Source organism: Chelonoidis abingdonii, chromosome 5 (assembly GCF_003597395.2).
Source record: "Chelonoidis abingdonii isolate Lonesome George chromosome 5, CheloAbing_2.0, whole genome shotgun sequence".
Classification (NCBI taxonomy): Eukaryota; Metazoa; Chordata; order Testudines; family Testudinidae; genus Chelonoidis; species Chelonoidis abingdonii.
The window spans coordinates 115,979,163-116,103,395 of record NC_133773.1 but is presented as its reverse complement, the minus strand read 5'-3'; the positions used below and the strand labels follow the sequence as shown (position 1 = coordinate 116,103,395).

The 124,233-nt window shown below is 43.4% G+C and overlaps 1 protein-coding gene and 1 pseudogene across 3 annotated transcripts; one reads left to right on the top strand and one right to left on the bottom strand.

Annotated features, from left to right (window-relative positions):
- The first annotated feature begins 8,490 nt into the window (after positions 1–8,490).
- Positions 8,491–100,182, top strand: C1QTNF7 (C1q and TNF related 7). Of its 3 annotated transcripts, XM_075066579.1 has the most exons (4): positions 8,491–8,585; positions 9,323–9,435; positions 93,749–93,994; positions 98,764–100,182. In XM_075066579.1, the coding sequence occupies exons 3-4, from the start codon at positions 93,757–93,759 to the stop codon at positions 99,393–99,395; spliced, it is 870 nt and encodes a 289-aa protein (XP_074922680.1). In that variant the 5' UTR covers positions 8,491–8,585; positions 9,323–9,435; positions 93,749–93,756; the 3' UTR covers positions 99,396–100,182. The 3 variants fall into 3 exon arrangements, with proteins under 3 accessions (XP_074922680.1, XP_032629839.1, XP_032629838.1); XM_032773948.2 differs by lacking the exon at positions 8,491–8,585 and having other exon boundaries at positions 9,283–9,435; XM_032773947.2 differs by lacking the exons at positions 8,491–8,585; positions 9,323–9,435 and adding an exon at positions 48,140–48,460.
- On the bottom strand, positions 43,254–43,388 carry LOC116821068 (U2 spliceosomal RNA; annotated as a pseudogene).
- Positions 100,183–124,233: the final 24,051 nt, after the last annotated feature.

Here is a 124,233-nt window from a genome sequence, read left to right as displayed (position 1 = left end):
TCCCTCCCTCGAGATTTGAAAGTATCCTGTCCCCTGATTGGTTCTCTGGTCAGGTGACAGCCAGGCTTACTGAACTTGTTAACCCTTTACAGTCCAAAGAGATATAAAGTACTTCTGTTCTATTAACTCCTACTATCTGTTTATGACAGCTTTATATCCGTGGACCATTTCTGCAGATACAGCTTGGATGTGGATACTAATTTTGTATCTGCACAGGGCTCTGACTGTAAGAGCCGGGCAGGCAGCTGTGAGGAACTGTGGCATGGATCCTCCACCTGCCCTGGGCGGGAGGCCTTGGGGACAGGGCAGGCTGAAGGTCCGCCACGGCTCCCCACAGTTGCTAGCATGGCTCTCCTCGACCCATCTCCGGCCGGGGATGGGGGCAGCTTGGTGCCACAGCCTGGACACAGTAAAAGCTGGGCGGGGAGCTGAGGGGAGCCAAGGCACACCCTCCACCTGCCCTGGGCGGGGGGCCAGAGCAGCCCCTGGGCAGCTCCACAGGTATCCCCCTTCTCCCGGGCCAAGCCAGCGTGGAGCCCAGCTGAGGAGCTGTGGTGAGCCGTAGCAGACCCTCCACCTGCCTGCTGTGTGTTTGTGGGGGGGAGCTGAGAACAGCCCCTGGCCATGTCCCAGCCCCCACCCCAGCTCTCTGCGCAGCTTAGCGCAGGTGGCGGGTCTGTGACTCCATATGGGCTCCCCACAGCTGCCCATGTGGCTTTCCCTGACGGGGCTCCAGGGCAGGGGTTGTGTGGCTCGGAGCCTCAGCCCAGTCCCCAGTGTAGAGCCCTGCAAATCTGCGGATATCTGCAGATAATTTTTGCAGCTCACGGATTGGATGCAGATACACCTTTGCATATCCACGCAGGGCTCTAGAAAAGTAGTGCTCAGTATGAGCCAGGGTATCACAATCTGGGCCAGTATTTTAAAATGTTAATCTCCTCAATGAGTAGCCAGGCCCCTACTGCCAGTTACAACAAACGTTTATATCTCATAACTGGATGGCCTTTAACTTTTAACAAAACAAAACTTTTTCACATCTTCACTACAAAAGGGAGCAGCACAGAGTTCTGAGCAAGGCCTGTGGGATTTGTCCATTATACTTGTAATGAATATTTAGGGTTGTGCTCAAGATGAGCAGACTTGAAATGACAGATTCCTGAGGCAAATATTTGTTCTCAAGTATTTGGAAAGTAGACCTGCTTGCTGATCTCCTATTTATGGAAGAAAAAGCCTTGGTGTTGGGAGGGCAGAGAAAACTGAGAAGGCAGTTTGTATTGGAAGCCCAGCAGTTTGATTATATAACGTGTTGGTTTGTGGAGACACAAAGTAGTTATGTTTATGAAAGGTTTATTCTAAAGTGGCATTAAACCTTCTCAGACACAAAATGCCAGTGATATTTTCCCTCATGCTCTGTTAGGGTTGCCAGGTGTCCAGTTTTCAACCAGAATGCCTGGTCAGCACTGCTGACAGGGCCTTTAAAAGTCTGGTTGGCGGCAGAGTGGGGCTAAGGCAGGCTCCCTGCCTGCTATGGCTGCTTGTGGCTCCCGGAAGCAGTGGCATGTTCCCCCTCCAATTCCTACGCATAGGAGCAGCCAAAGGGCTTTGCACACTGCCCCTGCCCCAACCCTGTATGTGGCTGGCTCTACAGCTCCCATTGGCTGGGAACCGCGGCCAATGGGAGCTTCAGGGGTGGCGCCTGAAGATGTCACAGCGTGCCAAGCTTCCTGGCTGTGCCTCTGCATAGGAGCTGGAGAGAGGACAGGTTGCTGTTTCCAGGAGCTGCCTGAGATAAGTGCTGCCCAAAGCCTGCACCCCTCATCCCCTCCCAGGCCCCAACCTTCTGCACCAGCCGAGCCCCCTCCCGCCCTCCAAACCCCTCAGTCCCAACCTGGAGCCACCTCCTGCACCCCAAATCTTTCATTCCCAGCCCCACACCAGAGAATCCCACACCCCCAGCTGGAGCCCTCACCCCCTCCTGTACCGCAGCCCCCTATTTCAGCCCGGTGAAAATGAGCGTGTGAGTGAGGGTGGGGAGAGTGAGTGATGGGGGGCAGATGGAGTGAGTTGGGTGCGGGGCCTCAGATAAAGGGTGGGGCAGGGGTGGAGCCTTAAAGGAGGGGCGGGGGGGCAGGGTAAGGGTTTTGGTTTTTGTGTGAGTAGAAAGTTGGCAACTCTATGCTCTGGCTTTAAGTTTGCAGTCCCCTTTCTCCACCTAGAATTGTTACACCCTTGAATCTATTGTACATTCTTTTAAAATAACCTTTACAGTTTATGAACTTTATTTTTCCAAATCAGATTTTCCAAACAGAAGCTAGTACCAGGTAAAGCAGGGTCTAGAACTCCAAATGTGACCGAAAAGCTCTGTTCAGAAATGAGGTTGAAAACGAATAAAATGTAAAGCATCGGTGGAGACAAAGCATTGGGACCCTGCAGATCTAGGTCTCATTTACAAAACTATTTCAGCACCTTCAGTTGCAGATAGGTGCCAAACTGCTTAGGTGATTTTGAAAATCTCACCAGGCACCTATCTCTCATTGAAAGTACAATAGGAGTTAGGCCCCTACCTCACTAAGGCAAATACTGGGGTTTACAAAAGCACCTCTTTGCATCTAGAATCACTGACATACCTTTGAGATTTGGCCCCTTGTGTAGAAAAATCCTATTGACATAAGTGAACATTTGGAGGGCCCAGGAAATCCAGCAGGATCAGGCCTTTGATGTGGGGAGGAGTGGGCCAGATCAAGTGAAACTTTAACTTTAGTTTTATTTCCTTTCTTAAAACTTAACAGTGAGGTCTAGATCAGGGTTCAGCAATCTTTCAGAAGTGATGTTCCGAATCTTCATTTATTCACTCTAATTTAAGGTTTCACGTGCCAGTAATACATTTTAACATTTTTAGAAGGTCTCTTTCTATAAGTCTATAATATATAACTAAACTATTGCTGTATGTAAGGTAAATAAAGTTTTTAAAATGTTTAAGAAGCTTCATTTAAAATTAAATTAAAATGCAGAGCCCCCTGGACCGGTGGCCAGGACCCGGGCAGTGTTGAGTGCCACTGAAAATCAGCTCACGTGTCACCTTTGGCATGCGTGCCATAGGTTGCCTACCCCCGGTCTAGATCTTTAGGTTAGGTAAATCTGCATAGTTCTAGTGAAGTCCGTAGAACTGCACAGCCTTACACCAGCCAGGGTTCCTGATCCTTCTTCTTGTATTGAGTGATCAGACATGCTAGGAGGTGAAGAAATATTACTTAGTGTTTTAGGGCTTTTTAAAGTTATTTAATTGTTACATATTTGTTTTTAAAAGGGGAAGTATGATAGAGTTGTCCTGAAATAGTTGCAGTCATGAAGACCCACACTCTGTCTGTTTCTGTTCCTATACTATTAAGTAATACTTTAAAGCAGGAGTGGGGGAAAGGTGACTTTGGTTAGATAATGTAACTGAACAAGTGAGCTTTAGATAATTGATGCATTTTTTTGCTTTCAAGCATATTTAGACTTGGAATACATTTTTGGAAGGTCAGATGTTCTGTTGAAACCAAACTTTACATCTGTTGTAGATATGAAGCTACATGTGGAGTTAATCTTTGGTACTCTGATGCCTGCCCAAAATCTGAGGCTGTTGCAGCTGCTCAATCATTGGTACATAACCATTATTGAGACACTTCCTTTCTCACCCCTTAGCTTTTTGGGCATCTCCAGATGTGTGCACCAGCTGTGGGTGATGAGAGCACCATCTCTTAAATAGAACAGCCACCCACTGTCCATCCTTCCCCATGACCAGAGGTATACACCTGCTATAGTTCTCACACCTCTCTCTGGGCTGGTCTACACTGGGGGGGGGGGATTGATCTAAGATACGCAACTTCAGCTACGTGAATAACGTAGCTGAAGTCGAAGTATCTTAGATCGATTTACCTCTTGTCCTCATGGCGCGGGATCGACATCCGCAGCTTCCCCTGTCTACTCCGCTACCGCCGTTAGTGCTGGTGGAGTTCCGGAGTCGACAGAAGCGTGTTCGGGGATCAATATATCGCGTCTAGATGAGACGCGATATATCAATCCCCAAGAAATCAATCACTACCTGCCGATACGGCGGGTAGTCTAGACGTACTCTGAGCCTCAGCTGTTGCTAATACCTCTTGCAACCCTGTCTAATACAATCCTGAGCCTCTTTCAGACTGAACAGTAACCATCTTGGGTATTCTAGACAAACACTTCCCCTGAAAGGACTGCCAACTCCCAGCACTCTGGTGTGACAGCTCTAATATCTGAGCTTGCGTTTTTTCAGGCCGAGGGAGTAGTCATGAGGAGTTCTGTTCCCCCAGATTTTGATATCAGGTTGGGATCTGGAGCCTGATTTTCTTTTTACTTACACCAGTGTAACTCCACTGACCTCAGTGAAATTATCCCTGATTTACACCACTATAAATGAGTGGAGAATCAGGCCCCTGGGCTCTAGTACAGTAATTATGGTAGTCTGCAGGTGCCCACAGTTTTCTCCTGTGTCCTAGCCTCCTTCAGCATGAAGTTAAGGCCTGACCAGAGTAGTTGTATTAATCTCTTGAGAGCTGAGTTGATATTTTCTGGACGCAAATGCATTCAGCCCTAGTACTGGAAAATTGCAGATCCTGACATCAAAGGGTTACTGTATTTTATGAGACACAAGCTCATTCTTTCCTGCCAGCAAAATAATTGCTTAGAGATTCTCTGCACATGAAAGATAATAGCTTGATTTCCAGTACAGCCATGTGTGCTGGAAGTAACATCCATGGTAATTATCAAAACCTGCTGAATCTCAAACTCTTTGGACAGAGAGATGGGTTAAGTACATCTCAAAAACTCCCCAGCTGCTTGCCATATGAGTGGATTAAAGACTGCTCTTTGTCAAGAGTGTGGTGATGGCTTGGAATCCATAATACATAAGCTCCAGAGTGCTCTTGTGTATGTGTTATATGGATTTATTTTGTTAGCATACTAGGTATATTTAAACAATTAATATCCACACTGAAAAAACTATAAAAGGAGAAACACTGGAAGCTTCAGAAGTGGGAAAATAAGACATGTTCATTTTATGTCTTTATGATTTTTCAGTGGAGTGAATTATCCCATTGTTCATAATTAGTGTGTTGTGACTGCATGGAGAAGGGATACCTATCAACTACCAATTATTGTTTAGTAAGAGCTTCAGGTAGCAGGTGTTTTAAGACACACCACATCTGAGTCTTGACAAAGTCAAAAGAGGGGAAACCCATAGTTTTTTAATGACGTGCTAAAGAAGGAAATATATGCCTGTAACTTTAGAAGGTTAAAAACAAACATATTGGAATTGAAGTTGGGCAAACCTGCGTGGTTAAAAATAGAATTGGCCCAAATCTTCAATCAATCCTTCAAACCAAATCAAACCTGTAAGGTTTGCAAAGTTTTTTGTTAAATCCCTCCTCCAGTTTATCCCCTCAATGCCCATGAAAAGCTCAGTGGTTACAGGAAATGGCTCCAACTTGCACTATCATTGACATCCTCTACTAAGCCCTGGCTAGCTTCACCCCCTCCCTGATGAACTTTTTCTGTGACTATCTTTAAGTGCCTTTCTCCATAGCATTGCTGCCTTACTTTTCCTTTATTGGGATGAAGGACCAAGAACCTTAGGCAACCTCTCTGCTGAGCTGCAGTTGCTGCTGCTTAACCTAAATCTTGTGGTATAGATCATGAAAGGCAGTCAGGATAGCCATGCAGAGTGTTAGATTTAAATTCGGCAATAGTGGAGCAGATGAAGTGCTGGACTCACATCACTGCTGTTGTAATAACAAGGCATAGTAAAGAATACTTAGCACTTCACAAATAACTAATTAATCCTCGGTGTCACTGCTGTGTGGTAGATAGGTAAATATCAATACACATTTTACTGATGGAAAAATGGAGGCTGAGACATTAAGTGGTCTGCCCAAAGCCATTGAAAAAGTTAGTTGCAGAGCCAAGACTAGAATTAGGAACTTGCTGGAATCCAGTCTAGTGTGTAGATCATTAGAACACACGCTCTTTTGCATGTCAGTAAAAAGACCTTAAGTTTCCTCCTCTCCTCCTAAGGAGGATCAGTTGGGAAGGGGGAAAGGCATCTCAAGTTTCCCTAAACCCACTGTGACAGGGCAAGGTCAGATGGCTATAGAAAAGTAGTGGAGATAGATGTATTAGCCCCAGGTTAAACAAACATCTGGTACCAGGATAAGTAAATGGCAGCTGCTCCAGGTCAGTTAAGACACCTAGAGCGAATTAAGAGCTTTCCAGAAGGCAGGGAGGATGCTCGGTTGATTGGGACACCTGAAGCCAATCAGGGGCTGGCTGAAACTAGTTAAAAGCCTCCCAGTTAGTCAGGTGGGTGTGCATGTCAGGAGCTGTGTGAAGTTGTGCTGTTGGAGAGCTGTACACACCATATCATGCACAAAGAAGGAGGCCCTGAGGTAAGGGTGAAGTGAAGCTTGAGGAAATGGTGGCTGCTGTGGGGAAGTAGCCTGGGGAATTGTTCCTAAAAGGTCAGCTACCATAGTTGATACTATAAGGGTCCCTGGGCTGTAGCCTGGAGTAGAGGGTGGGCCTGGGCTTCCCCCTTTGCTCCCCTGATTAATCACTGAGACTGGGAGACAACTGAGACTGTGCAAGGGAGGATAGCTTCTCCTCACCTCCCTTGCTGGCTTATGAGGAAAATGGCTTAGTAGACTGTGACCCTTGTCTCTAGAGAGAAAAGGGTTAAGTGGAAGGTCACAGTGAGCCTCTGAGGCTAGCGAAATCTATCAGGAAATGCAGGAGACAAGGACAGAGCTTTGTCACACCACTGAAAATAATAGGAGAAACTGGAGATGAGAATTGGGGAGAGAAACAGGGTTGCTTAGGTTGTGGATCAATAGAAGAGATGCCACTTTAAGGTGGGCCTTTCAGCTAATTCAGATAAGCATCGCAGTTAGATACCTGACACAATGGTAGATTCTGGCATCTCACTCCAAAGTGAGGCTTAAGCTACACAAATTCCATTTATTTATTGATTTATTTATTGATACACTGAAGCAGACAGTATGGATTAGCATTTGTATCTTCCACTGGTTTCAAAGAGTTGTTGAATTGTGGTGACACTACTCAACTAACTAAAGTGTGCCAGCGGGCCCACAAAACAAAACAAAAATATTCTAACCATACTTTAGGAAAAATGAGACTCATTTGTAACAAACACCAGAGCTTTCACATAATAATCTAATTTATTTAACACTGTGTGCTATAGCCTGACTAATATAATTTAGTATTGACAAAGGACTCCATTAGCAAATTCTAAAGTTTAGTTTTCCTTAAACCTTTTCTCTCCTCACTGGCAGCATCTTATATCCTAGTCTTCATCCAAAACAGAGCACATTTCTCAAACTGTAAATTAAAATATCAAACATGTAGTATTTCAGTTCATGAAAATTGCAACTAAATCTGGGCACATTCTAAAAAAAGTAACAATGCTCTATCTACGTCTTATGATTTATATCTTGGTTTTGGCTGGTTAGGTATCCGAGACCCAGGGGTAGCTCCAGGCACCAGCACGCCAGGCACATGCCTGGGGTGGCAAGCCACGGGGGGCTCTCTGCTGGTCGCTGCGAGGGTGGCAGGCAGGTTGCCTTCGGCGGCATGCCTGCGGAGGGTCCACTGGTCCCGCAGCTTCGGTGGATGTCCCACAGGCATGCCACCAAATCCGCGGGACTGGGGACCTCCCGCAGGCAAGCCGCCGAAGGCAGCCTGCCTGCCGTGCTTGGGGCGGCAAAATAGCTGGAGCAGCCCCTGCCGAGACCTTTGCATTACGTCTTTCAGCAACAGTTGTGAATTTCAGTAATACAGTCTTTCTCTAGACAAGCACTTGTTAATGTTATAGTTTTGCAAGAAAAAATTACCATTGACATATACTAATTCAGTTTATAATAAACTGCATGTCTCTTCAACAGCACTCAAGGGGGTCTAATTTTTTTTTTCAAAAGTGACTTTGGGTGACCAACTTGAGGCATATCTTAAATGGACTCAATTTTCAGAAATTTTTTGAGCATTTCCCCTCCTTGAAAATCAGACTCCTTTAAGGTGTTGGAAGTGCAGTTTCCCCAAATTGAAGCTCCCAAAAATCTTCAATCACATTTGAAAATATAGGCCTGAGCATCCATTTTTAAAAAATCATTCCACAAAGTTAACTCGTATTTGTAAGCATGTTCTGTGCTATGGAGACAAATACACACTAATTCCCCCAAAACTGCTCAAATGAAGTTCCCAAGAATGCGTTAGATCCTCTGGAAATTGCTTTCCCTTCCATCTGAGTCTGTGGCCCTCTCTGCATGAACACTGTGGCCTAACTTTCACAAATTCTGGGTGCCTCTATTTTTAGGATGTCTTAATTTGAGCAACTCAGAATGGAGATACCCCAAGTTAGTGGACACTTTTGAAAATCTTGGCTTTTGTGCCTAGAGCTCTGCAGGATCTCAGAAGGCAAAGTCACCTGTAATGAGTGCAGCAGGCTCCCTGATGAAACCCATCAATATTCCTGCAGAGAAACTTTCAGACAAGTGAGCAAGGTAAAATCCAGTTCGGGACTTGTATGTTTCCCCTTCCTGGGGTGGGAGTACGTAACACTGGATCAACAATACAATCAATGAGCTAGCCATGCTGCTGGGAGAAGTGTGGAAAGCCCAGGAAAAAAGCATAGAGGATTAGGAAATCCACAGAAAGTAGCTATTCTGAGATCGGGACAGGCAAGGATTCAGGGCCCACTCCAAAGCCAATTGAAGTTAATGCAAGTCTTTTGATTGACTTCAGTGGTCTTTGGGTTAGGCCACTACTGTGGATCTTTGCATTCAGTGTGTATTCAATGCCATGCATTCTCCCTTCACTTTGAGGCCAATATGCCACCTAAATCTCATATTAAGGGGAACAGCTTGATTCTTGTCCCTTCCCCATGTCTTTGTGTAAAAGGGGACAACTTGGTCCTAAATGTTTTTCCAAATATTATATCACATTACCTGGGGAGTCTATACTCGCTGATAGAACTATAGGTCATGCTGCTTCAGCCTGGAGTTCGCACTTGCTCATTCCTCTATACTGAGCTCTTTCCAATGGCAGTTTTATAGCAAGCCTGACAGTCGCTTTAAATTAGAGGAGTTGGCAAGTGTCCGAGAAAAGGGGTGGGAATTTGTTTAGCTGAGAGAGACAGTTGAAAGACTTAATACAAGAGGCTCAAGCTTTAAATAACTTTTCATGTTCAGAGAAGTGCATTATTTGTCATTAAAGCATTTTATCTTTTTTTCTCTGAAAGACTTTGAATCACCAACCTGCATCTATTTGTCTGAAGTTGCAAAATTTATGAGACAAACCCAAGGAAGCATATCGTTGTTGTGGAAAATTTGATTTGATCTGCTCCAAAGTAAGGTAAGATGTAACTGGTTCTGTTTTACTGTTCTGACTTATTTTAAAGTATTTAATCAAAGGAACAAAAATGTGGTGCCTTTGGAGAATGTAGATTTTTTTTATTAGACCACATATGATTACATTAAAAATCTGCTGCTGCTAAATCTGTTTATATGTTCTGCCTTGTAACACAAGAATAAGGCACCGTGACATTTATGAACTTAACGTTGCTCTTATAAAGTTTACTGACAGGTTTTTTTTAAATCCAAGATACATACATCTGACCAAAATTATTTCTAAAAAGTTTATTTGTCAGGTTTGGGCACTAATTTAATTGCCTTTTGTTTGTAGACATAGTTCTATATATTTAGCTTCAATCTTTCATTCCATCAGCCCAACGCAGAAATTGGGAGGTTTTTTCTCATGAAAGATTCCAAAATCATTTCATAAATTCACTTAAGCTTTGCTGCTGTGGTTTCCTGAAAAATGTGTGCTGCAAAATATTTTGTAAATATTAAATCATTTTGCTTCAGGGTCCTTGCAAAGTTAAGGAAATTCCTAATATTTTCCAGCAAAAAGTCATTTGATATTAGCTGACATGATAGCCTTTTAAAAAAAAAAATCAAAGTTACTAACCTACTGTGTAGTCTTGGTCTGTGGGCAGTGTGCTGTATGCAATCTGGGAAGAAACTGCACCTTGTAGAATGAGAATAAGTGTTAGCTGTTGCACACAAACCTGTTCTGCGTAGGTGAGAGTCTCCAGTTAATATTATTTGGATGTTTATGAAACATCATTTGTCTGCCTGCCAAGTGCACAAAACAAGCTATTTATAGCAGTGTATAAATTCTACAGTCCTCCCACTTGTGGTGATGTGATTGATTCTTTCTTTTCACGCTGAAATTCTATGAAATATGGGTGTGAATTCGGAACAATCGGTAGCCCTTTGAGCTGTGCATGTTGTGGATATTAACTCTGCAACAGGTTGGGGAAAGAGCAACCTGCTCCACAAGCCACAACCACACCTCTTCTAATGCTGGCTGTCATGCAGTCTTGAAGAGTTGCCCAGAGAGAGGGGCTCATGCAAGCGAGGATCTCCTCCTCCTGTACTACACTACTCCCAACACCCCTCAGGCCTGAGAATGCCACCTGTCTTGCAGGAAGGGGCTGTCTTTTTAACAGGAGCTCAGTGCAGTTCAGTGGAATGAACCCTTCAGGGCAAGTAGAATTTTAAGGCTCAGTGACTGTCTGTTCAGTTCCTCTGATTCTCTTCATCCTCCAACCATACCACTGGGGCTGTGCTGCCTGTAGGACTTACTCCAGCCAGTAAATGGCCCCCACCAGGGGTACACAGGGTTTTGAGGCACCTCCTCCACCATCTCACAGACTTTAAGGTCAGAAAGGACCATCATGATCATGTAGTCTGACCTCCTGCCTGTTGCAGGCTATAAAACCTTACCCACTTGCTTCTTTAATAGGCCCCAACCTCTAGCTGAGATACTGAAGTCCTCAAACCATGGTTTAAAGACTTCAGGTTATAGAGAATTTACACTAGTTTAAACCATTTATACTAGTTTAAACCTGTCAGTGACCCATGCCCCAGGCTGCATAGGAAGGATAAAAACCAGGGTTTCTGCCAATCTGACCCAGGGGAAAATTCTTTCCCAACCCCAAATATGGTGATCAGTTAGACCCTGAGCATGTGGGCAAGTCCCACCAACCAGACACCTGGGAAAGAATCTCTGTAGTAGCTCAGAGCCCTCCATATCTAGTATCCCATCACCTGCCCTTAGCGTGACAAACTCTTGTATGTACCTGCTGTGGATTGACTCCCTGAAACCACCAACCTCTGGCAACACATGTACTACCTTCCAGGCCTCTGTGGGCCTCATTCTATCTCTGCAGGTTAGCAATAGGCACACATCAACATTGGGGTCTTCCAAGCAGCCCTCTGGAGTACTCAGCCCCTGTTTGACTGAACACTCACAGAACTATTAGATCTGCTACTTCCACAGGAACAGTACATACCAACTTGTAAAATGTAACTCAATATCTCCACTTAACATACAGCACGTAACTTATTCTTGTTGTCACTATAGGCATATAGCTTATTAACAGAGATTCAAGTAATAGAGTATTGGAAACAAATGTTACACATAAAATCATATCATTCTTTCTGGAGACAAAACTTAACCAACAAGGCATTCATCTATCTCTTACAAGATAGTTTTCCTTCCCCAGTGTTTTCAAAAAAGCCTGGCTGAGATCCCTTTGTCATGAAACAAATTCACTGTTGTTTTACTTCCATAGTGAAGGATGCTAGGGTGTCTCTCTCCACACCAACATATACGAGAATGGACTGACACCATCCCCCACCCCGCCACACACACACACACACACACACACACTGTTTACTTCTTCCTGTTAATTTCCTTCTGAATTTCCACCATCTCTTCATTAGCAACTGTTATAATGCTAATAGACAGAGCAGGTCTTAAGGGGCGGTGGGCTGGGCCACTGCTCAGGGCACCATGCAGAGCTGTGAATTTGGTACCTCCCAAGTCCCATGCCCACCTGACCTGCCAAGAGCCAGCTAGACTTACAGAGGCAGCCAGGCAGGTGAGCAGCCTTCAGACATGCAGTGCTGGAGAGGATGGATGGACCCAAACTGCAGGGGGCAGCTGGACACCCAGGTAACTCCTCCAGACCAGGGGTGCTCCCATCTGAACAGGAGCAGGAATGGGGGGCCACAGTAGGTAGAGAGCAGCATGCTGATTCACTGTACTATGCCCTGTTCCGGGGAGGATTTTCCCAGCACTATGGCTCTGGAGTTTTAATGGAAGATTAACCATTAAGTAGGTGGTACCTGCCTGCTGTGATCTCCCTTTCTTTCAATCCCCGATTGCCTATCCCCACCCTCAGGCTTTATTTGTTTTTTAAACTGTTTCTGTTTCCACCAGTATACTGAAATTCCTTGGGACAGGGGGGCCTTGTCTGAACTATTGAGCGAAGCATTGTGCACACTTCTATACTGCATCAAGAATAAAGAAACTCCTTTCTTTATTGCCATCGCTGACTTAATCTCATATCCTGCAAGCCTCGCTCATCCTCTGGAAATCGATGGGGTTCCTGCTGTTAGTGTGAAGACAATGCGTGATTGTGATTTAAAGTATCAGGCTCTTAAACTGAGATCGCTCTCTAGTGGGAATAGATTCCGCCCTCCCACGCATCCTTCAACCCTGCTGCTCTGGTGGCTTATAAATAGGCTTGGTAGAATTCAACTTTTATTTTTTATAACTTTGGGTAATATTGATTTTTGTTACACTTTTCTGTATTTTTAATTTTAAATTTTCACAGTTGTGGGAAATTTGGGGGGGAATTGAAGATTAGATAACTATTTGTCAGAAGTTGATATTCAAAGAGTTCAAGCTTTAAAGCTGTTAAAACACAAACTGAGGGAGACAAGGTGGGTCAGGTAATATCCTTTTTTGGCCCAACCATAGTTGGTAAAAGAGACAAGCTTTTGAGTTCCACAGAGCTCACGGGCTCACAGACCCAGAGAAGAGCTCTGTGGCGCTTCAAAGCTTCTCTTTTTCACCAACAGAAGTTGGTCCAATAAAAGGTATTACCTCACCCACCTTGTGGCTCCCATATCCTGGTATCAACATGGCTACAACAACACTGCAAAAGCCACAAAGTGTCAATATCCTATGTCAAAAAGATATACAAAATAAATATCCTAAAACCCAGAAATGATTTGTTGATCTAACTATTCGTTCACTTGTCACTAACCAGACTAATTCAGAAGTCTAAATTACTGGATTTTGACTTTAGCAAGTTCTCAAGCAGCATTTTTCTTGCTTTCCCAATCTGTAAATTTCAATTACTATTGATGGAAATACCTTTGTGGGTAAAGTGAAATCAACAGATAATTTCTAAGTTATTATCTGCAAAAAAAACCCTAGAGTTTTCAGGTGCCTAGGTGGCCCCTGGAATCACAGTTAAAAATGCCCCCCCTCCACATCTGAAATCGTGCCCCCAGTGAGCCAGAAGTGGCTAGAGGGCTGCAGGATGTCCATGGGCTCTGGCAAGATGCAGCCCCCTTGCAACAGTGTGGAGCCTGCCTTAAGCTGCAGGCTGAACGCCAGGCACCATGGGCGCTTCTCTGGGGAGGAAGAACCTTGCCACCTGGAGGGCAGGTGAATGACCTGCTGACTTTTCTTACCCACGGAGTTTCATTTCACAGTTGATGCCATTCAAAAATAGCAGTCTTCATTCTGTGCATCATGTTGCACTAATGCCTTAGGGTAAAGGCTTAATCTAAAATCATCCATTTCTGCATGTAGTTCTTAAAATGGGGTGCTCTGCCAAGGACTGATGCATAACAGTTCCCTTTGCAAAGAACAGAGACAGTAGCAGGCTCTGCACTCAGGAAAGCATAGAAATGAGCTGTTTCCTTCCTGTGCCCTAGGGATGTGCAGTGTCCCAAAGGGTTTGGGAGATATGGGAGCAGGCTGGACAATCCTAAATGATGTTGAAGAGCTCAGGAAGGGACTGCACTTCTCCTGGGGCACACACCCTATTCAGATAGATGCCTTTCTGGGACAATCTAGCCCTTCAATAATGTTTTTTAAAGCATATGGTAGATTCCTGTTGGCTATACATAGCACCTGTTTGTGAGAGAGAAAGCATGTTTTCTTGCTGATTCTGAGACAGACATTGCAGATGTGTAATGTTGTTAAAGCTAGAATGTGTGGGTTTGCACAGGAGAACTTTCCTATAAATTAATTCCTAATAAAGATAATTTCTTCAGCTAAGCACTGGAATCAACTGTTGCAACATTGACTAGCCTAATCAGATGATTAGTTTAACAGCAGACAATGTGTCCAAGTTCAAAATCTATACCCCTTATGCCGTGGTTTTTTCACTTGTTTGTACATTTTTATTATTGCTTTTAATGTTTTAGCAAATGAAGTTCTAAATTATACAATTATAACAATAGAGCCCTGGTGATGCAAGTGCTGTGTGTTCTGTATTCTGTTTGACTGGTTATCATGAATGTTTATTAAGCCTTAATGTCCTTGAGACTCCAATTCCACAGCCGTGGGCAGTGGAAATTCCTGCAGTAGATGCAGTGTCCATTCTATTTTAGTTCAATGTGTGAAAGAGTGCTTCTGTTCTGCTATAGTCCTCTTACTATGCAATTGAATTTGAGCCTCTATTATGGTGTTTTTAAAAAAATTCCATGCAGCTTGCAGGCATTTCACTTCTGGTGAAATAATACATCGAATTTTTGGTGATGTGCACTTGGAGAACAATGCTCCAAAGTAGCAGTTTTGAGTTAGTACCTTTTGTCCTGTGTAGCCATATCAATGGCGAGTGGACTTTCAGGACAATGAATTCCCTGCTTAACACAATTGCATAACATTCTTCTTCTATGAAAAAATAGTTCTGTTTTCTGCGTGTCAGTTTTTTCTTAAAAAAAGCAGCGGGATACTTACTTTCACCTATTTGCAAGAACATCAGTACTCCTCTTAGACCTGTGTCTGATGCACCAGTGCACAGTTCAAACATCTTGTCAAAATCTAGATTGAGCAGAATAGACTTTCCTGATGGAATTTTCTTTACCGCATCAAGGTCTTTCTGACAAGCTGCCATCCACACTACTTTATTGGGTTTTATCTTTTTGCATAAATCTGATGATAGAAAAAATGTTACTGAAACCACTTACAAACTGGCAGAAATAGGTAGGCAAGCCTATAAAAGACTAGACTTGTTTTTTGGTTTGGAGTACAGGCCAGTTAACAGTGGATTCCACCTTTAAGAGGTCTGGGGAAATCCGGCCTCTTCTTACCCAGTGAGCTAGATAAGGGACTCTTATTGCCTGTTTTATTCTTGGACACTCTTACTGTGAGCCCTGTATCTTTGAGTCTGATCAGCACAATTCCCAAGTGATTTTTGTGGTCTGACTAGGAATTGCTGAAAATTGCAATATAATTAATGTAGGCCAGAGACAAGTCCTGCAATCCAGTTAACACCCGATTAACAAGCCTCTAAAATGTGGCTCCTGCATTAATTAATCCAAAAGGGAACACTTTGAACTCAGAATGTCCCGAATCAGTAATGAAGGCAGATTTATTTCTGCTCTTCACAGTCTAAGGAGATCTGCCAATACCCTTTTGTTAGGTCTAGGGTGTTCGGGTATTTTGTCCAACCTAGAGTGTCCAACATCATCAGTTCTGGATCTAGGGTATGCATCATGAAATGTGACAGTGTTAAGCTTCTGTAATCAATACCAAAACCTTATGGTCCCATTCCTTTTGGAGCGCTATAACTGAAGAAGCCCAGGGCTCTTTAGTCCTTTAATTATCCCCATGTCCAGCACGCTTTTATCTCCTTTCAAATATGCTCCAGCGTCTTTCCAGTGGTCCGATATGCTCTGCTGGGAGCAGATTGTGGCCTCACAGTGTTTATCTTGTGGACCATTTTATAGGTCAGACCTAGTCTGTTGGAAAATACTCGCCGGGGGACAGCAACATACTCGTAACCCTGCTGAAAAGGCAGAGGTTAACTCTTCACATACCGCAATGCTTTCTAGTGACGTGTCACTGTGGCATTCAGCTGTCCAATCAATGGGAACCGCAGTCTGAGAATCCTCCTCTGCACAGCATATCACGTTTACGATGGCTTCTCGATTGTGATATGCTTTTAACCTGTTTACATGCACAGTCTGTGGTGCAGTCTTGTTGTTGGGCCTTTGTACATTGTAGATAACATTGTTAACCCTTTCCAGAACCTCAAAAGGCCCCTCCCATGAGGTGTGCATTTTGTCCATTTTTTTTTTTTTTTTTTTTTCAAACACTGGCACCAAATCGCCTTCATCAAATCATTGCTTACAGGTACTGTGTTCATACCATACTTTCTGAGCAGTGTGGCTTTTTGTGAGGTTGTGCTGAGCCATTACCATTTTTTAAATCTTCTCTAAACCTCTACATATATTAAGCCACTGGCTCCCCCTCTATCTCACAGCCATCCTCCCAGGATTCTGTGGTGAGATTTGGGGGCAGATCACAGTTGTTTCACCCCACACGTCCTCCATTGCCCACTAAATAGCTGGGATGTGAAATCTGACCAACCAATGTGATCAAAATCTCCTTTTGGAAAACTTACTTGGCTGCATACAGTGAACAGGGCCTTAGCAATTGTTTCGGCCTCTATATTCTTAAGCTGAGCAACTGCCTCCAGATACCTAGTGGTGAAATCCACTGCCACCAATATAACTTTTCCTCTGTGTAGGCTTAGCTAGTGGGCTTATCATGTGCATGATAGCCCTATAAAACACTTCCTTGATTATTGACAAGGGAGCCTTGCAGCACCTTACAGCCTTTTTCCACTTCCTGAGTGGCCTGCAAAAGCATAGTTTTGGGCTAGTAACATTAACTGCACAATGTTTTGAGAGATCAGTCAATGGCTTATAGGTTCCCCAGGTTTTTTTTTTTTTTTTTTTTGTCCCACTGGGGCCTCCCTATATATCCTTCCCTTTTTGTAAAGAACTTTCCCGTGTTCTCTTTATATGGGGCATTACTGAGACTGGCTGTCTTTATGCTTTCTAGATCTGTCCTCTGTTCTGCAGCAAACTCCGTTTGGCTTCTGCTTGCCTGGAGACCTGGTGCAGGCAGGGGGTAAGAATCCCCACACTCTTCCCTTGAGACACATTGCCTCTCTCTGCTGACAAGGGTGCAGAGGTTTCTCCTCCATTCCTCAGCTACTTTTCCCATTTTGGAGGTTGCCTCTGTGAATCAGGGATATATTTCACTTTACTAAAGGTCACCATATTAACAACCTTGGGCAGTGGTATTGTCATTCCCAACCAGAACATCAGCTGGTAAATTCTTAAGAACTCCCACTTTCAAAGTACCCCTTAAACCTTCCCATTCCAATTGATGCAGGCCAAAGGCACCATGGTTTTAAACTGTCTTAAAGTTAGTAGTTTCAACTCCTCCCCAAGGATGGTAGAGCTCTCCTGAATCCTATCCCGCTGGACAAGGGAAATCTACACACTACTATTTATTTTGGTCATTTTTTTGTAAACTTTGTCTATTTCCAGGAGGTCAGACCTGACAAAGTTAACCCTCTACGACCACTGAAGTCTGGCTCCAGTGTAGCTGCATTAACCTGAACAGACTGGGGAGTGAATGTGGATCCCCCACACTTGGGGCATTGCCTTTCATGTGATCAAGAGACCCACATGAGTAACCCTTTTGGGGGCCTCTTTTTGGGCTGTGGCCCAATAGTTAGGGCTCTGAGCAGGAGACCATTACTGGGGTGGTATGGACTTCACTCCCTTTTTCCCAGGGACAAACTGGGAACCCACTTTTATCCCAGGTTTTTGCCTTTTCCTTTAGAGGCAAAGGAATAGTCTTACCTGTATGTACGAGTCACCCACTTCAACAACTGCTTCCACGGATGTTGGAGTTTTCTCCCATACAGTGACTCGCACTTCCTCAGCGCAGACCTCAAAGAACTGCTCCTGAGCAATCAGGTCTCCCAACTTGTTATGGGCTTCTGTCCCTCTAGTCTTTATCCATTTTCTCTAATAATCCACCATCTTATGCACATATTCGCTGTGACTTAACTTATCAACTTTTTTGAGGTTTCTGAATTTGAGGCAATACACTTCTGGAATAATCTGAAACCTTTTAACAAAGACTCTTTGAATTTAACATATGTCATAGCCTCACCAGCATCCATATTAAATACTTGTAAACATTTACTAGTCAATTTAGGAGTTCATCAGGGATTTTATGTATAGTGCATATGTAACCCACAAGCCTTCTGGGTGTGGTGGTGTGTCCCATCTAGTGGCACTGAGACCACTTAGAGATAGAAAATGAGTCTGCTCTACAGCCTTAGCTAACAGCCGGTTGGCTTTTAGCTCATGCTGTGGAGACTCATACACTAAGCTCCAGAGACCCCAGGTTCAATCCCACCTGACAACAACCAAGGTCTGTCAGTGTTGCACTATATTTTCAAAGCTGGTTAGATATTCTTCAATGCAGTTGGTCCCTCTGTAACCTGGGCACCAGCTTGTGCCAGCTGTGTGATCTCTGGTGAGTGTTACATGTGTGCTGAAGAATCAGTTTTTGTAGGTCTGATATGTTCAGGGTGTGCTGCCTCTCTCCTTTCCTAAGGCTTTTACTTCTCAGGCTTCGCCCTTTTTGTCTAACACCAGTGCTTTCTGGTGGGTTACTTCTAGGGCAGCTCTCTCTACTTCTTGCTCTTTGTCTCTCACTGCAGCTCCCTAACTCTGGTGCTCTCATTCCTTTTCCACTTGTCCATCTCCAGTCCAGCCAGCTCTTTCTGCAGGGCTGTCTTCCTGTTGGCTGTACCCTGCTGATTTTCTGAGGCCTTGTCTACACTGCCACTTTACAGCCTGAAACTTTCTCTCTCATGGGTGTGATTAAAAAAAAAAAACCACACCCCGAGCAATGCCACTTTCACCGCTGTAAAGTGGCAGTGTAGACAGTGCACGAGCGCTGGGAGCTACTCCCTTCGTGGGGGTGTGTGTTTTACAGCGTGGGGAGAGCTCTCTCCACGCTTGTGCCACAACTACACAGCCATGTTAAAGTGCTGTTGCGACAGCACTTTAATGTTGGTAGTGAAGACATGCCTTAAATTTTTAGGCATTTTCGGGGAATCCAGTTGTCCTTTTTGTCACTTGTCATAATCCACTAGTAGGGCTTTAAGTCTTCCACTTTTTTTTCTTCTGCTAGTAGGTAAGCAGCACTCTGTACACAACTCTTCCAGCTGCTTTTTGACATACTTAACAGATGTTTCTTTGCTCATCCTGCCTTTTCTGCCGCTCAATTCCCCATTAGAAACACAAGACAATAGACTGTAACCTTTCCTTTACCTGTTCCCAAACTTCTCACTTGTGAATTGCTGAGTAACTATATTATCTGGTATTTCAGTGCATGGAGCATGATCCTTAGCTAACCAGAAAACTGAGTGTAAATCCTGCTGACCATTCCACTGTGACAATTCCCAGGGCACCTCACCACCACCTGCCGGTACTGTGAGAGAGTCTTGTCTGTACCTGCTGTGGATCAATACCCTGAAACCATCAGCCTCTGGCAACACAAGCACTGCCTTCCAGGCATCTGCAGGCCTCATTGTCTCTGTACAGGTTAGCAATAGGCACATACCAACTCCTGCTCCTCTGGAGTGCTCAGCCCGTTTCACTGAACACTTCTAGATCCACTATTCACAAAGGAATAGCACATGATACTGGGTGAGTGGAGACACACAAATGGAATGGATGTTTTACCTACTAGGTCTGTATTAGTACTGGTGAATAGAGTAGAGAGATGGACTGGAGTCTGTGCCTTTAGTCTAGCCACTAGATCTTTCTCATCTGTAAGTACTATGCTTCTCAGACTCTAAAGGTGGGCTATATAATAAAACTGATTGAACTCAAGCAAATATCTTTGTTAAATCTTGTTAGAGAGTTGAAAACTCCATCAAGACCACAATGCTATTTTCATCTCATGCCCCCATTTAGAAAGACTCCAAACTCAAAATCAGACCATTCCATAAACTAAAGCATCTGAGAGTCTGGAATTAAAGCCAGGGAGTATTGTTCCGCATTGGGACACTTAACAAACCTTGCCTCTCTGCAGGAAACATTCCCTCTGCTAGACTAAACTGTAATTTCTGTATTCTGTTTTATGTCTCACCTTCTTCATGCCATTCCTTCACTAAACATACTTTTCTTTTAGGAAAAAGAACTAGTGCAAGGGAGGGACCTGGAATTTAGTTACTCCTTCACTTTCCTTTGCATGTGGCTCCCCTCTGCCTCCGCACTCCACATTTTGTGTTGATTATTGTTATTTTGATTTTGTTTAGCTGTTTCCATTATTTAAATATATTTATCGTATATATACAATACACAATAACACACTTTAGTATATGTCTAAATGGCTCAAAACAATACTTTTGATATAAAACTTTCTGACTTTTTCTGTCAATTTTTTTTGTCAAAATCAGCGTGTTCCTACAAAACATTTTGATTTAGAAAGAACTACATTTATTGACGGAAAACCGGCTCCTCAATAATGTTTTGATCAGCTGTAGTTTAGGACTGAATCCTGCAAGGAGCTCTGCATAGGCAAACCTCTGCATCAAGACAGAGCCCACTGACTTCACCGGGGTTTTGGGCTAAGGTGACCAGATGTCCTGGTTTTATAGGGACAGTCCCGATTTTTGGGTCTTTTTCTTATATAGGCTCCTATTACTCCCAGCCTGTCCTGATTTTTTCACATTTGCTGTCTAGTCACCCTACTTTGGGCAGGCGGAGGGAGTCTGCACTCACAAAGCTTGCTGCAGTATCTGGGGATTAGGCCATAAACTGTTCAGAGCAGGGACCGTCCATTCCTGTCATGCTGTGGGGGAAATGTGGAATTGGTGTGACTTTGCTCAATGATGGAGTTTGCTGGAGAGAAATGTAAAAAAGACGGTTACTCACCTTTTGTAACTGTTGTTCATTGAGATGTGTTGCTCATATCCATTCCAATTAGGTGTGCGCGCGCTGCGTGCACATCCATCGGAAGATTTTTACCCTAGCAACACTCGGTGGGTCGGCTGGGCGCCCCCTGGCGTGGCGCTGCTATGGCACCGAATATATACCCCTGCCGACCTGTCCACTCCTCAGTTCCTTCTTGCCAGCTACTCCGACAGTGGGGAAGGAGGGCTGGTTTTGGAATGGATATGAGCAACACATCTCGAAGAACAACAGTTACAAAGGTGAGTAACCATCTTTTCTTCTTCGAGTACTTGCTCATATCCATTCCAGTTAGATGAATCCCAAGCCTTACCTAGGCGGAGGGGTCGGAGTGAGATACTGCAGCGTGTAGAACTGCAGAGCCGAAGGCTGCGTCCTCTCTGGATTGTTGCACCAGGGCATAATGGGAAGTGAAGGTATGTACTGAAGACCATGTAGCTGCTCGACATATCTCCTGGATGGGTACTCGAGCTAGGAAGGCAGCCGATGAGGCCTGAGCCCTGGTAGAATGAGTGGGTAATATGTCCCGGAGAGACATGAGCTAGATCATAGCAAGTACGGATGCACGCCGTTACTCATGACAAAATTCTCTGAGAAGAAATGGGTAGGCCTTTCATCCGATCTGCCAGTGCCACAAAAAGTTGGGGCATTTTGCGCAAGGGTCTCGTTCGGTCAATGTAGAAGGTGAGCGCCCTACGGACATCGAGCGAATGCAACTGCTGTTCTCTGAGATGTATGCGGTTTGGGAAAGAAGACCGGGAGGAATATGTCCTGGTTGAGATGGAAGGCTGAGACTACTTTAGGGAGGAACTCCGGATGTGGACGTAACTGCACCTTGTCTTTGTGGAACACCGTGTACAGTGGGTCCACCATCAGAGCCCGAAGCTCAGAGACTCTCCTAGCCGATGTGATGGCCACAAGGAAGGCTGTTTTCCATGACAAATACAGGAGCGAGCAGGTCGCCAATGGCTCGAATGGAGGAGTCGTAAGTCTCGTCACGACTAAGTTGAGGTCCCAGGAAGGGGGGGCTGGCATCGTACTTAGGGCTTATAGACCGCTCCAAACTCTTTGAGGAACCTCGAACCATAGGGGTGAAGAAGACGGAGTAAGTACCTCTCTCTGGGGTGGAAAGTAGAAATAGTGCACTCGTCCGCTGCCCCAATGTGACAACCGCTAGAGATGAACTGCGAAGCCTTGCTGTTTAACATACAGAGGTAGTCCAAGATGTGGAATGTTCCTTGATTCGTTAATCCTCAAAACAACACGGAGGCGGAAAAAAAAAATGAGGAAAGAGAGGATTCATGATCCCCGCACTATCGAGTTATCTTACGGAAGAGGATACTAACCATCTATCGTCGACCACTTCGTTCGTCTGCTTCTTGGTATGGCGGGTTACAAAGCAAGACAAAGAAGCTTAGCCTCACATACTGCCATGGTCCTGCGTTATAAGATCCTGATGCGGGGGCAGAGGGATCGGGTTGGCTATCGAGTGGTCCAGCAACGTGGTGTACCAGTGCTGTTGGGCCACGCGCATGGGCGATCAGGATCAGGTTGTGAGCCCTGTCCCTGGCGGAGCTTTAAGAGAGACCCTGTGCACCAGTGGGAAGGGTGGAAAGGCGTACAGCAGCTGCGTTCTTCCATGAGATTAGGAAGGCGTCCGATATCGAGCCCGGGGCGAGACCTTGGAAGGAGCAAACTTTCTGGCACTTCCTGTTGTCAGGGAAGCGAAGAGGTCTATGTGGGAAAGCCCCACTTCTGGAAGATGGAATGGTAGAACGTCCGGCGAAGCGAGCCACTCGTGAGACCGAAAGGATCTGCTGAGATGGTCTGCCAGGGTGTTCCGGACTCCTGGGAGGAACGATGCTACAAGGTCTATCGAGTGGGCTATGCAAAATTCCCACAATTGGATCACCTCCTGACAAAAGGGGGGAGGATCGAGTCCCTCCTGCTTGTTTATGTAGTGCATGGCCTGTTGTGTTGTCGGTAAGCACTGAAACACAATGACCTTGCAGATGTTGTAGAACGTCTGGCACGCCAGGCGGACTGCTCTCAGCTCCCGGATGTTTATATGCAACGCTAGCTCTTGAGATGACCGAGGCCTTGCGTGCGACGATGGTCTAGATGAGCCCCCCAAGCCGAGAGACGACGTAAGTCTCGTCACGACTAAGTTGAGGTCCCAGGAAGGGGCGGTGGCATCGTACTAGGGCTTATAGACACGCTCCAACACTTTGAGTGAACCTCGAGACCATAGGTGGAAGAAGACGGAGTAAGTACCTTCTCTGGTGGAAAGTAGAAATAGCCGCCACGTGCCCCCAAAAACTCACAATGATGAAGTAGCGAAGCCTTGCTGTTTAACATACAGAGGTAGTCAAGATAGGAATGAGGCTCAGACAGGTGCGAGCCGAGGTCGTCGGAAAGGTTTGGAGGCTTTTTATAACAGAGACTAGTGCCTGAAACCGGGGCAGTGGCAAGCAGGCTTTTGCGAGTTTGGAGTCTAGAATGGCCCCAATGAATTCTATTCTTTGAGTGGGCACTAGAGAAGACTTCTCTAGATTGATCATCAGGCCCAGTCTCTCGAATAGGTCCGTGATGATGGCTATGTGCCGGGTGACCTGGGCCTCGGAGGTCCCTCGAATAAGCCAGTCATCTAAGTAAGGAAACACATGTATTCGCCGATGACGGAGGAAGGTGGCCACTACCGCCATGCACTTTGTAAAAACGCGAGGGGCCGTAGAGAGGCCAAATGGAAGAACCGCAAATTGGAAATGTTGGCGGTGCACCGTAAACCGTAGGTACTGTCTGTGCGGGGCATAAATAGCAATATGGAAATATGCGTCTTTTATGTCGAGGGCAGTCTCCCGGATCCAAGGAAGGGATAATGGTCCCCAGGGATACCATGCGGAACTTCAACTTCTTTAAAAACATGTTGAGCCCTCGCAGGTCCAGGATGGTTCGAAGACTTCCTTTCGCTTTGGGGATTAGGAAATATCAGGAGTAAAATCCCCTTCGCCTTAATTCCTCCAGTACCTCCTCTATAGCTCTGATCAAGAGGAGTGTGCGAACCTCTTGCCAGAGGAATTGCTCGTGAGAGGGGTCCCTGAAGAGGGATGGGGGGGGGGGTGAGAGGGAGGGGGCAAAATAAATTGGAGGTGGTATCCAAATTCCACCGTGCGTAGGACCCAACGATCTGAGGTTAATTGGGACCACGCAGGGAGGAAGGAGGAAAGGCGGTTGGAAAACTGAAGGGTATCTTGGGAAAGGACTGGTGCTCTGCTCTCGGGCGCACCTTCAAAAGTTCACTTTCGGGCCCGTCGCTGGTTTGGCGGGACCAGTATTTTGTCCGCCTTGGGACCCAGATTGTCATCTGCAGTTCCTGCAACCGCGTCTTCTGCCAAAGTCTTGTTGCGGTCTGGGCGGGGGGTAAGGGTGCTGAGGTTGGCTATGGAAGGACCTCGGTTGGGTTTGTGGGGTGTGCATCCCAAGGGAATGCATAATCACCCGATTGTCCTTAAGACTCTGTAGCCTAGGGTCCGTTTTCTGGGAGAAAAGGCCTTGACCTTCAAACGGTAGGTCCTGGATGGTGTGTTGCAGTTCAGGAGGTAGACCTGACACTTGCAGCCATGAGATCCTCCTCATCGTAATTCCTGAGGCCATGGTTCTGGCTGCCGAATTTGCAGCGTCGAGGGAGGCCTGCAGGGACGTCCGCGCCACTTTCTTTCCTTCCTCGAGAAGGGCTTGGAATTCCTGGCGGGAGTCTGGTGGGACCAGCTCGGTGAACTTACCCACCGACTGCCAGGTTTTATAATTATATCTACTGAGCAGGGCCTGTTGGTTCGCCAACCTGAGTTGAAGGCACCCTGCAGAGTAGACTTTACTTCCCAACCGGTCCATCCATCTAGCCTCCCGCGATTTTGGGGTGGGGGCTTGCTGGCCATGACGCTCCCACTCATTGACGGATTGAACCACCAGGGAGCATGGACGAGGGTGGGTATATAGGTATTCTTACCCTTTGGAGGGTACCATATACTTTCTTTCCACCCCTCTGGCCGTAGGAGGGATAGACGCCGGGGACTGCCAGATTGTGTCCGCTTTGGCTTGGATGGAATGTATAAATGGCAAAGCTATGTGGGTTGGGGCATCCGCCAACAGTATGTCTATCACCGGGTCTTCAACCTCCGGGACCTCCTCCACCTGGAGATTGATATTTAAGGCAACTCGCCTCAAAAGGTCCTGGTGAGCTCAGAAGTTGATAGGGGGTGGGTCCGAGGAGGATGTACCGGCCACTGCCTCGTCGGGTGAAGAGGAGGACGACAGACCTGGTACCAATGGTTCCTGTAGGGACTCTTGGTCTGGAGGTACATCAGGGTCCAGGAGGACCTGAGGGTCCGGTGCGTGAGAAGAGTGATCTGTACCAGCTGGAGGGGGGCGGCTAACAGTGGCCTCCGGTGCACGATGTTCTGATGGCTCGGAACGTGATGGTACTGTGGGTTCGACTTGGGCCTGGTGATATGCCCAAGGCGTCCAAAAGGACCACTGATGAGGATCTTGGTCTGGACCTTGAGCCTCATGGAGAACCCGGCTGTGTGTCTCTGAATCGGGATAGGCAGTACTATCAGTGTGCGATGACCCAGACGTGTGCCTCGATGGCCATGGCGGAGCTTAGGCCGTTTGAGGATAAGCCCTGTCTCTAGAGTACCATATTTCTTGCTGCACCGGAGAGCGGTACCGGAATCCATACCGGTACCGAGAGTGTAATCGGGACCTGCGACCGGCGCGGTGCCAGGAGGTCGACTGGGATCTTGACGCCCTATGATGAGAGCGGCTGCAGTGTGAACAGTGCCGGGAGCTGGACCAGTGCCTCAAGTATCGGTCTGGTGAGCAGGACCCCGAGTGGTGCTGCGAGTGCGACCGGTACCGAGGAGGAGATCGGTACCGGGACTGCGAGCGGCGCCTGGATCTGGAGCGATGACAAGATCAAGAACGCTGGCAGGACCTCGATCTTGAGTGCTGTCTGCCTGAGGTGCTGATGGAAGGCAGTCTTACCATGGCAGGCTTGCCTGTCGATTGAATAACCCGCACCAGCGGTGCCGGGGGTTGAGGCAAGGCGGGCTCCGTTAACGCAATAAGTTCCCTCGCCATAGCAAATGTCTCTGGCGTAGTGGGAACGAGAAGCACTACCGAGGCACATGCTGGGGAGCTGTCATGCACCAGACTTGACGGCTCTTGCATGGCCGGAATCAATGGTGTGGAGATTGTCGGTGCCACGGCAGTTAGTGGTGCCGGGCGGCTCGACTTAGATTGCTGCTCAGACTGCGGTGCAGATAGTGGGGCCGCAGGAGCTTTAAGCTTCTTGGCACGCGAGTAGAGGGAGCGGTGCCGGGCCGGTTTCTGGGCCGGTGACGGCTGGTGCCAAGCTGTCTTCGCGGAGCCGGCGCGCTCTGGTGCCGATGAGGCACTTCTCCCTGGTGCGGACTGTCCGGCAGCCGGTGCCAAAGGTGGAGGAGTGAGGGCTGCCTCCATTAGGAGCTGCTTAAGGCAAAAGTCCCACTCCTTTTTTGTCCGCGACTTGAATGATTTGCAGATCCAGCACTTGTCTGCAAGGTGGGATTCCCCCAAGCACTTGAGGCAGGAGTCGTAGGGGTCTCCAGTGGGCATCGGCCGATGGCAGGCCGAGCACGGTTTGAAACCTGGTGAGCCAGGGATGGGCCGGGGCACCGGGAGAGGGAAAGGGTTAATCCCCGACCCTCTGAACTATATACACTAACTATGTTTACAAAAATCTATTAACTAGAACTACAGAGAATAAACTATATACACAATAAGTATTAGAACTAGCAAAAAGCTAGGGAGGTGGAGATCAGCTAAGCTGCGCTCCACTGTTCCAACGACCGACATGGGCGGTAAGAAGGAACTGAAGAGCGGATGGGTCAGCAGGGGTATATATTTGGTGCCACAGCGGCGCCACGCCACAGGGTGCCCAGCCGACCCACCGAGTGTTGCTAGGGTAAAAATCTTCCGATGGACGTGCATGCGGCGTGTACACACCTAGTTGGAATGGATATGAGCAACACTAGAAGAAGAACTTCTCAACTTGAATGTGCCCCTTGTTCTCAGTAATAATTAGAAACAAAAATCTTCTCCTTTTCATCAGACTATTGTTAGACCAGTCATGGCAGCAGTGCATTAATACTCTTACACTACTCTGGTTTGTTGTCCTCTGCTCCTACTGAAGACTCCCATTTACTTCATTGGGAGTTGATTAAAGCTCTTAATCATGTATGGACAGAATATCTGCATGTTACATCTGAAACAATGTTATGTGCCATCTAATTTTTTTCACATTTTTACCCTATTGAGATAGAAGAGCGGGCATGTCCCTCTTGTGACCAAAAAAAAAAAGTCTGTATTTGTCAAGTCCATTATTTACTGTCTATGAGAGGTAAACAGTGTCCGTGTTTTATTACAGAGCTTTTGGCTCTTCAGGGGTTGTCTCCAGTCCTCCCTCTGCACAGTGATATGCTACCAAAAGTTAACTATGGGCTTCTTCAAAGTTTTGGCCCCAGTCAGTGATACATTCAACAATCTCTGAGTAAAATACTGTTCCCTGTTACAAAATCACACCAGTTCCACACTCTCCCACCCATCCCACCAGTAGATCACCCGCAGCAATGCCACCAAATCCACGTGACCAGCGTACCTCCTGCAGAAATGCTGCCGAAGGCTCCCTGACTGCCGTGTTTGGGGTAGCAAAAAAACATAGAGCCGCCCCTGCAGGTGGGACAGGCAAGCACCACCAGAAACAGATGGGTTGTAGTGACTATAGGAATCCTACTCCTGGAATTGTGGAGACAGAGTGGTGCACCCCTATAAGCAGCAGTTAAAATAAGGGGCAGTGTTGGGAGCAGAGCTCCCATTCCTCTGCTAACAGCTGGGGAGGGGGTTCCCCTCCTCTCCCTGGCTTGGGAAGCAGCGCTTTCCTACTGTTTCTCCATTACTTATGAGCACCCTAGAGGCCCTGATTGGAAACACAAGGAGGAGTTCCCTTGCAGTGGCTGTTGCAGTCACAGGGATGTCGAGTACACTCAGAGGGGGCTGACCATTTTAAGCAGCAGAGTTACAAAAATAATTTTTGCCACCTGCTCTCTATCTCCCCACCCCTTCCCACCCCACATACAGTACAACAGCAGATAGCTCATTTCTGTCCTGGATAATCACAGTGCTATGCCCAGGATGGCCTAAGGATATGGGGGAGTGTTGAGGGGATGATTCTTGGAGATATACCCCAAACTTAACTGATTTATTCTACATTCTGAATGTGTGTATGTGTGTGAGCGGGAGGGAAGGGGTTTTCTTTATGTCTCCCCAGCCTCCTGCTGCAGGAATGGAGCCCAGTTGTATATTCCTTTGAACCTTCACAATGTGTTGACATGAGTGTATGGTTTTCAAGGCTACATTCTACATTCAAGGCTAGAGACTGACTTTAATCTTTAAATGAAAACAGATTCTCCTTTACAAAGGAGCTCAAAAGCTGAAGCAAGGGATACATTTGGATCACCGTGTCTATTAACAGGAGGCAGGGGATATGACAGGGATCTATAAAATCATGACGGGTGTGGAGAAAGTTAATAAGGAAGTGCTAGTTACTCCTCATAACACAAGAACTAGGGATCACCAAATGAAATTAATGGACAGCAGGTTTAAAACAAACAAAAGGAAGCATTTCTTCACACACTGCACAATCAACCTGTGGAACTCCTTGCCCAAGGATGTTGTGAAGGCCAAGACTTTAACAGGGTTCAAAAAAGAACTAGATAAATTCATGGAGGATAGGTCCACCAATGATTATTAACCAGGATGGGCAGGGATGGTATCCCTAGCCTCTGTTTGCCAGAAGCTGGGAAGGAGCAACAAGGGATGGATCACCTGATGATTACCTGTTCTGTTCAGTTCCTCTGAAGCACCTGATATTGTCTACTGTCCGAAGATGGGATACTGGGCTAGATGGACCAGCATGGCTGTTACGTTCTAACCCCCATGCAACTCACCAGTGATTGTGCAGCCCAATCCTCACTTTCTCCAAACATGCTCTCTCCTTGTGGTCCGTGGGCCACATTTAAGAACCACTGGTAACATAAACGAAGGGTTTATCTACACAAGGAAAGAAGCCTGCACTAACTGGCACACACTATCTAGTGTGCACTAGTTGCTCTGCACTAACTCCCAACATGGACAATCTTACTGTGAAGTAAGAGTGTCTTCGTGTGCACTAGCTTAACATACTTTGGAAATGTTTTAACCTAACTGCCAAAGGGTACTGTTGGGCTATGTCTACATGGCCCTATAGTTTGAACTATGGGTGTGGGAACTGCAGCATGCACTAGCACGAGGAGTTACTGCAGAGTGGCAAGTGCACACCAACTACTGTGGGCTGCTTCCCACAGTATATCCCAATACACTGCAGCAAAACACATTAAAGCACTAGTGATGAAACCCAGGCCCCGGTGAAGTCCACAGGAGTTTTGCCATTGATGTCATTGGGGTCTGGATTTCACCCAAGCTGAAAGTAATGGGCCAATTTCATCTTTGGTGTAACTCCATTGAAGTCAGGGATCCATTTAGATCGCTATGTCTGGCAGGGTTCAGTCTGCGTGTTCCGCTTTTGCAAATACTGCCTTGAAGCACAGAGGGTTGTTTTCATACCTCCTGTATGAGGTGATGGTGAATGTGACAATGAATGCTGAACATGAAGTGAATTTGACACACAGCATCTCTGGGACACTTTCACTCTGTTTCAGCACCCAGGAACTTCCAGTAGAGCTGCCCAAAGTTGTATGACATGTTACATTAATTTACCAAGATTAGCAATGTTTTCTTCACTAAAAGAATTAGCTGGACTGATCTTTTTGCACACAAGAATAAATGCCATTGTTTCTCATGTTGAACTGACCTCTGTGGTTACTCTGGAACAAGCTTTGGATTCTTTGAAATTAAGGCTAGAGGATCCCATAACTGAAACAGTTTTGTTTAGACAGAAAAACTGCCAAGATGCCCTTAAAAGGAAGGATCTGCCTAACGCATGCTATTCAAAACATTCATTGCTATTCTGACCTTCAAAAATCAATCTAACGACAGCTTAAATGAAGCCATGCAGTTCCTCCACTGATTGTTACACACGCAAGAGTGGGCCCAGTCCCCTCAATCATCACATTCAGAATTCAGCAAGACTGTGTAATGACTGCAGTACCAGACCCATTATGAACAACTGAGAAACTCAGCCGGGGGTTTGTACTCTATCCTTTTTCCATTGAGTCAGCAGACACATATGTTCCCAATTTATCATTAAAAACAAACAACTTAATCTCTCAAATATGCAGTGTTTGGGGGTCTCCTCTTAAAATTGAATTACAAATTGAGTAACTAATGTAAATTTGTCAATGCAGGAAATAAAGGCATGTTAGTTACTGTCACCAGCTGCTTCGTTCCTATCATTTCTGTAAATCCTTTGGAATAGCTCAAAGTCTAGATATTTGTAAATCAGAGGTTGTTACATTTTTCTGTTCTGGTGGTCATACGTGGCTGACAATGCTTTCTTTAAACTAGAGCCATGGGCAGGGTGTGAGGGAGGAGTAAGTTCTGTCCTCATGTACAGCCATAGTGCCCCACTGAAGTCTTGGACAGAATTTGGCCTAAAAAGTGAATAGCTATTTTAAAATATTTATTCATTTACCATTGTCACACCCAAGGGCCAGCCTGAGGACTTGGCGGAGGGGGGAGGGGCGCTAGGAAAATGAGTCTTTGGGACAAACCCCTCAAAGGTATTTGACTCCTTTACATGAAACTCGGGGCAGGAAGGGAGGAGTCATCTTAGGTCATCTATCTGGCTGCAGAAGTGAAGTCTGCTTGTTCCTTTTAACCCTGTTGCCCTGTGTACAGGATTTCAAAGCTATCGGTACAAAAGGAGAGGAAACTTCCTTTTTTTAAAGGAAAGCTGAAAGTCTCTTATACATTTCTGCTTCCCATGGCTCTGTCTCCTGTGTCTCTGAGACTTTCCCTCTTTCAGGGGCATATTTATAGACAGGCTCCCTAAATTTCATTCACAAAATCTATATGTGGACATGCAAAAATCACATTTGTAAGTCGAAAATGGGTACTGGCACATGGAAACAGGCACTCTCATTCTGCGTGTACAGTGGGTGCGTGAACAAATATTGCAGCTGCAGTTTAGGTAGCCTGTTTTGAAAGTTTGACCCTTTAGACCTTTGAAGTATGTGTTAGTTATACGTTGTAATAAATACTTGGAATTCAGCTGGTTATTGAGGGCATGGAAAATAAGCCCCACAATGGAGTAGGAGCAAGGATGTGAGACACTGTACTGATAAAACAGCATTTCTCTCCTAAAAACTGTTTTTCTTTTGAAAAAATGCAGCTGCTCAGGGCAACATACACAGGGCTTTGGAACAGTGGGAGGCCTGAGTCTCCTCTGCTTTTCCACTAAACAGAGGAATCTGATTTAAACTTTTTTCTGTTCTATTAAAAGCCAAAGAGCCTCTCATAAAAAACAAGTATACAAGTGGAATAAAGGGAGGAGAGCAAGAAAGGCAAAAAGGAAGCAGAAGGGGGTAAGAGAAGAGAAAGGAGATCAGAGTGAACTGCAGAGTTGAGAGAAGAATCCAGGAGTCCTGACCCTCAGTGCTGTGCTGTAGCCACTAGACGTACACCCCTTCCCAAAAACAACATGCATGGCCATTCTCCCTATTTAGAAGGATCAGTTATATGCTTCATAGAAATGGTATCATTTTCTCATTCTGTACTTTCAAAACAGTTAATCAAAACCCACATATTTCAAAAGGAGCTAAAGCTTTGTTCCCTGAATCCCTTCTCTTCGGAAGCAGTTAAACAGATACTCTTGAATAGCAGACGCAACACAACTAGACGCGCTGACGTCTGCAACTGGACTAGATTCCAGTGCTGGTGCACCTCCCATCAGGTCAACACAATGAGCACTCCACTGCCACTTATCCTGGACTATATTTTACACCTTATACAATTGGGATTAACCACCAGTTCCATCTGGATGCATTTGGCAGCCATCATAACCTTCCACTGCCACATAGACAGCCTGTCATAAACAGATAGCTAAGGGTTAATGTCTCTTTCAGCTGGAAAGGGTTAACAAACAACACCTGACCAGAGGACCAATCAGGAAACAAGATACTTTCCAATCTCTGTGGAGGGAAGCCTTTGTTTGTGGTTTTTGGGCTTTGCTTGGTTCTCTCTGAGTCCTGGACGGGACTAGAGGTGCAACCAGGTTTCTGCCAATCTCCCTGCTACAGTCTCTTATATATATTCAGAATAGTGAGTATTGAGTAACAAAAGGCGGTTATACTTTCATTTTGATTATTTCTGTATTTCAACTTGTGTATCTGGCGCTGGTAGAGTCTTTAATGTGTATTTGGGGGTGAAAGTATTTTTAAATTGTATTTTCTCTCTATTGTCTATAAGCTGAAAGATCCTGTAATATTTACGCATCTTAGATTACAGAGAATACTTTTTATTTTTTTTCTTTCTTTTTATTAAAAGTTTTGCTTTTAAGTACCTGTTGATTTTTCCCCTCGTTGAGGCTCAAAGGGAATTGAGTCGCTGTACTTTACCAGGGAAGTGGTGGGGAGACAGAAGAAAGAAGGCGAGGGGGAAAAGGGGGAATCACTTTGTTTAGATTCACTCGGAGCTTTGAATCTGTATTGCTTCTGGGTGATGGAAAGAGGGGGAGGGGTGAAGGTGGAAAGCCTCTGTTTTAAGATTCAGGATGTTGAATCCGCAGTGATCTTCTAGGGTAACCAAGGAAGGGAATAGCCTGGATAGGTACTATCTGAGGGAAAGGAGTTTGACTTTCCTTGTATTGAAGATCACAGGGGGTCTGGATCTTTGGGGGTCCCCAGGGAAGGTGGGGAGAACGAGGTTTTATCGCGCTACTCAGAATCCTGTATTGGGTGCAGCGTATCACATCCTGATTGGTGGCAGCGTATCAGATCTAAGCTGGTAATTAAGCTTAGAGGATTTCATGCTAGTACCTCATTTTTGGACTCTAAGGTTCAGATTGAGGAAAGTATACTATGACACAGCCACTCCGTCCTCGCACACCCACTCATGAAACTGTTCCTGAAGGGCCTCCAAAATCTTTACCCTCACATACAGGACCCAACTCTGACCTGGGACCATGGCCTCATCCTGTACTCCCTTACGAGACTAGAATCTATGGCAACATGATCCTATGTTCACTGATAACCTCTGCCCAATGGGTTGACGAAATTGAGGTCTTTATGGCCTCTCCCCCGTACACACACTTTCATAAAGACAAACTTACGCTACATCCACATCCTAAATTTTTACCGAAGAAACACACTTCAAAAAAACCTCAGTTACTGCACAGAGTGAGTAACCTTCTCTTCTTGTGTTATGTGAAGGGGTAAACAACATTTCCCTACTCATTTTCTCCACACCATTCATGATTTTATAGCTCTCTATTATATCCCCCCTTACTTGTCTCTTGTCTGAGCTGAGCAGTCCCAGTCTTTCTAACCCTTCTCAGATGGAAGTGTTCCATGCCCCTAATGATTTTTGTTGTCCTTTTTCTGTACCATTCCATTTCTAAAATATCTTTTTTGAGATTGCGTGACCAAAACTGCATGGATAGATTTATATATAATGAGTCATTAAGGAACTGGCTAGAACCTGCTGAAAGTGATCCATATCAGTGCCGTATCCCACAGAGACCAGGGAAACCCCAGTGATCAGATAATTGACACCTAACAATCAATGACTAAGAGGAAGGAGGTTTCCCTTCATTCCTCAGCTGAGAAGCTGAGCAGAGGCCAGTCAAGACCAAGGACAGAGAGATTAAAGCAGGGGATGAAGAGGCTGGCTTCTCTCACATGGCACTGACAAAAGATCAGAGAAAGATAGAGCCTGAAATGAAGTTCACAGCAGCTTGGCTGGTGGATTGCCTTGGCTTAGCCAGATGGTCTATATCTTAACCTTTCTCTGTGCAAACTTAAGGACTTCCAATGCTGTGTTCCAGTTGACTAATAAACCCTGTTGTTTTGATGCTGCTGCCTGGTGTCACTGCAAATCCTCACTGAGGTGCATTAGTCCCTGAAGCATGTAAAAGTCTCTGACTAGGAGTCTATCTTAGTTGGACTTGCTGGGCAGAGCTCACAGTGTGAAGCAGGAGACCTGAAGCCATAGGCACTCTCTCAGAGGTGGTGTGGCTGGATGGCCTATCCTGAAGGAAGATTGAGATCCTTTGTGATCCTGGCACAGTGAAAAAGCTTCCTTGAAGAGACTGTTTAAAAGCTGGGGCATAGCACCGATCCTGTGGAACTGTGACACTGGTATTTGTGGGTGAGCTGGGTATTGTTTGGATTGATATTTTTATTTCTGGCTCGTTACCTTTTAGTGTTGCTGATTTTATCTTCTCTGTGATTGTATTTGTAATCTTTGCAAAAGTTGCCTAGAACCTGTGTAACCCACACACCTCCTGAGTGTGGTGCTTTGTCCCATGTAGTGGCACCATAACCCCATACAGATTTATGAGTCTGCTGCAGTCTTAGCTAACAGGCATATGGTTTTTAGCTCATGCAGTAGAGGCTCATGCATTTAGCTCCAGAGGTCCCAGGTTCAATCCCACCTACTGACAACCGGGGTCTATTGATGTTATACCTGGAATAGGTGCTTATCTATCTATCGAGAGAGAAAATGAAGATGCCCTGTTTTGAGGTAGACTCTTCAGTTGCATTAGTTATTCAATGGAAAGCAGATTACCAAGGTAAAACATGCTCATTCTCCAATTCTCAAGGAGCCTGCTCAGCTTTGCTCAGTTGTAACTGAAACCAGCATATGTTGACTGGGAGAAGAAAAAACCCTTAGTGGGGGGACGAGCAGTTCTTCTGGGTTAAAGCCTGCTCATAGCTCATCCATGTGAGTATTTTTACATCCAAGGCACTACGCATTCCTACCTTAAATGGGTTTTCCTAACTCATAGTAGGAAGCCCTGACCACTTTTCAAAGGGCAGAATCAGGTCATTCATACACATTTTATTGATACATAGTTTTAGTTTTTAAGATTAGTTTTATTGGTTCATGTGGGTGTTCATAAATTGTTTTGTTCAGTGAACCATTTAAAACCAAATATTAAAAGCACATGTGGCCATGATATGGAGCTAAACACTGTCTTTGATGTAGATCTGTAACTATAGTAGTTGTCAGGTTGTGGGCAGTATTCTGATGGTGCCCACATGATGAAAAAGAGAATGTAAATGCCATGGTACACTGTGGGCCACATACTCAGCTGGTATAGATCAGCATACCTCCACAGTCTATGGAGCTGTGCCAATTTATGCCAGCTGAAGATCTGGCCTTTGATTTTAGAGAGTGAGAAATGGAAGAGACAGTTCAATGTGTACTATATATTTCAAAGAGCCATATTGGCCTGGCTTTATTCAGAAGAAAATTCTTTTGCACTGAAGTGTAATTTCAGACACCACTATGAATGTGAGGCCACACAGACCCAGCCCATTATTCACTAATTCATCCATTAAAACAGCATTTGAACAAATGTCAATAAAATACAGTGAGGCACAGCATCAGCCTGGAAATACTTAGCCTGGCCCACCTAAGAGGACACATTCTGGCACATTTTCAAGATGGTGCTTTATCTTACTGGCCTTCTACAGGGGTGCGAAAAAAGAAAACCAAACTGAAGTGTCATGTGAGGCAACGTGAGCCAGGGCTGGTCCTCTAAGCAGGGCTGTAGTTTTTTTTCTTTCCCCCTGTGTTTTTGCCCCAGTGAGCTGATTGTCTTGTTCCACATCATTTGTGGGTCTTGGCTAGAGCACCAAATACTGTCGCTCAGTAGAAGTTAACCAGTGAGGCCAGAGTACCACGGTCATGGATCTAATAAGGCCTGGTCTACAGAGGGGGGGGTCGATGTAAGATACGCAACTTCAACTACAGGAATACAGTAGCTGAAGTCGACGTATCTTATTCTGACTTACCTCCCATCCTCACAGCGCGGGATCGACAGCCGCAGCTCCCCTGTCGACTCCGTTACCGCTGCTCACTCTGGTGGAGTTCCGGAGTTGACAGGGAGCACATTCGGGGATCAATATGTCACGTCTCGATCCCTGATACAGCGATTGCTACCTGTCAATACAGTGGGTAGTCTGGACATACCCATTGGCACTAACTGTATTAGGAGGCTCAGATTTTAGCTCTGTACACTGTCTTGTTGTCTTTGCTTTGTCCTTCATTGCTTCACAGGATCTGCTTTTTCAGTTACAGTTTGAATTTGAAAACAAAAATAGAATCCAGATGTCTTTCATTTACTATTCCAGAGCCGCAAGCTAAGCTAGCTAGTGACATTTACCTTATTGCAATTTTTGGGTAACTATAACATTGATTCTCACTATCAAATGCAATTGATTGTGATCTTTCATGTTTTCCCCTCCACCATTTTTTATTAATTGATTGTTCAGTTGGTTAGAAAGGCAGTATTTTAAAGGGAATCGTTCAAGGAGTGATCCATAATCCAGCTGCCTGGCATGTGTACAGCAGCAGCATAATTAGCAGCACATAGTGCAGGCTGAGTGAATGCTGCAAGTATCTTCATTTTTTCCCTTTTAGGTTTCAGCTCTGGAACCTGTTCCAATGCTAGTATCTCACAAGTGGCTATTTTTCTCCTCAGAAATGAATGATAGCAGTACGGTAACTTGCAATCTAGCTATCAGCATCTCAAGTACACAACTGCATTTAGGAGATGAAGATTGCATCAGTGGCTAGGATGCTAGCCTGAGACTTTTGAGACCTGGGTTCGATTGCTTGCTCTGCCGCAGACTACCAGTGTCATCTTGGATAAGTAATTTAGTCTCTCTGTTCCTCCTTTCCTCACCTGTAAAATGGGATAATAGCAGCACTTCCCTGCCTCAGTGGGTGTTGTGAGGCTAGATATATGTTCAGATACTATGCTAATGGAGAGCATACATTTACCTAAAGGCCAAATTTTTTGTGAAACATAAAAATTGTATAATACTAAGAAACATACTTTTCAAATGACACTTCTCTGCCATGTATTCTTACATCCATGGAAATAAATGTGTCAGTATTACTGGCTCAGTCATCACCTGTGACAATGAAACCATACCTCACAGCTTCTATTGTTTCTACCTTATAGTGTACCATACTGTTGTAGTTGCACCATTAAAGATAAATTATAGGATGGGATTTTCAAAAGTGCCTTAGACTTCTAGACTCTAAGGCCAGAAGGGACCATTGTGATCATCTAGTCTGACCTCCTGCACATTGCAGATCACAGAAACTACCTTGCTCACACACACCTGTAATAGACCCCTAGCCCCTGGCTGAGTTACTGAAGTCCTCAAGTCATGACTAAGGGTATGGCTACACTTCGAATTTCAAAGCGCTGCCGCAGCAGTGCTGCGGGAGCACTGCTGCGGCAGTGCTTTGAAGTGTGAGTGTGGTCGGAGCAGCAGCGCTGGGAGAGCTGCCGCACGTAAATCACATCCTCTACGGGTGTAGCGGCTCCCAGCGCTGTCGCCCTGATTACACTGAGGCTTTACAGCGCTGTATCTTGCAGCGCTCAGGGGGGTGTTTTTTCACACCTCTGAGCGCGAAACTTGCAGTGCTGTAAAGTGTGAGTTTAGCCAAAGCCTAAAAGACTTCAAGTCACAGAAAATCCACCATTAACTCTAGTTTAAACCTACCAGTGACCCCGACCCCATGTTGGAGAGGAAGGCAAAAAAAAACCAGGGTCTCTGCCAATCTGGCCCAGGGGAAAATTCCTCCCCAACCCCAAATATGGTGATTACTTGGATCCTGACCATGTCAGCAAGACCCACCAGCCATACACCTGGGAAAGAATTTTCTATAGCAACTTATAGCCCTCCCCATCTCAAGTCCCATCATCAGCCATTGGTAATGTTTGCTACAAGCAGTCGCAGGTCGGCTACATGCAATTGTAGGCGGCCATGGTGCCTTGCTTTTGAAAATTCCACCTCTAGTTGTTATTTCCCTTCTGAGCCCAAACTGTTTCTAGCTTGCATAATATCTGCCTATTTCAAATTGACCTCTACACACTATATCGTATGTTTAGCCTCACACATCATTTCACAAACATAACTTTTATTTTCCACACTGTAATATTTTGCAACTATTATCAGAAATAGCAACCACACTTTGTTTTATGATACAAATTATACATAGCTGTTACACTGACAGACCAGCCAACAACTTAACAAGAGACAATACAATTGTAATCAAGACAATCCCCATGTGAAATAGGTATCAAAGAAATGTTAATTAGGCTAGCAATCTCCAATTCATTCACTTTGTATTGATAAGAATCAGAGAATAGTTGCAAAGTGTATTTGTCTCTTTACCTGTATCTTGTTAGAAGTGTACCAATGGAACCCAATTAGCTTTTAGGTGCTAATTCCCTTTCAAGTCTTACTTGCCTTATATTATGTATGTGTCTATGTCCAGTTAACTTTAAAATCAAAGATGTGACATATTGCAGGAAACTAATAATTATATCAACATTGTCTTCAGTTTAACTATCTCTGTTATAATGGAGGACCAGTAAATTGCCTTGTGTAAATAAGTGTAGCCAGTTTACCTGTGTGCCCATAGGAAATAGAAGATTAACATCAAAGCAATGGCCTGTAAGCTATCTGCATGGCCTGTTCCTCCTTGGAGGAAAGCCCTAGTATGACAATTTCTGTGAGGAGGCTTGTCAGCGGGCTAGAAGAGCTATAAAAGAGAAGCCTGGTCCTTTCATCTCAGGTCTGTTTAAACTTTAACAGGAATGGTTTAAGCCATAGGACTGAGGTCTTCAGGAACATACCTGGATTGCCCTAGAATTCTCAGGGGAAAACTCTAACAGATGCTGCACCTGAACTGCCTAGTGGACTATAACCCTTTGAATTGATTCTAGAAAGACTTTTTACAAATCAGCAGCCTGACCCTCTCTGCTATGAAACTGACCTATGGACTTTACACACAGCTGTATGTGTATTGATCTCTTAACCATTTATAAAGCTTTTCTTTCTTCTTCCTTTTTTTAATAAATCTTAGATTTAGTTATTAAGGATTGACTGAATATTTGGATAAGATCTGAGATTCATATTGACCTAGAGATAAGTGTCTGATCCTTTGGGATTGGTGAACCTTAAATATGGTGAATCAGGCTTTCAGTAACCTCACACTATATTAGACTTGGCTGTCTAGATGGGAGCCAACGACTGGAATGGCTAAAGAGGACTGTCTTTCGCTTCTTGTTAACCAGCGTGGAACTACAAAAGCTCTTTTGTTACTGATTTTGTGAATTTAATTATAGAATAAACCATTAGTTTTGGGGATTGTCTGCCCTATTTCTTGCAGTCTGCCCTGAGTGTGGCATTCTCAGTGGGCCCATGTAGGCACCTGGTCACATACTAGTCTCATAGACCCTGATCCTACATTTCAGGCATGCCTAAATTCCTACTGAAATCACTTGGAGTTCTGTGTGTGTAACAGAAGCTTGATAGAGTGCCAAAATTCTTCCTCCAAGGCAATTGTTTGTATCTTTCCATAATGGTCAATTCATCTCTGAAGTATTACATTTGCACCACAAAACATGATACTCCAGTTTCGAATTTGATAATGAATTGTTGGTACTGAAAGATAATGTGTTTTCTTTACAACAAATGAGTCAGTCACTAAAACTGTTATCTCAAGTGTTTAACATTTCATCAGCATTTAACATTGCAATTAGGGAATGCATCAAGACAATAGCAGCCAGCACAAACCTTAAACTACCCTTTCATCCAAGTCAAACTTGATATGTATATCTGAACAAAAATAGAGCTTGTATATTCTAAAATGAAAAGAAGAATTTAAAAAGGATAAGAAGCCTGGTTATTACAGAAACCTGTGTGCAAGGCTCATTATTTCAAAGTGCTGCAGCAGTGCAGCATTAGCACTTAGTGGAGATGCTACCTACGCTCCCATCGGCATAAGTAATCCACTTCCCTAAGAGGCGGTAGCTATGTTGATGAGAAAAGCCTTCCTGTCGACATAGCCTTCCTGTCTACACCGGCAGTGAGGTTGGTATAACTATGTGCACAGGGCTGTGGAAAATCCAGACTGCAGAGCAATGAAGTTATATCAACATAAGTTTAGAGTGTAGCCCAGGGCTCAGAAATAGAGGCTTATAGAGAAGGCACTGCTGATTGTCATTTGAGTACCTTTTATACTTTGTTTACTCAAGTGGTCAACATGAGTGAGAGAGAGTAACGAAAAGTTTTGTTTTGTTTTCCTCTATAAATATCAGATTTAAATTTTTTTATTAAAGCTAATGTTAAAAAATTATCTAGAACACGAGTTAAGAAAAGAGTGTCTGTACATCTACATATAGTGCTTAGATTATCCATAAATACAAAGTTTGTTTTTAAAGTCATATGATACATATAGTCCATAATCAGCAATAACCCAAATTTAGGTGAATAAATTTAAGAATACAGTTTAGATATTAGCATCCAAAATATTCGGGTACATCACTCACGAGCATCAAAGAATCCTGTGGCACCTTATAGACTAACAGACGTTTTGGAGCATGAGCTTTCGTGGGTGAATACCCACTTCGTCAGATGCATGTAGTGGAAATTTCCAGGGGCAGTGTTATATACACAAGCAACGTAGAGAGTGAGACAGAGTTATTGTTAATCAGGAGGGATGAGCCTCTGCCTTCCAGCAGGGAGAGAAACTGTTTTTGTAGTTGGCAACCATTCTCACAGTCTTTGTTTAATCCTGAGCTGATGGTGTCAAATTTGCAGATGAACTGAGCTCAGCGTTTCTCTTAAAGCCTGGTTCTGAAACCCAGCAATCCTGGATGCCCATCATCTCGGTGATTTGATCACTGTCACTTGAAGGACTGTCTGGATATGTGGCTCTCTTACTTACATTACCTATGAACACCAGCAACTCTCCAGCTATCTCCGTGACACCCTGAATTTACCTGAGGAATACAAATGCATTAGCGACTTCCAGAAAAACCATCCTACGGCCACCGATTGGATGAGAGCTCTCTACACAAACCATCCACAACACGATGAATACAAGCTGTCAGAACAGTATCTACCTGATTATGCCCACAGCACAACTGCTGCTGACTTCTGTGCCGTTTTCAACCACACAATATGGTATCAAAAATTTGATGACAAATTATATCTCCAGATACGAGTGCGACACCAGCTGATATGGTCAGCGGCCCGCATTGCCCACATATAACCAATGTCTTTTTATGGCGTGGACTGTTTGAAAACACTCTCAGCTCTTGTCCACTATCACTGCCCCTTCTCTACCCCCTACGCTACATTGATGACATCCTTCTCATCTGGACCCATGGAAGGAGCTCTCTCCTAAAACATTCCCAACGATTTCAATAGCTTCACACCTACCATACCTCAGCCCTGGACCAATTCATACACAGGAGGTCCACTTCCTAGACACCAATGGGCAAAGTAAGTATGGTTCACAATGTAACATTTCACCAATTATTACTGAAAACTACGGTACGCGCTATGCCTACTTCATTCTCTACTTCCATTCACGTGGCACATCACATCTCCTTGTCCTACAGCAAGCACTGAGGTAGAGTCCACATCTGCCCTAACCCCTCAACAGAGACCAACACCTACAAATGTCCACCCAAGCATTCTCAAACTACATAACCCGCACAAGGAATAAGGAAACCAGAATCAAAACAGAGCTCAGAGCGTGTACCCAGAAGCCTCTACTTGCGGACAAACTCCAAGAAGAAACCTACCAGGATCTTCCACTGGCGCGACACATACAGACCCCCAGCTAAACCCTCCAGAGCGCTCATCAGAGATCTACAACCCATTGCCTGGGACCAATTGTCCCACACTTCTCGGGCCTTGGGTGGCAAGCCAGTCCTTGCCCACATGAAACCTGCCAACCTGAATACATATTCTCACCAGTACCGTGCACACCGTACCATAGTATAACTCCAGCTCAAAACCATCCATGCAACAAACCTGTCAATGCAGCTTGCCCATCATATCTACACCAGCGACACATACAGGACCCTAACCAGATCAGTCACACAATCACTGGTTCATTTCACCTGCATGTTCACCAATGTAATATTACGCATCATATGCCAGCAATGCCCCTTTGCTATGTACGTCCGCCAAATGGACCCCAGTATCTACAGAAAAGGATAAAGGACACGAAATCAGAATTAGAAATGCCGATATACAAAACCTATGGAGACACTTCACCTCTCTGGGCCACCACTATAGAAAAGATTTAAGGTGGCCATCCTGCAGCAAAAAAACTCAGGACCAGACTTCAAAGAGAAATGCTGAGCCTTCAGTTCATCTGCAAATTTGACACCATCAGTCTCAGGATTAAACAAAACTGTAATGGCTTGCCAGCTTACAAAACCGTTTCTCCTCCCTTGGTTTTCACACCGTCAACTGCTGAACAGGCTCTCCTCCTCCTGTTTGAACTACTTTGTTATTCTACTTGCCTGCATATATACTGCCCTTGGAATTTCCACTACATGCATCCGACGAAGTGGGTATTCACCCACGAAAGCTCATGCTCCAAAACATCTGTCAATCTATAAGGTGCCACAGAATTCTTTGCTGCTTTTACAGATCCAGACTAACACGGCTACCCCTCTGATACATCACTTATGAAAAGTTATACAGCGAGTTGGATGTGGAAATATAGCAATGAGTGAAGATTGTCCTTCAGTAATTGAGAATTTATGGTAGGTTGTCCATTTAGAAAATACAATCCATGAGGAAAGTATTTCAAACCTTCCTCCTCTTCTGCTCCTATAAACTATTCTTAATCTGGGGAAAACATTTACAGAGACAATTCCCTAAGCTAAAACAGTGACATTTTGTCAAGATGACACAGATGAAAGACTGATCCAAACCACACGCTTTTGGAAGGTACACTAATGAGAGCAGTGGGAGCACCTATCTAGAATAGACTAAGAAAAGAGTTACTTAAATGGCCTATAAACAACAGTAAAGTAAAATTAAGAAAAGCAACCGCACCCCCACTCCAGCGACTCCTCTAAGAACAAAATACAGATAACTAATCCACAATAAGAAGAAATATATTAACATTACAAACAAGACAGTAATACAACATTTTTTTTTCACTTTTAACCAGAATATTCTCCCAGATGGGAGGTGCACCTTTCCTGGAAGTACTGCAATACCAGGTTGATGCATGGAGTGAATGGAGCAAGCTCCTATTCCAGCTTCCTATTTCAAAAATCCATTTAATAAAAGGTGTTGTTTTGTTTTCCTCTATAAATATCAAATACAATACAGCCAAATCCTGAGCAAGGTTCTGAGCCTATATAAGACCAGATTCCAGTAGAATTGGCACAATTTCACTCAGCTGAAAAGTCAAGTCATAACCTGTATGGGGGACTCTAAGGCTCTAAACTATGGAAAATGCCTATGTGACAACTCTGCACATTCTGCGCCCTGCAGTAACTGTGAGGTTGAGGATGCCTTCCCCCAGCCCTGCTGTACTTCAGTGCATTTTTCTTCCTTTCACTCAGACTTTGCTTCACTTTTGAGTATTTGGCCAATGGTCTCTAGAGTCATCACAATGTTACCAGAGGACAATCAAAAATATTGTAGCTGTAAGAATCTGCCTGCAATTCTGACACGTCTGTGAATGCACATATAATACTTGATAAAACAGTTGTCACTTTAAACCTAGCAATAACATGCAGACTACTGTCTACTGCTCCTACCCAGACCTGAAGAAGAGTTCTGTGTAAGCCCGAAAGCTTGTCTTCCTTACCAACAGAAGTTGGTCCAATAAAAGATATTACCTCACCCACCATGTCTCTCTAATATCCTGGGACCGACATGGCTACAACAACACAGCATGCTGCTCCTGCAGTGAGACAATCACGTACAATCATAGTACAAAACAAAGCCTGCAGAATGCTTTTTCCAGCTTGCACAGCTGTGTTATGGATGATGCAGACTTGAGTATTGGGAACAAACTAACAGCATGTGCACACATGCTCAAGATGCACTGCACGCTGAATCATTTCTCTTTACTAAAAGCAGAATCCTTGGATTAGCAATAGAAGCACACTTGGGCTAGCTGGCTCTGAAACTGGTTGTGTGCTCCAGATATTTGTACTGAAAATGTAATTATAGAACAGAATCGGATTTGGTTTTCAATAGTGCTTTATTCTGAGAATCTCAAAGTGCTTTACAAGGTATTGGATAAGTGCTAGTGCAGCGACTGTCTAAACAAGCAATTGGCACTCAGTACTAGCACACAGACTTCACTGGATGTAAAAGCCAGCATACTACAACATTAGGGCCAGTTCTTGAAACCTGAATTTGTAAGCAGTCCTGTTTTGTTTAACATTGTTCACGCAAACTCTATCTCAAACACTCTACATACTAAAAGTAAATAAAAATACAGCTATGAAGCTGAATGAAAAATAATAGGACAGTTAAATTAAAATGCATGAACAAGGTAGAAAATATATGTTTGCTGATGACTGAGGGATTGTGTAGACTTGAAACACTACAGTGGCACAGTTGCAGCACTGAAGCTGCACCACTATAGCACTTAAGTTTCAAGACTACTTAGGCTGACGGGAGAGGTTCTCTGCCCCGAGAGGTGGTAGATAGGTCAACGGAAGAATTCTTCTGTCAGCCTAGTGCTATCTACTCCAGGGTTTAGGTCATCTTAACTGCAATGTTCAGGAGTGTGGATCTTTCACACTCCTGAGTGACATATCTGGATCAACCTCACTTTCTAGTGTAGACCAGACCTTAATAAAGAGGAAGAGTCTAGGCAGAGTGACTCAAGAAGACTGTTCTAGATGTCAGGAGCTGCAGAAGAGAAGGCTCTTGCAATAGCAGTGGCAAGACTAGGTGAAGGGGCTGAGACAAATGAGAGCAGAGCTAGGGGAGTGGAGGGGAGATCTGAAACAAGATCCATTAGGTAGTGTAGGACTAGCCCATGAAAAGTGAAAAACAAGATAGGAACCTTCAAACTGGATCCTGAAATGAACGGCAACCAGTGGAGTAATTTGAGGATAGGGATGATGCTAGTGTACTTCGTTGTACGTCTAAGAAGGAAGACAGCGGGATAGGCAATATAACTGGAGTGTCGAGAATGGAGATGCGGGGTGGGAGCACACCAAAAGAGGATTTGCAATAGTCCCTGTGAGAGTTAATGAAGGCATGGATGATGAATTGATCAGTAATGGAATTACCCCAGGACTGGGAAGGGTCACAGGTTTGGTAATAACCTTTTTGCCTCATGGGGCAAGTCTTTGTATCAGGAGTATTACATTTATCACCTACTCTTCTTGAAAAGTGCCAGAGGACCTTTGGGTCAGATTCTTAGCTGGTGTGACTCTATTTATCTCAAAGGAATTAGGCTGATTTACACCATTTGAAAATGTGGCCCTTCAATTTCTACCTCAGTAGTCAATGGAAATGGGTGAAAAGGACAGTGGTTTGTTTATCTCATTCCTCTAGTGCAGCACTGTGGTGCCACTGCTGGGTATAAGCCCACTTCTTACTGGGTGATTAGAACCCAGGACTACCTGAGATGATCTTCCTGTGTTGAGATAGTTATTTGTATCCATGCCAGTTTTAAAATAACCTCCTAGCTTAAGAAGTATTGATTAGCCTAAAAGCCAACAGTTTCAAATATATTTGTATTTCAACACACACATTCAGTGAATTATTGCATTTTGTTTTTTAAAACCAGTAGGCAGATAAGAAGAGAAAGAGAGAAACACTGGAAAGTGATGAAAGAGGAAGGGTTGAAATGAGGAGACTCTTAAAACTCAAAATTTACACAATTTAAGAGAGGAAGTGGATATAAATGGAAACTACATTGGGGAGTGAGAACTCTTCTCTCATTCAACTCAATATATCATTGTTCAATAGCCAGCTACTACTGGAAAAGGAATTTCAGTTACAAATAAACCAGGCTTTGAAGTTGTGCCTGTGTTTTAATGTCTTCAATAAAGTTTACAAATAAAAAAGAGACCATGACTGAACTTCAGAGAAGACCACGACAATCCAAATTTAAAATGTTTAGAAAGTTGTGGAGACCCTTTGACAACATTAAAGTCATGTCAGGTACTGGATGACTGAGCTCCTTGTAATTTTTCATTTTAATTTTTTTCTCAACAAAACATGATCTTTTTCTGAAGCTGGAAATGTCCATAAAAAGCTTTCAGTTTCTTTAAAAAATTCTGTTTTTTTCATTAAAACCAGAAATTTTGAAATGTTGATGTTTTGAAATTGTGGGTTTTGTTTTTATTTTTCCCCTTTCTCTTTTTTGCCACTGAATACAGTAGAATAAATGAGGACCAGCTGTTCTTTCTTTTTTCATTTCTTTTCTTTTGCTATTCTGTAGTTTATCAAAACTTCCTCAACTCTGGAAAAGTTACAGAGCATCAAAAGGGAAAAGAAGTGGTAGGAAAGACCCTGGGGTATCATTAATTCTGTTGTATTCATTGGTAACATGAGAGGTGAAAAACACCAAAAAACAAACATTTCAACATTTGAAAAAATTTTGTTAACATTTTTGAAAATCTTTGTCAATCTGTTTTTCCTTTTTTGATCATTTCTACAATACAGTGAATGCAGGAGTTCTGCCTTCTACTTTTAGATGAGAATTGTCATTTTGATTGATTTTTCCCAAACCCTGAAAAGATGAATAAATGTTATGTATAATAATTTTGTAGTTTAATGTTCTTCCTGTGATTTTTTTTTTTTTGGTGTGTATATCAAAAATTTACCAGGTACTTTGCAACCAAATATGTTTATCTTATAAGCTTCATTGCTATGTCATCTCTTCTACTTATGTGCCCTACCAGAGTGGTAGCTATGTGGAACAAGATATCAGAATGCTAACTTAAAGAGACTTCTCTTCTCACATCAAAGGGGATGATGCCTCTAATGTCAAGGATGAAGAAAGATACTGGTGTGACCTCATCTTGCTCTTGTATAAACTATCACCGGAGGGGTCACTTTAAGAATCAAACATACCAAACACAGTGAATGAAAATAAAGAAAATCCATGGCTAAGAGAACAACTTCAATGGCATGTTTCACCTTTAAGAATTATTAACATGAGTTATGTATGGTCTGTAGGATTGAGGCTAAAAACGGGTGTGTTGTTCAGCACCAAAGGAATTAGCAGACAGTAAAGATATAAAGAGAGGGTCAGAATAGGTTCTTGCTTATAAAAACAATTACTATTACAATAATTGTGTTTTCCTTACTCCTTTATTTATATTATATTGTATACTGTGTGGAAGTAGAAAGAACTGACTCTGCTGGCCCCAAACAAAAGTGAGAACTGAGTTTTTCTCGGACACCTTGAGGGCTCATCTCACTGAACAGGCAACTGAAAGATTAATATTTAAAATGAGGAACTGACCTGGAACACTTTAAAACCATTTGCCCATTATTTTTTGCATATCTTCCCTTGGTCTGGATTATTGTCTTTTGCTTGATACAGTCTAACCATTGCTCCACTGGCACTTGCTCCAAATGCTTGTCTTGTTGTTTTACAAAGCTATAGCTATTTTTGAAATGGCAAACAAACAAAAAGAGAGAAAATGGAAAAAAACGTCCTTTTTGGAGGAGGGAGAAATCTGTAAAAGGCTGCTTGCTCCCAGGCTACATATGATATCACGAATGCCACGTTTTAGTCTGGGATGCATTTACCAGCTAAGATATTGAAACTCTTAGAAAATCCAGGTTTATAACAGAAAAGCAAAAGTAACCTGTTTAGGAATGTTAATGAGAATAAACAGAAGGGGCAGAATCTGAAAACCCTAGAGCTTGGGTATTTGTGAAATCACAGAAAGAAGGTTGTTGCATTTGTGAACAAAATAAGCTGAAAACATGCACAATGCAGTTACCCCAGTGTGTCTCTGAAGGAAGTAGCGTTCATATGACTTACCAATGTTTAAAATGTCATACCACAGTTCCTATGCTAAAATTGTTCATTCTTATGTTACTGCTCAAATATGCACTGAGGAGAGGGCCAACAGATATAGTAGATTTATTCTAGTTGCCAAGGTCAAGGATTCTTTTTTGGATTCAGCCGTTAGGGAACTCTTTCCTCAGTGACAACCGATAGACTGTCTGCTTTGCATTCTCTTGTCAGTGTGCACCACTGATAAAAAAAAAAAAACTTAAAAAAAAAAAAGTATGTGAGAATATTTTTAAAGGGGAATCAGGAAATTATTTATCAGTGTGAAGCACCAGAGAGTTCTGTATAGTCTTCAATGCCAAAGTTATGGGGTTTACAGCACAACATCTGCATTCACTATAATTCAGAGACTCCAGCTGCTGGAAGCTCTTGCAAGGCATGTAAGTAAAGGGCTTCATTTCTTTGAAGCAAACTTCTTTATTCTCTTGCCTCATGAAGATGCTCAAGCAACCCAGATTTCAAATGGGTTTGGTTATGCTATATCTGTTTTTATCTGGCAGTGTTGCACTGAATAATGCATGCCCGTGTGCATGATAAATAACTTGCCTATTCTAAGAATGAACTGCATATGAACTGAGATAGGAGCGGGAGACTGTACGCTGCTCAGTCTCTCTTTTCTTTTAAGTTCACTGAGAGCTCTGTTCTCCATTTGTGATCTGCATGGAGAATTATTCCGTTTCTTTGATTCTGTACCATGTTTTCAAGGAAAATGTGAAGCTGACAGCAAAATGTAAAACTTGTGTAAATAAGAGTGATTAGTAGAAAGCAAGTGTTCACAGAAATGTCAGAGTCCAGTAGCATTGTATGAACTGCATTGAACAAGGGCTGTTGGTGTGACTTACATGTTGTAGCCATTAGGTCTGGGTGGGCACTGACCAGCAAAAAGAATATGAAAATGCATATCAGACACTTCTGGATGCTTGGTAAAAGCTCGTCTCATTTTTCTTGTTTATATTTAAGTTCTGAAGTAGTCGTTGTGGAGTCATTTGAGGGGTATGTTTTTTGTTGCTCTTCCAGCTTCCAGATTCAGCATAGTACAGTCACATATTTTATCAACATTGAGCCAGATCCCACAGTTCCTCCATATTCTTAACTCGGGGCAAAATTCTGCTGACTTCAATATGCCATATGCCAATATGCAGGGTCTGACTTGTTCTTATATTGATTTCTTACCTGCAGATAGTACAAAGTGTGAATGATGAACCATTGTTGCGTCCAAAGGTTCCCAAAACTAAATGTCTTTATTAAGCAAGGCAGATTTAATTTCATGTGAAGTCAAAAGTTCAGTGGTTCATCAGAAACCTGTCCAAAACTTCAGGATGTCTCCTCTCACTGAAACAGACTCCCAAGCCCCTGCAGCTTTGCTAAAGCACCCTGTCCTTCTGACTTTCATCTCTCCTTCCCTCCCAGTGCCCATCTATCAGTATCTTCAGAGAGGGCTTTCCCTTTATTCCTGCAACACTCTGAAAGGCACAAGGCCCTGGAAATCTGGCATCTTCACACCTGGCGATACTGGTTATCATTATTTATCATTTATGTTACCACAGTGACCCAGTGTGCAAAATGCTCTGCAGATGCAAAGAGATTGCCCCTGCTTCAAAGAGCTTGTTGCCATTCCCAGTCCTTCCACAAACCTTAGTTTCCTCTCTCTCTCCCCCTATGACTTTTCTTTGCTTTTAGGGACAGGGAAGTTATAGGGGTGAAGTACAAAGGCCTGATCCAAAGAATACTGAAGTCAATGGAAAGACACTCTGACTTCACTGAGGTTTGAATAAGAGCTTCAAATGTATAGATGAGTCTACTGGAGAGCTGAGGCTGAAGGTAAAGCTGAGGAGAGTTGAAGTTGAAGGTAAAACTCTCTTTGACTTCAGTGGGAACAGAATGCAGCTCAGTGTGAGAAAGCTTGCAAGGTGGGAACAGTAGCATATTAGATGGTTATAAGGATAAGAAGGAGTTATTGGATAGAGGTTGGGATGCCAGAAGATTCACAGGGAAGACAGAAGTCTCAGTCATTCAGGGAGTAGTGGAAAATGTTCACAAACGTTCTGAGTGTGAGAAAACATTCAGGTTCAACTTGAAGATGAGATTCTTTTATTTCTCTTTCTTGCTCAGTTTCATGGCCAACTCATCCCTAGTCAGAAAAACGTTACTCCAGTCAGAACATAGGTTGTATTTTCAGAATTTGTGTGTGTTCATGTGTTTTATTAGTCTCTTGGCAGCAAATACATCTTCTGAGCAGAAAAACTTTTGGAAACTTTCATAGTCTATTACTTTGATGCAGCAGATGTCTATGATAAGCAGATGGTTATTGGATTTTTTTTAACATCTTTAAATATTCTGCTGTATATTTTTTCTATGAGCACGAATGTATGGGGACTCACCATACAGAATTGATCCAGTGAATGAAGAGCATCTATGTCTGGGTGCATGATGTCATTTCCTAGCCCACAAACTCATAAATCACGTCATCTAAGAGGTTTTGTTGTGGGCTATTTTTGCCCCATTACTCAATGTGTGTAACATTTTCAAATTAGAAACTGAGTGCCAAATTCTGTTTTCAGGTGCACGAGTCTGGTGCAAGCTTAGTCAATGCAAGCACACAAAGTAAGAAGTGAGTGGAGTTTCAGCAGTATAATTGCAGACTGAATTTTGACTCTGATGTATATGTAGTAAAAAGGCAGAAATTTCATCACTGCAAAATTTCTTAGACAAAATAATGCAGTGCCTGTGGCAATACCTAAGACATGTTTGCATTTTTATTCTAAAACCTTATTTTCAAGAGCTGTGATATCTATGAAATCTGCTCTGTGAGTAATCTGAGAATGTAAGATCTTAGCCTAGAAATAGATTTTGGAACATAAACTGGAAATATACGGGTGAGATCCTGGCCCCACTGAAGTCTTTTCTCCTTCCCACTCTTCCTCCACTTTCAGACTTAAACAGGGTTGTTGGGGGTTTTTTGGAACTCTGCAGACAGCCTGTGATGTAAGAATATTGTTTAAAACTGAATTAGTTAATTTTAGGAACAGATTATTGCGTATGTACGATATATTTTTTAATTAAAAATAACTTAAGAATTGTTACCAACATGGATTTAATATGCACGGAAGGCACTAGTATTGACCTGCTAGAGCATAAGAGCCTCATTCTAATTAATGGTTTGGACTTTTTCAATTATAACGCCATCAGGACTTCATACAATAGAAAGCTGATACTGTCTATTGCTGATAATTGCTTCCTGCAGGGGTTTTTGCATCTTCTGTTGAACAGCTGGGACTGGCCATTGTCTCAGACAGGGTACTGGCCTAGACCGACTGTTGGCTTTTCCCAGTGTGGCAATTCCTGTGCGGGGGGGGGGTTGTTTTGTTTTTTTGGAAGCATTAAGTTCTATTTTGTGTCTGATACTGTAGGGAAAAAAAATATAAATAAAAACAGATCTAAGTAGGTTTTGTCCTGATGGCCCTCAATGACTATTATTACTAGATGACACAAAGGATTAGGAATTTGTATACCAAGTGGGAGAGAGTTGGCTGAAATATGAGACTTTTGGGATGCTTTTCTCTTTTAAATTGTGACTATTTAAAGGCTGTGAACACAGTAATGCACTAAAAATTCCAGGTGGCACTCTGCTACCTGACAGCGACATTGTTTGCAGAAAGGATCTTTTAAATAAATCCTCTTAACCTACTTTCGGGGGTGTGCCAAGCTTCTTCACCTCAGTCGGAATTCTAGCAGATTAGGTCAAAATTCGATCACCGTGTAGAGCTCTACTGCACATGTATCTATTTTAGGTACTCATATGACCCCCCGTCCCATTTCTGTAGTATTTGAGCACCTCATAATCTTTATTGTATCTATTCTTATAACATCCCAGAATTTTCAGATGGGAGAACTGAGGCAAGACTAATTGTTATGCCAAAAAACTCCCTGGGGGCAATAGGAATTTGAATCTGGGTCTTCTGAATCCCCAGCTAGCACCCTAACCATTGGATCATTCTTCCTCTAGGTATAGCATGTTCTGAGCATCATTGGAACTACCAGTAACCTCAGGGGGAGTCAGTACTATCACGTGATTTTTGGGGCCCTGTTTGAAGTGAGACAGGGGGCTTGGTAACTAGGCAGAGCTGGGTAACTTCCATGGCACTGCAGGTGGGCATCTTGGATCTGTTTTTGTTCCCTTAGGGAGTGGATTCAGAGACTTTGCCTCTGAGGAAGATTATGCCCTCAAAATTCATCCAGCATTCTCTGCTATGGTGAATGTTGTCATCATACAAAACATTCTCCCCCAGAATCTAATGGTCTTTGGAGGATCTTGGCTCATGAAGAAGCTGTCAGATGGCGTGTGGAGGCCCAACATGGCATCACAGCAGTTGGGGAGAGGTGTGGTTAGTGAGATCCCTGTGGTAGGCAGAGTGACAGACAGTCCTGTTGACTTCTCCATACCGCTATGACAAGATTTGTCCTGCACTCACTGTAGTCTGATGCCTCCTATGAGTGCTCTCAAGTCGACTGAGGGCTCTCATACAAATTCTGCAGTTTCATTTTGGATTACTTTGAACTTCTAATAAATCTAAATGCCCATTTTGTTTGCAAGCTTGGTGTGAAAGACAATTAAGTCCCACCAGGTCTACAAAGAGTCCCATGAATCTGCTCACTGTGTGGCACTTCACTTCCTGTGGGTTTTCCCATGGGAGGGGCAAAATGGCCCTCTAGTATCTCAGCCTTCAGAAGGAGCTTTTCAGTGTAGGATTTAGCCACAGGAACTCTTCCAACTTTTAATGAACTGTGCTTGTGTAGTCAAAGCCACTATGTACATCACGCTAAAAACTCCTTCAGATAAGCCTGTTGTCCTCTGTTGTGGCTAGGTTTTAGGTTTTTCCTTCTTGGGGTGCTGGAGTATTTTCTAGCTTATTCGTGTCTTTTTCCTAAAGTGTCTGTGTACTACATATTATAGCAGTGCATCATTTCCCTGTAGTTTTGAGAATCAATATCTTTTGCGTTGGTGTTTAGCACTGCTCTTGAAATTCATGTGGTAATGCAGACTTCATGGTTGGCTAGTTTTTGCTTCATATGGCTTCTGCCATCTTGTCTACATTGCTGCCAGTGTTTTCTATCATCTCCACAGGGACACCAGATGCATCTAATGGCTCCACCGTCGGTTTCCAAACTGAAACAAACCATGGAAAGCAGCCATGTGTTGTTCAGATGCTGGCGGGGGGTGGCCGGGCGGGGTGGAAGAAGGAGAGAGATTGTTTCTTGCTCAATCAGTTCACTCACTGACAATTTGCTTTGTCTCTCATATTGTCATTCTTTTGTCCCTATTTTTTCTACATCTAATTATAACGTTTAACAATAACTGAAGAAAAGAAAAGAACACTTTGAAAACAAGTGCTAGTATGTAGCGAGGGACAGTAGACTTTGTTCTCAACTGAAGAAATAAGACAAGCGGGAAGAAGAATTTAAATGCAAAATAAGCAGGCTGCAGCCATTCAAAAATAAGCAAAAAGCCAGACACATGCTTCTACCCCAACCATGCATAAGCAGACACAAGGTATAAGGTACTAGTGTAACCTCACAGCATAGCAGCTCTAAAAACTGAAGACTAGCGGGAATAAAAGTACTTCTGTACCTTGTACCATCTCAAAAAAGATATACTGGCATTAGGAAGGGTTCAGAGAAGGGCAACTAAAATGATTAAGGGTTTGGAATGGGTCGGTCCCATATGAGGAGAGATTAAAGAGGCTAGGACTTTTCAGCTTGGAAAGGAGGAGACTAAGGGGGATGTGATAGAAGTATATAAAATCGTGAGTTATGCGGAGAAAGTGAATAAGGAAAAGTTATTTATTTGTTCCCATAATATAAGAACATGGAGCCACGAAATGAAATTAATGGGCAGCAGGTTTAAAACAAATAAAAGGAAGTTCTTCACACAGTGCACAGTCAACCTGTGGAACTCCTTGCCTGAGGAGGTTGTGAAGGCTAGGACTATAACAGGGTTTAAAAGAGAACTAGATAAACTCATGGAGGTTAAGTCCATTAACAGCTATTAGCCAGGATGGGTAAGGAACGGTGTCTCTAGCCTCTGTTTGTCATAGGGTGGAGATGGATAGCAGGAGAGAGATCACTTAGAATATCAGGATTGGAAGAGACCTCAGGAGGTCATGTAGCCAAACCCCCTGCTTAAAGCAGGACCCATCCCCAGACAGATTTTTATCTTCATTTCCTAAATGGTCCCCTCAAGGATTGAGCTCACAACCCTAGGTTTAGCAGGCCAGTGCTCAAACCACTGAGCTATCCCTCCCCACTTGATCATTGCCTGTTAGATTCACTCCCTCTGGGACACCTGGCATTGGTCACTATCAGTAGACAGGATACTGGGCTGGATGGAACTTTGGTCTGACCCAGTATGTTCTTCTATGTTCTTCATATATTCTTATGTTCTTAGCTCTTAATTCCATTAGCTGTGTTTCCAATGTTGAGTAGTTATTTTGATTTGGGCTTCACAGCATAGCTGATTTTTTCCATTTATAAGAACTCATTTTGTAAATTGTCACAGGGATTCATAGTACATGCACTGAGCAGTGCAATCAGGCTGGAGTGTTGGAGTATATCCCTTGTTTCTTTTTCACTATGATCATTCCAGCTGTTTTTTGTCACTGACTTTTTCCATGTGTAACCACCCTCCTGTTCACCATTCCACTATGAGGTTGTTCAAGATAGCAGTGTTGCCAACTCCCATGATTTTGTCATGAGTCTCATGATAATTATTCTTTTCCTTAAAGTCCAAGCTCCTGGAGTCAGGTGGATATGTGACGATTTCAGCCTTCATTCTTAAAGAAAAAGTAAATTTCTAGCCCTCCTGGCTGTGGAGAAAGCTTCAAAATGTAAGCCCAGTGCACCCTAAAGACTGAAACAGAAGAAAGCGAAAAGGACACCAGATCTATTATTTTTACATGATCTTAAGGTTTTAAAGATAATCTTACAATTTTTGGCGAGCCTGACTCATGATTTTTCAACATTTTAACATTTTCATCCGAATACTGTGAAAAGGGGACCCTCCCCAGCCCGGTGAAAATGAGCAAGTGAGCGAGGGTGGGGAAGAGTGAGCAACAGAGAGAGGTGGGATGGAGTGGGCAGGGCCTCAGAGAAGGGGCGGGGCAAAGGTGTTCATTTTTTTTGGTCAGAAAGTTGGCAACCCAACCTTGTGGCTTTTTGCACAATTTTGGAAAACCAAGTATCATAAGCCTCTTTCCCAAATCTGGACCTTAGCGTCCAAAATGTGGGGGCCTAGCATGAACCTCCAAGCTTAACTACCAGCTTGGATCTTATCTCGCTGCCACCAGACAGGAATTACAGCGCCTGCCTCGCTCTGGTCCCCCAAACTTTCCCTGGAGGGACCCCAAGACCCAGAAGCTCTGAGTCTTACCGGCAAGGGAAATAACCCACTTCCCTTCCCCCTCTCTCTCCCACCCAGACTTTCCTCTCTGGGCTAACCTGAGAGTATTGATGCAATCTCTTTACATCACAATACCAAGAAGCATATCTCCTCTATTCCACAAAGAGACAAACCCCAAATACAAGGAAACAGAAATGATTCTATCTCTCTTTCCCCCTCCCACCAATTCCCTGGTGCTGCAGAGCTTATCCTCCGTAGATCTAACACAAAGAGAATTCCCTCCCCTTGTTCCTTAGCCTACCCAGAGAGAAAAACTCAAACAAGTCTTAAAAAGAAAACTTTATATAAAAAAAAGAAAGAAAAAAGACATCAAAATTTCTCTGTATCAAGATGACAATAATACAGGATCAATTGCTTAAAAGAAAAAAATGAATAAACAGTCTGATTCAAAAAGATATCCAATTTGAAACATTCCAGCAAGCTACACACATGTAAATACAACCAAAACAACATAAAAGCCTATATTGTTTTTCTACCTGTACTTACAATTTGGAAACAGAAGATTAGAAGATAGAAAGAACCTTCTCATAGCTGAGAGACAGACAAAAGACTCAGACCCCAAAAATTCCCTCCCTGACTTTGAAAAATCCAGTTTCCTGATTGGTCCTCTGGTCAGGTGTTTGGTTCCCTTTGTTAACCCTTTACAGGTGAAAGAAACATTAACCCTTAGCTATCTATTTATGACACCAAGCCTGAGGCTTCTCAGTGTGCTCTGCATTGTGTGTTATTGTGTATTCATCTCAGACCAGACCCACTGAGACAAATCATCGGGAACAAAGTTATATTCCATAAGGAAACACAGAATAGGATTACAGTCCAGCAGCCTTCTCTCTGCTTGCTTAATGCTCCCAGCTTCAGTCAGTGCTGACACTTTCTGTTGGAAGGGTAGAGGGGACTTCCTGTCAGGAACCAGGGAGCTCTCATACCATGTAGTAGTTTATAGTCAACAACTTGTAGTTCCCCCTGCTGCTGCTGATGAAGAACCCTGGACGCTGGGCTACACCAGTTTAGTGGTTAATAGCAATGCCACAACCACAGTGAGTGAATCTGGTGTATCCAACAGGGAGCTGTGTTGGCAGCTAAGATTTATGCTATGCTACTAAGCAGTGTGCTCAGACGAGCACCGCAGAAATATTTATAAATAAGTACAGCAGTGAAGAATGGAGCTCAGCTAATAAGAGGCTGTGAATGATATTTTCAATTGTTCTGTCCTTCTCAGACATTAAAATAATGTCAGGAGTTCACAAACTAAATTGCTATACTAGATGCTAGAGAGGAAGGATGGCCTTGTTATGGCAATGAGCTAGGACTCAAGAAGACGGGGGTCAATTCCTATTTCTGCCACAGATTTCCTCTCTGACCTTAGGCAAAGTCACTTAATCTTTCTGTGTCTCAGTTCCCCGTGAATAACAGTAGGGGAACAATGTCTCCTTTCTCCCACCCTTTGACTGTGTTGTCTATTTAGATAAAAGGTACAGAAGCTGTGGGAGCTGGAGGTGCAGGAGCTATCGAGAGAAGAAAATTGGAGGTTTTAGGTGGGCAGGGCTGGATGAAGGATGGAGCTGTATAAAGAATGGAGGAAGTCCATGTGGTACCTGGAGTTTCTCCAGAGAGGCTGGATTGCCAAACTAAGTCAGAAAGTACCAAATAAATGAATAATGAAAAATCATACACAAATAAAACATAAAGCCAGCTGTGTGATGTGCCAAGGGACCTCTGAAAAAAATAATACTTTAAAACCTTGCTTAAAAGAGGCCAGCCCTGGGACTCTTCTAATGTCAGGAAGGAGCATCAGAGACACAGAAGCAAAAGTACAAACACTTCATCTTGCTAGACCTCTGAAAAAAGTCTCTATGGATCTGCAAACCTAAGAGGGAATATAGTGTAGGGTGCCTAAGGTTTGGTGAGATACTTGGGGGTCGAGCCCTTGAGAGATTCACATAAAGCACAGTCACCGTAAAGCACATTACAGCAAATAAACAAACAAACTCTGATTCTACTAATTTTCAGGTTTTATCTGGGTTCTTCCAACAACTGCATGAGTAGGTGGTTACCTGCAGTATTACTATTCTCATGTATTACCTGGTTCTAGTGTTTTATTAGCTATTCAGTCCTGCTGCAAATTGTTGAAACTAGGTTTTTGTCTTGATAGGCCACACAGGGAAAATGCTTCCCCAAATTCTCTATACTATTCTCATGTATTATCTGGTTCTAGTGTTTTATTAGCTATTCAGTCCTGCTGCAAATTGTTGAAACTAGGTTTTTGTCTTCTTAGGCCACACAGGGAAAATGCTTCCCCAAATACACATTTCAAATGATGGAGGTGTGCACAAAAAAGTTTTGAATTGCAGGTGTTGGAGAGAAGGAATTTTTCATCTCAGGCTGCACAGCCATTCACAGAATCACAGATTATTAGGGTTGGAAGGGACCTCAGGAGATCATCTAGTCCAACCCCCTGCTCGAAGCATGGAGATTGTAACAGCTCCTGTGACATGGAAGGCAATGGCCAGTGGTTCTCTGCAGCAGTGGATTCACATGTCTGGCTCCCAATCAGCTGTGCTCCTCAATGTTCAGTGTGGACTCCCCACATCCTGTCCCCTAGCTTTTGCTGTGGAATTACACTGTCTTCTGCATCTGGAGAGAGGGGTGAAACAGAACTTTCCTTTATGAGATTAGATTGGTTTCTTTGATTTGCTGACATGTTCAAGCATTTGCTGCAGCTGTCCGTGAGGTATCTTTTGCTTCAGACTGGATTTACTTTAAAACCAATTAGCCTAGTTCATCTAGACGCTGATGATTACTGAAGATGTAGTGCTAGCGTTACCAGGATCTTGGATTGCTTTGAAATCAGTGCTGGATTCTTAGCTTCTCTCATCTGAGCCCTGTTTTAGAGACATACCAGGTAAACTGGGCTCAAGAGATTAGATTAAATTTGTTGGCTGTTGTTTGTGAAGGGTTCTTGGAGTAAGAACAGACAATCCATCCAAAAGACATGCATAAATGATCAAGTGTTTGAATCTCAGTCATCCAACAGAGATGACTGTTACTTCCAGGCCACCTGCTGATACAATTCCCAAGTCACAGATTGATAAAAAAGGGTTTGACTGGTAGAAAGCAGTGAACAGAAAGGAGGAGTGAGAAAACAACATTGCTGATAAATGAGCAGGATGGCTGGACACAGGTGGAGCAATAATTCAAGAAGCACCCAAAGGAAGTGCACTGACAAGGCCAGGGGGAGGAAATGGCTGTTTTGTTTACTGGGGCATAAGACAAATTACAGCAAGCTCAATGCATTTGGCAATGGATATCATGTATTGCCAGTACACTAGGAATGAAAGTATTAACCCTTTTGGAATAGCTTTAATACTTCAAGTAAAATAAACCATCGGCAGGGCTGTGAGCAGAAGGAGATTGCCAATGGTTTTTATGTGTTGCCCTTTGATTTAACAATAAAAGAAAATCATGCCAGGTCAGGTCCTTAATTGCACAGATTTCCTGCCTTCTTTGGCCTGTCTTACAGGGTGGGTGTGTAAGTAAAAAGGTGAGGGAGCCTTTTCATCCCCTGCAAACAGTCAGGCAAGACATCTCCATTCATCACTGCCTTGCACTCTGTGTTGTCACTTACACCGATGCCAAGGGAGTCGCATGCCACACCCTGGTATAAATGACTACACAAGGGGCAGGCAACAGTGACTTGGACTCACAGTGCTCAGGTGTGTGCTGGGAAGTACAGCCAGGAAATGCACCAGCCTGCACAGCAAATCCACAAAAGGGTAAAGTATGTAAGTTAGGAGGTGTTCCTAGGTCCCCAGCCCAGCTAGCATATACACTCCCTGCAGGAGTAAAGCACAAGCAAAAAGCTGTATGTTGTTCATTCCTGTGTCCCAGGCCTCTTGAAGAAATCTCACCTTCACAAACAGGATTCCTCAATCCCCAGGGCAGGAGTTGGCCTTTTGTATTTTTGAACAATAATAGTCTGAAGCAACACAAATCTTCTGTCACTGAAATCTTTTTCAGACTCTTGCGCAGAGTCTTAGAGTTGAAGACAATGTTATCCTTGTACTTGTTTCCTATCACCTCCTACCTCTCCCCATTTCTTCCCACTGTTGCTTTCATTTTCTTCTCACTCTCATATTTATGTCTTCTTCCATGCTATTCTGCTGGCGGAGACAATGTCTATATTTATGTCTTGTAGAGCAAAGAATTCACTGTCAGTTTACAGCCAAAAGTGAGCTATTTTGTTTTCCTTACAAAACTGATATACACAAAATTCTGGTCTGCTGGTAATAATGTATTTTTATATTGGCAACTTGGTAATAATATTCAAAAAATTAGGAGTTACAGCAAATGTGCATATGGGGGAGAGTTAAATGCTATTAAAAATAGTTTTACTTAAAAACCAGCTATATAACAACTATTTAGGTAACAAATTATCATGTGGAAAAAGGCCCTGGGTTGATGTGTTGATTAGGCTCATTTGGATACTATCCATGCTGTTTCAGATGACTCAGAAAGAACAATAACCATGATCCAAAGTCTACTGAAGTCAGTAGAAGGACACTCATTGACTTCAGTGCACATTGGATTAGACCTTATATGACCATAGCTTGCACATCTGTCTTATCTGAGCCCCAGTCCTATAAATGCTTCTGCACATGCATAACTTTATTGACACAAGTATTTCCATTGACTTCATTGGGATGACTATAGCTGCACACTTGCATAAATGTTTGCTGGATTGAGACCTATGGGACTCATGAGCAGTGGGAATTTGATATTCATCCTTTGACCAGTGAACATCACAGGGAGGTGAAGATGGCCTTTCCAAGCATTTCCCATATTTTCTTATCTAGTAGGGGAGAGCAGGAGGAGAACACTTGATACGTTTATGAAGGGGATTATCTGATGGAGTTGCCCGCAAAAGTAGAAGACTGGACATGGTGATCCAGGAGGTTCCTTCCAGTCCTCTGTCCCTAACAATGTTCCTTACAGATTTTACAGTCCATAGGAGCTGCACCCTGCAATGAAAACCTGTTCAGTGTTGCACATTAATTTCCATGTGGTGGCCCATGAATAGTATATAAGCTTTCTAACATATCCTCTTGCCAGATCTCTGCAAGAATTATATTTGGTTCCATTTGTGTATATCCTACACTTCAGAAAGGATACTAATAACTTGTGTGGTAAAAATAAAGAGCATCCGTATGCCCTGTAGCTGATTGCCACATGTACCCAAAGAAACACATTTTTTTTAATTCTCCAATTTCACACCCCAACGTGATCAAAATATATAGTATAAATTCCTTCAATGGAAACTTACTGGCACTGAAAGAATTTATCACATATATTAATAGTTAATAATGACTTATTGTGTTTATTGTATTACTTTGTATGTCTATAGCATCTGTCATCACAAGATCTCAAGCCACTTTACAATGGTTAATTACAGTTAATTATATCTCACAAAATCCCTGGGAGAGTGCAAAGGATCATACTCGTTTGGCAAACTGAGGCAAGCAGCCTTTAGTTACTGTCACAGGGTCACAAAACAATTTAATGAGAACCTAAGAGCCTTGTCTCACAGGCAGAGCCATCCCTTGAGTATGGCGAATCAGGGCGACCGCCCCGTGCTGTGGGGGGTTGCATGCTAATTTTGAGGAGGTGGGCAGGGAGGTGAGGCAGGAGGCAGGTGGGCGAGCAGGGTGAGGAGGTGAACTTCCCTACCAGAACCTCCCCCTCTCCCCCAGCACCTCCTGCTCACTGGCAGGCCCTTCCCTCTCAGCGCTTCCCCCTCCCTTTCAGCGCCTACCGTGGATAAGATGTTTTGCAGTGTCAAGAGGCACTGGGGGAGAAGGGAGAGGAGTGAGGGTGTAGCGTGCTTGGGGGAGGTGGCAGAACTAGGGTGGGAAGGGGTGGGGCAGGGCAAATCAGGGGTGGGAAGAAGCAGGGCAGGGGTGGGGCCTTGGGGAAGGGGTGAAGTGGGGGTAGGGCCAGGGCAGGGCCGGGCCGTGGGGGGAGCACTCCCGGGCAGATTAGAAACTTGGTGCCTATGTCCCAGGCCCTCTACCCCCCTAGGAACGGCCCTGCTCACAGGACTGTGGTCTTGTCACAAGATAACACTATCTTATTATAGTACACAACATTACACAGTGGTCTGTCATACTACAGGGACTAACTGTCCTTTAAGAAATTAACTAATCTCAGACCATCCCCTCAAACCCTAATCACACATTACTTGGGTGAAATATCTCACCTTTATCTCTATTGTACTCTGTCCTCTAGGACTTTCTAGCAGCTCTTCTCCACTACCCTTGCTTCCAGAAGGGCTCCACTGCACAGACGTCCAGAAGTCTATATGGTTACATAGTCTCAGACATGCACATGGAAGCATGTCTGCTTTGGAAGAACAGGGAAAGCCCTAGCAGCTATTTTCTTATGATAGTATGGTCCAGCAGTTAGGCAGTTACCTTAGGAGCTGGGAGACCAGGTTCAATTCCCTGTTCTGTCTCAGACTTTCTGTGTGACCTAGGCCAAGCCATAAACAGGGATTAATAATACTCCCCTGCTTCCTAGGGGTGTTGTGAGGGTTAAATACAGATGTTATAGTAATGGGACCATATAATTATCTAATATAAGTAAGTAGTGGAGAGATATTAATGCTGGAGTCTCGACTTGGGTAATACTTTCGGATTGGTAGTGTTTGCTCCAAATAATAATAATAGGTGAGGAGGAGAGGGAGGGCGATGGTGGTGATGTGTATATGGGAATGAGAATCTTGAAGCAGAACCTATGCTTACTTAACTGGGCAATCTGCCATACAGAGGTAGCATCAGCAACTCATGCACCTGGGGAGGAGGAAACAATTTTAAACTTTTAAAAGTTGTTTTATAATTAACTTTTTTTAAAATGTGATGCTTAGATGTTTACAAAGCAGTGCAGTGATGTGGAGGGATTTGTTGTCATTGTGTATGTATTTGTAGGGAGATATACTCATGGATTCAGCTGCATCTCTTAACTCAACATTCAACCAAGTCATTTTCTCCACAGAATATCTTCTTAGTTGCTTGCTTTCCAGAGGCTGCCAATAATTCCTTATTTGCTTTTTAAAATCTTAAATGGAAATTGAAAAGTTTCCAATATCATCACTGAAATGTGCAATGGGGACAAGGGAAAAACTAAATTTATTACTGGAAAAACAAGACTGATATTTTTGTGGGTAGCTGGAAATCTTTTTGGCATTCAGATTATGGCATTTGAGTTTCTTTAGTTATTAAAAAATATTTTTCTCCATTTTCTTAAAAAATGATCAGTGGTGATTGTTTTTATCTGTGGTTTTGGGATTTTGATTTTGTGTGATTTCAATGGATGGTAAAAGCACAGCTGATAAAACTCAGTTTCATTTAAACCAAATATGCCATCTGTGCTATAAAAACTCTTCATAGTTAAGGAAAAATCCACACATTCAATTTCCTTTCACTAACAGTGAAATCAGGAGTATAAAGTATGTCTCAATACCATTGTTCATTGTTACAATACTTCTGTTTCTGGAGTGTCATGCCAAATTCATTTTTTCCAAACTTGCATTATCTGAGCCTATAAATCTTCTCTTTAATAAAGGAATCTGAAATGATGGTGTCAGCTTCCAGGTATCCACTATGAAATATGTTGGCCTTCCTTACAGTATTCTTATTATACTACACCCAGTTATGATGATAATGGCAGGAGAAGTATCTAAGCCCATGAACACTGTAAATTGCTGTTCTGAAACCTTCCATGTCATTGGTTAACTGCAAAGGATCCTTTGCCTTTTCATTTTTTCCCAAGAATGTGAAGGAAAGTCCTGGTTTGTTATCTGACAGTACCAAGAGGGACTCAATAATAAGACCCCAAGTTTCAGCTGCAAATTCATACATCCTAATCCTAAGAACATGCAACTCTCCTCGAAATCAAACGGAGTTGTGTGAGTGCTCCACACCTCTCTGGATCAGGCTCATAATTTCAAACAAGATATGGGAGTGTATGAATCAAAACCTCAGGTGTGAACAGCCCAAACTTTGGGGAAGTTTGACTTCAGATGTGAGTTTGTCACCTCAAACCAATCTCTGCTTCCTACAGCCAGGATGTACCTTTAACACTAGTGCACAATAATGTGATTGTTTTGTGTGGGAAACAGTTTGGAGAGTACTGGATAAATATAGTTTTTGAAAAATGAAGCTAAGATAAAATCTAACATTAGTGGCGCCATCTGAGACCAAAGTTATTCCATTTTCCCCCTCACCCTACGAGCAGCTTGAATTTCAGTTTCCCTCTGAAATGCCTTCAGACCATCAGTCCTTTTTATTCATCTTCACTCTAAAAAGAACCTCACAATTTCAAAATTTATCCATGTGGATCCACCGTATATGCAATATCAAAGTGTAAATCCAGAACTATATTTATTTAAAATGTCACCCAACAAGTTTTAACTGTAGGGATAATCTGCAATCTTAGTACAAATAAAACATCGTCATAGCAATAATGATCTGTATTGTGGTAGCCTCTGGGGCCCTAGGCATGGGCTATGGTCCCCATGTGCTAACCGCTGTACAAATACAGAACAAAGAGACAGTCCTAGCCCGAAGAGCTTACAATCTGTGTCTGTCAGTACTGTCTAGTATTTTTATAGTGTTTTTCATCTCCGCAGGGTGCTTTACAGCTATTAACTCTTCTAGCACCTCTGTGAAGGAGAGAAGTATTATCTCAAATATACAATTGAAAAAGCTGAGGCCAACTAAATGATTTGCTCAAAACCACAGAGTGAATCATTGTCAAAGCCAGGATTTGAACTTATGATTTCTTAGCACCTACTCCTGTAGTCTGACTATTAGAGCCTGTCTCTCTGTTGCCTCAATAGTGCAAATTGAAAGCAGGATCAGAATGCTATCAGTCTTTGGGAACATTTGATTCTGAATCCCAACTTGGCATTTCAGGCTCATCTCTGACTGGTAGGAATGCATACTATTGACAGTAAAGAGAACCTCTCAGATGTTTTGAGAGATGCCTATTCTCCTCATGCATCTGAACAAAAGCAATGTTAGAAGTACACTTTAAACTGTATAACCCCAATAATACATACCTTTTCGGGAGCAAAGTGATGCATGCAGCGGCATAGGTGGTGCCATCTAGTGGTCAAAAGAGAGTGTAACTAGCAAATGTTTATAAAGCTCAAAAGTTAGTGCCTCGGACATTGTGGGTGCTACCAAAAACTACTACTAAATAATAATATAAAATCATTAATACTTTACACATCTATAATGATTCCTTTTATGGTTTATTTGTTGAATCCCAGCTACGTGCTTGACACAGTACAAAACATAAAATGAAGACCATCCCTGCCCTGATGAGTTTTACCGTCTAGGAGACAGGCACAGCAAAGCCAGGACCCAGGAATAGTTTGGGGTTTGGAGATTATTTTTAATAATTGTTGGCTCACTTCTTGCACATCCAGTAAGAGTGAGATTTTTGAAAGGACCGGAACAGGGTGAGTGGGCTGGCTTGATGGACAGTGAAGGGGAGGGGATTCCATGTGTAGGAGGCAGTGTGGTAACAGGTGAGGAGACAGGAGTGAAAAAAGGAGACTAAAGGGGCATCAATGGCAGAGGGAAAGAGACAGGGAAATGCAGCTTGATCCATAATTGGAGATACAGGCTGGAGCACAAAGGCACAGGACACTTTAAGAGCACTTTACAAATGTAATATTGAATTAAGGCTCATAATATTCCTCAGTCTCCATTTTATAGGTGGGGAAACTGAGGCACAAAGCAATTGCGAGGTTAAGCACGGTCATAAAGCAAGCTAGTTTTGGAGTCAGGAATAGAACTTGGATCTCCTGATTCTCTCAGCTTTTGAGATAGTATCTAGGTGGCTCCTAGCCAACACTTTCTCTCATATGTGGAAATACTTGTTAAAGCAGAAAAAAAATGTTTACTTTACATATGCCTCATTCATAGACTATGAATAAGCTATCTCTTTAGTTTCTTAGGACTTGCCTACACATAAAAGTTGTATTGCTTTAACTATACTGGCACAGTTAAAGTGATACAAACTCTCCAGTATGGATGTAGTTATACCAGTATAAAGGTGCTTGTATTGGTATAGCTTAGGCTATGTCTACACTTGAAATGCTACAGCGGCACAGTTATAACATTTCAGTGTAGACACCTTGTGCAGCAACAGGAGGGGTACTGTTGCTGTAGATACTCTCTCTCCCTTAGAGGTGGTAGTGTAAGTGGGGGAATGGTCCCGCTATTGTGGGGAACTTTCCTGGCTTCTGCACTATCCCAGTGAAATGGGCTAGTAAAAGGATCTGAGTCCTTGCTCCCACTTCCTTTACCCAGAGGCCTCCCTGCCCTGCAGGACTCCCCTTCCACTCTCCTGTCTGGCAGAGTCCTCGTAACCCCAACAAGGCTGGGCCCAGGATTCCTGGGGGGCTCAACCCCCAACCCTGCTGTGGTCACCTAGGACAGGGGCTAGGGTGTCCCCACTCCGGGGTACTCTCTCTGCACTCGCACCTCCCTGACCCACTGATCACATCATACAATTTTAAGCAAATACAAGTTATTCAATTAACAATTAATTAAAAAAAAAGAATAAGGAAAAATGGGAAAGGTTAAAGGAAAACACATCACCCTGCTCTGTGGCAGGGACCATCACAAACAGTGTCTCTGGAATGTCAGGGTACTTCACAGTCTGTTTCTTGTAGGTCCCAGGCCTCCTTCTCAGGCCCTGCCTGTGCTGCAGGGACGCTGGGGGTGAGACAGTTGCTCTGGTGGTGGCCACACTCTCTCAGGCTCTGGGTGGCAGGACTCTTCTCCCCAGTGTCCCCCCGCTCTGTCAGGGTTATGATCCCCCTCCAAGTCTGGCCTGCAGAGCCTCTTGGCTGAGGCATCTCCCTGTGCTGGGCCCACTGCCCAGGGTCCCCCTCGCTCTCCCCAGCTGCTCACCGCACTCAGCTCCGGACTGCTCCAGCCCCAGCTCCACACTGCCTCAGCATGGCTGCTGCTGCTGCTGCTCTGCCTTCAGCTCCCTGGGCTGCTTCTCTGGTCTCTCTGGCTCCAGTTGCTACAGCTCTGCTCCCAGGGCAGGGCTGCTCTGCAGGCTGCTTCTGTGATTCTCTCTCAGCTCTCACCTGCTTCCTGGGCTGCTTCTCTGGCCTCTCTGGCTCCAGTTGCTGCAGCTCCCCTCCGAAGGCAGGTCTGCTCTCTCTGGGCTGTGCTTTGGCTTTTTGGGCTGCAGCTCTGCTCCTAGCAGCTTAGCTTGGGCCCCTACTCTCTCCTTAGCTCGGCCCCACTCCATCTGGTCCAGGCAATTCCAGCTCACACAGAGGATGTGACCCACCCTGGCCTTCTGTCTCTTTGATTAGCCTGCCCGCCCTGTCAATCAAGCTGACCTGGAGCATTGGCCTCTCGCCATTGTTCCTGGGGACTGTCAGTCTCAGGGTCCTGGTTTTTCATCGATCCCTCCCCTTTTAGTGCTGGGAGCTAGCAACCAAACACCCCCACTGAATGTTAGTAAGGGGATAACAGTCCCCATACAGTAGCTAGGACAGACTTTTGTCAACCTAGTGCTGTCTACAGCAGGGGTTAGGTTGGCTTAACTATGTTTCTTGGGGTGGGGGTGGATTTTTCCCTGGAAAGCCTGGGAGGTGGGTGCGCCCCCCTTTCAGGTAGGTGAGCCCATCGGCCCTGCCTCTTCTGCCCAAGGCCCTGCCCCCTCCCCTGCATGCCAAAGGCCCAAGCCCTCTCTCCGCCTTCCCACATGACCAGAAGAGTCCTGAGGCACACCCACTCCCCGTGGCCAGAGGAGCCTCAGCCTGCCCACCACAGCCACACCAGCTGGCCTCCCCAGCGCCGGACTGGCCCCAGTGCCAGGCCGAGCCACTGGCCCAATCCCCCCTCCCCCCGGGCCAGCCTGAGTACTGCCCCTGGCCACTGGCAGGTCCGAGCTCCAAGCCGCTGGCTGGAGCTGAGCTCCCAGCCAGCTTCAGGGTAGAGGGGGAGGGAGGGCAGGGCCTCCTGGCAGAACATGTGCAGGGCCATGGCCTGGGTCAGGTGAGGCTTAGCCTGCTCTGGCCTTTGATACCTACTGCCCAGGCCTGAGAGACGTAGCAATGCAAATGTAACTTTTCTGTTTAGACCAGCCCTTATTCTTGTCCATGAAGGGGACTAAGCCATTGTGGAATAAGGGACCTTTATAATGAGATATCTGTGTCTACACAAGAAGTTGTACCAATATAACTCTCTGTTAAAAAAAAAAAAAATCACATCTCTACCCAATATAATTATACCAGTACAAAAACTGTGTGTAGACCAGGCCTTAGGTATGTTTTGTCTAAAGACCAATTATTCTCTACAACATTAACAGCTTCTTATGTCTATTATACAGCTCCTGACACTGGTCCATTTAGGCCTTTTTCAGACTGGGAGAAAACAATGGTTTTTCATACCACATTAGTTATTGTGTTTTAATTAAGGGCTATCTAATATGATAGCTCCTAGTGTAGAGAGTTTAAAAATGTGTTAGCTGGTCACAGTCAACCTTGGTGCTGTTTAAAACATGTTAGCATTTAATTTTGACAGAGCGGAGCAACCTCTTATTTTGTGTGGGGAAGGGTTTGAGTAGCCTTTTGTTGACCAGAACTAGCTTGAGTGATTTTAAATGTGTTAAACTCTTTCTAGGTGACTGGGCAACAAAATGGCAGATGAAATTTGATGGTGATAAATGCAAAGTAATGCACATTGGAAAACATAATCCCAGCTATACATATAAGATGATGGGGTTTAAATCAGCTATTACCACACAATAAAGAGATCTTGGAGCCATTGTGCATAGTTCTCTAAAAACATCCACTCAATATGCAGCGGCAGTCAAAAAAGCTAATAGAATGTTGGGAATCTTTAGGAGAGAAATCGATAATAAGACAAGAAATACCATATTGCCTCTATGTAAATCCACGGTACACCCACTTCTTGAATACTGTATGCAGATCTGGTCGCCACATCTCACAAAAGATATATTGGAATTGGAAAAGATACAGAAAAGGGCAACAAAAATGATTAGGAGTATGGAACAGCTTCCATATAGGGATTGATTAATAAGACTGGGACTTTTCAGCTTGGAAAAGAGACGACTAAGGGGGGTTATAATAGAGGGCTATACATTCATAACTGGTGTGGAGAAAGTAAATAAGGAAGTGTTATGTACTCCTCATAACACAAGAACTAGGGGTCACCAAATGAAAGTAATAGGCAGCAGGTTTAAAACAAACAAAAGGAAGTATTTCTTCACACAGTGCACAGTTAACCTGTGGAACCCTTTGCCAGAGGATGTCGCGATGGCCAAGACTGTAACAGGTTCAAAAAGAACTAGATGAGTTCATGAAGGATAGGTCCATCAGTTGCTATTAGCCTGGATGGGCAGGGATGCAAAACCATGTTCTGAAGCTGGGAACGGGCGATAGGGGATGGATCACTTGTTGATTATATGTTCTGTTCATTCCCTCTGAAGCATCTGGTATTGGCCACTGTCGGAAGACAGGATACTGGGCTTTATGGCCATTCGTCTGACCATTCTTATGCTCTACACAAGGCACTTTGGAACAGTCTTTAATTAAAATGTGCTCACTAACAGATTGGTAAAAATCATCTTTCCTGCAACCAGTGTCACATTGATTGAATGTGTTTCAATAGCTGATTGATTACTATGCAACCCAAACCAGTCCAGTATGCTCCATTTTGTCTACATGCAGTCTAGCACAAGGTGTGTTTTTTAAACTTATTCAGTTAAACAGGTACATACCTCTGTGTGGACCCTCTTAAATCAGTTTGGAAATAGCTCACACTGATTTAGCTTATATCAATCCCTTACTGAATTAAACTATATCAAAATAAGCCATTTCTAAAAAAAAGGTTTGAGTATCCACACAGGGGTTTGCCCTGATTTAACTAAATTAGGGCATGTCTACACTGCAATCGGAGGGTGAATGCAGCTTGGTTAGGAATACCTGTGCTAGCTTTGATCTAGTTAGCACAGCTAAAAATAGCTCTGAAGACATGGCAGCACAAACCTGGGTATGGACTAGTAATGTGAGATACTCCATTTCCCTGAGAGGCAGTAGTGAGTTCGATCAGAAAATTCTCCTGTCAGTCTAGCACTATCTACAATGGGAGTTAGGTCAGTTTAACTGCATCTCTCAGAGGTGTGGATTTTCTTCTTACCCCTGAGGGTCATAGGCCTGGTCTACACTACGCGTTTAAACTGATTTTAGCAGCGTTAAACCAATTTAACGCTGTACTCGTCCACACTACGAGGCCCTTTATATCGATATAAAGGGCTCTTTAAATCGGTTTCTGTGCTCCTCCCCGACGAGAGGAGTAGCGCTAAAAATCAGTATTACCATATCGGATTTAGGTTAGCTGCGTGGCCACAAATCAACTAGTAGTTGGCTCCGGCGTTTGTCCCATAGTGCACCACTGTGACCACTCTGGACAGCAATCTTAACTCGATGCAGTGGCCAGAGTAACAGGAAAAAGGCCCCGCGAAACTTATTTTCATTTCCTGTATTGCCCAGCGTGGAGCTCTGATCAGCATGGGTGCAGCAGTCCAAATCAAAAAGAGCTCGCAGCATGGATGTATGGAGATACTGGATCTGATCGCGTATGGCGGAAACAAATCTGTTCTATCAAGCTCGTGACAGAAGAATGAATGCCAAAGCATTTTGAAAAAAAAAATCTACATTGCTATCACGTGCTGCGTGACAAAATGATATGGAGCCCGAGACTCAAATTGATGTTCACGGAGGGAGGAGGGGTATGAAGGACTGCCACTACCCACAGTCCCCAGCAGGTCTCCGAAAAGTATTTCATTCTTGGTGAGCTCCAATGCCTGTAGGTTCAAACACATTGTCCCGGCATAGGTTCAGGGAATAGCTCGTCAAATTTACGCGCCCACACATGTGAAAGAAAGGGAAATAAATAGTTCTGACTTCTTCCAGATATGTCACCTATGTCTCTGAATGCTGCTAGTAGACGCGTGCTGCAGCAGTGAAGAGCAGTATACACTCCTCTCCCTGGCCTGGTGACAGACGGATTGCAGTGTAGGACTGGGTAGCCGTCCTTGTCCTTGTTATCAACCCAAGTGAGTGCTCTGGCTGGCTTCAGGTAAGGCTGGCCGCGGCGCCTGGGGTGAAAATAGGATGATTCTCGGCCATTCCCAGTAGATGGTACAAGCGGCTGCGAACCTCCTCATCATAAGCAACTGGGGACGCAGCCCATTAGCCCCCCTCCCTTTCCTGTGTAAAGAAAAGAATTCTGTGCCTGCCTGGACTTACATACAGCGAGCACCTCGGGCTCCTCTCCCGCCGCCATGACTTAAGTCCTGGCTGTGGTGTCGCACCAGGAGAACAAACGAGGCTGCCTCCCCTCATTTTAGTCTCCTAACATCACTGTTTCTCTTATTCTGCATTCTATTAACTTCATGACACAAATGGGGGGACACTGCCAGAGCCCAGGAAGTCTGTTGGGGGAGGAGGAGCAATGGGGGGTGTTGCAGGGGCACCCCCAGTTTTTCCGTGAATGGCATGTAGTCATCAATTTCGCAGGATCTGACACGGAGCAGCGTGCCTGCTCTCTGTGCACTGTTGTTCTCTAGTCCACTTGCTCCATTATTCTAGGTGCGGACTGACTCTATTTCTTACAACCAAAATGAGATATTGACTCGGGGATGAGATCATTCCCAGTTTGCCTTTGCGCCCCTGCGATCTTCAGCCAGGGCGCACCCATTTGATAGCAGCAGCACGCAGTACAGACGGACAGATAACCGTTATCTCATTGCAATTTACACTGGGCAACAGAATTACAGAACGACTGATAACCATCTTTTGCTATCAATGCAAAAGCAAAAAATACTGCTGTCGTGTAGCCTGGAGTATTGCTCTGTGCCGCGGCATCCAGTACACATAACGGTGACTGTAAAACAAAAAAAACAGCGAATGGCTCATAGTTCCGGTGCGATGCGCGTCTGCCAGGGCAATCAAGGGGAACAGACGGGCCGCAAAATTGATGTCCCCGTTCGCTTTCCACAGGGAAGGAATGAGCTGACAACATGTTACCCAGAACCACCCGTACAATGATTTTGCCCACCAATCGCCACTGGGCTTCACCAGATTCAAGGGGCAGGGGAGACTGCGGGAACTATGGGATAGCTACAGAATAGCTACCCACAGTGCAACGCTCCAGAAATCGACGCTAGCCTTGGACCATGGACGCACACCACCGAATTAATGTGCTTAGTGTGTCCGTGTGCACTCGACTTTATACAATCTGTTTTATAAAACCGGTTTATGTAAAATCAGAATAATCCCGTAGTGTAGACATGCCCATAGTTATACCAATCTAATTTCCCAGTGTAGGCTAGCCCCAAATCTCACAGGTTTATAAGCTTCTCCAGAGGTGAAAATAAATCAAGGCAGAGGGGGAGCACACAATTTAGAGATGTGATGTTGCCCCATTCTGTACTGATAGGTCACAGAAAAGAGAATGGGGAAGAATGGAATAAGTTTGTGTCTCCAAGCAACCAAAAGCGTGTTCATGTCGGAAGTGATGAGGAGCTGTGGAAGGTCCTCAGATAGGAACCAGCACATTGTGGGTACTCCCAGTTTAGATTTCCCGACCTGGTAAATCCTCACCTAATCAGCCAAGAGAGAGCGGAAGCAGAGCTCCCCCAAGCCAGAGGGATGAGGGGGAGCTCTGTCTCTTTTCAGAGAAACCAAAGTGGCCTTCCCTCCTGAATACACATACACAAGTGCTGATTTGTTTCTGAAACAGACTCTTTGAGGCTTTCAGACATATCTGGCAGCTGCATTCCTCATGTATGCTCTCCATAGGCAGTGGCTCTTCACTAGCTTAGCAGCCTCTGACCATTTGTGGTGGTCATCGAAGAAGAAAAGCTTTACAATATTAGCCCTGCTGTCCCCTGGTTTGAGGGTGGGGCACAGAGTCAGGGTGGAGAGAGAGAAAAGTTAAAAATCCTGCAGCTTATGGATGAAAATATGTGATATAACAATCTCTTTGCATAATGGACTTCGTATTTTTGCCAAAACCACTACACTTGCTTTTACGCTATGAGTCATTATTGGCTACTCTACCCTTTCTCCGATGTTGGGGGCTCCAAAAAGGAGATTGTTTTGGCTGCAATTAGAAGTGTACAAGTGCAAAATCTTTACTTCATGTTTGGTCTGCAACAGAGGGTTAGTCTCTTACAGGTTAGTTATCAGAGAGGACAGGACAGAGTATGTGAGTGGTGGTTTTGTTCCATACTGTATTAGCTGCTTTTCTTTTCTTTCTTTTTTTTTGGCAACTGGTGGCATATTGCATGCCTACTGTGGAGTCTGGATAGACCCCAAATGGAGAGGATCCACTATGAGATCACAGCTTGATTTTTTACAGTAAATAAACCACATTCTAACATATTTCCTGTAGAAATAGTTCCATGGCCCGGGTGGCCTACCCATAAGGTTGGCCCTGCTTCCACATATGAGACTTTTCCATTTAGGGGCTTTTGTAAGTGGTCCTTCAACTCAACCAGCCATCTCAGAACTTTCCCCAGAACTGCCTCTGCACAGTTAGTGCCTGTGATGTATAATCATATGATCATAGAAGATTAGGGATGGAAGAGACCTCAGGAGGTCATCTAATCCAACCCCCTGCTCAAAGCAGGACCAACGCCAACTAAATCATCCCAGCCAGGGCCTTAAAAACCTCAAAGGATGGAGATTCCACCACCTCCCTAGGTTACCCATTTCAGCACTTCACCACCCTCCTAGTGAAACAGTGTTTCCTAATATCCAACCTAGACCTCCCCCACTGCAACTTAAGACCACGGCTCCTTGTTCTGTCACCTGCCACCACTGAGAACAGCCAAGCTCCATCCTCTTTGGAACCCCCCTTCAGGTAGTTGAAGGCTGCTATCAAATCCACCCTCACTCTTCTCTTCTGCAGACTAAATAAGCCCAGTTCCCTTAGCCTCTCTTCGTAAGTCCTGTGCCCCAGCCCCCTAATCATTTCCGTTGCCCTCCGCTGGACTCTCTCTAATTTGTTCACATCCTTTCTGCAGTGGGGGGCCCAAAACTGGACACAATAGTCCAGATGTGTCCTCACCAGTGCTGAATAGAGGGGAGTAATCACTACCCTTGATCTGCTGGCAATGCTCTTACTAATGCAGCCCAATATGCCATTAGCCTTCTTGGCAAAGGGACACACTGTTGACTCATGTCCAGCTTCTTGTCCACTGTAATCCCCAGATCCTTTTCTGAAGAACAGCTGCTTAGTCAGTCAGTCCCCAGCCTGTAGCAGTGCATGGGATTCTTCCGTCCTAAGTGCAGGACTCTGCACTTGTCCTTGTTGAACCTCATCAGATTTCTTTTGGCCCAATCCTCCTATTTGTCTAGATCACTCTTGCCCCTATCCTTACCCTCCAGCATATCTACCTCTCCCCCCAGCTTAGTGTCATCCACATACTTACTGAGGGTGCCGTCCATCCAGATCATTAATGAAGATGTTGAACAAAACTAGCCCCAGGACAGACCCCTGGGCAACTCCGCTTGATACTGGCTACCAACTAGACATTGAGCTGTTGATCACTACCCATTGAGTCTGATGATCTAGCCAGCTTTCTATCTACCTTATAGTCCATTCATCCAGCCCATACGTTTTTAATGATCTGACAGAAAGACATCTGCTCCTGTCGCTCATAGGGCTAGTTTGTGCCTAGACCTACACGTGTGCACATAGAGAAAGAGTGGGTGGTAGGATCCTTCCCAACCTTTTGCCCTATGCATGGTCAGGGCAAGACTTGGTCATTGCACTCCTGGCACTCAAAGACTTGGGAAGAGGCTCTTGAAGGACAACAGTGCTAAAAGGATAGAGAGTGGGAGGGCTGTGCATCAGGAGGCAGAACTGGACAGATACCAGAGAATGAGGGAAGTGCATACTGCACCCTATAAAAGGGTGTAGCAGATGCAACTGCTGTCCAGTATGGTCTCAGCCTCAATGCTCCCAAAGGTTCTTTACAGTACTATACTGTACAGTAACTTACTTGATGGAACAGAAGTGGGAGAACAGGAAGGAACTGATATTCAGTAGCACACCTGGGCTTGGTTGGCTACTTATCCTGACTGAAGGATGAACCTAGACCATTTGGTCTTTTGCTGTGAAAAATGTTGAAATTAGTTTTTAAGGGATTAACCACTACTTTAATTGGGGATTGAAGCCTGAATTATGCTGTCAGAAATGTCAGTTAAAGCAAAGTGCCATATAATGTCTGAATGTTCATTTCAGTGATCCAGAGCAATCACAGGTTTTCACACGGCTCTTATCAGCTAAAGGAAGTCTGCCCTTAAAAGTCACTCATGTCTCCTGGAAAACATTTTATTTAGAAACACATCTGAGTGTGCCATGTTTTTCTGGGGAGTTTAGAAATATTTCTTAAGTTAATTCATTGCTCATTGAATGCAGGCCTATTTAAATGTTGGGATAGTGAGCAGAGCCCTTCTTACAACAAATGACCTGCTGCCTCAGATGAGAGAGGGGCCATAGGACTCAGGACTTAACCAAATGTGGGGAGAAAAAATGAAAAATCAGGAATGGGAATGAAGGTTATAGAGTCAAAACAGGGGAACCAGAACAGGACACCTAGCAGAAAACCCTGGAAAGTTGTAGGCCTATTTGAATCCTAGCAGGGTGGGCCAAAGCCCATACAGGACAAAAGGCCCACCCCTCAGCTTGGCTGTAGGACTATAGAATCTAGAAGACAACAGATTACAGGGGCAACAAACAATAAGACAGAAATAAGAGTAGGAATCATAGGTTTATAACAGAGGATCCAGGTAGGGACACTGAGCAGAGAAACCTGGACAGCGTCCACTTGCGAAAGATGTAGCCCTAACACGTAGTAGCATAACAGGGGGCATGGATCCACATTTACGTCATGCTCCCTGTCAGTGCCCGGTCCGGGAAAGCTAATGATCCAATCAGTGGACCAAATTCAGTGATGAATCCTGGTCACAGGCCACCTGAGGCACATTGTGCATACATTAAGAAGTAGCATAACAAGCTCCATACCTATTCCATTCTCTTAGGACAGTCGTCAGCTGGGAATACCTTTTGTGGTATTACTTGCGATTAGCGATTTTTGTGATGCGGACTGGTACCCACCACAAATGGGTCTGAGATGAGAGCACCAACTCATTTCACACGCACCACTGAAGCCAGACAGTGACAATCGTCTGTCAGTAATGACCCAGACCAAATTGGCATCACTCATCTGAAGGTGAAAGAGTCTTTGTTCCTATTTTCTCCTTAGCCATTTAGTCCTGTATCTATATCTCCTAATTTAAAGTGAAGTTTTACTCTAGAAAGTAACTATATAAATGGTAGCTTTTTGCCCAACAGATCTGTTCTTTTTCTTATTCGGAGTAATAGCTGCTTATTTTAGTGATAAAAATATGTTCCCCTGCATACCACTCATGCTAACACCGCAGAATAAACATGAGGACTGAGGCAACTGGATTCTATTCCATCTTGTACATCAGCAACAGAATCCTAATCAGCTATACTTGTGCATTTTTACTGAAGCCAATGGGTTTGCAGAGGTGTAACTGCGGACATAATCTGAAGACAATGGGGTTCAGAGATCTGCAGAACCTTCATTATTGGTGATGATGCTCATGGTGGAAAGAGCACAGTTGACACTCAAAATTAGGGTTGACCTTGCAGCATTTGGGAAAAAAAAATCTTTTTATTAGTATATTGAGTGTGTCTGATATGGAAATATTTGTACCAATGGCATGGAACCCTTCATTGCCAGTTTTCAGAAGAGAAACACATTTTCAAACATGAACAATTAATATAAAAATGAGGCAAAATGGATCTATTATTTTATTTGATGGCATTATTTTGTTTGCGGCCTCATAACCATCCCAATTATGATGTCACAGGAATTGATGGGTTTAGGTGAGGAATAGGCAGCAGGAACAGGTGAACTTCTGCCTAGACTTATTTTCATGAAAATACTCCAGTAATAAGACAAAGAGAGAATAAGGAAAATACATTGGAGAGATTCTGTATAAATAGAATTGTCTCCTAATAGCATGTTGTTTTACTTTTTTTTTCCCTCATGAGGTTTCAGTGGGTCTATAAAACTTTAGTGTACATTTTTAACTTTTTAGTTTATATATATTTCAATTTTCTCAAAGGAAAGAAGAGGAAATAGAACTCACAATAAATCAATAAATCTTATAGAAAGAAAATGAGACTTCTAAGCAAAACAGATATGTAGGGTAATAGTAAGTCCTCTATTAGGTCTGAGTAGGAGAGAGTTCTTCGTCAATAAATGTAATTATGCCATTCAGTACATAATCTGTATTTAAAGCAATGAATAAAATCACAGAAGATACCATATTCTGCAATATGGAATGCAAATATCTGTGACAAAGATAAAACAAAGAAAAAAAAGCTACTCAGCTAGAAAACAAATCTGAGTAGATAGTTTATTTAGGCCATCAGAGAATAGATTTATATTGGAGCAAATTAACTCCATTATCCATAGTCAGATCTTTAGAATCTTTAATAATATCGTTGATGGAAAACGCATCCAAATGAGCTTTAGAGTTTTAAAGAGGCACGAAGTGAGAATCAGGAAACCTTTGACTTGGTGAAAATTTAAATATATATAACAAATACTTCCAGACAAAATTATGCACTTGGGGTAGAGGGGATAGCTGCTTGGGCAGGTGTGAAAGAATTCAAATATAAAGAAATTAACTTTTTGTCAGATTTATATATTTGATTCATCCTCTTATAACTTCAGGTTTATGACTGGAAAGGACATTTTTAACAAAGGCAATAGAAAGTTATTTAGTGCTTTTAGTATTTTCTGCCTCATTTGCAAGTCCTTACATTTTCCACTCACTGTAGATTTCCATCAAAGTGGAAATTGCAAAAATCATTTCTTAGCTTGGAACTTATGCAGGGTAAACTCATAAATTGTTTGCCCTCTATAACACTGATAGAGAGCTGTTCACGGCTGTTTGCACTCCCTCCCCACCCCCCAGGTATTAATACGTACTCTGGGTTCATTAATAAGTAAAAAGTGATTGTATTAAATACAGAAAGTAGGATTTAAGTGGTTCCAAGTAAAAGCAGACAGAACAAAGTGAATTACCAAGCAAAATAAAATAGAACACGCAAGTCTACATCTAATACAGTAAGAAAACTGAATACAGATTAAACCTCACCCTCAAAGGCATTCCAGTAAGGCTCCTTTTACAGACTAGTCTCCGTCTAGTCTGAGTCCAGAAATCACACACCACCCAGTAGTTACTGTTCTTTGTTCCAGTTTCTTTCAGGTATCCTTGGGGGTGGAGAGGCTATTTCTTGAGCCAGCTAAAGACAAAATGGAAGGGTCTCTCAGTGGTTTAAATAGAATTTCTCTTGTAGGTGGAGACCCCCTCATCTCTGCTATGTGAATTCCAGCTCCAAGATGGAGTTTTGGAGTCACATGGGCAAGTCACATGTCCATGCATGGCTCAGTTTTTACAGGCAGCAGCCATTGCTTACATGCTACCCTGAACATCCTCAGATAGACTTCTTATGTGGATTGGAGCCTTCCAAGATTCATTGTCCTTTAAGTGTTTCTTGACTGGGCACTTAATTTGCACATTCCTTTCTCAAGAAGCTGACCAAATGCTTTACTAAGGATACGTAGAAATCAAGCAAGAGCACAGCCAATATTCATAACTTCGAATAGAACAATGACACATGCATACAAATAGGATGAATATATTCAGTAGATCATAACCTTTACATAGATATGTTACCTGCCATATGTAGCATAAAACATATTCCAGTTATATCATGTATACGTTCATAAGCATATTCCCATGAAGCCTTATGAGGTGCAACATCACACACAACGTCACACCCCCAATTGGGGCTGGAGTGGCAGGAGCTAATTAAGGCCTCTCTAACAGCACCCTGGCACAGTCTATTTGAAATGCTATCTTCTGTCCAAGTGTGTACATTATAAACACACACAGAAAAGATGAACTACAGATTTAGCACTTGAATAAATGAGGAGCTCTTTTAAACTGGCTTTTAATTTTTAAAATGTGTACTTATAGTGAGGTAGTGTGACTTCCCTCGGAGCCTGACAGGAAGGATCCACTCTGCATCCCCTGGTGGGTGGAGCCAGGCAAGCCACACCCCCATGCCGGAAGCAGAGGGGTAGGACAGAAAGTTTAAAAGGCTGGCACTATAGTTCAGTTGTGTGAGAGCCTGGGAAGAGAGCAGATGTTCCTTACCAAGCTCTGTGCTAGAGACAGAGCTTTACAGTGTCAAGGACCCAGAGGAGGTGCTGGGACTGCCAACTGACCAGTACCCAGGGAAGCTACTGGGACTGCTACTGGCTATACACTCTGGGGAGATGGAGGAACTCAGGAGACAGAGGTACACTCAGAAGGGGTAATAGGAAGTAGCCATAGGACACCAGACATTAGTCTGGTTATATTGCCAAAGTCTAAGTCTGGGCTGGTACCCTGTGGAGTAGGGTAGGCCTAGGTCCTTCTACCCCCTGCTGCCAGCCCCACCCCTGTGGTGATAGCCTACCTAACTTAGGCCGGATGGCCTGCATTTGTCTGCTGTCTTCCCCAGCCAGAGAGCTGGGCCTTAGATGGCTTACTCATAGAATCATAGAATATCAGAGTTGGAAGGGACCTCAGGAGGTCATCTAGTCCAACCCCCTGCTCAAAGCAGGACCAATCCCCAACAAAATCATCCAAGCCAGGGATCTTAAAAAAGAGATTCCATCACCTCCCTAGATAACCCATTCCAGTGCTTCACCACCCTCCTAATGAAAAAGTTTTTCCTAATATCGAACCTAAACCTCCTCCACTGCAACTTGAGACCATTACTCCTTGTTCTGTCATCTGGTACCACTGATAACAGTCTAGAGCCATCCTCTTTGGAACCCCTTTTCAGGTAGTTAAAAGCAGCTATCAAATCCCCCCTCATCCTTCTCTTCTGCAGACTAAACAATCCCAGTTCCCTAAGCCTCTCCTCATAAGTCATGTGCTCCAGGCCCCTAATCATTTTTGTTACCCTCTGCAGGACTCTTTTCAATTTTTCAACATCCTTTTTGTAGTGTGGGGCCCAAAACTGAACACAGTACTCCAGATGAGGCCTCATCAATGCTGAATAGAGGGGAATAATCATGTCTCAAGATCTGCTGGCAATGCCCCTATTTATACAGCCCAAAATGCCATTAGCCTTCTTGGCAACAAGGGCACACTGACTCATATCCAGCTTTTTGTCCACTGTAACCCTAGCTCCTTTTCTGCAGAACTGCTGTCTAGCCATTCGGTCCCAAGTCTGTAGCAGTGCATGGGATTCTTCCATCCTAAGTGCAGGACTCTGCACTTGTCCTTGTTGAACCTCATCAGATTTCTTTTGGCCCAATCGTCTAATTTGTCTAGGTCCCTCTGTATCCTATCCTGACCTTCCAACGTATCTACCACTCCTCCCAGTTTAGTGTCATCTGTAAACTTGCTGAGGGTGCAGTCCACGCCATCCTCCAGATCATTAATGAAGTCAGTGGTCCCCAACCTTTTTCACCTGGTAGGCACCAGACGACAAGCCACGGAGGACCATGGTGGCAGATGAGCATCTGCTGAAATGCCACCAACAAGTGGTGTCATCCAGAGGCACGGCCCCGAATTTTGGTGGCATTTCGACGGCAACCCCTCTGGATGACGCTGTTTGTTGGCAGCAAGCAGCGTCATCCAGAGGCGTCGCCGCCGAAATGCTGCTGAATTTTGGCAGATGCTTGTCCTCTGGCCAGTACACAGGTGCGCTTAGACACCCCGGCGGGCGCCATGGCACCCGCAGGCACTCTGTTGGGGACCCCTGAATTAAGTTATTGAACAAAACTGGCCTCAGGACCGACCCTTGGGGCACTCTGCTTGATACTGGCTGCCAACTAGACATGGAGCCATTGATCATTACCTGTTGAGTCCGACAATCTAGCCAGCTTTCTATCTATTCATCCAGCCCATACTTCTTTAACTAACTGGCAAGGATACTGTGGGAGACCGTATCAAAAACTTTGCTAAAGTCAAGGAATAACATGTCCACTGCTTTTCCCTCATCCACAGAGCCAGATATCTCATCATAGAAGGCAGTTAGGTTAGTCAGGCATGACTTGCCCTTTGTGAATCCACGCTGACTGTTCCTGATCACTTTCCTCTCCTCTAAGTGCTTCAGAATTGATTCCTGGGGGACCTGCTCCATGATTTTTCCAGGGACTGAGATGAGGCTGACTGGCCTGTAGTTCCCTGGATCCTCCTTTTTCCCTTTTTTAAAGATGGGCACTACATTAGCCTTTTTCCAGTCATCTGGGACCTCCACGGAGCACCATGAGTTTTCAAAGATAATGGCTCTGCAATCACATCTGCCAACTCCTTTAGCACACTCGGATGCAGCGCATCCGGCCCCATGGACTTGTGCTCATCCAGCTTTTCTAAATAGTCTTGAACCATTTCTTTCTCCACAGGAGTAAGAAGGCCAGAGTCCTTGGATGGTTCATTGATCTGCTACGCCCAGAGGACCAGAGCCCTTAGATTTCTAATTCCTCTGCTGAGTATTGCAAAATGTAGTGAGGTGGGGTGGCCTCCTTCTGAGCCTGATGAGGGACAGCTACAGAATCACTACAGTATTCAAGAACACTTCTTATGCTTCCTCAAAGAAGAAAGTTAGCTATTTAGGGTTTTATTATGCATAGTGTGCACATTTAAAAACAAAAGTCCCCCAAACCAAAACTCTACCAAAAGAAAACACACCAGTACACACGCATTTCTCCCCTTAAGAGTGGATGAAAGAAAGAACAAACCACATATGACAAATGTCAGTCATGTCACTTAATACACTACTGGAAGGTGTGCTAATACTATGATGTTGAGTGCAGAATAAGAACCTAACTAGACTAGAACTGTCTTATACTTTATGTAGTTATTCCCACTGTTGTAAAATGGATGTAAAACACTCCCAGATCAGGATGGTGTAGTTTTACTCCCACTTTGTACAAGTATAAACGTCTGCACAAAGTATGAGGCAATGGAAAATCAGCCTCATAAACTGGAAACACACAAACTAGTGTTTATTATGAATTAATATATTTACTTAATATTAAGAAATCTGTGTCAGGGAATGCGTAATAAGTCAGTGACTGCTGGAGAATGGCTTGCTGTAGCTAGGTGGACAGGTTTCCTGAAAAAGAAGGAAGATTCCATTGTGGCTGCTAACACACTTAGCTCATTGCTCATCTTCTGGGCTGCTGGCACGTGTCCCAAACCCTACTACCAATGGAGATAATTGAGGGTAGGCCTAGGTGGAGCTGGATTTTCTAAATGTGATGAAAGCAGAGACATCATTCTTTTGACTTTCATGTGGGAACTCAAATCTTTCATTTAAGTGAAACTATTTCCTCCCCCATCCCCAAGCTTTTAAATTTTAGTTTGCGTCCCAATAGTTTCTAGATCTTTCTCTAACCCAAGGTTCTTTAACTTCAGTTTCATAGACACAGAGGTCAGACTCATTGAAAGTCATGATGTTATTCAAAGGTATGATTTAATTCAGGAAGATGCATTATTTAAGCAGCTTGTTAAAGCTGACGTACTTAAAAACCCTGCTATTATCAAAAAGCAGACATTACGTAGATTTAATTCTATTTTTATATCTTTCTGGCTGTTACCTTAAGAATCCGACATGAGCCATAACAATTACATACAGCATGTACCAGGCCAGATTCTGTTCTTTATTATACTAGTGTAAATCTGGGATGATTCTACTGACGTAAATGGAGTTATTCCAGACTTGCACTGGTGTTTAAGAGTAAGTAGAATTTGACCCAGAATGTCTATTAGTACCAGGCAATCTGGGAACGATACATAAAGCTTTGGGGCTAGATTTTTATCTCCTCCATGACAAAGCTGCAAATCCAAAAAAACACTATTGAAGTTAATAGAGCTATTACAGTTACACTTGTCTAAATGAGATCAGGATCTAGGCCTTGATCTGTAACAGACTTGTGATTGGGACATCTGAGATCAACATCTCAGAACACTTCAGTTAATGTTACAGGGTAAATTTTTCAAAAGCACCTAAATGACTTGGGGGCCTAAGTTCCAATTTCAAAAGTGACTTTAGAACTTAAGACTGGCACTAAAACTTAGGTTTCTAAGTGTCTAAATCACGTTTGAAAATGGAGACTTAGTCTCACTTTAGGGTCTTCATACAATTTTATCCATAGCTCTTAACAGCATAAAGATTCCTTTTTTCCCAGAAATCTTTTCTTACAAAACACCCATTTTCTTTGGCAATGTCTGTTTTGAAATGCATTGTCATGCATTTTTGTAATACACATTTCGAGAGTTCTCATACAGAGTTCTGGGAGTTTCAGCAAGAGAATTGGATAGCCTTTGCTTAGAATGGGATTTCAAAAGTCCTCAGTATTGATCTAACTCTCTTTCCATTGATGTCAAAGGAAGTTTTGCCATTCTTGGAAGCATAGGTAAAGCCAGTATCAAGCACTTTTGAAAATTCCCACCATTCAGTTCTGACATAAAATGTCAACCTGAGGGAAAGATTAAAAAAAATCAAGCTTGGTTTAAGGTGGTAGCATCAGATTAATCAGTAAGAATATTACTTTGAGTGTTTTATATCTTCAAAGTGTTTCACAAATATTAGAGTTAACCTACAACAGCTTTATGGGTTACACAAGTATTTGTCCTAATTTTGTAGCTAGGGAAACTAAGACATAGTGGACTAGATCCTCAGCTGTGTTTAAATGTCCATGTGGTGCAGCTGAATAATGCAAAGGCAAAGGTGGCTGTACATGACCTTTGGCGCTCCCAATCTGCCGGGGGCTGAATTGCATCTATCTGCAACCTCCCAGGGAACTAAAGGTGTGTCTATATTACTACAGGCTCCTGAAGATACACATGCCAGCTGACTCAGGCTCATGGGGCTCGAGCTAAGGGAATTTTTAATTGTAGTGTAGATATTTGGGCTGGAGCCTAGGCTCTGGGACTCTTCCTCCCTCACAGGGTCCCAGATCCCAGGTTCCATCCCATGCCCAAACATCTACACCATAATTAAACAGCCCTTAGCCTGAGTCTTCCAAACCCAAACCAGCAGGCATGGGCCAGCCACGGGTTTTTAATTGCAGTGTGCACATACCCTCAAGGGCTAGCGATGCCAACTCTACATTAGTTGTGAAATTGCCAATGCAGAAGAAGTTATCCCTTTGGGTCAGCTTTACATCTTTTTTGTGATACCTGAGAAGCATAAATAGTCCCTCGGCCTGATCTACACTTAAAAAGTTTTGGCAGCATAGTTATGTCAGGGACGTGTGTGGAAAAAATCACACTCCTGGCTGACAGAATGATACCCACAAAAGCCCTAGTATTGTACCAGTTATACTAGCAAAAAAAGTTATTTTGTATAAATTCTTTTGCTTGCGGAACTCTTTTGCCAGTATAAGCTATGTCTCCACAAGGAGGGTTTGCACCATAGCTATACCAGGAATTTTTTATAGTGTAGACAAAGCCCTAATGTGAGTCAGAAAAGGTAAGTGGCCAAGGAGCCAGTCACTACCTGTTTCTGGCTCTTAGTTCCATACTGAGTTCACCAGACCAATGATTCTCAAAGTTCTTAAACCTGGGGATGACCCCTTCCTCAGTCAAACACGTATCTGTTTGATCATAGATTAATAACTGTGATCATCTAATCTGATCTCCTGTATCACACAGACCATAGAACTTCCTCAAAATAATTTCTAGAGGAGATTTTTAGAAAAGCCATCCAATTTTGATTTAAAAATTGTCAGTGATGGCGAATCCATCATGACCCTTGGTAAATTGTTCCAATGATTAGCTACCATTAAAAAGCCATGCCTTATTTTCAGTCTGAAGTTGTCTACTTCAACTTCCAGCCATTGGATTGTGTTATACCTTCCTCTGCTAGATTGAAGAGCCCATTATTAAATATTTGTTCCCCATGTAGGTACTTGTAGACTGTGATCAAGTCAATCTCTAGCCTTCTCTTTGTTAAGGTAAATAGATTGAGCTCCTTGAGTCTATCACTATAAAATATGTTTTTGAATCCTTTAATCATTCTTGTGACTCTTCTCTGAACACTCTCCAGTTTATCAACATACTTCATCAGAATGGTTTCCTGTCCCCTTCCATCTTTGCTGGGGCTGAAGTGAGGGCTTAGGTCTCTGGCTAGATGTTTATTTTTGAGGGATTTTTTAGCCCATATCTAGTGGCCTGGGTGATACTATTTGATTAGCCTCCAGCACTGAATAATTTGTAAGTGGGAAGAGAAATCCCTTCTATGGGGATCTGGGAGTATCCTTTCCTGGTATTTTTTAATGTTGGTATTTGGTGCAATTGGTGCCTTCCAAAGGCAAATAGGGGAAAAATAACTCTTCAGAAGTCTCTACATTCTAATAACTTCCACCATGACAGGAATAGGAGGTGAGCAATATTGGAGACAGGGATACATTCAGCAAGGAAATCCCTCACTGTCTCCCTCCCCTAGATGCACAACCGGCTTTCCCTTCTGCCCTGCACCATTTGTACCTGTGCAAAGTGAGTAAAAATACAACCCAGTCATTAGAGAAGCATTTTACACATTTATTTGCTCTTGTTATGCACAGGTATGGCATTGTGGCACAGGAAGCAAGGAAGTGGAAAGTCAGCTCTGGTGTGTGAGACAGACAGACAGACACACACACACTATCTATTATTTTTGGTCTTTTCTCTCTTCCTGTGCCTTTCATGTTCTCTTTCCTGCCCTCTACCTCCATCTCCCTTGTTCCCCTTTCCTTTTTCCCTGACTGCATTATCCCCTTCTGTTCCACATGTGACATTAGGGATAGTATTATAAATGTATCGTGTTTGGTAAGGAAGAATGTTCTAGTGCAGGGGCCTCAATCTGATCGACTCTGGTAAGAGAAGAGAAAAGTGATTGTGGGAAACCTGAAAGGACCAAGCCAGTCTGAAATAAAAGAAGGACAATGGGAGTTATCTGCCTAACTCACTGAGGCACTTTCGTAAATTCCATGAGGCGCCTGTCTGTATCTTTAGGTACCTAAACACCTTTGTAAATTTGGTCCCTAGTCAGATACCTGCAAACTGAGAGGCATCCTAGTGGACAGCTTTGCTCTGGTGATCCGCGCTAGCTCTGTTTTTGGAAACATGAAGGAAATCCTTCAGAAGCAGCTGTTTTCAGACACATATTTGTGTCCTGAGTTTTCTAGTGTTAGATACTGATCATTCTTTTCTGTAAGCCACTTTCATTTTTCCCACGAGGCTGCTGCAGATTGCATGAGTGTCTGTCCTAGATTCTGAGCTTTTTTGTATCAGGAACAAAAAGGCACCAAAAGACAATATCAACAGCATGATTTAATTTTTTGTATGTGTTGGCAGTAAAATATCTGTCCATGTGTGCCAGCCCAAATATTACAAATACATTGTGGCTATCCAGGCCAACATAGAGAGTCAGCCTAGTTCACAACAGGGATTCAGAACAGCTTGTAGGGCAGGTTTTAGCAAAATAGATGGGACCAGAAAGAGCCAGACTGTTTGGAGCCAGAGACTGAAAACTAAAATGAACCCCACGTTGATGCTCCTCAAACCACGCACAGTGAACCCATGGGCAAATTGATTTTATGTCCCATGTTTTTCATGTGTCCATGGCCATGGAATTGGACACAGAATCAACCTCAAGTCATAGAATCTGGCTGCAGAATATACTTTCATTTTTTTAAAAGTGTATTGAAGCATGAGATGAGAGTTTAAATGTCAACATTGTTAACTGTGCCATTACGGATCACTTTCTCAGAAAAATTCATCTACTGTGCTTATCTGTTGTCTTCAGTGGCAGATATCTTTGGGGATAGTGGGGCATTATTGGGGTGGGAAACAAAAGTTCATTCTATCCAAAAAGTTTCAGGTCACATCTCCCCTTATTACACAAGAAGGAAGTGAAGAGAAAATGCAAAGCTTCTATAATCTACTGGTCTGTGTGTATTGCACATTTCCCACTGTGCCTGATCCATAGAGCATGCAAGTCTGTTGCAGTGCCCTGCTCTGGAGTCCGGATCCTATAGCTATATAGGACTCCTGCTCTGGAGTCTTATGCTTTCAGCAGTGTAGATCCCTGGTTCATTTGTCAGTGCATGCCCAGATAGAGATTGTCACACTTCTGCTGTCTCTTGAAAGCTAGAATGCTAAACTGCCAGAATCCTTAACTGCATCTTGTCCAAACATCCAATTTTCTATTCCAACATATTCTATAAGGCAGAACAGCAATGCCTATGCAAAAATTTTGTGACACACACAATTTGTGGGCAATGTAAAATACTGTTAATCCCTTTTGACCTGAGTGAATAGTCAGTGTTTGGGACCCTGAGGGTGTTCCAGCTGAGAGTAGAAATTGACAACAGAGTCTGGTATTTTCTTTGATGCAATCCTGTTTATTTACTAGGAATGTACAAAGTCCTGCTTCTCCAAATGCAGGAGGAAACAAAGCCAAAAGTAGATAATTTCTTTGCTTACAACCCAAGCTTCTTCAGCCAGCATGAGACTCAGAAGCCCCCTCTCTAGATTCTTCGAGGGTCATACACAATTCTTGTCCAAACTGTCCATCTCTAAGTCTTGCTTGTTTGTCTGTTCCTGTGTCTGTATGATGGGGTATACAGATGCCACACTGGGATGAAAGGGGTTAAAGGACACTACTGGGCCCAGTAGTCCTGCCCCTTCAGACCATGCTTCAGCTGGAATAGGGTTTGAAAAGGGAGCAACCCAGCTCAAAAGGGGCCAGGCAGGGGAGGAGGACAAATCTACCGTGAAGGCTCCTGACAAAGGGGCTGGAGAAGCCTCTTTGAGAGAACAGGACTATATGCTGAGTCTGGTTGGGGTGATGATTTGGTTACCTTTTCTTTTTCATCTCACCTTATCTGGGGCTGGAAGCTGAGAGAGGAAAGCAGCGGTAGGAGCTGACCCATGAAGGGTAACTCAGAGGGCATTTTTGGAGCCTGGACACTGTCCCTCCTAGGGCCCTATGTCAGAGCCTGGTGGAGTGGCTCCTTTACCACTGCTCCCTCTACAGGAGGGGCTCGAACCACCTACACTCATCACTATGCCTCTTAGGCCAGGTCTGTACAATATAAACTTACATATGTATAACTGCATCTACCCCTCGAGCAGCATGGTTATACTACCCTAACCTCCGGTGTAGACAGCGCTATGTCAACAGGAGGGCTTCTCTGAGCAACATAGCTTCTGCCTCTTGCAGAGGTGGATTAACTGTGCCAACCAGAGACGTTCTCCTGTGGGGTTGATAGTGTCTTCACTGAAATGCTACAGCTGCACCGCTGCAGCATTTTAAGCAGTGGCGGATTTAGAGTTAGTGGGGCCCTGTGCTCAGCTTCATTTTTGGGGCCCCTCCTCAGACCCAGCCAAGAAAAAGAACATTCTCTCTTATCTCCCCCATCTCTGTTTTTCATTCTTTTTTTCTTCATCCTTGTCCCATATTATAAGTAATAGGAAGTACATGAAAATAAAGTGAGGTATCTTGATTGTTTTTGTAGTCTAACTTTTTTCCACAGACCACATGAAAATTGCTAACCGTCTCAGCAGACCACCTAATGATCTTTCCAAATATTGTTTGTACTGTTAGCTAGCTATTGTAACGTGCTTTGGATAAGAGCGCTTTATAAAAAAAACTTTAAAAAACATTGGGGTGTGGGGGCTGGCCAGGAGTTAGGATGTGGGAGGGGGCTCAGGGTTTCGGTGTGGGGGCTGGGAGGGGAGTTTAGGATGTGGGGTGGAGTTCAGGGTTTGGGGGGGGGCTGGGAGGGAGTTAGGATGTGGGAGCCTGCTGGGAGTTTGGGTGTGGGGTCTGGGAGGGAGATAGAGTGCAGGAGCCCGCTGGGGGTTGGCGTGTGGGATCTGGACAGGAGTTAGGGTGTGGGAGAGAGCTCAGGGCTGGGGCAGATGGTTGGGGTATGGAGTGCTTACGTGGGGCAGCTTCTGTTTGGTGCAATGAGTGTAGGTGGGGATGGGGGGTGCAGGAGCTCCTGTTTGGTGCTCAGGGCAGGGATGGGGATGAGGGGTGCAGGAGTCCAGGGGCTGTCAGCAGCAGTGCATGCCAGGGACTGCACCTATACTTCCCAGCATCCAGAGAAGCAGGGCAGCAGTACAGGTGCGGATGGGCGCCCTACCAGGGGAGCATGCACGCCTCCCCTACAGCACACCCCCAGCCGGCCCCTCACCTGCCTGCCTCACCTGGCTGCCTGCTGTGGCATGCGGGGCCACCAGAGCCAGCTTGCTGCAGGAGTTCTGGGAGCCAGCAGAAACCCAACTAACCAGCTGGGAGAGCACACCGCACGCTACACCTCCAGCACGGCTCTTAAATGGCTCCCTCCCTGCTCTTCCCCACAGCTTCTGCCCCCACAGCAATCTCCCCTGCAGGGGGTCCTGGATGGTGCTGGGCTGCCCGGCCCTAGGGCCCCCTGTAGTTGTGGGGGCCCCATGCCAGGGCACTGTGTGTTTCATTGTAAATCTGCCTCTGCTTTTAAGTGGAGACCTGTTCTGAGTAGAGGATGACCAGGACTGTAAGAGTGACCCACCAGGAGGGGGCACTAAGTGTGCTAATCCTTTGGCCCTCAGCCCATGAAGGAATCTATTATAATCTCTCCATTTATGTCTGCTGTCCAGCTTGTTTTACCCTCACACACACAACCCCAAACAAACAATACCTAGTCAAAAACCTCTGCCCACATGGTGCTAGTTTCTGAGCAGACTCCATTGTGGCGTTTTTAGGTCAGGCTCCTTGAACATCTCTTACAGCTATCTTAAATGAAGAGCACATTCATACCCATCAGTTTCAACAAGGTTGTAATCACAACAATACATTGAAAAATATTTCATAATTAAGATTTGCATTGGAATCAACATACAAATAAATAACCTATAAAATGCTGGACTGTTTGGATTATTAATTTAACTAACAGCCACTATTTAATGTTATAAAATTCAGCAGTTAAGCCACAGAAGTCAGGGCTGCAGATTATATGGAGCCTCAGATGTTACTTATTATCATCTGTGCTTTCTCTGCACACACAATTTAAAAACAAGAGAGGACAGAAGTATTTTACCTCCTTAAATGTGTGTATATTCTGGAATTAAACTAAAAAGGGCAAAATTAGGGATACAGCCAGAATAACCTGTGTCTAATAATACAACCTTTATTTTCAAGAGATTCAGGATAAATCTCAAATGGAAATTTTTCTTTTAAATCAGTGATAGTTGGTGCATTTTAGCATTAAGCTCTCTTCAACTGGGCAAGGGAGGAGGATCACATCACCTGCAGAACAAACTCACATTAGGGAAATTTGCTACAATTCTTACTATTCTGATCCTAAAAAGTTAAAATAATATTAGTTGACTATAATAAAAATACAGTATGTAGTGAGATTATTTCTAAAGCCTTGATTCAAAGAAAGCACGTTGAAGCTGATGGAAAGAGTCTTTTGGATCAGGCCTTAAATGAAGATCTAGAGCTCTGCACGTTAGGGTAGTGCAAAAGTGATCTGCAGGGGATCTCTTAAAGTCAGGTCTGTAATTTTAATAGTTTGTAATAAAATGTTAGGATTGGAACAGCCTTATTTTATAATATATAATGCTAGAAGGCCCAGATGATCTCTAGGCATTGCACACAGTGTGGGGATGATGGTAATACTAGGATTCTAATGGCGATGAGAAAGATAAGTCTGCTACTCTTATTTCCAATAGCAGTGCACTAATTATCATATTTTAGAACTGATGAAAATATGTCTTTCTTTCAGAGCACACTGTACCCACCAGCAAATACTTAGTCTTGCTCTCTAGCGCTACTTAGTGGATCTAGCTCCAGAACCATAACATAATAAACAATGCACATATTGAAATGTTACTTGTTGAAACTAGGAGAATTGCATTCATATCACTCCCATTATTAGAAACAGTGAGTGCTTGTGTAACCCATGTGCCTAATAGGGAGAGATCTCTTTAAGAGAAGGTAGGCGTGAGCTGTGTCTGGGTCATTGTTGCTAGGCAGATTAAGCACTCCACATCCAGAAGCTTCTGGAAGTGGGTGTGGTAGTTTTGGGTCTGGTCCAAAAGGTTTCCTGTGTCTGCGGTCACACTCCATGAGGGCAAGCATCAGGGCAGTTGCTTCACAAACTGCCATGTGCCCTGTGTGGGCTGGGGGGAGCTGAGCCCAGGAGCAGGGAGCAGGAAGCAGGCTGTTGTCCCTAACTCTGAAGGATTTTGCAGCAGGTTAGTGATATTGTTAACCCTCCAACAGGGAAGCATGGGCAATGATAATTATAGCAAGGGGATACCGGGAGGAAAAAATAACTTCTATTTTAATTGTATGCTTTGAATGTTTTGATTTTAGCCAAACTGTTCTAGTTAAATTGCCTCAGCTAGTTCGATTCACCAGTTTTTCTTTAAATGTAGTAATGGGAAAGGAGTCATTTCTATTTTGCTATTCTCAGTTTTGTATTTTCTTGTAACAGGGTTTTCTTTAAATCTATACACTTAACTGAGTGATTAGTTAATCAGTTAGTTGACTGGCTAGCAGTGATTTCAGCTGAGGAAGAGATTCCTACAAGCAAGTGGATGTTGCTTTAGACTCAGCAGACAGTATAGATTTGGTGATCAAAGACTCTGAGTTAGGTGAACAAAACCTAAGCTTTTGGGAACTTTCAGTTTCTTCTCACTATATTGCTGTAGATTTTAATTTGTTTTCTTTATTTATATGTATGTATAACTGTGAAGGTAATGTCTGTGGATTTTAAAATAGCCATGCCATGCTGTAAAAATTAGATTATTTGTTTATCATAAGATTTTATAAAGTTGTTTAATTAAATTCATGTCTTTAGTTCCTTTTGGGATTTGAATGTGGGGAGGTTGACCCTGTGCAGGCCTTGCTGAAAATCGTTAGAGACTGAACTCAGGATCTCTAGCTACTTTCTATGGGAGTTGGGGATCCTCTTCCCTCTCCAAGGTACTGGAGATAGGAAATGAAGTGAACTCTAGCCCACCCGAAGGTTACACTTGTTCTGGCTTTGAAGATGTGCAGAAGAGTGGACTTCTGAAGTTTGTTTCCTTGATGAAAGAGAAATTATTTGGGACAGATCACTGACATTATTTCCTAATCTAAAAAATTGACAAATATGTGTTCCTTGGAAGAGGGGTACCAGATATGAAAAGCGAAGTGCATCTTACAGCTCAGGGATTTAGTTTCAATTTTAGCACTCCAGTGAAACAGCTGTGATCAAACATTTTAGTCATTCTATGTTTCTTCCAAAATTACAAGTATCAATCACTTAAACTAAAGTTGAGTCTCTCCATTAGCTGTCAACAGTAAAGGCACTAATGCACAGTTAACCAGTTCTGATTCCATCCAGTACAGAGCAGTAGCATACATATATAGTGGCCAGTTCATTACACACATGATTATTTGTACTTTCCCCAAATACTCATTTGCTATTCTGTAACTGCTTTTTTTTCACCCTCGTGCTATCTAGTTGCTGTGCATGCACTCTCAAAGCCAGCACTTGGTCATCTCATGGGCTTCTTTAGTTCTACATGCTGAGGATGCATTGGTCATGTATCTCTGGGAATTGGACAAGCGGAGTTGTTCCTTTTTATCCAGCTGCTCTCAAACATAAAAGAAAGCCCACTCATATTCAGTGAACTGTGCTCTTAAATGCAAAGGGTCATATTTTCCCATGATTTAGACCCTGTATGATTCTGGTAACTGCAGTAGAGCTGCAAGTGGTATAAATCAGAACAAAATTTAATCCAAAGTCTCAAATGTTGGTTGCTAATTACCATCAGCAGTTGTCACATATTGCTCTTGCAATAAGCACCTATCTGTTACCTAATTGTTATAGCTGATCTGGGCCTGCTACAAACCAAAGGAAAACTCACGAATTATAGAGGACTGTAAATGGCTCTGGTTTTACAAATAATCGCATGACGAACTAGTATGTCCAACAGCATGCCTAGATACTGTGGAGACAGGTGAGTGAGATGTGGATTTCTCTGGGAAAGTAGTCTGATTCTTTGCAATTTGCCTCAGTGTGTATTTCCTTATAATAAAGCCGTAGATAGCATATAAATGGAGTTATTTGATTCTGTCATTCCATTTCCCTCTTTTTTTGCCAGAAGCCAGTAGACTGATTTTCTTATAAGCTGTAAATTAGCACTGCAGAGATGGATAATTCCACATAAATACTCTGATCTGGACACTGAAATAGAAAACTACAACTCTACTTCCAGAATCACAACTCATACTAATTTCAGGCCAGTCAATCATGGGTAACACTGATTTAGGACATTGTTGTATGGCAGCAGGCTACTATTGTAAGCTGTTTCTTCTTTCATCATATAGTATATTATAAAACCAAAAAGCACAACTTTAAAAATCTCTGATTATTTAATCATGAAGACAGGCAACTAGTAAAACAGAATAGTCTTGTGAAAGCATGTTGGGAGACTATGCAATGTATATCAGTTTGTATCACATCCAGAACCAGACTGGAGAAAAGTGTGAACAATCTGTTCTATTCAGACTTGACTCACAATCCCAGGGTAGCTGGCTGATTCTTCCTCAGTTATCACAGTGTATTAGTTAACTGTACTGTAAACATGATAATTTAACTCTAAATTCCCATTCTCTTAACTGACTTCACACTTCTTTTAAGGATATTGTTTGTATCTGTCTGCAGTCTGTGTGACACACTGCATCAATTCAGATTTGGAAGATTTTCTTTTCATAAAAGATGGCTTGAAAATTAAATGAAATCTTTAAATTCTGCAGAAACTGGTGGGGCCATCACAGCAGTGCTAGTTCAGTGTGCTGCTCTGCATTGGCTCAATCCATATTATGTTTAGGATTTTAAAAGTGTGAAGTATATATGCCTATAATCTAAATAAAAACAAGCTGAAGGCTTGAATGACAAAATAGGCATTCATGGTCTGTACATATGTATTTTTTTCCAGAGCCAAGGATGTTTGCATTGCTTTACGTTACAAGTTTTGCCATCTATACAAGTGGACAATCTCTTCACAACCAGCTCAAAGGAGAAAATTACTACGCGAGATATATTTGTAGCATTCCTGGCTTGCCGGGCCCTGCAGGTCCCCCCGGAGCTAATGGATCACCAGGCCCTCATGGGCGTATTGGTCTTCCAGGAAGAGATGGTAGAGATGGCAGGAAAGGAGAAAGGGGTGAAAAAGGGAATGCAGGTATTGAATATTTGTGGTAACTAATGAAAAAAACAAAACAAAGAAACCAACAACCCAGGACCTTCTCCTGGAACTTACTGTATTTTTTTAAGTTTTATTTATCCGTGACTTCCTGAGCATAAAATACTAGCAAATATAAATGTAAGATACTGGTGTTATGTATGTAACAAAAAATGACGAATTATAGCAGATTTAAACCCATAAAACAAGAACATTGAATTTCCAGGGTGAAACATCATTATTATTATTATTATTTTTCACGGATAGTGTTAAAGTGGAGTTAAGGTTGAGAGTTCTATCAGTATCTTAAAGTTAAAACATTACGGGGATGTTGTAATTATCCAAAAAACAAATATTACAAGCACAGGACTCAGACTTGAGGTGAAACTTAAAAGAAATCCAAACAAGTTAAGAAAATAAGTACAGTTAGTGTACCTAAGCAACATTAGTTTCATCCTGAAATGGTACCATTTAATAACCATGCAATTAAGATTAGAATATCATAGTTCTGGATTAGATTAAACTGACTTTTAAAGACACATTAGCTTTTCTATTTTTTTCCTCATGGTGTCAAGGTTGTTCAGGTGCCTTAACTAAGCATTTCCAGATCTTAACATATTTAATTTTTTGAGGTCTACTCACCTCTATAAAGTTACTCATGTGGATGACTGTTTGAAATACCCTGGCCTAAATTAACACACAACACGATAAGCAATAGTGGAAGATAAGAGGAAAGGAGAATGTGTGTGTGTAAAAATAAGGTTTCATAGTTACAAATAGTAAGTTATGTCTAATTCATGTTCCTCAAAATGCATATGCCCTTTTAAAAACTCCCCTACCCTGTTTGTTTCTAAAACATCCCTACTCAGCCAAAGGACATGGTCAACATTAATGTACACCTTTCTTGCTTATTACTGCTTATTACTGCATTGCTCCCCACCTTGTCCCACCATCGCCCATTTGCTTGTTGCTTTTCAATATTTTTTTAAAATTTTGATATAAAATTTGTCACCACATTTTTCATGGTATTGCTTCTTATTTGTTACATGAGGTCATCCTTTGTTTTGGAGACATCCCTCATGAGATTTTGATTTTAAAAAATGGAACAATATAAAATTAACAAGGCGCACATTTAAATGGATTAAAAATTCATCAGTGAGCAGGTATGTTTCTAATGGGGTCCTCAGGGATTGGTTCTTGGCCTTACACTATTTTTATCAATGAGCTGGACGAAAACAAAATCATAAGTGATAATGTTTGCAGTGACACAACTTGGGGGAGTGGTAAACAAGAAAGAGGAGAGGGCACTGATACAGAGTGATCTAGATCATTTAGTAAGGTGAACAAGAAAACTATGTATTTTTAATATGGCTAAATGTAAAACTAGTAACATAGAATGTATACCATACTTACAGGATGGAGAACTCTATTCTGGGAAGCAGTGATTCTGAAAAAGATTTGGTGGGTCATGGTGGAAAATCAGTTGAACATGAGCGCTCAGTGAGGTGCTGTGACCAAAAGGGCTAAAGCAGGGGTTGGCAGCCTTTCAGCCATGGTGTGCCGAGTCTTCATTTATTCACTCTAATTTAAGGTTTTGTGTGCCAGTAATACCTTCTAAAAACGTTAAAATGTCTCTTTCTACAAGTCTATAATATATAACTAAACTATTGTTGTATGTAAAGTAAATAAGGTTTTTAAAATGTTTAAGAAGTTTCATTTAAAATTAAATTAAAATGCAGAGCCCTGTGGACCAGTGGCCAGGACCCGGACAGTGTGAGTGTCACTGAAAATCAGTTCGTGTGCCGCCTTCGGCACACATGCCGTAGGTTGCCTACCCTTGGGCTAAAGTGATATTGGGATGCATAAACAGGAGAATCTCGAGTAGGAGTAGAGAGGTTATTTTTACCTCTATATTTGGCCCTGGTGTAAGTGCTGTTGGAATACTGTGTCCAGTTCTGGTGCCACAATGCAAGAAGGATGCTGATAAATTCCGGTGCAGAGAAGAGTGAGTAAAAGGATTAAAGGGTTAAAAAACATACCTTCTAGCGATAGACTCGATAGCACAAGATCTATTTAGTTTAATAGAAGGTTAAGGGTGTGACGTGGTTCGATCGCAGAGACCCCCTTGGGACTGTCACCTGATGTGCTGAGATTATCTCTGAGCCTGTTTTTCCTGCCAGCTTGGGACTCCAGAACCCTGTCTTGTTGAGCCAGACACACTACTCTGCTGCAACACAGAGCCAGGGTCTGAGCCACATTCCCAAAGCTGCAGGCTTTAACTGAAAACCACTCAGCAGGTACTCCTGTCTCCAGCACCCAGCTCCCAATGGGATCCAAACCCCAAATTAATCTGTTTTACTCTGTATAGAGCTTATATAGGGTAAACTCATAAATTGTCCGCCCTCTATAACAGAGAGAGAGAGAGATGCACAGCTGTTTGCTTCCCCAGGTACTAATTACTTACTCCGCGTTCAATAATAAACAAAAGTGATTTTATTAAGAATAAAAAGTAGAATTTAAGTGGTTTCAAGTAAGAACAGACAGAACAAAGTAAGACACCAAGTAAAATAAAACAAAACACGCAAGTCTAAGCCTAATACATTTAGAAACTGAATACAGGTAAAGCTCACCCTTAGAGATGTTCCAATAAGCTTAATTCACAGACTAGACTTCTTCGTAGTCTGGGCCCAATCCTTTCCCTGATACAGTTCTTGTTAGTTCTAGCAGGCATCTTACATGAAAAGCAGGGGATTTCACATGACTGGGACTCCCTTTGTTCTGTTCCATCCCCTTTTATATCTTTGGCACAATGCAGGAATCCTTTGTCTCTCTCTGGGTTTCCACCCTTCCTTGTAAATAGAAAAGTACCAGCTGATGGATTCCAGTATCATGTGACATGTTCACATGTCCTGTGAGACTTCATTACTCACTGGCTGGCACCCACATGTACAGGAAGGCTTACATGTAAACAGAGTGATTTACAACCAATTGCTCTAGTTAATGAGACATCAAGATTTCAAGCCACCATTAATGGCCCACACTTTGCATAGTTACACTAGGACTTCAGAGTAATACTTTATATTTCTAGCTTCAGATACAAGAATGATAAATTCATGCAAATAGGATGAACACAGTCAGTAGATTATAAGCTTTGTAAGATACCTTACAAGAGACCTTTTGCATAAAGCATATTCCAGTTACATTATATTCACACTTCTAAACATATTTTCATAACATATGGAGTGCAGCGTCAGAAAGGGATGACTTGATTACAGTTATTAAGTATCTACATGGGAAGCAAATATTTGATGATGAGCTCTTCGGTCTAGCAGAGAAAGGTATAACATGATCCAGTGGCTGGAAGTTGAAGCTAGATAAATTCAGACTGGAAATAGGCATACAATTTTAACACTCAGAGTAATTAACCATTGGAACAGTTTACCAAGGGTTGTGGTGGATTCTCCCTCACTGACAATTTTTAAATTAAAATTGGATGTTTTTCTAAATTCCTGCTTTAGGAATTGTTTTGGGGAAGTTTTTATGGCCTTTGCTCTACAAGGGGTCAGAATAGATGATCACAGTAGTCCCTTCTGGCCTTGGAATAAATGCATCTTTGAAAACATAGGTAACTATTACAGTATAATACGGATAGTATATTATAGACATAAGAAAATACAGTTTAATAGATTGAGTTCAGTTGAGAATACTATTTAATATTTAGTTTTCAAATGTCTATGCCATACAGCACCGATCTCAAACTTTTGAGGGTCTCACCCCCCCCATTACTCCTGTCTGTGCCCCCTCATATCCACCCTGGAGCCAGAAGTGGAGCCACAGCTTGGGGGGTGTGTGTGTGCAGCATGGGGTAAGGGGCCAAGGCCCCAAATGGGGGTCAGTCTGGGGGCAGAAGTGGGGCTGCAGCCAGGGAGCTGAGGCTGGAGGTGGGGGCTGGAGTGGAGTTACAACCGGTCTGCAATGGAGGCTGGCAGCCGGGCCCATGGTCAGCTGTGGCTCCACTCCTGGCCTACCCCCAACAGAGCCATGGCCAGCAGCCGAGACTGGGGGCTAGCATGGGGCTGGAAAGGGAGCCAAGTGAGGACTGGGCTGGGCACCGGGCCATGAGCCATCAATGTGTTGGGGGTGGGGTACAAAAGCAGAGCTGGGCGCAGGGAGGGGCTGGGTGGTGCCCCCCTTTCCTCCATGTCCCCCCTTTCCTCCATAGCTCCCCATCCCTGGGGGCTGGCCCAGGCCCTGCCATGCCATCTTGGATGTTCCTCCACTCCCCCCTAGAAGGTGCTCCAAGACCTCTGCCATGCAGTAATTAGAAGTTTTAAAGAACTTCCAGTCTAAAAAATACAAGCTATTTCATGTCAATAGTGACATAACTTACTAATAGAATTTTAAAGCTCTTATGGCTATATCCTGTCATTGTTCTGCACACAGAACTTCCATTAAGAATAATGGGAGTTTTATCTTTAAATAAATAAATGCCAGATTAAGGTACTTAGTATTAATATAACATTTCACCCTTGTTTGACATCTGATGAATTTTATGCATTGTCAGTGCGCACACAGAAAATATATAGACATGTTTTTAAAATCTCAAATTCCATTCTAACTTGTGGGGTGTTTTTTAAAATCTGACAGGGATTACACCAAACCAGTTTCATTATGTTCAAACATATCCAGTAGTCCATGCAATTATTTGCCTTGCTACCTACAAAAGAGATTGTATATGTAAGAATTAATAATATAAAATGTTCTTCAAGGTTTAAGAGGCAAGACTGGACCTTTAGGAACAACTGGAGATAAAGGAGACCCAGGACAGTCTGGTAAAAAAGGACCTACAGGATTGGTTGGTGCCAAAGGTGAAGTGGGTCCAGCTGGACCACGTGGACCTAAGGGAGATAAAGGAGACCGCGGAGAACAAGGTGTACCAGGGATCTGTAAGTGTGGAAGGATAGTGCTGAAATCCGCCTTTTCTGTTGGCATCACTACGAGCTACCCAGAAGAAAGATTACCAATCGTATTCAATAAAGTCCTTTTCAATGAGGGTGAGCATTACAACCCTTCCACAGGGAAGTTTGTATGTGCCATTCCAGGGATCTATTACTTCTCTTATGATATCACCTTAGCAAATAAGCATCTTGCTATTGGGCTGGTTCATAATGGGAAATACCGAATAAAGACATTTGATGCTAACACAGGAAACCATGACGTAGCTTCTGGATCCACAGTGATCTATCTTCAGGCAGAAGATGAAGTGTGGCTTGAGATCTTCTACACTGACCAAAATGGTCTCTTTGCAGATCCTACCTGGTCAGACAGCTTGTTTTCTGGATTTCTCTTATATGTTGATACAGATTATCTCGATGCCTTATCTGATGATGACGAACTGTGATATGGGAGATGTCAAAACATCTCCAAACAAACTAGACAGTCTGACACAGGATTTGATTTGGAGTGTATAGGAGACAAAACAATAATGATATGAGCTGGAATTTTATTTTTGTATTGATGGGACCACAAATCAAATGTGGAAAAAGGTTTCTAGCCTCTATGCAGGACATTTTACCAAAGAGCAGGGATAACAAAATTAATAATATACTAATGAATGACTGTCACTCCAGACCCAGATCCTCTTAAAGATTATGTTTATAATAATATTTAAACAAATTTAAGATAATGTACATCAAATTTTATATAAAATATATTGAGTTGTGAAGTGACTGATAGAGTGGTATTGACTTATTAAACCTCTGGATACTTTGTATTTGTTATTAAAGGAAAATTGAATGCCTGACATCACTAACAGCCTTGGTCATTCTAGGGAGGTAAATATTTAAGAGAGAGATGTGATAAGAAATTTAGAAAGTAGAACGAAATAATACAGTAATGGCCATTTGAGAGTGATGGATCCTGAAAAGACCATTACTTTACTTCAGTCAGACACCAACACTAACAAAAGACATATAGAGCCAGATGACTTCTGAACAGAGCCATGCAGATTTACGCCAGCTGAGTATCTGGCTCAATTACATTAATTAAAAGGAGATCAGAACCAAGGGTCTGTATCCAATAAATGGATTAAAAACTGACTAACTTAGTGAACTCAAAAAGTAATTGTAAATGGGGAATCATTATCCAATGTGGGTGTTTCTAGGGAAGTCCCACAGGGATCTGTTCTTTACAAATTTTATTCAATATCTTCTTCAGTGATCTGGAAGAAGATATAAAATCACCCCTGGCAAAGTGTGGAGATGACACAAAAATCAGTAGAGTAAAAATAATGATTAGGATAGTTCTACAGAGCAATTTGGATCTGATGATAAGTTGGGCTTACCTGAACAATATGCATTTTAATACAGACAAATATATGTGTCATAAGTCTGGGCGAGTCGGGGGTGGGAAAGGTCGGTCACACCTGCAGGATGGGGAACTGTCTCCTGGAAAGCAGTGACTCTGAAAAGGACTTTTGGGCCATGATGAATAATCAACTGAGCATGAGCTCCCAGAGCAATGCTGTAACTAAGAGGGCTAATGTGATCTTGAGATGTATAAGCATATCAAATATGAGTAGGAAGGTTGTAGTACTTCTGTATGCTGATGAAACCATTTCTTGAATACTGTGTCCAGTTCTGGTGTCAACACTCAAAAAAAGGCCTCAGAATGAGATACAAGAATGATTTGAGGTTTGGAAAATCTGCATTAAAGTGAAAGATTTAAGAAAGTCAGCCTATTTAGGTTATCAAAGAGAAGCTATGAGGTAACTTGATCACAGTCTTTAACTACTTGAGTGGGGAGAAATTTTTTGGTAGTAGAGGTCATTTTAATCTAACAGACAAAGGCATGACAAGATCCAATGGCTGAAAACTGAAGCTAGATAAATTCAGACTAAAAACAAAGAAGGCTTGATTTTAAACAGTGAGGGTAATTAATCATTGGGACAACTTGTTGTGGTGGGTTCTCCATTACTAGACGTCTTTAAAATAGGATCAGATGTTTTTCTAAAAGATAAAACTCTAGTTCAGCTAGAAGTCATGGGCTCGATGCAGGAATTATTGAGCAAAGTTTTATGCCCTATGTTATGCATGAGGTCAGATTAGATGATCAAAATGGTTCTTCCAGCCTTAATATATCCTAACTCCATTGAGGTCAGTGGCAAAACTCCCATTAACATCATTGGCAACAGGACCTGACCCACAGTCCTTCCAATTAGTATTGCAGCTTCTCAAAGTGCTGAAACCAAAAACTTTCTCATGATAATTACATGGAGACATATTGTAATAAAACTATGGTAATGGATTTATTTGCAAGATCAACACGCGCTTATGTGACGGGCTGGTCAAAAAAAAATCTTTCTATTTTTTTTAATGGAGAATTGGGTTTTCAACTAAAAATTTGTCAAGGAAAGTGCCTGATTTCTGTGAAATTTTTTTGCTTTTTGGCCAAAAAGCGTTTGGTTTTTGGAAACTTGTTTTTTCAATGAGAGGTTGAAATTCCATGGAAAAATACCCATTTTCTGACTGGCCCTACTTACATGTTTAGAAACCAATAATTAAACTGAATTTATTACAAATAAATAGTCGGTTGAAGAGACGTTGACAGTATCATGGTAGCAACTCTGTAGTTAAGGTACAGTTATGTCTCTTTTATTTTAAGTCCCTGAGCTCAGCTACTTATAATTTTCTCAAATTCTTTTTGGGCTGAAACTTTTCAGTCTTTGCCTTAGCCCAGAGATGACTTTTAATTGAAACTTTCAAGAAAATTTCGAGTTTTCTGAAGGTGAACAAAAAACTGGGGCTTCAGTTATTTTAAAAAAAATTCATTTGGACTTTTACAACTAGATATCTCAAAATTAGCTTTGTTTTAATTCAATAATGTATGCTTTCCCTTGTTTGAAAAAAGATGGATTTGAATGTAAGTTTCTTTACTGATTTCAGCACATACCAAAGTATGAAGTTCTGAGTAGTCATAGATTCAGATACTTTTTTCTATGAACGTTCCCTTAGTCTCAAACAACTCTATATGACTGTATAAGAATGGGGAAACCTTTCTAGCCATCACACAGTCAAGATATATGTACCTGCTATCCAGGGTGAGTTTAACTAATGCATCCTTTTTCTGTAAGTGTAATCTTTTCAACTTTTCCTGCACAACAAGCATTTTAAGGATGATTTATATTTGATATGCCTTTATTTGAGTTTTAGAGGATTCTGGATTAATTATGATAAATCATGGAAGTCTTGGTATGTTGCAACTAGAAAGCCATTGACTGGATACTTGAAAAAGATTATTTGTCTTGGTCTGAGCATACCTGATATTATCTAAAAATTTTCAAAAGGTAAGCAGAGCTGGGCCTGTATCGGAAACCTTCATAAAAAAAATCAAAATAGGATAAATGAATGGGGTGGGTGGTAATGAAGAGAAAGGATATTGAGGATTCAGAAGCAGAGCTTTAATTTTAACAGTTTGGTGCTACCATTAAATATTGTGGTTAAAGGAAAGATAAACAAAACCATATGATATCTGAAAGAAGAAAGGATGGTTATTGGACACGTCTCACATTTCCACATAGCTCAGCATGGATTATGAGTCACATAAGGCCATCTTCACACAAAGAAAGAGAAGAAAAGATGGAATGGTTTCAGGACCCTCATCTTGAATACTTGAGAATCATCAAGCAGCAGTTTTGGTAAGAAACCATAGCAAAAAACAAGAGTTTCCCATCTAGAACACTCTGCTCACAGGTCAGACTTGTTTCAATGTGAAGCATCTTGGAATATTCTGATCCCCAAGAATGGTACAGTCCACTGGCCGCTCCCTTTTGAAGTGATTCTGTAACTCATTTTAGAGCCAATGGGCCAGGCTTCATTAAGCTCTTTCATTTGATGGCAGGACTTCTGAATATGCAGTGCCTCCTTCTAGTAGCCAGGTGAATAAATGCATGCACAAACCCTATTACCTCTAGGATATTAACGTATTTAAAAGGAATCTAGGACCAGTTGATCATAAGAAGAAACAAATAACTTAATAGGGGAAAGGACTCGGCTAAATTAAACTGAGCCAGGAGCTGGTGAACAGAGGGGGGCCAGGATCCATTGCTGTCTCTGGCATCATTATACCAGCCCCAAGGCAACTCACCAGGCTAAGAGCCCAGAAGTAGGAGCAGGGTAAGGGATATCACTCTTACTGGCAGCTGAGCCAGAACTTGGAGAAAGGCAGAACCAAGAGTGGTTCCTTGGCCACAGGAGTAGCATAGACCCCTCTCCCCATGCCTCCATGGGAAGGGCAGCGACCTCAAAGGCCTGGGTCCTCTCTGACCCCCAGGCCCTTGCCTATTCTTATATTTTTTCATCTCCATGTTAGCTTTTTTGGAAGCATGAGGGCCTCAGTTTCAGATTTTGACCCTGGCCTTCCAAATCTTCTGTGTGGCTCTGCCATAACATGGAGAGAGTTCTTACAATGACAGAAAAACCTTCCATCACTGTTGTCTGCATCTACACTACAGGGTTACAGCAGCATAGCTATGGCACCATACCTATGTTGATGTAGCACCCTGCAGTGTAGATATGGCTAGAAATTATAACAGGATTGGGCCTGTAACCCCACCAAAATCATAATTCAATGGGAGCAGGATTGGGTCCAAACCTGTATAACAAAAAACATTGTTGTAACTTTGCTTAATTTCAACTTACTTTTTCCAAAAATGGCCAGTGCATGAGTTTACAAGGCGACTTAACTATTTGGAAAGTTTGTAGGCACAGTAACAAACCAATTTTGAGCTATTGAAAAAAGTTCGGCAAATATAAAAACTTCAAATTAGGGAAACTTTTTACTAACCAATAACTGCATGACTGGTTTTCTTCAGACTGCAGAACTATTCTCCTTTGCCGTCAAATTTGCTAATTTTCAGGCAAAACCAGTTTTCTAAGCCAACGTTATGTGGAGGGGAGGCTAAAATAGGGCTTTATACATTTTACATTGTTTTGTTTTTGAGTGCAGTTATGTAACAACCCCCCCAACTGACATTTGTAAGTTGCGCTAAAGAGATTGCACTTCAGTACTTGTATGAGGTTAATTGAAAAATACTATTTCTTTTATCATTTTTACAGTGCAAATATTTGTAATAATATTAAGTGAAAGCACAACTTACAAATGTCAGGTTTTTTTTGGTTTTGAATGCAGTTATGTAAAAAAAAATAAAGTAAAACTTTAAAGCCTGCAAGCCCACTCAGTCCTACTTCTTGTTCAGCCAATTACTAACACAAACAAGTTTGTTTACATTTATGGGAGATAATGCTGCCTGCTTCTTATTTACAATGTCACCTGAAAGTGAGAACAGACATTCACATGGCACTTTTGTAGCCGGCATTGCAAGGTATTTATGTGCCAGATATGCTAAACATTTGTATGCTCCTTCACGCTTTGGCCACCATGTTTCCATGCTGATGATGGTCGTTTAAAAAAATAATGCATTAATTAAATTTGTGGCTGAACTTCTTGAGGGAGAATTGTATGTCTCATGCTCTGTGTTTTACATGCATACTGCCATATATTTCATATTATAGCAGTCTCAGATGATGACCCAGTATGTTGTTCGTTTTAAGAACACTTTCACTGCAAAATGCAAAGAAGGAACCAATGTGAGATTTCTAAAAATAGCTAGAGCACTTGACCCAAGGTTTAAGAATCTGAAGTGCCTTCCAAATTCTGATCGGGATAGGGTGTGGAGCATGCTTTCAGAAATCTTAAAAGAGTAACATTCCAATGCAGAAACTACAGAACCCAAACCACCAAAAAAGGAAATCAACCTTTCTGCTGGTGGCATCTGACTCATGATGAAAATGAACATCTGCTAGTCTGCACTGCTTTGGATCGTTATCAAGCAGAACCCTTCATCAGTATGGATGCATGTCCTCTGGAATGGTGGGGGAAGCATGAAGGAACATATGAATCTTTAGTGGATCTGGCATAATATCTTGCAACGTTGGCTAAAACAGTGCCATGTGAATGCCTGTTCTCACTTTCAGGTGACATTGTAAACAAGAAGCGGGCAGCATTATCTCCTGCAAATGTAAACAAAAAGGGACGTGCTGGCCACTGCTTCACGCAGCTCCCATTGGCTGGGAATGGCAAACCATGGCCACTGGGAGCTGTGGGTGGCCGTGCCTGCGGCAGTTAATGTAAACACTGTCTTGCGGTCTGCCAGTGGATTACCTTGACGGGCCGGCATAACTGGCATAAACTTTGCATCCCTGATCTTGGTTGGGGCCTCTAGGTGTTAGTCTAAAGCTAAGTAGTATTGCAAGTATTTGTAAGGTTAAAAAAAAACAACAACAAACTGGGGAAAAGTGATTTTTAAAACAACTTTTCAGACATTCTTTATTTAATGTTAAGTAACAAAAAAGGGCATAATCCCAACTCTTTTCCTTTGCTGGACACTTTTAACATATATACAAAATTAAAAGACTTCATTAAAGTAATCTTCTAATGGATAAGAAAAGTAAGTTAATTTGCACAGGTAAGTTCATTTTCTCCACTGTTTCAGTACCTATTAGTAGTCAAAACCATATGTACTACATGGCTTGTACCCAAATGGCTTGTATAGCTGCTACTTTTCAGCAGCAATATATGACTATTCCTAAGTAATTTCACATGATACTCTAACCTTCTCCAGTAGAGTTGCAAAAAGATGATAATGAATATATAGTGCAAAAGATTACATACATTCTTCAAATTGTTTTAAAACTATCTAAAGTGCTTAGATGGGTGTCAGTATAAAACCCAAAATTACATAGTGTAAAATCTTAAAGAGAACCAATTTGCCATGTCCCTTATTGTGTATGTTTTAATAGTTGGTGTGACTATTTGTACAGTATTTTTTTTGTATTTATATTCCATAAATCAGATACTGAGTTTGGTTAGTTAATATATAGGGGAATATATATACTCATACATTTAATTTAGGAGTTCGTCTATACAATATATACCATGTGACTACAATGATGTTTGACTAGGCAATTTGTTTGAATTGATAAGTGGTAACTTTAATGTGGAAGCATCCAGTTCACTTTTACAAATCTGTTTGAAATGTATCTAATTCAATAAGTAATGTATATGAATTAGGTGATAAATATGGTTGAGAAAGCAATATATCAGAATCAGTAGGTGATATCACCCACTGAACTTCATATGCACTATACCATTTAATAGGAAAAGATATACCTATGAGTAATACATCATCTTCAAATGTGCAATATAGCAGTTTCAGTATAAACTATTTAAAATTCACCAAGCAGTGCATTTATTTTAGTGTGATCTATGCATCTAGGAGCAATACACATTAAAATTCAGTTACTTAAACCAACATTCCAGGCTGTAGCTGTGTCACAGTATTTTTTAATTTTAAGAGAAATGATTCTTGCTCACATTGTATTGACAGAAACTCCACGTACTTTGAGGAAGTTCTCAGTAATGTATTTGTCTTGGAGATATGAGCAATGTCGACTCATCGTGGAAACTGTCACATAATGCTCTATGGAACAGAGTCAGACCGGACAGTTCTGAAGGAGTAACCGTATCAGTCACTGAATGGTTAAAACCCTTTTCCCTATAAACTGAAAAGAAGTTACCTCAGATTAATTATAGACACCTGAGTCCAGTTCAGGGCAGCCTATAACCTTTAAAAACCATCTGGGTTGCAGGCATGCAGAGACAATGGTGGTCCTGAGCAACCAGTCCTACAGGATGAACTTTTGCTGGAAGAGCAGGTGTCCCCTCAGGAGGATACTTTGTCAGCTGTTACTTTCTCATCCTCCTTATTTGACAATTCTGTGACCCCCAGTTCCAGAAGATTTTTAATCCTATCAAGTCCTACTCAGGAGATTGCTTTGAGCATACAAGCTGAACTGGTCCAATAGAATATCCACAAGCTGTTGGATATTCTTCAGGTGCTGCCCCTGTCAGAGTAGCCCTCCCTCTTAATGAGGCGTTTGGAGCCACCAAAGACCCTACAGCTAAGTATGCAGACAAATTTAACCATGGCCTGATGCAATGCTTTGAGTGCTTTTATTCGCATCCTTCCCCAAACTTCCTGGTAGTTACAGCTGCCCATGAGAGGTGTGTCAATGAAGATTTAAATCAACTCCCCACCCCTCACCCCCTGCAAAAAGCCCAAGATTCTTGATTTGTTGAGGGGAGAAATGTATTCTACCTACTCTTGTGATGACATAACTCGGGTATAGCAAACTATAGATGACTTCCCCTTTGATGGTCATGTTTTGTCTTCTGACAAAAAAAAGGCAAGACTTGCATTCATTTAAGGATTCTTGTGCTATTCTTCTCTAATGCTACACTCCACCCAGCTCCCCAAAGACATCATTATAGCCTCCGTATAGCAACGGTACTACAGGCAGTCCTCTTATGCTTTAAAGCAGTATGATTTTTCCAGGAGAAAACAGACACAAAGAAGGATGTCCTCCAGCTCCCATTCGAAACATCTGGCTTGTCCTCAATGATCTGTTGGGCAGCAGCCAGCCCATTTGATTTCGCTCTTGAGGACAGCAATACAGTTGTCTCTGATCTTCCAGCTATCTTTCTCCCCATCTCTCCCCTCCCCCTAACTGTCTGGGGACAGATTGTTCCACTTCCTCAATGCTTGGGAAGCCATAAGGATAAAAAGCAGGTCCTAAGCATGGAGGGGGGGGGGAGTCGGCAAGTTTTTGAGGGTCTAGGGGCAGCAAATTTGTTAATCTGCCACTGTATGTACCAGTGTGATGACGCATATACAAGACAGTGTGAAGGGTTCCATTAACTACTTTGCACACCCCCCCATGCCTGGGCACAGTGTTGCTGTTTTCTCCAGCTCTTTACACACTCTGCAGACTATCAGTTGATCTCTGCAGGTCTTCTCTGCCTGGATCACACAGTTCAAATCCTTTCTAGGGTATAACAAATGAATTCAAATAGAAACAGTTCCTTGCCCTTCAGGATCAATTATAACTAAAATAGTTTCTTGCCCCTCTGGGCTGAATTAGATTAATAGACTTTAAGGTCATAAGGGACCATCGTGGCCACAGAACCTCAACCACCCCTAACTTCTGGCTGAGTTACTGAAGTCCTCAAATCATGGTTTAAAGACTTTGTTACAGACACTTCACCATTTACACTGGTTTGAACCTGCAAGTGACCAGTGCACCATGCTGCAGAGGAAGGCGAAAAACCTCCAGGGTCTCTGTCAATCTGACCCTGGGGAAAATTCCTTCCTGACTCCAAATATGGTGATCAATTAGTCCCTGATCATGTGGGAAAGACCCACCAGGCAGATACCTTGGAAATAATTATCTGTAATAACTCAGAGCCCTCCCCATCTAATGTCACATCTCCAGCCACTGGGATTTTTTGCTACTGTCAGTTGTCAGTGGGCCACATGCCATTGTAGGCAATCCCATCATACCATCCCCTCCATAAACTTATCAAGCTCTTGAAACCAGTTAGGTGTTTTGCCCCCACTGCTCCTCTTGGAAGGCTGTTCCAGAACTTCACTCCTCTGATGTTTGAAAACCCCTTTGCCTTATTTTGAGCCTAAACTTCACGATAGCCAATTTATATCCATTTGTTCTTGTGTCCACATTGGCGATTAACTTAAATAACTCCTCTTTCTTGCTAGTATTTATCCCTCTGATGTTTTTATAGAGAGCAATCATATCTCCCCTCAGCCTTCTTTTGGTTAGGCTAAACAAGCCAAGCTCTTTGAGTCTCCTCTCATAAGGTAGGTTTTTCGTTCCTCGGATCATCCTAGTAGCTCTTCTCTGCACCTGTTCCAGTTTGAATTCATCTTTCTTAAACATGGGAAACCAGAACTGCAGAGTCTTCCAGATGAGGTCTCACCAGTGACTTAGAATCATAATGTATCAACGTTGGAAGGGACCTCAGGAGGTCATTTAGTCCAAGCCCCTGCTCAAAGCAAGACCAATCCCCAACTAAATCATCCCAGCCAGGGCTTTGTCAAGCCTGACCTTAAAAACAATTCCCTGTCTCTACTAGAAGTACCTCTTCTGATGCATCCTGGAACTGCATTAACGTTTCTCATGGCCACATCACATTGATGGCTTATAGTTATCTTGTGTTCAACCTATACACCCAGGTCTTCTTCCTCTCTGTCGCTTCCAACTGATAAGTCCCCTGTTTATAGCAAAAATTATTGTTGTTAGTCTCAAACTGCATGACCTTACACTTTGCACTATTAAATTTCATCCCATTTCTATTACTCCAGTTTACAAAGTCATCCAGATCTTCTTGTATGATATTCTGATCCTCTTCTGTATTGGCAATACCTCCCAACTTTGTATCAGCTGCAAATTTTATTAGCACACTCTTACTTTTTGTGCCAAGTCAGTAATAAAAATGTTAAATAATTCTTGATCTCTGAGAAACTCCACTAATAATCTCCCTCCAGCTTGTTCATCTTTCAGTTCGTCTTTCAGTATGACCCATTGTAGGCTCGCCTTTATCCACCTTTCAGTTCTCATATAACTCCCCATATTCTCCAAGTTAACTAATAATTTCCCATGTGGAATTGTATCAAATGCCTTACTGAAATCCAGGTAGATTAGATCTACTGCATTTCCTTTGTCTAAAAAATCAGTATCTTCTCAAAGAAGGAGATCAGGTTGGTCTGGCATGATCTACCTTTTTTAAAACAATATTGTATTTTATCCCAATTGCCATTCACCTCTATGTCCTTAACTACTTTCTCTTCCCAAAATTTTCATAGTAAATCAGCAGACTGTGGCCAGAAATAGGTCCTCTCTGGCCTGGTTCCTTTGGCTGTGCCGTAGGGAGAATCCGTCCTTACTCCACGAGCTCCAACCAGGAACTGTCTTGCAAGCAGCAGACAGCTCCTTTTGTTTCAACCTGCTGGGCCTTGATTGGCTGTTGTTGGTCACTACCTTTCTAGCTGCTGGAAGACTAGATTGCAATGGCTTCCAAAATGGCTGCTCTTGGGATGCTTCTCTAGGCAAGCCTGGAGGGCTAAAACTCACTGTTTTTTTCCTCTCAGATAACTTTCCTGAGGTGGGATACAGCAAACGATTCGGGCAGCCAGCAATGGGCCACAAAGGCCTAATCACATACTTCCCTCAGCAGAAAGAAACCTGGTCTGGTCCAAGGGTAACATCCCTTACTCTTTTTCCATGAATCTTGCCCTTTCTATGGATTCAAGCAGGGTGACCCCATTGACCATCTTCTCCAGGGCTACTGGCCTAATGCCTTCCTTGATCATTTTTTCCAGCCAGGGATGTAGTTATTATTTGGCTGCCTCAAGGAAGTCTGCCAGCTCTTTAACCACTTTTCTATTCTAATCAGTGAAGTTTGAGAATACTACAAGTCATAACCCCCATAGTCCTGTGGTTATGTGGTGAAGGAACCCCTTTCATGATCTTCGGGACATTGTAATTGCACATCTAATCCTCCATCAGCATCAGCAGTAATCAACAGCACTGTGCTCTCGCCACTGGTAAATCTGTGCAAGACTGCTTTTCTGTTTCTTTGGGAATAGTTTTCTAGGATACACTTGCATGCATGGCCTTCAGACACACGAACATTTTTCATCTAATCCAGCTCCCTCTTAGGATTTCTAATTATTTCTGATCACATCTTTTTTCCTACGGCCTTCAGTAAAGACTGTATGAAAGCCCATTTCTGAACCTCTTGGACCCACATCACATTGTGTGTGATGATAGCTGTTGAAGAATCATTTTTGTTGTTTTCCCCTGAGAGGTTTTCCTTTGCTAGTAGGCTAGTCCTCCTTTTAGTTCCACTTTGATTAGGGCCCTGCATTGCCAATTCCTAATTTCTGGACTTGGAGAAGAGCATCTTTTCTTCTTCGAGTGGTTGTTCATGTCCATTCAAAGTAGGTGTGCGTGCGCCGCGTGCACGCCAGCCAGAAGATTTTCCCTTAGCAGCATCTGTAGGATTGGCCCGGGCGCCCCCTGGAGTGGTGCCACCACAGCTTCCTATAAAGGGGCCTGCCGACCCCCCGCCCCCTCAGTTCCTTCTTACCACCTGTGACAGCTAGCTGGAACTTCTCTTGTGTAACATTTTGGCAGTGTCCGATCCTTACTGTTTAGTCCATGTATTCAGTTATTTTATAGTTAGTTAGATAGCTCTTTGTATATAGCTTTCGTAGTTGGGGGGTTCCCTCCCCAGAGTCTTCATCGCTCGCTGGGGCATGCCCGGGTCCCCTGGGTTCAAACTCTGCGAGAATTGCGGGAAATTCATGCCTAAGAGTGAACCGCGTGTTTGAGGTGCCTCGGAGAAAGCCACCAAAAGGACCGGTGCTCTATCTGTAGAGGCTTCCACCTGCGAACTCTTAAGGACAGGGCTTAAAGACTTAGAGTCCTCCCGATGGAGGCGGCCCTACGACCACCCCCGGACCCAGAACTGGTGGAGGCGGGGCCCAGCACATTGTCCTCGGTGCGGAGTGCCCTGTGTGATGGGGCAAGGCCAGATGGCTACAGTAAAGTACTGAGAAACAGGTATGTTAGCCCCAGGCTAAACAAATCCCTAGTACCCTGGTAACCAAATGGCAGTTGCTCCAGTCTTAATTCAAGGCACCTGGAGCCAATTAAGATCTTTCTAGAAGGCAGTAGGAGAGGCTACTTTAATTAGAACACCTGCAGCCAATCAAGGCAGGCTAATCAGGCACCTGGTTTAAAAGGAGCTCACTCCAGTCAGGCAGGGAGGGGCCAGAGGAGAAGGAGTGCGAGTGAGGAGCTGGGAGCAAGAAGGCAAGGAGCTGAGAGTGAGAGAGTGTACTGCTGGAGGATTGAGGAGGACAAGCATTATCAGACACCAGGAAGAAGGTCCTGTGGTGAGGTAAAGAAGGTGTTTGGAGGAGGCCATGGGAAGTAGCCCAGGGAGTTGTAGCTGTCCTGCAGCTGTTACAGGAGGAACTATAGACAGCTGCAATCCACGGGCTCTGGCTGGAACCTGGAGTAGAGGGCGGGCCTGGGTTCCCCCAACTCCCAACTCCTGATCAGACACAGGAGGAGTTGACCCAGATGTGGGGAAGATCACTGAGGTGAGCAAATCTGCCAAAAAGAGCATGACCCACCAAGGTAGAGGAGGAACTTTGTCACACCTGGCACCAGCATCAGGACTTAGGGCCCAGCCCAAGTCGTCAAAACCGGCACCGGACAGAGTCAGGTCGTAGGAAGTCGGCCTCAGTGTGCACCTCACCTTCGCCGGTGCCCACCAAGAGAAGGAAGCCGGTGAAGGATCGGTCACCCCACCAGGACCCGAGGTCGATGCCATCCGCAGGTGCAAGTGGACAGGCTGGGCTGCAGCCCTCGGCGGTTCCGTCGCAGAGAGGGTGGTCGAGTCCAGACCAGCCTAATTCCCCAGACCTCAGTGGAGACGTACGCCCCCCGTCAATGCCAGAGGCTTTTGAGGCAGCCTCAGGCCTAATGGGTCTCCCGGCACCGGCCTCCCCGGATCGTAGAGAGTTGACTACTTTGGCCCGTCCACCAGGGCAATCTAGAGGCAAGCCGGCCATGCTGTTGCCTCCCTCCCCGCACCACGCTGTGAAGGCAGCACAGGACCAGATGAGAGGCTCCCCGCCGCCTCGGCACTGCTCTCCTTCGGCACCGGGCGCTGCTCCCCCCAGGTCCTCGTACTCAGAGACCTCAGACTCAGAGGCAGACTCCTATCGCTCCAGCCGGTCGCGGAGCAGGAGATCGGTGTTGGGGGTGAGCCACCAACATTACCCGCAGTGGCAGCAACAATGGCAGCTGCCCTCGCAATGGCCGTTTTGGACTTCCTGGGCCTACCATCAGTTGGTAGGCCAGGCGTTTGGCCCTCGGTCACGGTCGACTTCGGTGTCCTTGACGTTGGTGGCCCCGGCGCAGCTGCCTTCCCCACCGGTACCGTCGCCGGGCAGGGGTGTGCCATCATCAAGTTCACACCTCCTAACTGGGCAGAGGCACCGGCAACAGCTTTCGTTCGGGCTCCGCCAGCACCGCATGATATGCCAAGTCACTCACTGGCGACCCTGGTACCAGCCACGGTGCCACATTTAGACTTGGAACTGGCACCGCAACTTCAATACCGTTTGCCACAGGACCCCGAGGGGCTGCATGCACCGGAGGAAGGGCCGCTTCAAGTAATCTCCTCGTCTTCCTCCCCGGACGAAGTGGTCTCAGGCACAGCTGCGGCACCAGCCCTAGAGGACACTCGAATCCTCCAACAATTGCTTCGGTGAGCAGCTCAAAGCCTCGCAATCCAAGCGGAGGAGATTGAGGTGGACACAGACCCTGTAATGGACATTCTGGCCCCCTCAGGGCCATCCAGGGTGGCCCTCCCATTGATAAAGACTGTAGCTGATACGTCCCACACCCTATGGCAAACACCAGCCTCATTGGCCCCTACTGCCAAGAGGAGGGAGCGGCGCTACTTCGTCCCCTCTAAAGGGCATGAACACCTGTACACCCACCCTTCCCGGACTCCCTGGTAGTAGATGCGGCTAACCAGCAGGAGCGTCAAGGGTTTCAGGAGTCAACACCAAAGAGCAGGGACACAAAAAGACTTGAGCTCTTTGGTAGAAAGGTGTACTCCACAGGGGGACTACAACTCCGCATTGCCAATCAACAGGCAATAGTAAGCCGATATGGCCACAACACGTGTTCGGCCATGTCGAAGTTTGCAGAGCTCCTTCCCCAGGACTCGAGATCAGAGTTTTCGGCCCCAGTGGAGGAGGGCAAACTGATCTCTCGAGCCTCCCTCCAGGCCGCCTTACATGAGGCAGACTCAGCCTCACGCACCCTGGTCACAGGCCTGGTCATGCGGCAGGGAGCCTGGCTCCAGGTCTCGGGCCTGCCCTATGAGGTCCAACAGACGATTCAAGACCTCTCCTTCTAAGGGCAGACGCTGTTTTCGGAGACAACGGACAAATGTCTCCATAGCTTAAAGGACTCGAGGGCCATGCTTCGCTCGCTGGGCTTGCATACCCCCACGACCCAGCGCAGACAATTTAGGCCACAGGTGGCCCCTTGCCCATACTAGCCACAGACTCGCCAGGAGCTGGGGTGCAGGCGGGGCAGAAATGGCAAGAAGCGTCACCAGGGCCACCCCTCCGGCCAGGCGTTTGGCCAATCGAGACCACCATCTGGGCCTAGACCCCCTATTTGATGGTACGGTCGAGGGCAACCTACCAATTGAGACTCTGGATCCTTCCACTTCTACCGTGCCTGGTCCCGAATTACGTCAGACAAATGGGTGCTCCGCATGGTAGAGAGGGGATATTCTATCCAGTTCTCCTCCCTTCCGCCCCACCAACCTCCCTCCCCGTCCCTCTTCAGGGACCCTTCTTATGAGCAATTTCGAATTCAAGAAGTGAAGTCCCTCACAGAGGCTGGGGCGGTGGAGGAAGTCCTGCGGGAGCTCAGGGGCAAAGCTTCTACTCCTGGTATTTTCTCATACCGAAGGCAAAAGGGGGCCTGAGACCCATCCTAGACTTGCGGCAGCTGAACAAGTTTGTGAGGAAACTCAAGTTCCGCATGGTCTCCCTGTCCTCGATCTTTCCCTCCCTGGATCCAGGAGATTGGTATGCTGCCCTCGACTTAAAGGACGCCTATTTCCACATTGCCATATTTCCACGGCACTGTCGGTACCTCAGGTTCGTCGTAGCTGACGTCCATCTGCAGTTCACGGTGCTCCCGTTCGGCCTGTCAGCTGCTCCCAGGGTCTTCATGAAGTGCATGGTGGTCGTGGAGGCCTTCCTGTGCAGGCAGGGCATCCAGGTATTCCCCTACCTGGACGACTGGCTCATAAAGAGCCGCTCCAAGGAGCAGGTAGAGACCCAGGTGTGCTTCATCAGGCGGATCTTTCTCGATCTTGGCCTCCTCTTGAACGAAGCCAAATCCACCCTGTCTCCGACACAATGAATAGAATTCATAGGAGCGATTCTGGACTCCACACACACACCAAAGCATATCTACCGGAGTCCAAGTTCCGTGCAATTTCTGAGCTCATCCTTGGACTGCACCGTGCCCCGGTCACCACGGCGCGAGTTTGCCTCTGGCTGCTGGGCCACATGGCGGCATGCATCTATGTGGTGGTCCATGCCAGACTGTGGCTTCGCCCGCTGCAGTCCTGGTTGGTGACAGTTTATAGCCCGGGCAGGGACCCCCTGGACTCAGTAGTGTCCATTCCCCGCTTGGTGCTGAGCTCGCTACGGTGGTCGCTCGACCCGCTGGAAGTCTGCATGGGTGTCCCCTTTGCTGCCCCGCAGCCCACACTCTCCCTGGTGACAGACGCCTCGGGTCGAGGTTGGGGAGCGCACCTGGGACGCCTCAGAACGCAGGGCTTGTGGTTGCTGGAGTACCTTGAGTTGCATATCAATGTCAGGGAGCTGAGAGCGGTCTGCCTGGCCTGTTTGACCTTCCGGTCTCACCTGGCTGGCAGGTGTGTTTCAGTCCTTTTGGACAACATGGTGGCAGTCTTTTATATCAACAAATGGGGGGGGGGGCACGCTCCTCTCCCCTCTGCAGGGAAGCCCTCGCGCTGTGGGATTTCTGCGTTCACAATGCCTCTCACCTGACGGCGTTCTATCTTCCGGGGGAGCAGAAAGGTTTGGCGGACATCCTTAGCCACTCGTTCCAGGGTCACGAGTGGTCCCTCCGATGGGATGTGGTGCGCTCAATTTTCCAGCTCTGGGGCTTTCCCCGGTTAGACCTGTTTGCTTCAAGGGAAAACAGGAAGTGCCGACGGTTTTGGGGGTCTCCGTCGGACGCCTTCTTTCAGCCATGGGAGGACGGTCTGCTCTACGCCTTCCCTCTGATCCCCCTGATACACAGGGTGCTTTTAAAGGTTCTCAGGGATCACGCCAGGGTAATCCTGATAGCTCCGGCATGGCCGCGCTAGCATTGGTACACATCACTCCTGCACATGTCCTTTCAGGCGCCCCTGACGCTGCCCCTCCTCTCGGACCTGATCACGCAGGACTGGGGCTCCCTCCATCATCTGAACCTCAAGTCCCTTCAACTCACAGCCTGGATGCTCCATGGCTGAACCCAGTGGAGTTGCAGTGCTCCCAGCAGGTCAGGCAGGTGCTGCTGGGTAGCAGGAAGCCATCAACTATGGCCACCTACCTGGCTAAATGGAAGCGTTTCTCCATATGGTCGGGTCAGCGGGGTCTCGACCCGCTGGGGGTACCAATTCCAACTGTCCTCAACTATTTGCTTCACCTAAGACAACTGGGCCTCTCCCTTTCCTCCATTTGCGTTCATTTGGTGGCCATATCTGCTTTTCATCTGGGAGAGGGGGGTGCCTCCGTGTTTGCGAACCTGCTGGTTGGGCGTTTCCTCAAGGGTATGGACAGGCTCTTCCCGCATGTGCATCAGCCGACCCCTGCTTGGGACCTCAATCTGGTCCTCTCCGACCTCTCAGGGCCTCCCTTTGAGCCTCTGGCTTTGTGCTTCCTGCTGTACCTGTCGTACAAGACCGCCTTCCTAGTGGCGATAACCTCGGCCCAACGGGTGTCAGAGCTTTGAGCGTTAACATCTGAGCCCCCGTACACAGTCCAACTTAGACCTCATCCGGCTTTCCTACCCAAGGTCATTTCACAGTTCCACATGAGCCAAGATATCTTTCTCCCGGTGTTTTATCCAAAACCACACGCCTCCAGTGAAGAGCGGAGGCTACACTCCCTGGATGTCTGCAGGGCCTTGGCCTTTTACATAGAGCGTACCAAGCTGTTCAGACACTCAACCTAGCTCTTCGTCGCAACAGCAGAAAGGATGAAGGGGCTCCCGGTCTCCTCTCAGCGAATCTCTTTGTGGATCGCGACTTGGATCCGGGAATGCTACCGTATAGCTAAGACCCCTGTCCCTCTGGTCATGGCCCACTCCACTAGGATGCAGGCCTCCTCTGCGGTGTTCCTGGCTCAGGTTCCGACTCAGGAGACTTGTAGAGTGGCCACGTGGTCCTCTAGCCACATGTTCTCGTCTCACTATGCCATTATGCACCAGGCTAGGGATGATGCAGCCTTCGGTCACGCAGTATTCCAGTCAGCAGTGATCTCCGACCCCACCTCCTAAGGTTAGGCTTGTGAGTCACCTACTTTGAATGGACATGAACAACCACTCGAAGAAGAAAAAACGGTTACCCACCTTTTAGTAACTGTTGTTCGAGATGTGTTGTTCATGTCCATTCCAACACCCACCCTCCTGCCCCTCTGTCGGAGTGCCGGCAAGAAGGAACTGAGGGGGTGGAGGGTCGGCGGGCCCATTTATAGGGCGCCATGGTGGCGCCACTCCAGGGGGCGCCCGGGCCGACTCTACGGACGCTGCTAAGGGAAAATCTTCCGGCTGGCATGCACGTGGCACACACACACCTACTTTGAATGGACATGAACAACACATCTCGAAGAACAACAGTTACTAAAAGGTGGGTAACCGTTTTTTCTGTTGCATTTTATCTCCTTCTTGGGCCTGCTTTTTTTCCTTTTCAGCATGGCAACTTCCCTTTCCAGGGCCTTGTTTATCTTGTGCCTGACATCCCCTAGAGCTCAATTCCATCTTGAGGACCACCCTGTGTACTTTCTAGTCATTCGATTCTCTTATCTCTGGTTTGGATAACTTGTGACTATTGAAGTACTTTTTCCATTAAGCTCCCTCAGCTTGTTCTATAACAGGAAGTGGTGGTGTTTGTTCATTGTCATCCTCATTTATCCTCAGGCCAGCTACCCTTGAAGAGTGTATTTCCTCTAGCTCCTTCAAGGCTACAGAATGTTAGGGTGCTGGATGTGTCCAAAATTCAGTATTGTCTTGAATGCTAATGCTTATTATTACTTACTATTTGCATTACCTTAGTGCCTAGGAGCCCTATATGTGGACCAGGACCTTATTGTGCTAGGTGCTGTACCGTTGATCTTTTAGTTGGCTTCTCTTGTCGGTAGATGGGACAAATGTATCTCTAATTTCAATTTTTAAAGTTCCTCTTGTAAACCTATACACTATATAAAATGTAACACAACATTCATAAAATGATTTCCACAGGAAATTGCCCTACTTCGCAATGTGATTTATATAACAAATGATCAACAATGTTTCAGACTTCAAAAAAACAGAAGGAACAAAGGCTACCACTTTCCCTTGTGGAAATGTCCATCCACAAAAAATTAGGTTTTCAGAATGACCAAAAAGTAATCAAATCCTGGCTCTTACAGACCAATGGACAGAAGTGATTTCCACAGTTCATTTGTCATCAGGAAGAACATCTTGCCAATAGCCCCCTTTCTTATTTCTTTCAAGACAATACTACACAGAGAGGTGATTGATCAATTGGCCAGGGGCCAAGCCATTTAAGGTTTTAAGGGCAAAACCAACTTCTTAATCACTTGGAAACTAATCAGCAACCAATGCAGATCTCCAAGCACAACACCTGTAATTCGACCATTTCTGGCAGATATTCTAGTAGTGAAAACTGAGCAAAAAATGAATGTCTTATTCGGAGAATTACTGGGTCTCTTACTGAGATTTCTATTCTGTCAGAATAACATACAGCCACCAGTTTGATGCAGTCCGGATGATTTTTAGCTCTTTCTTTTGTTGTTGTTTTTTGTTTTGTTTTTTAGAGGAGGAGATTCACTAATGCTCTTCCAAGATAGTAAATTATCATGCAAAAAGCAAAATAAACTGTTCCTCCTTGTTCACTGTCTGCAGACTATTCTATCTCTGGGCTTGGAGACAGGGATCCTTTTATGTGCACTGCCCTGACTGGTGATACATTGGCTTGTGCTGAACTGAATGTTAGGATCACTGGTTGCAAATTGGAACTCCTCATACCATCTTATTTGTTCAGTAAAGGAGCTCTTGTTATGCAGTCCAACAAAATGAGATGATACTGGCTTTGTAGTTGTTTTTGTAGCGCTGACTGAGAGAGATGTATTATTGTTTTCAGCTTCAGGGAATTTATGGTGCTTGCACTGTGTCTCCAGTGACTAGAATCCTTGCACTGATGTGTTTCTATACAGCTTCCCATCCTTTTAAGCACCCAACACTGCTCTTTTACAGTATTAAAGTAATGTTTCCTATATAATGCAGTTCACATTTGTCCATTATTTTTAACTGTTTGCATGACTGTTTCTGGCACTGGAAAGAAATGTTGAGAGACAAACCTCTTGATAAAACAAGTTGTTTAACAAGAACTATTACAAAAATGTCATATGCTCTTTGCAATAGTTTCACAAATTATACCATCAGTCTCAGCAGTTACAGAAGGTTATTTATATGCACTTTTAGAAATCTGTTTTCTGATAAAATTGCTCTCCCATTTTTGTTGTCTGTGTTCACTGTATGCCATTCTCTGACTGTAATAGACTACTCCTTTACATATTACAAATCCATGCATCCAGCTCAATTATAATGATCTACTGTAAGCTGCTTTATTTGCTTCTTCCCATGAGCCTGTTTTTATGATAACAGTATCTAGAAATAGGGGGGGAAATCCCTCTTTCTCAGCTCTGTTATTACAACTACTAGGATTTTGTGGAGATGGATTTTGGGATATTTCCTGTGGATTGCTTGCATAGGAATAAATATAGATATATCCAGTAATATGTCCTTCCCATAGCAGTGATATAATTAAAATCTGACCACACTGCAGATATTGTTGCCAATGTGTACATCATAAACGTGGTTTATCAAATTCAACACAGCATGAACAGCTTGATCTGTACACCAGAGGAATAATATATGATGGAACCTAAATATTTCTATCTCAGACACATTTAAATAGCTATTATCATGTTCATTTATTTTTGTGTTTATAAAAGTTAGGAATAGAATGAAAGATCTTCCCTCTGTTTTTAAAAACTATCAGATATCTTTGAAATATCACCTCTGTTCTTGTTACTGAGATAACATTGTGGTTGGCATTCTATAAATAGATGGATAACCCATCCCCTCATTGCCTCTTTAGCAAATGGAGTCAAAGAGCATACCCCTGAGATTTAGTGAACTTTTGATACCCTCCTTTTGTTTTGTTAACTGTGAAAACATTCAAAATAATACTTGTAATAACTTTAATACAAATTAATAGTATATTTCCTGATGTTACCTCTGTTTCATAGTATTACTCTTCCATGCTCAGAATATTTACTAATTAGCTCTCTAGTCATAGGGATGTAAGAAAAATGTTTTCTGTAAGTCATAGCTGCTGAGAGATTATCATTTTATTTTTCAGTATGCTGTTTCTTCATTTTCCCAGTGCTTTTCCTAAAAATTTTGCTGAGACATATCAGTTTTGCATGTCTGCGCATCTTCAAGGAATGGGGGTATAGCTGTCTCCTCAGTATAGCACTGGTGAAAAATGCACTTTCTGAAAACTTCAATGCATGAGAAAAAGAAGATAGTGTTTGGAAGCTCTTACAGACTCTGGTTAAAAGCTTTATCCTTGGATAACTTTTATTTTATTATGATACTGTGGCATGGGAGAGATAAATTGAAGTCTCTGCAAGATACCTCATAATGTCAGGATATTTTTCCTTAGGGAAAACTCTTTTTAATCCTTGGGTCCTTTTTTTGGAGAGGAGGTGGGGAGGAGCATGGAATCCTTTGGATGATGTGACTGAATCATGCACTAATAACAAAATGGCTGTTTGGACTATGAAGGTAAGGAAGTTTACCGGTCTAAATTCTAGTCCCTTCTTGCTTGGTGTTGCCTGAATAGAATGTTCCCACTCACTTCTAATTCATGAGTTTTGGATCTTTGCCCCAGTCCAGACATACGATAGGAAACTGCATATCTGAAAACAGTAGGGCTTGACCTGGAGGAGGATATAGGTGAATATGCATGCTCAAACTTTTCTTACCTCTGCCATTTGAAAAAAATAATTCCAACCCCAGTTTAAATAAATTCTGAGATAAAGTAGGAACATACAATCTTTTTTTTTTTTTCCCCAATCCAAGGACTAGGGAGAAAATAGGAGTTCCAAATCTTGATTTATATTGGGGTGTCACTTCCTATCCTTTTGTCCACAATTTGGCTCTAATCCTTCAAGGATGTACATATGAATAGTCTCACTGAAGTGAATATGATTATTCACATGTGTAAGTGTGTGCAGGATTGGGGGCGTAATCATTTCCTATATATTACTATTTTCCCTTCCCTTTGACTGTATTTACAAAAAATAATTAAAAATAAATAAGCTGAGGTTTTCCTGCATTTATTTATCAGGAAAAGATTTCCTGACTCTGTCCCTTTAAAAACAAATCACAGAGACCTTCCTTAGCAACCCTGTTGCTAAGATGAGCATTTTTGTTGTGCCAGACTGTTGACTCAACTTCAGAAGTACTGCCTAAGAAAATCCAGGTATGACTCAATTGTTTCCCTTTTGGATCTTTTTAAAAATCCCCACATTCTCTATTTTTTACTAAAGAGAGAAATGTAAGAAACAGAAACTCTCAAAGTGACTCTTATAAAGGATTCTCAAGGTAATTTAATTTTAAAAGTGCAGTTAGTGATACTCCAGTGTATTTCTCTTTTCAGCTTTAAATTGTCTAGAGACAGACAACCCTTTTGCTACTGAACAAGTTTAAATCTCTTGTATTCTAGTATAGATAAAGGCATTCAATTATGCATTATACTTTTTTAAAAACTTCTGCTATGGCACTTAATTTCAAGAAATATTAGAACAGTTATAGTAAGGAGTTTTTATATGATAAGATGTCCCCTAATCACTTTCGCCTACACACAAGACTATTTTAATTTGATTTTCCAAAGTGATATTTATGTGCTATATATTAAAATGCTATAACTTTTCAATGTAATATTAGTAGGCCATGAGTGGTGCAAAGAAGTTGCAGTTTTCAATTATGTCATTATGCTTAGCAGTAGTGTGCTCTGAGCTAGTATGGAGGGAATTCATCTCTGATCTGGTGTTGAGGTTTATGCAGAAATGGAGGGAGATACAGCTTGCAACCATGTAATCTGAGTTCTCATTTGGGTTTAAGAGTGCCTTAAGCAGATTTATTTGAAATTGATTCCTTGCTGACATAAACTGAATGGCTATTAAGAGCTCTTAAACCAAACTAGGAGTTACCACACAAGGAGATTGCATCTCTTTAGCTAAATCATATTCTAAACACTTTGAGTTAAATCACTACAACGTCATCACGTAGACAAAGTTTTAGACACATCTGTAAATTTCAGATTTGGCAAGAGTAAAATGCAAAGTGAACCCAGCTAAGAGTGAGAAGAAAGGGACCCCAATGTTGCAATAGACTCTATATGGACTAACAATGGGCAGTTTGTATATGATTTACAGCAATAGGCAACTTGTATACAATTTATATTTGTCAATTTGATTCACTCTGATAGGAAATTATTAAATAAACTTACAGATATATTTTGAAGGTCCTGTGAACTGGCTATGAATAGCAGGAAATTATTTAGTTTTCAAAATCGTAAAACTGTCTTTTGAAGTGTTAAATACTTTAACATGTCACTTTAAGTTAATAGGATCCACATGGGTGCAGAGATGTGCCTTTGTGGAGTCTGTTGCATGACCAGTGCATAAGCATTAAATGTGTACATTTGATTATAATATAACTAATAATTCCTGTATTACTTGTGACAGTCAGGTATCGATTGCTGCAAACATGAATTTCAATGAAGAATCCCAGATGATGGCTATGGAGGTTAGTCTGATTAGTTTAATTATTAAGGCAAAAATGGATTATGGGGCTTTCTTTCACTGAACATTATAGGGTTTTGTTCATATCACACCTTTGCCAGTTACCCAAATAGTAATATAATGGTTTCTTAATATAGCAGTTAATTGTCCCTTGGGCACATGCAAGTGACTCTCATTCTAATTGACTGAGGTTATTAAGAAGAGAAAATTTCTTTCTGTGCAGATAAATCATAAACATAACACAATGTGCTATAAACTTTTTAACTTATTCCAGTTTTTAATTTTGTTGCTAAATCACTGATCATAAGATGCTTTTGCTTTTTATTAAAGCTAATGTTAAAAAAATCATATAATATATAGGTTGAGAAAAGAGTGTCTGTACATCTGGGTATAGTGCTTAGATTATCTACAAATACCAAATTTGTTTTTAAAAGTCATATGATACATAGAGTATATAATCAGCAATAACCCAAATTTAGGTGAATAGATTTAACAATACAAGTTTAGATATGAGAATCCGAATACTCGGGTACATCACTCATGAAAAGTTGTACAGAGATTTGGTTGTGGAAACAGGGCTGGCCTTACCATGAGGTGAACTGAGGCAGCCACCTCAGGTGCCAGACTAGGGGGGGCGGGCGTGGGGGGGCACCACTAAGACCCAGAGTGTAGAAAATTGTGTCTGCTGCTGGTGCACATGTATTCTCTTTGCTCTAGATGCACAGAGATGGTGGAGTTCTATGCTGAAGGAACAAGGGCACAACAGACATAACAAGCAGGCAGGAGAAAAGGTGAGAGGGAATAACAGAAAGCAGCAGGAGCTGCAGGGAGAGAGAGGAGGAGCCTCTTATGTAGCTCTCTAGCACTCCCAGAACTGATTAACACCAGCTTCTCAGGGAGCTTGCTGTTTCCTGCTGCTTCCCTGAACCCACTTGAGGAGAACAGGCAGTCAGCTGAAGTAGCAGGAAACAGTTAGGCCCTTAAGACGCTGATATCTTCCCTCACTCAGGCCCTGCTACCAGCCTGCTTATTTGACCCCTTCAACTGATTGTTGAGAGCCACTATAGCTGGCACAGAACAGCAGTCATGAGTGAAAGAAGAAAACACCCCTCTGGAAAAGAAAGAAAGCAAAAGAAACTTTTCTATCTAAGCAGGAAAGCACTCTCCTGAGATACATACACCCAAATGTTCATGCTGAGCCTTCCAGTCCCAGTGAGGATGTGAGTAGTGAGGAGATGCCTGATCTTCCAGTTAGTCAGAGTGCAGGTGACCTGGCAGCTACTGCAGCATCCATATCTCCATGTCAAGTGGATATAACCATGCACATTCCTGAAGAAAAGTGTAGGTCAGAGAAGACTGTGGTGGAGGCACAAGAAACAGCTGCTGCTGAGTTTAGTTTCTTAAGTCTAGATGATCCAGGACTGTGGACCCACTTGAGCAGTAGCCTGAGGGACCTCCTTGTACTGCATGGGCCACAGCAAGTGAAAAAGTTCATGTTCCCCAAAGACAATGAAAATAGAAGTTTCCATCCAACACATTA

Coding starts and splice junctions, on each gene's coding strand:
- C1QTNF7 (XM_075066579.1), top strand. CDS start 93,757: ATGTTTGCATTGCTTTACGTTACAAGTTTTGCCATCTATACAAGTGGA. Junction 93,995..98,763: donor GGGTGAAAAAGGGAATGCAG/GTATTGAATATT, acceptor ATGTTCTTCAAG/GTTTAAGAGGCAAGACTGGA.